This window comes from Phoxinus phoxinus, assembly GCF_949152265.1.
Source record: "Phoxinus phoxinus genome assembly, chromosome: 13".
Lineage (NCBI taxonomy): Eukaryota > Metazoa > Chordata > Actinopteri > Cypriniformes > Leuciscidae > Phoxinus > Phoxinus phoxinus.
Genome location: NC_136888.1, coordinates 30,650,860 through 30,795,038, shown reverse-complemented (window position 1 = coordinate 30,795,038; position 144,179 = coordinate 30,650,860). Strand labels below are relative to the sequence as shown.

General features: G+C 37.9%; 4 protein-coding genes across 12 annotated transcripts in view; all 4 read left to right on the top strand.

Moving 5' to 3' along the window:
- msh4 (mutS homolog 4) overlaps positions 1–7,181 on the top strand; it is a 19,849-nt gene extending 12,668 nt beyond the window's left edge. Inside the window, exons 12-24 of the mRNA XM_079633373.1 lie at positions 364–431; positions 939–1,013; positions 1,278–1,342; positions 1,607–1,776; positions 2,137–2,273; positions 3,457–3,560; positions 3,654–3,778; positions 3,919–4,119; positions 4,376–4,494; positions 4,746–4,874; positions 5,899–6,073; positions 6,690–6,778; positions 6,887–7,181. Coding sequence (XP_079489499.1) covers positions 364–431; positions 939–1,013; positions 1,278–1,342; positions 1,607–1,776; positions 2,137–2,273; positions 3,457–3,560; positions 3,654–3,778; positions 3,919–4,119; positions 4,376–4,494; positions 4,746–4,874; positions 5,899–6,073; positions 6,690–6,778; positions 6,887–7,075 — 1,646 coding nt within the window. The 3' untranslated portion in view covers positions 7,076–7,181. The remainder of the gene's footprint in view (positions 1–363; positions 432–938; positions 1,014–1,277; positions 1,343–1,606; positions 1,777–2,136; positions 2,274–3,456; positions 3,561–3,653; positions 3,779–3,918; positions 4,120–4,375; positions 4,495–4,745; positions 4,875–5,898; positions 6,074–6,689; positions 6,779–6,886) is intronic.
- Positions 7,182–9,043: 1,862 nt separating this feature from the next.
- On the top strand, positions 9,044–51,201 carry ktn1 (kinectin 1). Of its 6 annotated transcripts, none has more exons than XM_079633368.1 (36): positions 9,067–9,261; positions 21,553–22,187; positions 23,158–23,334; positions 23,805–23,957; positions 24,668–24,798; positions 24,924–25,037; positions 25,573–25,695; positions 25,858–25,970; positions 27,051–27,195; positions 28,122–28,206; positions 28,290–28,498; positions 28,593–28,661; positions 28,750–28,787; positions 31,560–31,650; positions 31,737–31,805; positions 31,894–31,922; positions 32,510–32,600; positions 32,772–32,840; positions 32,954–32,991; positions 33,088–33,178; positions 33,272–33,384; positions 34,553–34,622; positions 34,777–34,817; positions 34,920–35,010; positions 38,145–38,231; positions 41,008–41,097; positions 41,213–41,311; positions 42,427–42,516; positions 42,655–42,747; positions 43,749–43,817; positions 43,944–44,027; positions 46,376–46,459; positions 48,385–48,468; positions 48,546–48,635; positions 49,156–49,266; positions 50,173–51,201. In XM_079633368.1, exons 2-36 carry the CDS (start codon positions 21,554–21,556, stop codon positions 50,212–50,214), a joined length of 3,807 nt encoding a protein of 1,268 aa, XP_079489494.1. In that variant the 5' UTR covers positions 9,067–9,261; position 21,553; the 3' UTR covers positions 50,215–51,201. The 6 variants fall into 6 exon arrangements, with proteins under 6 accessions (XP_079489498.1, XP_079489494.1, XP_079489493.1 ...); XM_079633367.1 differs by having other exon boundaries at positions 23,155–23,334; XM_079633371.1 differs by lacking the exon at positions 38,145–38,231.
- A 7,969-nt stretch (positions 51,202–59,170) lies between these two features.
- Positions 59,171–89,337, top strand: peli2 (pellino E3 ubiquitin protein ligase family member 2). Its single transcript, XM_079633377.1, has 6 exons — positions 59,171–59,535; positions 73,495–73,624; positions 81,428–81,529; positions 83,754–83,951; positions 84,227–84,415; positions 86,645–89,337. The coding sequence occupies exons 1-6, from the start codon at positions 59,459–59,461 to the stop codon at positions 87,233–87,235; spliced, it is 1,287 nt and encodes a 428-aa protein (XP_079489503.1). The 5' UTR covers positions 59,171–59,458; the 3' UTR covers positions 87,236–89,337.
- Positions 89,338–102,212: 12,875 nt separating this feature from the next.
- On the top strand, positions 102,213–143,603 carry tmem260 (transmembrane protein 260). 4 transcript variants are annotated; one of them, XM_079633456.1, is made up of 16 exons: positions 102,213–102,773; positions 109,462–109,493; positions 111,975–112,126; positions 127,607–127,784; positions 128,952–129,065; positions 129,552–129,731; positions 129,871–129,911; positions 131,473–131,559; positions 133,219–133,327; positions 133,421–133,593; positions 136,338–136,509; positions 136,607–136,746; positions 137,911–138,087; positions 140,890–140,943; positions 141,053–141,137; positions 142,133–143,603. In XM_079633456.1, exons 1-16 carry the CDS (start codon positions 102,668–102,670, stop codon positions 142,385–142,387), a joined length of 2,055 nt encoding a protein of 684 aa, XP_079489582.1. In that variant the 5' UTR covers positions 102,213–102,667; the 3' UTR covers positions 142,388–143,603. The 4 variants fall into 4 exon arrangements, with proteins under 4 accessions (XP_079489582.1, XP_079489585.1, XP_079489583.1 ...); XM_079633457.1 differs by lacking the exon at positions 109,462–109,493 and having other exon boundaries at positions 102,607–102,773; XM_079633458.1 differs by lacking the exons at positions 102,213–102,773; positions 109,462–109,493 and adding an exon at positions 111,789–111,843.
- Positions 143,604–144,179: the final 576 nt, after the last annotated feature.

The window sequence follows — 144,179 nt, the reverse complement described above, 5'->3', positions numbered from 1 at the left end:
AACTCTACAATTTTTGTAGTCAAGTATTGAGTATTGACACACACACACAAACACACAAAAAAAAACACACAAGAAAAACAGGTTCCGTACCAAAACTTAACAGCGTATCCTGCAAACTGTTAACATGGGTGCTAAAATAAATATGCACTGCACTGCTTACTTGCTGCTTATGTGTGCAGTGTGAAACAGGCCTCACTTGTTATTGAGCAATTTGTTGGTGATCTTAATAGCTCTTAATTTCCTTGATCACACCTGCCTAGAATTTCACCCACAATCATAATGTATTAATGTTTACCTGATGCCTAAATATTTGCCTGGCACCACTCCATGGTGGGACATTATTGATGTTGTGTTTATTCACAGCCATTGCACAGTTCCTGGATATAGATGAGCTGCTGTCTGCTCTTGTTCTGGTCCCAAAGCAAGAGACGGTACGCATAGGAAACACATTTTCCAGAGTACTGAACTTAAAGGGGTTGCTTTCTTATGAGGGTGATGGGGTGGGTGATTGATTTTGCTAATTTTTAACATTCATTTTAATTTAGATTATCATTGGTGAGAGAATTTTACACTGAAAGTAACCTACAAATGGTAACATCTAAATTAACTGGTTTTAAGTAAAAAATAATATTAAACATCACTGAATCAACCTAAATACGTTCATTTATACCAATTAAACTATTTTTATGAGATGAATCAGGTAAAAATATCTCTTTAAGATTTAACAAATGCAGGTTATACATTTGTACATTATAGTTAAGTAGCAGGCACAATTCAGTAGATTATAGACTACATCCTTTAGCAAGAGAGACATTTGGCTTATAAATTCAAGCTTTTCATCTTCAAAATGACTTTTAAACCATTGTTGTTTGAATTAGTGACCCTCAATAGTTTAACTGCTGTTAATAATCTTTTTGTTTTAATGTTTTTTCATGTAGGTACCGGTGGCTGAAGCAAAAATAACGCAAATAATTAAGCTAAAGCACATTCTAGAACTGGTCCCATCACTGAAGGTAACTTGGGCATTTAAAAAAAATAATAATACTGTCAAACAGTACTTTAATACTCAAAATCATTAAAAGTACTGTACAGAATCTGCAAAGAACATATTTTAACTCAACTTTTTATGCTTTCATCTACCAATGAGAGCAGTAGCCATCTCACCTCAGTGTAAAGTCAACATTAAATCAGAATTGACATTATTTAGACATGAAATCACATTTTTTACATTTTCGTCATTGTAAGTAATGTTACCAAGTAAATTTCTCCCTGATAAGGCGATGCTGCAACATTCCAGAACACCCTTGTTGGAAGCATATTGTAGCTCACTTGAAGACAGCAGGTAATAAGTTTTACACACTTAGCTAGGTGAACTATTTGAATATGTGATGACATCTTGCACTGACCATTTTAGTTAAACAAGAAAGAGTCTGATTTGATGATGTGTTGTGCATACAGCAATAACACAGGAGGCACAAAGAGTGCTATGTATGTCTAAAGAGTTCAATCAGCACTTTCATATGTGCATTTGATGGTTTAGTTCTAGTGTGCAGCTAATCAGGTTTTACTATTTTATCTTCAACGTTTCTCATTTGTGTTGGATTAGGTTTAACAGCATTCTGGATCTGATCAAATCACTGATTAATGATGACACCAGCTATATGAAAGGCAGTTTGACCATGCGCACACAAAAGTGCTATGCTGTGCGGCCCAACATCAGCGAATTCTTAGATATTGCAAGACGAGCCTACACAGAGGTGATCGATGACATAGCAGGTGAGCTCCTTAACTTTAGTGGACTATGGCTAAAGGATATGAAGGTTATTGTGAATTACTAATTCATCTGCAATAACCACACCGCCACAACATGTTAAATTACCATTAAATAGTTGTATTATTTAATTTTAGTTCCTGAGGTCAACTCTTAATGTTCATTAAATTCATAATTTAAAAATGTTTGTATGTTTGGTGTTGTAAATGTGGTTGGCCTTGTGTGCATATGTTCAAATGAAATGCCACAATCGGTTATGCAGTCCATATAGTTTGTGATTAATCAGATCTTTCCAAATTCCATCCTGTTTATATGTTAGTCATGAACATTAGCATTATTTATGTGTATGTGTTGTTGATGATCAGAACTGGTGGCTCAGCTTGGAGAGAAGTACAGCCTACCCCTCCGAACAAGTTTCAGCAACACACGTGGCTTCTTCATTCAGATGAGGCTGGAAGGTGTGGTCTTACCTGCGGGGAAGTTACCAGAAGAGTTCATCAAAGTGAGCGAAGACATTAACTTAAAAAGATGATTGAATGTTTTCATAAGTGTTTTTAGCTGTCACCGTCCCGTATACGGGACGCCTACGTTTACTTCACTATATTACAATTAAATCCTAAATTAATCATGACAAACTATATATTGTTGGAAAGGTCTAAGACTCCTTAATAGATATTTCAGCACTGTTTTTTGTTACAAATTATACAGGAACAGTAATAGATGAATTTATGACGAGCGCACCGCAAAAAAATCTACATAATAACAGGAGTTCTGACCTTTGTCACAAAGAGTCGACGTACACACTTTTAATAATTTAAATGTTGGTTTTCATGCTAAAATTTCATAAGAAAACATATAATCTAGTATTTGTCAATAAAAAATTATAAAATAATATTTTCTAAAAAGTATAATATATATATTATTATGTAACATATCTGTATGCATGTAAGATAAACAGTATAATCATTGACAAACATGATTACCCTATAAAGCCTTTATCATATTTGATAAGGACATTTCTAATGCCTTTAAATGATCAACACTGCTGAAAAACCTTTTGTGGGCAATGTAACCAAAATATTTATTTCTTACAGTGTAATTAGTAATATAGAGTATATATATAAACTTACCTGCCACTTTATTAGGTTCACCTTGCTAGTACCGCCAGTTGGACCGCCTTTTGCCTTCAGAACTGCTTTAATTATTTGTGGCATTGATTCAACAAGGTGCTCAAACATTTTGCAGAGATTTTGGTTCATATTGTCATGATAGCATCAGACAGTTGCAGACAATTTGACTAACAAATATGTCTATGTCTCTTTAGCTTTATCGTGTTTTGGTTTAGTTTTCCCTCCTCCCATTTTGCCTGTCTTCCTTGGTCATTAGTTTCGGATCAATCCCACACTTGTTTCTAGTCTGGTTAATTAGATCCCAATGTGTATATAAGCCCTTGGTTTCCTCGGTTGTTAGTTTGGTCTTGTTTGTGTTGTGTAGCTTCTGTCCTGATTCTTCTGCAAATTTTTTATTAAAAGTCTCCTGTTTTTATTTGAATTTGTGTTTTTAACTACGGTACATTATATGTAGCTTAATTAATTATATTTTCAGACTATTATTTCATATGTCAGGCTTTACAGGATTATAGTGTTGAATAGCAAGTGTTAATGGGCTTAACCTCAATACTATAGGTGACCAGACAGAAGAGCAACTGCTCGTTCAGCACTGTAGACCTCATGAAAATGAATGACCACTGTGAGGAGGCTTTGAAAGACATTTTTCACATGTCTTATGTGTGAGTATATGGTAGCTCAATGTAAAATGACTAGTGCAAGAATATTTTTTTTTAAATAATTTTTGTCATATATGGTATTTATGTGCACTGCAGGGTTGTGTCCAAGTTACTGAATGAGGTCTATGAACACATCCACTGCCTGTACAAACTGTCTGATGCTGTGTCAATGCTGGACATGCTGCTCTCTTTGGCTCACGCCTGCACTGTCTCAGATTACGGTAATGTTAAGCGCCATATAGGCATAAATGTTATTACATTTATGTGAGGACAACATTTTTTTTAGATACACCTTCTTTAGATACTGACAGCATTGATTTCTTTTTTATTACTTAATAACTTAAGTATTTGTTTCCTTCAGTGCGTCCTGAGTTCACTGATACATTGGCAATAAAGCAGGCTCGCCACCCCATCCTGGAGCGCATTTCTGGGCAACAATCCATCTCCAACAACATCTACATCTCTGAGGGAAGCAATTTTGTGATCCTAACAGGCCCCAACATGAGTGGCAAGTCCACCTACCTTAAGCAGGCGGCCCTCTGCCAGATAATGGCTCAGATAGGTACATAGAGTTGCTATTATAAAAAATTATAATATTTGTTTGGTACTTGTTTAGTACTCTTTTGGTCACTAGATCACTCTATTATTCCCATACTTGCAAACACCACTAGTATAGAGTAAGTCTGTGTGGGTAATTAGCAGGTTTGGGGTAGGTTCTAGGTCTAGGATAATGGATTAATTTGCATGATTTAGCACCAGCTGTCTTCTAGTCCTGTGGGATCAAAACAACTTTATTCAGAATGCTTTCTTTGTCCCAGGATCCTTTCTGCCTGCGGAGTACGCCTCTGTTCGTATTGCGGATCAGATATTCACCAGAATAGGAGTAGACGATGACTTTGAGACCAACTCTTCCACATTTATGGTTGAGATGAAAGAGGTAAATTGTGGAAGAAACGGTTTTATACAGCTAATCAAGAACATTTTATTGATATTCCATCAATGAAACCTTAAAGTATAGTATCAAGTCATAAAATTCCATGTAACTTTCTACTACACGTGGTCTTGGTATGTATCAATAAATAGCTACACATTACTTGTATATAGAGGCATATACAGATAGGTCTGAAGCAAGTCTCATATGCAGTTAAAAAAGTATTTTCTCATTTAAATGCTTAACTGCACTCTTAGGTGTCTTACATCATTCACAATGCAAGCAACAAGTCACTTATCATTATTGATGAGCTGGGCCGAGGCACCAGTCCAGAGGAAGGCATTGGTATCTGCCACAGTATCTGTGAATTCCTCATCAATATTAAGGTGCAGTATTTTTTTTATCAAGAGTATATTTGAATAACAAATGTGATGCGATCTGGGAAAACCCATCACATGGTGAAATTTGACCTCTTACAGGCTTTGATACCATATTAAAGCTGGTTTCAAGCCCTTTCCAAATCTGTTTTTTATTTCTTTCGTTTGTTGGTAACAAAAGTTATGGTTATCTGAAGTTGGCTGATCGCTAAGATTTTCAGGAACGGAATTTCGAGTAAAACAGGTTTAATTAACTGTCACTTCCTGCTAGCGGGACAATTGGCACTCTTTTTATTGCCTTTTTTTCATATAACATATTTTAGTAATCATCATTGATTAGGTGTCATTCAAAAGCTTACGAACTCAAAATTCATCCTGTGAAAACCGTTTTGAAATTGGACGATTGAGTGGCGAGCAAGATCTTTATAGCGAGCAGCTACTTCAAACCTCGTTGTTCTCTTGTGCTACGCTCCTCATCTCACGATAACGTTGGATAAAATTTTTTTTAAACTTGCGTGCCGTTGTAGTTTACACAGGACTGGCGTAAAATGTGCATTGATATACCTTTATTTTAGATGTTATGTGGTTTATTTTAATAGGTAAACTGTCTTTGTAGTGTTAGGAGATAGAGAGCTATGGGTGATTTGTTTCATCTACTTTTTTTGCACCTCCGCCGTGCGTGTTCTTAAAGAGAAAGACAATCTTTTCAGCTTGCCACTATAAATCGCTATTTTTCTGCACCAAACTAGTGAGTTTTGCCAAGATATATTCAGAGATGATAGACAAGATATAGTTATAGAACAAGTTATAGAATAATTATTTAATGAAAACCCAATTTTGACAAAAAAAACTGACATTCAACCTATTTTTAGACCTTACTGAAAACGTACCAGTGCAACATCCGACGGGTTTTCCCAGATCGCATCACAAATATAAATAAATATTCATATATATCAAACATACTTGATCGGTTATTCTAACATGGCTCGACTCACAGTATTTACGTAAGTGGCTAACAAAACTTGTGCTGTAGGCCTTCACGCTCTTTGCCACGCACTTTCTTGAACTGTGCCAGTTGGAAACTCTTTACCCCAACGTGGAGAACCAGCACATGCAGGTCCAGCACGTCCGCGCAGGAGATGGTAGAGCAGAAAAGGTGGTCTACACATACCAGCTCAGCCGAGGACATTCAGAGGAGCGCAACTATGGTGGGTTAAGACTATTCCAAGCTTTTCTAAACTATATAATCTATTCTATGACAATTTATTGTATGGTGGTATAGTATTATATAAGTCACATTTGCAAATCTGTTGAACGTGTGGAATAAGTGAAGCCAACACATTTTCTGCGTTCCAATTCACATACTATCTGTTCTAAATAGTATTCGAAATTAGAATTAGTGTGTTCCAAAATCATAGTATTTTGAAATGAGTGTTCCAAAGATACCCGGATGGTCTACTCTTTCCGGTTAGACTCTGAAGTTTTTATGACAGCCACCATTTAAATGTTTATATTTCATATAACTTTATTATTATACAAATATAAAAATGTTATACAAATCAGTTGATTTTTACATTCAATATTATAGTAGGCTAATGAAGCCTAGTAGGCTACAACTGACTCCCATAGTACAGCATTAGTTAAGAGATTTGTTTTCCTTGAGAACATTTGCCATGTATTGTACCTGATATCCAAAATAATCAACATTGAATCGAAATCTAATCGAATTGCAAGCTTGTGAATTCGAAATCGAATCAAATTGTGAAATCTGTGTCCATACCCATCCCTAGCATAGTATAAGTATGCTGTCTGCTGTTTGTTTAGGTATAAGAGCAGCAGAGATGACCAATTTGCCACCAGAAGTTATTGAGGAGGCCAAAACGATCGCAGCTACAATCAGCCAAAAGCTGTGGGTATGTTATGATTCATGAATTATATATTCTAGAGGTACAGGATAAAAATTATATACAGATAGCCTGCAGAGTTAGTTACCTTATATATCTCCATTGTCTTGTCCACAGGCCAAGCATTATAGTGACCCTGCCACTCGCAAACAAAGGGCAGACCATCGTCTAGCCACCAGACTGCTGCAGGCGGCCCGTAACTCACGGTTGGACCCAGAGAGCCTACGCCAGTACCTGAAGGGCTTGAAACGACAGTATGAGGCTGAAATTCAAAATGCTACAGAGTCAATAGAGATGGAGGAGTGAGGTCTGGGGTGAGAAATGGGTTGGTGGGGTAGGGACATTTAAGAAGATATTATGTTCGTGGAAAATTTATAAATTACACTTCTTGAACAAAGTCAAGGAAGTTGTTCCTCATAGACATATATATATATATATATAAAATATATTTATTTTTTAATTCCAAGTTGTTTATAAAAGTGTTTTTTCACAGTGCAAGTTTAGATTGTTCAACTATTCAAATAAAATGTTATTTTAAACTGAGGCCAAAACCATATGAGTCCATGTGTTCCACTTTGAGGTGATATAAACCAGTGGTTCTCAACTGGTTTGGCCATTATGCACCTCTTGATCTCTCTTCTGATCACAAAAACTAGGCATTTAAAGATACAATATGTAATTATTTTTGCCGCTAGGGGTCGCTAACCTCTTACAATAACAAAGGCGTAGCTTGATGACGCAAAATTTCCTGCGGAATTATGGAACTTGTCGTCATGCTGAAGGATCTAATAATGTTTATGGATGAGTGAATACATTGATGTTTTTATCATGACTGTGGTTGAAGCAGGGCGCGATTGCTAATAATGGACAGATATCATCGCCACACACACAAGTCCTGCGGATAATAAGGAATAAGGACGTTGAAAACGCCACGCTGATATTCATCCTCGTTTTAGTTCTCCTTTTGTCCCAAAGTCTGCTTGCCATGGTCCATAATGTTTGAACGAAACAACAACAGCGTGCAGCTAGACATTACGCACTACGCAGTTGTCCACGTCCGTCGCCATGGTTACTATGGCAGTACTATGAGCGGAAATCAGGGATAACGGATATTACGTCAGTGACAGGCGACAAGTGAACAGGGATTCCGGGACGGCCAATTATTTAAAATTGGAATGTCTCTGAAATTAAAAATCTTTGGGAACTTTTGGGATATTGTAAGTACTGAAGGAAATATATCACACTGTGCAAGTGATTTTTGGACCTTTAAATATCATCTTACTAAGACATGTTATTGGGAGATATAGGCCTGGTTTCACAGAGAGAGCTTAGTTTAAGCCAGGATTAGACCTTAGTTCAATTAGGATATTTAAGTAGCTATTATAAATGTGCCTTAGAAAAAGAAAGAAAACATTACTGCTGGTGTGCATCTTATGACAAAACAAGAGAGGCTGCTTACTGCAGAGAAAATGGGTGGAGCTTATGTCTCCTCGCTAGACGTCCAGCGCGGAAAGGCAAGTGTAATTTGGGCCTAATGGGTGAAGCTAGAATATCCAACCGTACCCTAACCCAGGGGTGTCAAAACTCGGTCCTGGAGGGTCACTGTCCTGCAAGGTTTAGCTCCAGCTTGCCTCAACACACCTGTCTGAAAGGTTCTGGTATCCCTAGTAAGAGCTTGATTAGTTGGTTCAGGTGTGTAATTGGGATTGGAGCTAAACTTTACAGGACAGTGGACGTCATTTGATTCTGCAGTGAGTACCACTTGCAAAACAATGGCACTGACATATTTGTAAGATATTCCAGAGGAGGTTGCTTTTGGTTAAAACCGCTCAAACATTCATTTTAGTTTTGGACTATACGCTTAAACCTCGTCTGTGAAACCGGGGGATTGAGTGACAAATGATATTTATATACATTTTATGTAACTACACTGTTATAAAGATTTCATTGATTTACAAAATTTCATCTTACTTTTGGCCATACAAATATCCGCCAAATTGCTTGCTCAGTTTAGTTCTCAATGAAACTGAGGTGTTTTTTTTCCTTCTCAAGAATGAGCTCCAAATTATCATATTATAGCATAGGTCATAAAAGCCTGATGTATTCATCATTGTATGATAAAACATGCATTTTTTTTACTTTTCTGACTATTATTGTACGTCAAGCTTTACAGGGTTTAAAAAAAATCTATGAAATAAATAAAGTTCTGTGCTGTTTCTGACTGAGCTCCCTAAAAGAGCCCAACCCATTCACCAACAGCAAGAACTGCTCTTCTCGCGAGACTTCCGTAACCCGTCACCCCCGGTCTCTCTGGCAGAGTTCCGTCTTCTTCCCTCACTGTGCGTTTCATTCCACACTGACCTGACCCTGCCAAAGCGAAACCAGCAGACGTGCCGCCTACAACCGGGCCGGAGCCACAGTCCACAGCGCTTCCCCTTCAGGAACGCCTTTACATCCCGACAATAACAATAACCGCGAGGACACCACCGCAGGTACGTGAAGCGGCGGCTTAATGCACAGAGAGTGAAGTGAAGCGCGAGTGAATGGAGCAGATCACACGGGGCCTAGCGCACTTCTCGCTCCGCAGATCCTTCATGCCATGCCGCCGGAACACAGGCACCCTTGCACGGGACAAGGGTGTGGATTAAAACCGTGAAGACCTGAGATCCTAGCTGTCGGTCGACCGTACATAATGTGGGGGGTTTAAACCTGCTGATGATGTCCGATCAATCCACGGCACGCCTCTCTTTCTATACAGCTAAGCTAAGCTAGTGATACTAATCAGTGCGATAGAGCTGAAGATATGTTCTCATTTCCCTGCTGTCTTTCACATTACATGCTTGACTGGACAGTCTCGGCACATGTTGTGCTTCTGGTTATTTGGTCAGTCATATGAGGTGTCAGTCAGTTCCTTATTAAGCACCACGACCAACTTTAAATCTTGACTGTCATGAAGTAATTTAAGCGACAGACAGGGACTTTGCTCCTTGTCCACTACTTTATGTTGTCTTATCGTTGGCGTGAGGTGTTAATATGCACCTCACAATGAAACAAATATAATGGTTTGTTTGAACTTATCACGCTTATCGCTGCCATTAAGAGCCTGGCTTGAATTAAGTAGCCCTTCTGAGTTGCACTTGATCAAGCTAACGGAAAGGATTATCTGTCAGTAGTAGATGGGTGGCTTTAAATAGTCGCCATAAATTAGCGCATGCGCACTGACATGTCTTCAAAGAAACCGAAGGAAGCCTATTTGCATCCCAGTCGTTAAAAGACCTCATGGATTAAAAAGCAACAAAAATACAATTTTGATTTCATGTCTTTTATCTATACTATTTCTAAAAGTTCTACTATTTAGCAGGTTTAAAATATACAGTAATTTATAATGGAAAAAATAAAGCTAAATATCTCTGACTCATTTAGGGAGCAATTTTCAGGTTCAAAGAAGGAAAACCCCCGTTAATTTTCTCCATGAAAACATATAAACCTTTAAAGTCCTCAGGAATTGATTGGGTCATTGTCATTAGCTATTGGTCTATGCTATGTGAGTGACAGGTTGTCCCGCCCTTGAGACGAGATGAGCTGCAAGAGTGGAGGGGTGTTATTTTGATTAAAGATTGCTAGGGCACATGAATTAAAAAAATAATGATGTGCACCGTTAAATCATTTATAATAGATACGGCGATGTTTCATAAAAAAAAAATCATGTGGAATTCCTGGTGAAATATGCAAAAGCCTCTAAGTGCCATCTGAAATTTTCTTCTAGCATGATCATTTTTAACAAGCTCGTATATTTAAGTTCAGTAATTTCACTTAAATGGCAATGAAAATGACCTATTAATTGTCATTTAAAGGAAATTACTGAACTTAAATATACGAGCTTGTTAAAAATGATCATGCTAGAAGAAAATTTCAGATGGCACTTAGAGGCTTTTGCATCTGAACTCTTATTATTCTGCAAAAAAAATGGATCGAAACAAGTAAATCACATCAAAAGGACTTGTCAATGCCCGCCCACTCCTATGAAGCACTGCGAATATCTTAATCAACCTACACTATATCTACTTAAATATTTGTTATTGGCCGATATATTAAAGCTTGAAATATAATTGAAATCACTTAAAAAAGGAAAATACAATTAAGTGCAACTTGTGAAAGTGAATGAATGAAAGTCTGTCATATCGGCTACATAAAATTATAATGAAAAAATAATTATAAATATGTGCTTGGGACATGGATTTAATGGTGAGACTTTAGTTTTTGCAATCAGGCTCTCAAAAATTATATTAAAATTTGGATTTAGATTAATTTGCCAATATATTGGTTTATCAGCTATCAAATATAAAGAATTATCGGTTATCATATCGGCTAAAATGTTCATATCTGTGCATCCCTAAAATATATAAATTATATATATGCATGCTGCCAATGCCATAAATATTGTTTCTATATACATAACATCTTTAATAGTTTTATATATATTTATCTATTTTATTTTGATTGTCGTTTACAATTCTTCATTAAGGCCATTAATTACACAGTCGGGTTTGTCAGGTTGTCAAATGCTTTGTTGCTTCAGATCAAAGTTTATGTTGTGATTCTCCTCGGTTTGGTTTAAGGATATAACTCTGCAACAGACTTCTTTTTTTTTATCCCAATGGGAAAAGTACTTTTCGAACCAAGGCTACTGAAAAAGATGGCAACACTATTGCACTCAGGGGTGTGCACACATTTCTGTCCTATCAGAAGCTCTTAAGACTGAATGCCCCTCCCACTATTACCACCTGACTCTGACTAACAACCTCAAGTATCTCTAATCTTGGGCTGCGTTCCAATTCGCATACTATCCGTCCTAAATAGTATTCGAAAGTAGAATTAGTACGTCCCAAATCGTAGTATGTTGAAATAAGTGTTCCAAAGATACCCGGATGGTTTACTATTTCCGGTCAAAATCCGAAGTGCAGATTGATGCGCACGCTAACGGCTAATATTGCCCACAACCCATCGCGCGTTGGGCGAGGATTCGGTTAGAACTACAAACACGAGTGAAAAGTGTTTAAAAAAAAAAAAAAAAAAAAACTACAGACATGGAGGACGCGCGAGTCTGGCGTTATGTAGAGCGGTTTAGATAAAGGGGTTTGAGTGATTCATAATCAGTATCTAACCTGACGAAAATGTATTTATTCAATGTTGTCCCCATTATATTGCATCTGCAGTAGCATTGTGAACTTTTGTAAAGACACGTTTAGCCATTAACTTTTAAATGCATCATTATATTCAAATTCCAAACACATGAGGAGAGTCTCCACACGAAAGACCCGCGACTGGCAGATGAACGTGCGACTACATTTCTCTCCGAAACGGTAGGAAATTAAATTAGATTGAATGGAGGATTTTAACTGTGACAAGATGATTGACAGGGCGGTTATACTTTTTCTTCACAAAAAGAGTAGGCTACATACTTTTAGGTCGTACTAGTATAAGTAGGCGAATTGGGACCTTGGCTGTGATGTTATTAAAATGTGTGATTTGTGATTTATGTTGTTATTAAAACAAAAAGGATATGTCCAGCCCCAACTTCCTTTTTGCAAACAAAATGTTATTGCGGTTAAGAAAATAGGCTAGTGTTCTTGGAGCATTTTGTAGATACTGTTAGAGAGCTTTGTTTATATTGGTGTGGAGCTGCTCTTTTCACGCCATGTTGCCTTTGCAGCAATATCTAAGCTTAGTTTCCTCTCATTGTCCGAATCATTGTTCTGAGTAGTGTGTGTATTTAAATAAACAAAGAGAGGAGTTTGTGTAATTAAGACTACCTAGTAGATGACTTCATTTTAACTTCCTGTGCCCTTCTGACTTCCAAACAATGGGTTTTCTTTTTCTTACATGGGTCTGGGAGACTGTCTGATTGTTTTAAGATGTTCAGAACAACAAATAATAGTAAAACTGGATTAGTGGCCGACCAATATACATTTTTTGATGGCCAATGCAGATATCTTTGAGAGCTGGGTGACCGATGGCTGACATCACACAATTTAATTTAAAGATAGCCAAAACATATTACATTGCAATTATATTTGGTTTGTTACATCATTTTACTAAATTAGAAATAAAAAAATTAGAAAATGAATTACCGTATATGAAAAATTTAACTTGATAAAGTTATACTTTAGAATGCAACTACTTTATAAGATTAACGCTATAATACTTTTTCATTACCAAAGACCGTCACCTAATGAAGTGGGGAAATGCTGCCATTCTCAGTGATGTAAAATAAAAGTCCCGACACCTTGGCCAAACAGAAAAACATATCAGCCGAATCTGATAATTAAAAAAATGGCAAATATCAGCTTTGGCGATATATCAGTCAACCACTAACGTAGAAATGAAACAGTTACCAGTTTGATGATCAACCATGATAAAAATTCCTGATGGTTAATATTACCGTTTCATATTTTACTTATCATTAAAACCGTATTTGATTTTCACGATTAGAAATACTCACAGTAAATACTGTTAAGCAAAGTTAGCAACGGTCTAACGCAGGCGTTGGTTATGTTTTGTGTGGAAGGCAAAGTGCTGAAATTATATGAAATAATGTATGAATTAATTCTATGAACATGTAAGAGGGAACCGACTGTCTTTAGAAAAGTTTCAATGGCTTTTGCTTTTCATCTTTGTTCTGTAATGCCTAATAAACAAAGACATTTTATATATATATATATATAGGGAGACGATGCACTCTGATTACTTATGAATGGGAGAATGTGCAACGCCCAATATAGCGAATAAGCCCCGCCACGCTTTGTCGCTTTTCCACTGCATGGTACGGTGTGGTACAGCTCGGCTTGGTACGGCTCGCTTTAAATGGTACCACCTCTGTTGAGGTTCCAAGCGTGCCGTACCGATACTAAAATGTGACGTGAAAACACTGCAGATCACTGATTGGTCAGACAGTAGACACGAAGCGAGCCAAGCCGAACTGAGCTGTACCGAGCGTACCATGCAGTGAAAAAGCGCCAAAAGATGTGCCAGGATTTTCAAATCTCGTAGTGTGTGCAGGTTTGAGATTTTTAAAAGAAGAAAATCTGTGCAGATTCTCCTTTATGTGCGTGATGCACCCAGATTTCACAATCGGTTAATATTTAAAAACTTCTGTTATCTGAGCCCGGCTTAAGCTCTGGTTTACACATTGGAAAATGGCCATCCGGATATCCAATGCATGCGGACAGTTTGCATACTGTACTATTGCAGAAATAGTGAGAGTGGTATGATCGTATGCCATTCTGAACATATAGCTTTTACAGATCCAGATTAGAGAGATGCATAGGCCTGGTTTCACAGACAAGGCTTAGATTAAGCCAGGATTAGGCCTTAGTTCAAATAGGACGTTTAGTAGCTTTTATTAACATGCCTTAGAAAAAAGAAAAAAAACATTACTGGTGTGCATCTTGACAAAACAATGCCATGGTTTCAGAGCAAGTTGCTTTCAGTTAAAACTTTAAGGCTTGCCTGTGAAACCGGGGGATAGTGTTGTTGAGCAGATACAAGGCCACTACATAAAGCAAGTCTCTCACAGAGCTAAACGCCTCATCCTGTGTCAGCGTTCACAGACGCACCGCTCCTCAGCTTTGTTTTCACTTTCCTCTCAGCAGGACAAAGAAAAGCACACGCAGTTCAGAGCAAGTGAGCGCACCACACCCATCTCCACTGTTCTCTGTGCACAGGGCTGTGTGAACCCAACACACGTGAAGCCAAAGAAATGTGTTTCCACTTTCTTGACAAGGAATATGCAAGTGAGGGCAGCGAGCAGATTGTGCTTGCACCTCAACAGCTGCTTGTCCCGGCTTGCACGTTTCCGAAATTCCTTTCCTTCCTTTCCCTTAGTCCAGTGTGCTTTCACACAAGTATTTTCTTTTTTATTATCATGTTTGATTATAGATTGATTTATATATTTAAAAATAGAATTAATTCCTGCGATGCAAAGCTGTATTTTCAACATCATTATTAATCTTCAGTGTCACATAATTCTTTGGAAATCATTATAATGTGCTGATTTGTTAAGAGTCTTTTTTTTTATTAGTGTTGTGCTGCATAAGATTTTTGTGGAAAACCATGACACGTTTTTTTCAGGATTATTTTACATGTTTTTATCAATTTTAAGCAATTTAGTGCATTCTTGCTGAATAAAAGTATTAATAAAAAATAAACAAATAATTAAGTTACCCAAAACATGGTAAGATAACATGATAGTGCTGGTTTCAAATGTGCCTATATTGAAATGTGAACCAATGCAATATTTATACTTATGCAATGCAATATTTTATATATAATAATATTTTAAAAAATATTTATACTTATGCAATGCAATTTATACTTAAAGGATAATTCCGGTATTTAACACCTTGAGTCTATATTGTAGTTTGTTTTGGATGAACAAGAGTGGTGGACAACATTTTTTTGACAATGGTTCCTCTCTCGAGTTTTTGACTATAATAGAATTGGCCATGGACCCATTTAACATTGGAGTCAATGGGCATGTCCGAAAATGTCATTAAAACAGCCAATAATGTTCGTTTACAAAACTGTTAAACTCACCGAGTGGTTAGTGGTGTTCGTTGATGATTATAAACAATATATCGTCGCAATATATGATTCCAATCCGTTTATTTTGCTATAGTGGAACAATTTTTTCAACAATGTGATTTTACAAAATGACGAATAAAACACGACAGAAACTGTATTTCGCAACACTTTTTGTTTCTGGAACATCAACTAACACCACTAATCACTCGGTGAGTTGCACAGTTTTGAAAAATAATGTTAAAGGTTGTTTTAATGACATTTTCGGACATGCCCATTGACTCCAATGTTAAATGGGTCCATGGCCAATTCTTTTATAGTCAAAAACTCGAGAGAGGAACCATTGTCAAAAAAATGTTGTCCACCACTCTTGTTCATCCAAAACAAACTACAATATAGACTCAAGGTGTTAAATACCGGAATTATCCTTTAATGGAGTTAAGTATTTACAATTTCATCATATTTACAATGCAATATTTATACTTAATGGAGTTACTGATTAATGTAGATTAGTCTCTTACATTACTTCATTAAAGGAAAGGGAACTGCAGCCCCAGACATTTAGGCTCTTGTCCACGCATGTACGTAGATATTAGTAGTTGTGTCCCAAAGGATGCACAGCACATTATGTACTTCAGCATTATATACTCAACTCAACTGTGTAGTGTATGAATTTATTCATTCAACATCAGAGTCTGATAGCCTCTCCCCCTCAGCTAAAATTTACATGAGTAAAAAATTCTGTAAAATGAACATTTTACTATTAATAATGAATTGTTATTTATGTCATTGTTTATGCAGTTTTTTTTAAATGGTCACAACTTTAGTTTTATCTTTTGTCTTTCTTTTTTTGCAATCTGATTGTTGAACTAAACATTTCAAAACTTGTGTAATTGTCCAAGCAATATATTAAAGTTGTATATTAAGATACAGTGCCTTGCGAAAGTATTCGGCCCCCTTGAACTTTTCGACCTTTTGCCACATTTCAGGCTTCAAACATAAAGATATAAAACTGTAATTTTTGTGAAGAATCAACAACAAGTGGGACACAATCATGAAGTGGAACGAAATTTATTGGATATTTCAAACTTTTTTAACAAATAAAAAACTGAAAAATTGGGAAAATTATTCAGCCTCTTAACTTTCAGTTCAAGGGGGGCGAATACTTTCGCAAGGCACTGTACTTGGATACTCCCTACACACCACGTGGTCCCATGTATTGGTAGACTCAATAATCAATATACCAATTATGTAAAATTAATATTGGTAGAAAATATTTCTCAAGCTCGTTATCGTTTTAATTCTTATTTTATGCTTCGTTATCATTATGATGATAAATCTGAGAAATTCTGCAGAATACATTTTACAATGTTTTAGATGCTTGACAATAGTACAGGTTTTTTTTTTCTGGTTGCTAAAAACTATAATCGAATTAGACAAAATATTTAATGTGCATGAAACGGGACAGTAGATTTCTGTAAATGACAAGCATTCCAGTTCCAGCCTAATTCTCTCTGTCTGCCTTGGGACTAATTGCTTGTTAAGAGTATGACATAGCCAACAAGAGACTATTTCCAAGAAATAAAGATGCATGCGAACTCTTTATTTTTGTGCACTAAGTAACGTTGTGAGATGTGACCGGAAAATGGAGAATGTTTGACTGATGGCCTCTTTAAGGGCTCCTGGGAAATTGTAATAGAATGGTTCTCCTAAATGTATTCATAATGTAATCGGCTTATCCAGATTCCCAGCACAGTGGATCTCTCGGACACGCTGAACCGAACAGACTTTTGCTTTTGCTGTCAGACAGAGAGCAAAAGGCCGTTCCAGGACCCGGTGCTTCTTGTCGTTGGTTTTCCTCACGGTCCTGAAGGCAGAACTCAGTCATGCGTGTCATCCGGCACAACAGGACACGTTTCGGTTTGTTTCGGATTTTGTACGAAAGCACTCAACCAAACGTCCACTTTTATGGCTTCCATCAGGAGGCTGTCTTTTCCTCGTTGTCTAGTCGTAATTATACATCAGACGAAACATTGATATTTTTTTTTTTTTTTTTAGGTAATAATTTTTTGATAACACTTTACAACAATGAGCAATACATTTGTTACATAATTTATTAATCTTTGTTAATGATTTATTCTTTTGGAGGATTGCATGTTCAGATATTCATACTACAAAATATATATATAAAAAAAAAACGCTGGTGGGAAAGAGTGAACTTCAAGATTAATAAATGCTTTAATGTTAACTAAAGACACCTTACTGTAAAGTGTTACCATTTTTGTCTGTCAGACTTTGGGTTTTTATACAGATATATATAAAAATAAACGTATTTTATTTCAACTAGTTTCCAATGCAGCATTTCTCTTTTTCGTTTAGTTAACGTTTAAGTACTAAAATATCTAAATATAACGTGTATACTGTATATATAGGCCTAGACATTAAAAAAATCTATGAAATTGACAAACACTAAATTACTAAAGCTTGAACTAAAATTCAAATGAAAACTGAAAATATAAAAATAAAATCTAATGTATAATATAAAAGATTATAATATTATATCAGTGATACTAAATTAGCACTGGTCAGAAGTTTTTTTTCTGGGGGACGACAACATTGTTTTCTTCCCCTGGCTTTAATATCAACCAGGCTCAAGATTGACATTCAGCCTGAACAGATTTTTTTCTGCACTGAGGCCTTAAATGGCTAAGCTTTGGACAGATTAGCATTGAGGGGGGAGTCAGTGCTGTTTTCAGATCTGAGACCACTCAGATATTTTTGTTGCTTGCAAAGCCCCTCTGCACTTGAGTTTAGGATGTCAATCGAGTTAGCAAGGGTGTCTTGAATGACCGTTCTGGGTTGGCGTAGCTCCGCGGTGTCATCTGTTCAACAAAGAAATACCATTAATTTTTAAAATATATATAATTCTTATTTAGCTCAGTGATCATATTACTCCTATACAGTCTCGGTTCATGCTGAGAAAAAAGGACGTGCGTGAGCGAGTGTCGCTTGCTAACAGGTACTTAGCTCGGTGTCAATAAGTAAACATAGATTGCTGCCCTCAGCACACACACTAATTGGCTCACACCACTGTGAGAGGGTGGAGGACGAACAGACAAGCCGGAGATGTGGAGGAGGTGTGCTTTTTAGAGTAAAAGAAATGTCAAACACAGAAGAGGAGGCGTTTCAATGAATACTGTTGGTTGGCCATATTACAACATCTTATGCAATTTGCTGAATAAGTGTGCCATGATTTCGATTTTTTTCTTCTAAGGAAGGTGTGCTGATTTTGCTATGCCCGAGGCCTTCTGTTATGCACTGCCTTTCATTGGCAACTGGCGAAACAACAAATGCCTGTGGTAGCGGCATGATGGCAAACTAGTCTCAGCCTCAGACCACGAAATTATTTTTCATTTTTGAGTGAACTATCGATTTAAGGAACTGTCTTTTTTGCAAAGAAATTACAAAAATCTATGGGCAAAAGTGATACAGTAGATTGCCACAAAGCACAGTTCACACAGAAGTCACTTTCAAACTAGTCTCAGCCTCAGACGTCACGCCCACGGAGCGTTGGCTAAACGTCTGGTGCATATGGTACACTTAACTGGAAACACTTCAGGAATGTCGAAGTCGTCATCTGATTGGTTGAATTTTATCGGATTTCCGGGGAGCGCGAGTGTCGCGTTTATTTTCGGTCCGCCGGGAAACAAAGCGCAGACGTGTGATTGCGGAAGAAAATAGACTCACGGTTCACGGCATAGACTCTTTAAGAGATGTCCAGGAGTTTTGTTTGAGGCACTTAGTGGAGACTTGTTGCACGCCGGTCTGTTGTTGTGGGGACTTTTCCACACCCCGAAACGTGACGCTGAACGAAACTGAACTGTAATTGGTTGTTTGACATGTTGGTCTGGGGTGATCTGATGTGGTATACATGTAGTTTTGTTGTGTAGAATTAGGCCCTGCTCTATATATCCATGTATTTGGGTCCAGTGAAATGGCTTGAAAAGTGACGTATTTCTCTTGAAATAAGTGAGGGCGTGCATATCAAAGAGAATATCCTATTTATTTTTTTATTTTTTATTATTAAATAGCCAATAGGGTTTGGCTTACTTCACAGCCTAGCAAAGCCACACTTCTTTTTTAGCTTATTATGACGACATCCACAGTTGTGTTAAAAATAAGTTAATAGATTCCCCCTTTATATTTATCAGGAAACAGTTACGACAGCAAAACAGTGATGTTTTAGTAATAGTGATGATGTGTAGTTTGAAAAGCTTGCAATGTAGGCTTCTACATGTCACCAGTGTTATATCTTCTTTTTAGTGCTGTCCAAAATGCAAATCTGGACTTCATTCGCCCCAATAGGAAGCATATTATCAGCGTTTGAATCTGTGTGCTAGGGCTGTGTATCGCCAAGAATCTGGCGATACGATCATGATACTGGGGTTACAATACAATATACTGCAATTCTGTAAGAAAGGTGATGTTATGCAATATTCCTTGTATTTTAGGAAGAGTATCTAATGTTAGAAAAACTGTCATAAAGAACACCACCATATGCATAAAATGTGAGCAAAAACTTTATTTAATCAAAATAGTGGGATTTGCATTTATCACTAATCGCTATTTTGTTCAATCTAAGTTTATGGAAAATGCATGATTCTTGCAGGAACACACACACACTATTAACAACAGAAAGTGCATAGTCCACTGCTTTTTATATTTACTATATTTACTGCTAGCTTTAAAGCATCTGCATCTATTATGTAAAGTGCATTTACTGGAGTGCTGAATTGCAAATGGCGATGATCAGATGCTTTCTTTCTGCTGTTATTCTCTCAGCAACGCGGATGGCTTCGGGATATAAGCGTGCTCTTGGATTCAATGTGTTTAAATTCAGCTTCAGCGCTGTACACCGTGGCGGGAGCTGGTATAATTCTATCATCTTGGGTTTGCTAATGCTAACGTTAGCGATACACATCACAGTTTACGTTCTGAGATAAAACTGCCATATAGGGGTCAGGGATAAACCAAACACAAAGACACTGACACGAATCTTGGAAGTAAAACAAATAAATATATATCGACAGTGTTTTTGAGAATCTATACAGTATCACTAAACATATCGTGACATGTATCGATGTTTTCTTACACTCCTACGATGTGCCATTTAGCTGAAGTGCAGAATTGCCATCAAAATCTGTATCGGTGGGTGAGAGTAACTGAAAAGCATAGAAATTTACAAAAGCAAGATTTCATCTTCTAACTGCGCATTTTGTCATTGTTAGCAAGCACACTTAGCTTATAGATAACCTCAATACTAACATATTTGTACTATTAAAAGCCACGAAACTTTAATTTTGAGTGGACTATAAAGTAGGTCCAAATAGACCAGGGGTGCAAAACTGTTACTTGAACCCTAAATAAACACACCTGATGTTGGAGAAACTAAACACTGCAGTGTTAAGGCCGTGGCCCTCGAACTGAGTTTTGCATGCCTGACTGAGTTTTTTGCATGTCTGACATAGACAATGTTGATTCTTTGTAGATTGCAGTATTCAGTTGTTTGTTTGGCCCTGTTGTCATTAGGGATGAGTCGCGATCTTCGAATAGTCGAACTGCGTGCGATATTCGATCATAAAATAGCTATTCCGAAATTCGAATAATAAGTTGCGTTCGCATCTCCTCTCAGAACATGTTGTTGACATGCAATTTGTTTTAAACGAATATGTTAGGCTATGAATAGTTACATTGATTAAAACTAATTTGTTTAAAACGTAGGCTATTGCCGGTAACAAGGCAGGTTGTCATAAAATCATTATGACATGTATCCTACCCCATTTATAAAAAATGTTTTATCCAACGAGCATCTGGTTTGGCGATGCAGAAACGGACTGTCGTGCTTACATTTTTTTTTTTTTTTTTTTTATTAGCCTATCATAGGCCTACTATGTTAAAAAATTACGAGAACATGTTACTTGTTCAATTGATAAACAGTTTATTTGATGACAAATCGCTAAATATGAAATTGGCGCCTCTTTCTGTCATTGAGTGCAGGTTTTTTTTTAAACGATATTAGACTTTTGCTCCTCGATTGTCGAATAGCATTTTTGGCAGAAATTCACATCCCTAGTTGACATGCATCCTGCTGCACTGAACATTTGTGCTCACCTTGTCTTTCTGCTTTTTATTGTGTCTTTAAGAATGGCGCTGGACATGGTTGACTCACAGTACCTTCTCATCCTGGCACCGTCGCTGGTAATCGCTCTCATGTTCCTCTTCTTCTGGCTCTTCATGAAAGAGACTTCCTACGATGAGGTTCTGGCCCGCCAGAAAAAAGACCTTAAACTGCCTCCCGCCAAGCCCGAGGCTCGTAAGAAGAACGAGAAAAAGAAGAACAAGAAGAAGGAGACCGGTGGAAGTGGAGTGGGAGGAGGAGGTGGAGGCGGCGAGTCGGAGGAAGACCTGAGGGATTTCGATACGTCTGATGCCACTAGCCCTGCCTCAAATGATGAGGATTCTGAGGCGGTACCCATGAGTCCACCTGTTGCTGCACCGGTCCTGGCAGAACCTCTGTCCGGGATAAGAGAGAGGAAGAAGAAAGAGAAGAAGCCAAAAGCTTCTCCAACTCCAACTCCAAAGGTTGTACCCCTTTCCCGCACCATCCCAACTACTCCTCCTGCCTCAGAAGAACCGGAAGTCAATGGTTCAAAACCCGCAGTCCGTAAAGAGCAAGCCATCCCGCTGAGCAAGCAGTCCAGCTCGCCTCAGGCCACGCCCCCTGTCCCAGCTGAGACTACCAGCAAAAAGAAAGCCAAGAAGCAGAAGAGTGAGTCTGGTGAGTGGACTACCTACAAATGTGAATGTGTGTCAAGCAAATGCCATGTAAGTGGTCAAGAGCAGTTTGTGATTTTTCTGTTACAGTGGGAAAATGATGTGCTTGAACAACCTAAAATCGCTCGACCGTTTAAACTGGCAGACTTAAAGACACATGTGAATGATGTTTCATTTCACCAATTGGTCCAGTGACATTTCCGTCAACTGTCCCGATTGTATTTTACCAATAGCCATGGACTCTGCTTGGACTTAAAGTCCAGCGCAAGTCAGAGTAAAAATGCATCAGTCCATCACAAGTATAAGCCTTGTGTCCCAACTATACACTACACTCTGACACCTTAAAGCTACAACTGTGTTCTTTGTACTTTGTTCTTTCAAAATGATATGTGTTCTTTCAAAATGTTATGTGCTCATTAATGTATAATTACTTCTACCAACTAATCAAGTATTCTCGTAAGCATAGAATCTGTCATTTATAATACATACGGGTGAGCTGCTCGAATGGCGGAAGCCATGTTGCGCCTCCATCTTGAAAATACATTAGCCAAAGAGGGACATACCTGGAAATTCAAGCTTCACCTTTCGCGTTTTTACACTCAGTGGCACCGTGACGAATGTGAGGGAGAGATTACTTTCGACTGCCGGCAGATTTGAAATAATACGGCCACCGTAGGAGTTAAAACGCCCTCGGAATGGGAGGCGCTAGAAAGTAATATTCAGTTGGTAGTCATATACGATTCCACCGCTAGATGGGAGTAATTCCTACACAGTGTAGCTTTAAAAACATAGCATCAGAGAAGCACTAATTAAACGTCAGTGATTTTTGCCAATGATTTCCAAAATGGAAACATTTTGGCTAAATATGTTAACTTAAAAGATGTTGCATGGGAATACTCTAGAATTATGGCAATTTTTGCAAGTTCTTTTCTTATGTTCCTCTGAAGATAACTTGCTCTCTTTTCACACAGAAGAGCATCCACCTGAGGTCAAGCTCGATCTGTCTCCTCGTGTGGTGAAGGAGGAGCCTGTGATCATGGAGGTCAAGGTTCAGGACGGAGCCGCCCCTGTGGCTACAGCAGCGCCACCTAATGCCTCCAGCGGCAGTGGCCGTCGCAAGAAGAAGCAGAAGCTGGAGCCTGTTGTCACAGGTAGGAATACACCAAACAAACAAATCAAGACAAACTAGAGAGGATACAATTCGCAGTTAAGTCAACAGTGAGAAGACTTCTTTGAAAAACATAAAATCATACTGACACCAGAGTAAACTTACTAGCGTGTGTGGTGTGTGTGTGTGTGTGTGGTGTGTGTGGTGTGTGTGGTGTGTGTGGTGTGTGTGGTGTGGTGTGTGTGGTGTGTGTGTCTGTGTGTGTGTGTGTGTGTGTGTGTGTAGAGGGTTTGTCAAGCTCCAAAAAAGCACCATGAAAGTGGTTTTAAGCTTTCGTGAATGTTCTTAATACTTAAATTTTTGCTCTAAAGTGTTCGTCCCCATTCACTGATATTGTATGGAAAAGAGCCGCATGAACATTATTTTAAACTTCTCCATAGATGAATGATGACACAATTTTAGTTTTGCATAACTTAATTCCTTAAGTGACTCCTGTGGTCATATTTGTTTCAGTGGAAGAGGCACATGTCCTGTCCTCTGCCCCAGTCACTCAGACTGACACCGCTGTCCCGACAAACCACCAGAGCATCCAAAACAATGAGACGCCGCCTCCTGCTCCCGCGCCCACCAAACATGCCAAGAAACAGAAGAGTGAAACCAACAAAGGTACTGGGATTTTACTGCATGCTTTACAGTAGCACACAAAAATGTAAATGGGTATAATATGTGGGGATTATAGTCGGATCTTAATTATTTAAAACATTTTATTGATACTTAAGTACAGATGAAACTCGAAAAACTTCATTTATTTCAGTAATTCAAATGAAAAGGTGAGACTAATATGTTATATAGACTCATTACATTCAAAGTGAGATATTTCAAGCCTTTATTTGTTATAATTGTGATGATTATGGCTTACAGCTTATGAAAACCCCAAATTCAAAATTAAAATATTATGAAAAGGTTTTCATAAGCTGTAAGCCATAATCATCAAAATTATAACAAATAAATGCTAGAAATATCTCACTTTGCATGTAATGAGTCTATATAATATATTAGTTTCACCTTTTAAGTTGAATTACTGAAATAAATTAACTTTTGCACGATATTCAAATTTTTCGAGTTCACCTGTATATGCATAATCAGCATTTCGCCCACATTCTCCACCATCTTGGAACATTTGTTCCACTGAGCCTCGTACAAAGCATAATGGGAATGGCCTTCTCCACGAAATATGCTTGCAATCTTCTTGACTTAGAATTTGTCCTGAAGGCGGCATATTAGGTTGGCGGCATAAAATACTGCCCACGAAGGGTTTTAAAATGAATTTCCTGAAGGCGTGGACAGGTGGCTGATATGTGTGTGTGTTTGTGCAGAGAACTCTGAGGTGAAGCTGAAGGAGTTGTTGGCCGGTCTGAGTGGACTTGTGCTGTCAGATACTGATGTGGTCAGTCTCGTCTCGCTGCTCAGAGACAAGAGTCCCAATGCTTTGGACAACTGGTACAAGGTTAGAGGATGAGGTTCACTTTTATTTTTTGCTGAGTGTTTTGTCATGGCATCATGCGGTAATGAAATATGTTCAGGAGTGGAAGTTTGAGTAGTCAAATGATTTTCCTGGTTTTGTTTTCTTAGTCTGCAGCTAAGTTTGAGCCTTCGGCCCAGCAGCTCGCAGAGAAAGATCGTCTTCTGAGCACGCTACAGGAGGAGGCGTCCATTGCCAAGGGCAAAGTCAAACAGTTAAGCCAGGTTAGTCATTTATGTCTCTTATGTTTCCTGATGTGGATACCAGGCTTCCTTGTTTGGATATGTGGCACTTTCCATGAACAGGGTTCAAATTAATGTCCCACTATAACATAAAAAATAAGTTCTTTAGATATATCAAGGAAAGAATCTCTTTACTCTATTATCAGAACATTGATTTATATTGATTGATTGGTTATTATTTGATTTTTTTATTTTAAATGTTATTACTAGAAAATAACCACATCACACAAATCAGGGTTGTAAATTCTGTTCAGCCAAAGTTTGGTTTTGCAGAAATTGCAAACCTCATACAAAATGAACCGGCTCATATAATATTAAATGTAAATTTCTAAGAAATAAGGTTCTGAATAATTAGCTATTAACAGCGATTATAACCTATTGTTGTAATAAGACTAATTAACATTTTCTGACTTTTGCAAAGTGCCACATAATCGCGCTACAAGGACGCCATAAATACAACTGTCAGCTTTGCTTCGTTTTGATGAGCATGGTAGTAATTTATTGAATGGGACTTCAGGAACTGCAGGCTGAGAAGCAGAAGACGGGCCGTGTGGAGTCTGTGCTGCATGAACATCGTGTTGCCAGAGATAAAGACATCATGCAGGCTAAAGCTCAGAGCTACCAGGAGATGCAGATTAAGGTAATCAATCTCGTTGGCCGATAAGACTGTCATGCAGAGGGCAAATTGCAGATTAGTGCAATTTGATCTGACCACACGTGTCATGAAGGAGCAGAAGGAGGCGTGCTTGATGTAGAACGCTTAGTGAGACCATCCAATGACAAGTGGACTTTCTCTCTGCAGTTCCAACAGGTCCGAGAACAGCTGGAGAGTCAGATCGCTCGGCTGCAGCAGGAGAACGGCATCCTGAGAGATGCTGTGGAGAGATGCTCCACCACCAACCAGATGGAGACCAAGTGAGTGTGTTTTATTGCCATTTTCCGGCTTTTCTGCTGAAACGTGCAGCACAAACTGTCAAAGGGTTAATTAACCCAAAAATTTAAATTTCATTAATTACTCTCCCTCCCGTCGTTCCAAACCCGTAAGACTTTTGTTCATTGAGTGAATAAAAGCCTAAATTAAATCTGTTCATCATATAAAATGAAATGAGTCTCTTTTGAAAATTTGGACTAAACCGCTCCATTCAAATGGATTACTTTTACGATCTCTTTATGAACTTTTTGAAGCATCAAAGTGGTAGTTGCATAGCTGTCAATGGGCTTTATGCACAGCTGCACTACTTCCTGAACTTTAGCCAGCTCCTTTGTTTCCTGTCTGCCATTATTGAACAAACTGATTAATCCAGGTGTGCCTGACCAACAACAATAATCAGACACACCTGGATTAATCAGTTTGTCCAATAATGGCAGACAGGAAACAAAGGAGCTGTCTAAAGTTCAGGAAGTAGTGCAGCTGTGCATAAAGTCAATAGAGGGACAGAAAGCTTTCAGATTTCATTAAAAAGATCTTTATTTTTCTTAGTCATTTTCGACAACACAAGCCAAACTCTTTCAGGCCTCAGCTACAACTACAGTGTTTGTGGGCAGGACAAAGTAGGCGTAGTTTCAGTGAAGGCCATAGGTTTGTAACAAATTTGTATAATGCCAGTAGGTATGTAGGTATGTTACAAAAGTGAATCCGGAATAGCTGCCAACTCATTTCGACAATAACTTTTTTTGTAGTGCACTTTGCAGAGCTTTTACTTGAAAAACGGCTATGTCGCACACGGCATGTAAGGTAATATTTGGGCAATTAAAGCTCAGACTGAAAGGATCAGGGACTTTGTTAAAAAATACACTTTTTTTAAAAGTTACATTATGTTCTCATAGAACATCAAGCTATTTTCTCTCAAAAAACTAAAGAAAATGTAATTTCTCCTAATAATTTAGAGCGCTCATACGGTATGTCGACACTTACACTGAAATTGGTGGGACAAACTGGGAAATTGCCACAATCTTTGCAAACTTAGATGGTTTCCATTTAATGTGTGTTTTCAGGCAGTCATCAGAGCTGAATAAACTGCGTTCCGATTACAACGGCCTGATGAAAGAGCTAGCGGAGACCAAAAACAAGCTGCAGCAGGAAGAGTTGCAGCGGAAGGGTCTAGAAGTCAACTACAAGCAGAATGCGTCCCAGCTGGAGGTGCTGATCACATCACACCCACAAAGCTATTGCACAATACACATCTTTGAACTGAACCCCACTATTATTAGAACACCAAACAAGGCATTTACAAACTCAGTTAGCCATGTTTTATGATGTGCAATATATAGCTAATTACATTGTACTATTTAGAAGTGTGACTTAAAACATTCATGATCAGATGTGCTAATTGGTTTTGGAAATTAATATGAAACCAATGTAGTTTGCCAAGCTACTGATGATTTAAAGATTTAAAGATGTCAGAACTGCACAAGGAAATGTACCTTTTCATATTTTTGTTAAAAGAAAAACATTATTTGAATATTTATCAGATACATTTTTATTTAATTTCTGACAACAGTGTGAAATTTAAATGTATTGAAATTTATTGTGTGAAATTTAAATGTATTAAAATTTATTGTGTGAAATTTAAATGTATTAAAATGTATTGTGTGAAATTTAAATGTATTCAATTCAGTCGACTTGATTCGGTTCAGTCAAGCCGACTTGATTCGGTTCAGTCAAGCCGACTTGATTCGGTTCAGTCAAGCCGACTTGATTCGGTTCAGTCAAGCCGACTTGATTCGGTTCAGTCAAGCCGACTTGATTCGGTTCAGTCAAGCCGACTTGATTCGGTTCAGTCAAGCCGACTTGATTCGGTTCAGTCAAGCCGACTTGATTCGGTTCAGTCAAGCCGACTTGATTCGGTTCAGTCAAGTATTTACTTTTTCAAACATTCATTTTAATTTTCCATACATTGCTACATACATTGCTTGTTGTCAAAATTAGCTTGTTACAGAAAAAGCTACTCTTGAAAACAGCTGCGCTTCTGTTTAACGTCTGAAAAATTTAGCATCTGTTTAAGTGTCCCTACATTAAGTTAGCTAATCGCCAACACTAAACCGTTTAGTATCTTTTTTTTGCAGGATGCGAAACGTAGTTGGGAAGATCTGCAGAACTATTTACACAACGTGAGTGCAGAGAGAGAAAAGCTCCAGGTCGCTAAACAAGGTTAGAAATACACGTGCACCACCTTAAAGACATCAAATGATCTGCACTGGCCACTCAACACGTTTCTCCTGTGTCCATCTCAGAGCTGCAGAATAAGCTGATGACTGTGGAGAGTGAGATGACCACTAAAAGCAAGGAGATCCAGAGTCTCCACACCAGCCTGAAAGACTCAATGTTCTTCAAGGAGCAAGAGCAGCAGAAGGTCATGCAGCTGGAGCAGAAGATCAGGCAACTGCTGGAGGCAGCGAAGCACACCTTGCAACCTGACGACCAACTCCAGGAACAATTCCAGGTACCTCTTTCAAGTCACTGTACACCTCAGACTCAACCGAACATGTCTGCATGTTATATCGCTTCTGATCAACACACAATATTGTCGTTTGCAGGATCTTCTTAATGAAAACAAAACGATGAAAGTTCAGATTGATAATCTTCAGACTCAGCTCAGTGCTCAGGTATGTGTGTGGACTTGTGGGTGAGGGTGAATCTGTCTCTGCTTGTTGGTGGATATTAATGTTTGAGTCATTTCGTTTTTTCTTTTAGGCTACGACAGCATCACATTTCGATGAGCTTCAGAAACTGTAAGTGATCGCCTCAAAGCATGCTTGTTTTTAGTTTCGCATAGAGGCCTGTTTCACACTGCACATGTAAGCGGTTCATTTATATTTTGCCACCCATTTCAACAAGTTAGGTTACAGTATTCACAATGGCGGTGCATAGCGGAAACATAGCTGCAGAAAATATTTAAAAAAATATATTTTTTACGATATATGCATATATAAAGTAACTTAATCTACTCCTCCATTGTTTGGGGGGGGGGGGGGGAAGCTTGATGCAGTTGCAGTGACAAACAGATATAGACCTTCATATTCAGTAAATCTGAGGGAATTCAAATGGTTTAATCAGTTTAAAGCTACACTTTGGGGTTTAGATTCCAATCCATGTTGATTAATTACCATTTAGATGTAAATGTAAATTAGTAATCAAGTTTGGAATAATTCTCAGTGGCCAAATATGGGCAGCCATTACATAATTTATAGCCATTATTAAATTAAATATTAATATTGTAACTAGGGCTGTCACTTTTGAGAAAAATCAAATTCGAACGGATATCAAATACCAGCCTATGTATTCGAATATATTCGAATATCTATTACCCCCCCCCCCCCCCCCCCCCTCACCTCACCCACCGCGCGCGCGGAGAGAAAAAAAAACGTCAATCGAAATTTTACTAACAGTTTGACAGTCATAAACAGGACTCCCAAAATTACACTTATAGGACTCATATCTGCAAATAAACCTTGCCTTTACATGTGCATCTGCACGGTGCCGACCGGTTGTGCAGGAAAGTATGCAGTCATACGATGTTGGACGCCTGGCGATGCTCTGGCCGTCTGCTGCGTTTCTGGGGTGGTTTACACCTGGCCACTTCATGCGTTTGCTCAGATCGGATAGCTATCAAAATGATTCCATTTACACTTGGTCACATAGGCCTAAATGTGGTTTAAACCGGATATAAATCCGATCTTCAATTCCCGCGCTATATGCAGATTTAATGGATTTAATGTCACCGAAAGCAACAGATATGAGCTGCATTTTATTGATCATCAGCTAACATCAAAGACTGCAATAAGAGAGAGCGGCAGCCCTGGTAAGATCATTTCGTTTCTTTACTTTTAATGAAGATTATTGTGTGTTAAAGCGTCTGCGACTTACTTTCACTTTGATTTGCGATAGTTTGCTTGACGCTTGATGAATAGATCATCTGCGGTGATGCGTGTTGCAGCCCGCCGTCATATCTGACTATAACATACAGCCTGTAACACGCTTTCAAAATAACACGCTTTTTTAAAATAAAAAGCAAACGGTCTAATCATAGACTGTAAAAAATGCGCTAGACATGGCACTTTAAAAACCGAATAGTTTATTTGAAGTTCGATTACGGATATTTCACGTCATGTTCGAATGCATATTCGAATATCGAATAAAAAGTGACAGCCCTAATTGTAACCTAGAGATCTGACAGCAGAATGTGTGTAACTTTAATGTTTAGCTTAACGTTCTTGATCAGATGCTGTGAAATCCTGTGATAATTGGTTTTCAGTTGCAGAGTTGTGAAAGCTCTTAGCTTGACAAGCTACTCAAAGGTAAAATTGAACACTTCCATTCAAAGTTTGCCTCACAAACATGAGAAATGTATCTATAGAAATCTTGAAATGTCTACTTTTAAACAAACCAATTTGAAAGCAAATACTCTCTAATTATGCAATCCATATGAAAGGTGCATTTCTCTCTAAAGGTGTGTCCACTGCAGAGATGACGAGTCAGCAACTTCATCTTTGCAGCTGACACTGATTCAGAAAACACTAGTTTATTCAAAATAATTTAATTCCTCCTTGCTATTTTTTTTCAACACATTCATAATCATTACTTTTGCTGGTGCTTTGTGGCAAGCTTTATGTGTGCGCTTGATAGTGGGATAGGCTATAGGCCTACATTACCTCTTTATACATTAATGCCTTATTATTGTTTAGTATTTAGTGATTCAATTAGTATAAATGTGCGATTAGTCGACTAATTGCTTAAAGGAACGACTACTAGTCGGCTAGAAAAATCTTTAGTCGGGGGCAGCCCTAAAATATTGTGAAATGTTTTTACAATTGAAAAAAACTTTTTTTTTATATATATTTTAAAAATGTAATTTATTCCTGTGACCAAAGCTGAATTTTCAGCATCATTACTAACTCCAGTCTTCAGTGTCACATGATCCTTCAGAAATCATTCTAATATGATGATTTGCTGCTCAAGAAACATTTCTTCTTATCAATTTTGAAAGCAGTTGTCCTGCTTAATATTTTTGTGGAAACCTTGATACATTTTTATTTCAGGATTCTATGATGTATAGAAATTTTAAAAGCATAGCATTTATTCTAAATAGGTTTTCTGCTTTTTGATTTGATCAATTCGGTGCATCCTAGCGGAATGAAATGATATATATATATATTTTTATATAAAAAAAAGCAAAACGTGCTGTAATAAGTAGTATTTAACCAAAGAATTCACTTTGAGAAGTCACTGAGTGAAAGCATGATTACGCTTGCGGTGTGAAACGGGCCTGATGCTGCTGCCGCATTAAAACCACAGCTTATGAGACCATACAGTATTTGATGTTTATTACACCGCTATGTGGAGTGGGATTTGGACCAATTAGACTTGCTTTCTGCCAAAAGTCCTAACATGGAACGGACTTATCACTTGCCGCTTTATCGCACCTCACATGGTTGGGACACAGTTTAAGGCGGTCAGCTGTCTTAAACCTCATTATACTTGATCCTGCATGTGTCTCTCATTAGGCTGGCTGAAAAAGAGCTGCAGAGAAAGAGCCTAGAAGATTCTCTCAATGCTGAGAGGAGCAGCGGCGCCAGCAGGGAGACCAACATGCAGGCAAGTGTCGCCACCATTGTTTTAGCTCATACTGAAGTTTGATTTCCGCTGTGTAATAAACCCGTGGCTCTCTCTGCTCTCTGCAGGCCATGCACAATGAGAATCTGACATTGAAGGCTGAGCTCCAGAATCTGCAGGCACAGATTTCTGAGAAGGTTAGACTTCAGTTGCTTTTCTTTCCACTAATCCACTTATACATGTAAACTGTAACGCACACCACTGTCGTATCTTCTCTTTCCCCAGGTTGTATCTGTGGATCAACTTCAGCAGGGGTGAGTGCATTGATAAGCAGATGGTTAGAAATATTAACATTAAATAGTGCACACTAGTGCTGTACTGATAATAAAATTATCGGTAGCCCAGTTATTTTACAGTTATGGCCAACATTAAAAATCAATATCAGTAATTGATTTTTAGTAAACAATAGTTTTATTAATTACCCATGTATCAATAATAATAATCAAAAATATCAATAATATTGAAATATTTTTTCTTTAATACATTTATTTTCCATGCTATTATCTTTGATTATTTTGTGTTATTACAAGTGTATCTAAACTAAAAGACAAAGTAGAAAGCAATATGAAAATTAGCATATGAAAATCCACGTCATGGATTTTTTTTTTTAAAAGACACGTGAAATTAAATGTAGATTCATAATGAAAGTATAATTCAGAGCTGAAATAAGTTTATTTTGCATTTCTAAGTAACATTAGTAAAGTTTGTAACTGATTTTTTTTATTTATTCACAAACACACAATAAAATGTAAGTTCTGCCAGTAATCTTTAAGTATATAAGCGGTGACACATTGTTTATTAAAGATTATTAATAAATGTTTGTCATATTATATGTCCTTAGCCTTCAGGGGCGTGATGAGAAGCTTAAAACGGTGGAGACTTTACTGGAGACCAGTCTCATTCAGGTGGCCAATAAGGAAGAGAAACTAAAGGTGGACAAGAAAATTGTTTATATTTATATTAGATATAATAGTTTATTATATATAGTTTTTTTTTAAAACTAGCTAAAGCACTGTACATTCTTATTTAACTGCTGTCAAATTATCAATTTAAATTTGTTGTATTGAATGTACCTTTTAATGTTTTTTTTGTTTTTTTTACAGGCGGTCATAAATGAGTATGAAGGTTTGAAACAGCAACTGGAGGCAGTACAGAAACAGTCCACAGAACAGGTAGCGAGCCACACAAAGACATTATACGTGGAGGAGAGAGTTGTACTGTGTTAAATGCCTGCCAAAGCTGCCCACTCACATTCTTCCTGTTTCCTACCCTCACATTTTTCCAGACATTGTCAGAAAAGGCTTTAGAAGAGCTACAGCAAAAGTAAGTTACATAGTCACGACTACAGATTATTAAAAGTGATTTTCATCACTCAACTATTTTTTGAGTGGAAAAATGTCAACTTTCTGTTTCTATCAGGATTCAAGAGAAGGATGAAAAAATTTGTTCAGTTGAGGGAAGTTTGCAGTCAGCAATGGACAAAGAATCCGAGAGAAAGAAGGCAGTAGAAGTAAGTCTGTGCTGCATGTTCTGTTCATCTAGATGCTTCATTGCTGCCGTCTGTGCTCATCCATTTGTATGATGGATGCAAATTTGTCCACAGGATCTACAACAACAGGTCGAGACTCTAAACACTGAACTTGCTCAGCTGAAGAGCAGAGAAACTCAGGAGGCAAACTCAGACTTGAGCGCCAAACTTCAGGAGCTTCATGCTCAGTATGTATCTCTCCTCTCATGTGCCTTTTTAATTGTCAGGCAATTCCAGATTGAAAAATCAAATGACAAGTACTTGTTTTTCCTTGTTGATTATGGATAGTTCAGCCATGCATTCTCTATTTGCATTCTGATTGGTTGGTTTAGTGTAATGCTCACAGCCAATTGAATTTCCATATTAATTACCACTTCCCTTTATAACTGCCACGCATCAAAACAAATTCAGTAACTGGGAGGTCTATGCAAATTCTTATTCTAGCCGCCCTCCTCCCCAGCACCACCTGCTTAGATCTGCTATTAGGGATCTAGCAGCATGTTTCCATTCATTTTATGCTCTAAACATTTAGTGTACTTGTTCTGCAGCAGCATAGCAGATCTAGTCCACCAAAACCAAGCCCATGTACATTCAATTTACGTTAATAAAATGTGTTATAAACTATCCCGAGAGTTGCCATGACTGAACTATATTTTCATGTTTACAAATTATTTACTAGGTCCTGCCTTTAAGTCAAATTGAGGGAAAAACTTAGCTATTTTGATATCAAAAAAGAAAGGTCGAGATTAGGTCTGGCCAATAAAATCTCAAAATGGTATTGCGATAAATGTATTGATGCATATATATACATACATACACGCATAAATATATGTATATTTTAATATTATTATAAATTTAATCACTAAAATTAATCAAGAAAAAATCTAATTTAATGCAGTTTCTGAAAAATTTAGTAATTTCATGGGGATTAAATATTAAAAGGTAGCTTATTCTGTTGCGTTTGCTTATAAACAAGCAAGTTAACATTCATTTTCAAGGTTTAAAAAACATGTATAATGAATTATCTTCCCGATTAATGGTATGAAATTAATGCCATTTCAATATCAAATGATGTAGAACAGAAATGAAGAGTAGAGACTTCCCAAAGTTATCAAGTTCAGTTCCATTAGTCGTTTCCTAAAACGAAAAATACATTGAAAATACTTTAAATGATATTTGAGAATATACATTTTACTAAACGTTTTGCTGAAATTGTGATTCCAATAATTAGCTTTTATCTGAAACATATTTTCTTCTTTTAGACCTTAGAAAAAAAATCGGTGTTGAATTATTTAGTATATATTGTAATCACTGGAAGTAACCCTGACAGATCAACAATGCATATGTATGTCATAGGTTATCGGCCAAGGATCTGGATGTTGAGAGACTGCAGAGAGAATTGGAGAAGGAAGTGCAACAGCAACAGGTGAGAATGATGAGAAATTCATAACCGATGCCACAGAAACAACTATAACAACCTGTTAATGTAAAACATTAGACTTACTCCAAGTAACTATGCTGACATTTTGATATTCACTTAGCATTTGCATTGATATAATAATGTAATTTTCCCCCCAAAGCAAACCGTTTCAGCGGCTCCCAGCCAGGAATTATTAACAGCGTAAGTCGCATTCTTTTAGTTTCGATATATGTTCCAGTAATAATAATAAAGGCTCGTCACAATTGACATAATACACACATCCTGTTCTGTGTCTGTCCTCAGGCTGTCAGAGAAAGACAAGCGGCTATCTGAACTTCAGGAAGAACTGCTTGAGTTGAGGGAATCGGTGGAGCTTCATCGTAAGAAGAACAATGTAAGTTGAGTGAGGATTTTTTTTTTTTTTTTTTTGCTGAGCCGCTCCTGTAGAAGAGCTTTTAGCTTTTCTTGTCTAATGCACATGCTATTGAGTATGTAAAACAGGTGACTTTAATTTGAATGGCAGCTATTGACCAGATCCAGTGCATCCCTGAACCTTGTTGGAAGTGCGTTTGTGATAATTATGACCCGCAAAGAAATGTATAGTGCCAGTTTCTGCATCAGAGGTGTGCACTATGTAAATGTTGCACCATAAGAAATTAAAAATACTTTTGAAAATGTGTTAAATATTTAAATATGCATAATATTTGTTTATATTATTTAAAATGTAAACTAAATTGTGCATAATATTTGTTTATATTATTTAAAATGTAAACTAAAGTGTTCAGTATTTTCCAGAAGGTCAAAATCAGACAGAAACTTACTGTCACTTATATTCCACAGCGACTGTAATGCAATTAATGTCAAGCACACAAAGTGTACACATAAATATACACACACATAGCACGTCAGTCCTAGCATTGCTGGGACATCTGGTTTGCGGCTCACCTGATTTTCCACGATATTAGCAGTATTGCACCTGGCTACACGTGGAATCTCTTTCTTCTCTTCCTAAATCCTCAATCGTTTCACCATCTGTCTTTTTTTGGTCTTTTTTTTTTTCCAGTAAATTACAATAAATGTTGCTCAGCGTAACAAGAAAATGCGACTCGTACACCGATACAACTTTTCTTTCTCCTATCTTTGTGTTTTTTACCCTGTGTGACTTTGTCCTGGGAAATACAGTACACTTACATTCAATTTTAATGCCAGTGACCTAAAAAAAAGCTTTTTACATAGGGGTGTTCCCCCATCGTAGAGGCAGACATATTCAGATATGTCAAGCTGAATACTACTCGCTTTATCTTCATGCATTGTCAGACACTTTTTGTTGAAGAAAGAAATTGATCAGCTAATAGGGTATTCTGAAATCGGCAACTTTGGCTTTTGTGATGCTACATCCACACCAGTAGGTGTCAGTGTAACGTGTTATATCGGCCACACAAACAAAATGACCAAATACACCTTCAAGAAATATAATTGTTTGTCTTGTTAGCAAAACATTACAGACAAAATTCCACACTTAAGCTGATAACAGTATGAAACATTGAGGATTATTGTCCAATAAGTCCAACCACAGGCCTTAGCAAACTTGATGCAAGAAGACTGAAAATTATTTAAATTAAAACAAAATAAGTATTAAAATAAGCTGAAAAAAATTAAAACTAAAATTAAAACTAAAAAAATAAGAAATTTCTTATTTAATTCACCCCCTCAACAACTTTTTTTTTTTTTCTTTGAAGAACCAGGGTTCCCAATGGCCCTCATTTATGAAAAGTGCGTACACCAAATTTCCAGCGTACACCTGGCGTACACCCAAAACCACGGTGACTTTGCGATTTATCAATATGGACGTTGGCGTACTGCACGCTCAAATCCTACGCCAGCTCAGGAGGTGGTGTACATGTACGCACGTTTTGCGCCAACATATACGCCATATAAGATTGATAAATGAGGGCCAATGTCTTGATATGAGGAAAAAGTTATGTAAATTGATAAAAGTCTCCATGGGCATTTTTATAAATTTTATGAATAAATATGGTCCTAGTTCTAAATCTAAAATATTTCATCAAGTGGAAATTGAGTAAAAATCCTTATCCAGTAAATCATGAACAACTGAAAAAGTTATGGGAAAATACAGTCAAAAAAGAGTCAAAAAGTTGGTTTAGATGGTCTAGAAAGACTTGTGTACATCAGCTCAATACGTTTTTTTTTTTTTTTTTGGATTTGATATAATGTTATCAGTTGAAATAATCCTGCATTTTCCATAGCCTTTTACTTAAAGCTGCAGTCCGTCGTTTTTCCTCTTTGTCGCCATCTCTGTTAGAAATCTGCAATTGCAGTTATTCGCGGAGTTATTAACTGTGCGTGGGTAGTAAATCGGCATGAAACAGCGCGGATGAACACAATGTATTGAGGCTGCCGCTGTGGATACTGTCATCAGCAATCTCAGAGTATACTTTTTGAAAGTGTCAACATTAGAATTTTCATCGGAAAATGTCATCTGAACAAGTAAGTAACATTCACTTTTGTTCTGACCAAATTCGGGGGGTGGGGGAAAGCATTGCAGTAGCTATATCATGCTGATTAATTCTAACGATTGCTTATATCACGTCAAAACGTGAAAAATATATTTTTTCTGTAGCCACTCTGAAGTCCGAAGTCTTTGGGGTTTACAACTGGTGAATCTCCAGTTGTCACTGGTGATTGTCGCTTTAAACTTTCGGGATCCGCCATACCAAGTGCTAAGCTAAATCTCCACCTCCATCATCCACACACGCTAGCCGGGGACTCCTTCTCTATGTGTACAGAAGTGACGTAATGACGCAAAGACATGCTCGAAATTCCCTCGGAAATCCACCAGTACCACTGGAATTAAAATCATTATTACAAGCTTTCCGTTTTGAATCGAGGTAAGGCAAGCAGATCGTTTTGAACACTGGCTGGTTACGTTTTTTTTCAAAAATGTCTTTTTTGATATTTTTAAACCCAAAAAAGTGCCGGACTGCAGCTTTAAACATTCTTCATGGCACGTTTAATGTTTCCCCTTGTAGTTCTTGAATTACAGGACGATTTTGGTCACTATTAGGGAACTGGTTATTAACATTCATAAACCATTCAAAGTGGTTAGGCCGTTGCTCGCTTTTTGTGGTCTTTGAATGTCTATGTGAATCAATGGTATATGGAAGTACCGTGGTTGGGTCTTGGAACTGTATACATGAATGGGACAATCATTTGTTTGGCAAGAGTTTAGGCTGAACTGAAAGTGGTAAGGATAAGGATAAATTTTATTTGTCCCCGAAGGGAAATTTGTCTTGGGCAAAGTGCTACAATATTACACAACACAACAATGTATAAAAATAAAATACAAGATATGTAAAGTGCTTAACACGTAAAGTGCTACTGCCAGTGTGCTATAGGTGCATTTTTCTGGGTCATATTCAACAATTTTATCGAGGCCGGAACAAAATGAAAGCTTCAGTCTATTATTTTTACATATTGGCATTCTGGTGTTTCTCTGAAACTGACTAGGAGCTACGGGAGAAAAACTGGAGCGCTATGGAGGCGCTGTCAGCCACCGAGACCATACTTCAGGGAAAACTCACCAAGAGCGCCAAGGTTCGCACCACAACTCCCAAACTACTTCACTCTAGAGTCAAATCAAAGCATCTCCAATAAGCCATTTGTTGACCAGTGCAGTTCTCATTCCTAATGAACTTCCTCATGACTGGCTGCATACTCATTTCATAACTCTGAACTGCTCAGCTGCATGCTACTAATGCTGAATGTTGAATGCTGAGAGCTGTAAAAAAATCTTTAAACCTGCGAACGAAAAGCTTTGAAATTTGCCCAGAAATTTTGGCTGGATTTTGCGTTTTTTTTATTTTATTTTTATTCTCCAGTGTGTGTGTGTGTGTGTGTGTGTTTATATAATTGTTTTAAACAAGACACCTGAAATGAGTCTGCAGCTATTTTTATTTATTTATTTAATTAGATTAGGAATCATTTTATGCCAAACGTTTCATTTGATCATCCATTAATGACATCCTGTCATTTGACATCCCTTGATTTCTTCTTTCCAAGCATGCTGATCACCACCTGATTTCCACTATTCAGTCAGCACCAATATTATCACAATCTATTCAAAGAACTATTTATGTCATGACAACAGCAAAATCAGGAAGAAAATGATCAAATCTCGAAGATGTACATCTTGTTCTCCATTAGTTAGATTGCATCCATCCAGTTTTTCCCCTTTCCCAACACATTTTATGGTCTCACCATCTTTCTCCTCCTGCCAGGTGTGTTGACCAATCAGTAATCAGAAACTCCTGCCCCTTTAGCTTGACGTCTCCTACTGGGTTGGTCGGTCATCTAAATGTAGCGAGCCACTTGAGTTGACGCCTACGTCACAGCATAGAGAAACCAGTGGCTCTATAAACGGTCCTGAAGCTATAACTAGCCTTGCTTACATCATGAGTAATTCTACTGTGGCTCGGCCTGCTGTCAGTAGTCAAGCATGAACTGTCCGGTTGAACGTCTGCTCTTAGTCATCTCCAGCTGTACGAATCCCAGGCCTGCACCTGCTGTCCAAACTCAGCATCTCCCAGACGTCTGTGCAATTCTGTGGATCTCTTCAGTTCCATTTAAATACTTTCTAAAAATAATACAAAAGTAGTTTTTTTATTTGGTCTTTAAAGCCAACCTGGAATTAATTTCTTGACTTTTTCTTTTATTAATGCACGTTCAAGATCTTCTATTGAAAAACAAGCCAATTATTTATTTTGGAGTAACATGCACTGGTGAATTTTTCACATGCTTAATCAAAACGTGATGGCTTGTAATCTGGAAACATTCTGGTAGCTAAAGCTGACTAATCGCAATCCAATCAGTTCCCAATGTATATAATCTTATACTTTTGTTCTCAAAGGGATAGTTCATCCCCAAAAAATGAAAATTGTCACACTGCAAAAAAAATGCTTCTCTTACTTTAGTATTTTTGTCTGGTTTCCAGTCCATGTATCAAAACATTCTTAAATCAAGATGCATTTACTAAAGTAGTAAAATACCATACGACATTATGTCTTGTTTTCTGGGGAAATAAATCTAAATGAAGGGAGTTTTTCCTTAAAATAAGCACAATTATCTGCCAAAAATTATTTTGTTTCTGTTTGAATTAAGATTTTTTTTTTTTTACCCCATTGGCAGATAATTTTGCTTTTTTTTTTTTTTAAGCAACAACTCACTTATTTTTTTTTTATTTCTGCAGAAAGCAAGATTGAATATCTTATCATTTTACTCTAGTAAATCCATCTTGATTTAAGAATTTTTAGATATTTGGACTGGAAACGAAGCATTTTTTGCAGTGCATCATTTACTCACCCTCATGTTGTTTGTTCCTCTGTGGAGCACAATTTTATTTTGAAAATTGTTGGTAACCAAACAGTTTTGGCAGCCACTGACTTCCATTTTATGGACTAAAATTAAATAAATAAATCTCAAAATATTGTTTGTTTCACAAAAGAAAAAGTCCTAAGGTTGGGAAAGATAGGAGGGTTAGTAAGTGATGACAGAAAAGCCAGTGGTTGCCAAATTGTTTGGTTACCAAAAGCCTTCAGAATATCATCTTCTGTGTTCTGCAGAAGAACGAACATGAGGTTGAGTAAACGATGACAAATTGTATTTTTTTGGCTGAGGTATCCCTTTAAATATCCAGTTTTTCTTGTCTATAAATAAAAGTATATATAATGCAGTATATGTCAGTATGTTTTCAGAATATCCCGTCTCTTTGGAAATGCAACACATAAAATTACTTTAAAGGCTAATATTTGTTTGTTTCCTTTGTCTAGGTGAAATACTAATGTTTTGTTGTATGAATAGCGAGTTACAATTGTCTTAATATAACATTAGAAGATTAGTAGTTATTTTTATTTGTATGTATATAGAAAATAGAGGTTTAGAACGAGTTGTGGTGAAAAAGTGGACCTGTATACACCAAGCAAATATTCATTTGACGACAGCGTTGTTGTTGTTTTTCATTTGATTGTTTACATTGATTTTAAAAATTCACTGACCAATAAGATACAACCTAGTTTAGTCTGGGATTGGTTTAGGATATTATCCAGGACAAAATAGTATATTTTTTGTGCATATACGTATGTGAGTGGTTAGATTTGAGTTAATGGCTTAAAGTGGGGGTGAGTAAATTGAGAAATCAGTTTCTTTTTTCTTTTTATCTCACTCTTTGGTGGGGACTCTGGGGAGCACCACTGGTTTTCTACTGATCTGCGCACAGTTGTGGTGTGGATTATGGAGTGATTTGTAATTGAAGTGTAATTAGATCCCGTTGTAAGCAGTTTGATTGATGGCGTGTTTGGTCTGTGTTTCTGCACAGGAGCATCAGAAGCTGCTCGAGTCAGCGGAGGCGGATTGCAGAGCGTCTCTGCACAGACTCCTGCCACACGTGCCACTGCCCACCAACCAGGTGCCCTAACACACTACACAGTACACACACATGCACAGCAAAGATCTTTTTTACTGAGATTATCATATCAAATTCATTCAGAGTCCTCTAATGTATGTTGACATTGTGATTGCAGAACCACCAGCAGTGGCTGCAGACGTTTGAGACGTCCATGAGAGCGAGTTCTGCTGGAGAGGTGTCTTCTGTCCATGCCTCAGGGCCTGGAGACTCCCAGGTATAGATGCATTTAAATCATCCAGAGATATGGGTGTGAATCGTCACTGGTCTCACGATTCAATTCGATTACAATTATCATGTCAACAATTCGATTCGATATCACGATGCGTTGCATGCTCACTTTTCAATATTACTGCACATGCCTACATATTCATCAATAAGTATACAAGCAGTCAATATGAACTCTTCACTGCAAAACATGCTTTTCTTACTTAGTATTTTTGTCTTGTTTCCAGTCCATGTATCAAAACATGCTTAAATCAAGATGCATTTACTAAAGTAGTAAAATACCATACGACATTGTCTTGATTTCTGGGGAAATAAATCAAAATTATGGGAGTTTTTGCTTAAAATAAGCACAATTATCTGCCAATGGGGTAAGAAAATTATCTTGTTCTGTTTAAATTAAGATTATTTTTCTTACCCCATTGGCAGATAATTTAGCTTTTTTAAAGTAACAACTCACTTAATTTATTTATTTCTGCAAAAACCAAGATTTAATATCTTGTGTCATTTTACTCATCTAGTAAATGCATCTTGATTTAAGAATTTTTAGATATTTGGACTGGAAACAACACAAAATACTAAGTTAGAAAAGCATTTTTTGCAGTGTTTTTATTTTATTTGCTTGAAGAAAGTACACTTCCTGAATGTAGCAAACCTCAAACAAAACTTAAGTCTGAACACCGCAGACGATAGGACCATTTAGAACGAACACTAGTAAATATTAAAAGCGCATGAAACTGTCAAGTGTACTTAAGTTGCAGTAACGCTCACAAACACTCGCACGCGCACACAGGTTCGCACACACATACGCTCGCAGCCTTCCACACACTCGAGCTCACGCGCAAACTTTAAAATAGTGGGTGCATTTTTTTTATTACTCGCTTTTGTGTTTCGCCTCCCTCTGCTATTTTATGCTAACCCGAGTAGTGTATCGAGTATAGTGTGTCAGAGAAACATCAGTAAACTATAATCGATCATGGTCTATTATCGTAGCGATTAATTTCAACATCCCTATCCAGAGACAATGTCTAATGAACCATTTCCAGCAATTGAATGAATCAAATGGGTATAAATATTTGAAGACTTCAAGGTTTGTTTTCTGGCCAGGCTTTAGCAGAAAAGTTGAAGGAGGCTGAGGAGGCTCAGAAAGTTCTACAGAAAGATTGTGAGACGTACAAGAAAGTGCTAGCAGAGACGGTGAGTTGTGTTCACGGCATCTGTCTGTAATTTTAAAAGCTAAAATGGGTGACGGCTGACTGTATGTCAGCATCACAGTGGACTCAGGGTTGTACAGTGGTGTGTATGTTGAGTTTTTTTTTTGATGTTGGGTCACAGGAGGGGATCCTGCAGCGGCTACAGAGCAGCGTGGAGCTGGAGGAGACGCGCTGGAGAGGGAAGCTGGAGCAGTCACAGACGGATTTCAAAGAGGTTTGTAAACACACACACACACACACACACACACATCAGGTTTCCTCATCTACACCAGTCCTTAGACAATTTTAATAATGAAGTCTTGAAACTATTATAGTGGTGTAAAGGTTTGCGCTGGCAATGGTTCATTCCAATTATGATTCTTTACTAAATCCTGCAATGCATCATATAAAAGTATTATTTTAGTAAATCCGTTATTACATTCAGCAATAGATGCACTGTACACTTATATATGTGTTGTTACTGTAAAACACTACCGTTCAAATGTTTGGGTCAGTGCGATATTTGTTTTCTTATGCTCACCAAAGCTGCATTTAATTGATCAAAAATACAGAACAAACAGCAATATTGTTTTCATTATATGTAATATAATGTATTCCTGTGATGCAAAGCTGAATTTTCAGCATCATTACTCCAGTCTTCAGTGTCACATGATCCTTCAGAAATCGTTCTAATATGCTGATTTGGTGCTCAACAAATATTTCATATTATTATCAAATATATCATATTATCATCAATGGGGAAAACAGTTGTGCATTTAAAAAAAAAAATCTAAATCTTTTGTAACATTGTCTTTTCTGTCACTTTTGATCAATTTAATGCATACTTGCTGAATAAATTTATTAATTTCTTTCTTGATCTTACTGACCCCAAACTTTTGAATGGTAGCATATTATATTTACATTTTAAAATGTATTATGTATTATTGTTATTATATTAGTATTATAGTTTAGTCGTACAGTAAAGAAAACCTCTGTATTATTTAAGTAAATAACCACTTAGAATATGATTTACCAAACAAAACAAACAATTATCCAAACACATACCGGTAGTAGTAATGGCAATTTGGAGTGAAAATGTGCTTTATTATCATGAAAATAATAATAGTCAAAATATAAATGTATTTGTGTGTGTGCTTCTGGAGCCTGTTACCTAGTGTGTTTGTGAGATTCACGTAGTTCGACTGCAAAATAGAGATGTTATTCTGTCGTGTTCAGATGACTCAGAGGGTAGTTGCACTGGAACAGGAAGTGGACAGACTGAGCTCAGATGGAGATGTGGAGAGTGTGAGTTTGCTTCCAGTTTGATCCTGATCTTTATCAGCTCTGCAACACAATACAGAATGAGAAACAAAATAGCTCTAAACTGAAGAATATGCATTTGAATACTGCTTTGCACTGTATATATTGTAGCTAAAGAGAGCCAAACAGCAGCTCGAGGCTGAAGTGGAGACAGCGGCGCGTGAGAGCGCCACCTACGTGTCAGAGGTCAGAGAGGTAAGACGAACCCAAAGCTTTATGCATGCTTATACTTCTGTCTCGTTCTTTTTCTGTTTTAGTTTGTTGCTTGTGGTTGTCGTTTTTAAATGTCTAACATGTTGGGTTTTGGCAGCTTAACTAAAATCTGTTTATAGCTTTCAAGGTTGGCGTCTACTTATCTATCCTCTGTTCAAACTGTAGCAGCTATCAGCGATAAATGAATTTATGACATACTTCACATGATCTTGCCAATACTCTTTGTAGAAAGCTTTTATTGTTTGGACTGAGGATAGAACTGTCTTTAAGGAATGTTCCGGGTTCAATAGAAATGAAGCTCTGCATTTATGGCACGCTGTCGATTACCGATTAACCCTGGAGGGTAAAACATCCATAGAACTGCAGCACAGGCCTGTCAATTTTCTATCCGTTTCAAGCTATAAATATTTATTTGTAAATAAAGTGTTGAGCATTAGCGATCCATATACAGCACCCGATTAATTGATTTTTAATAGATCAAATTAAATAAACGCGTTACTGATGATGCATACTATATACAAGCAAGCAAAACGTACTCTGGTCTGATGGCTCTGTTAATTTAAAGGGGTCATGAACTGGCTTTTTACATTGTTTATTTTGTTGTCTGATGTCAACTTATGACGTTCGCTTGGTTTTTACATTCAAAAACAACAAAATGAATAAGTAATAGGCTATTTTCTACCCTGGTTTTGAGCCTAGCTCCTGAAACGCTCGTTTTTATGGGCGTGCCGCATTGAAGACTTGGGAGTAAACGCCCACTGCTATGATTGGATAGCAGTTTTGCATATTATAATGAGTTTCATGTAATGCGCGCATCGGTGGGCGGGGCTAAACATGTGGCGTTGAAGTAGGCGTTGATCTTCTGCGGAGGCGGGGTTTGATACCCTTTGACGTCATAGATCCTGTCGTTCGCTGTGCCTGGTGTCAATAAAAGCTTTTATTGGACTAACAAGGAAGTTTTCAGTTCTGAAACTTACAGGATATTCTTATAGTATGATGACCTCTTATATGTCAAAAGCTCAAGGAAATTTTTATTTCTCAGTTCATCACCCCTTTAAAGGGACTAGTTCACCCAAAAATGAACATTGTCATCATTTACTCTCCCTCATGTGATTTCAAAACTATGAGTTTCTTTCTTCTATTGAACTAAAAATAAGATATTTTGAAGAATGTTGGTAATCAAACAGCTGACAGCAGCCATTGACTTCCATAGTGCTTTTTTTCCTACTATGGAAGTCAATGGCTACTGTCAGCGGTTTGATTACCAACATTCTTCAAAACATCATCTTTTTAGTTCAATAGAAGAAAGAAACTCATAGTTGAGTAAGTAATGACAATTTACATTTTTGGGTGAACGATCCCTTAAAATGTGAAAATGCCATCCAATCCTTGGTGCGCACCAAACAAGCTGACCAAGACCCCTGAAACGCTGGGTCTCGGTCCGCTTCCATGTGAAGGACGTGATGTCACAAGATAAGACCGTAAAAAAGACAGAACGCTTAAGCATACCTGGTTCTTATATGTTGGCCATTACAGTTCGGTATAGGGGTCAGAACCGCGTCTCCTTGCAGCAGATCTTCGTTTGTGTGCATTTCTGCTGCTGTTATTACTCCTTTACACATTTAATACTCTTTGTGAGCCAAAGATACGTCATAAAATCTTTTTTTATTTTGTATCTTTACGTTCGGTGTTACAAATGAAAATGTGAACCAGGACTAAACTTCATTTTCTTTTTTGGTCAGGACCAAAACAACCAAGAGAACTAAACTACAAGTGTAAACACACCCTAAGACAGGGGTGTCCAGTCCTGCTCCTGGAGGGCCACTGTCCTGTAAAGTTCAGCTCTAACCCCACTTACACACACCTGAACCAGCTAGTCAAGATCTTACTAGGGATACCAGAAACTTCCAGACCGGTGTGTTGAGGCAAGCTGGAGCTAGACTCTGCAGGACAGTGGCCCTCCAGGAGCAGGTTTTGACACCCCTGCCCTAAGGAGTAATATTTTAAATATCACTGTCCTTGTACATTGGTACTAAAATAATTGGCAGGCAAAGGAGGAAAACCTGGTATGGCCCTCCAGGTGTGACGTCCCGTTAAACTCATCTCGATGTTTCTACTTGTGTCGGTCTCGTAAATCCGTATCATAGACCTCCAGCGCGATCACCAAACCCAGCTGGTCAATTGTTCAGTAGAACGTTAGAAGTTGGAAATGGCCTAATAGAAATAGAAAGTCCTACATTTCTTGTATCAAATCCAGACACCATCCTCCGAATCCCCCTCCCAGCTTTTCAGCCCCGCTCATTCCTCAAATATCTCAAACTTCATTGCAGCTCAAAGATCTCTTGACCGAGTTGCAAAGCAAATTCGACGGCTCGTACACAGAGGCCGTCAGGCAGAATGAGGAGTTGAATTTGGTAAGCCGTCCTCATGGTTAAACTGAAGTAGCTTTCCCTTTCTGCTCTTGAGCTTACATGGGTGGGGGCACTTGATTCAAGAGACTAGAGTTTTACGGCAAGGAGTTGCTATCTCTTATCTCTAATTTCTCAATTTATTCTGCTGTAAATTATAATTCTTAAAGAAACCCAACAATAACATCGTCATGCTTCAGTAATGAAAAAATGGCATCAGAGATGATTTAACAATAAATGCCATTTTTTTAAAAAGAAGAAGATTAAATCCCTATCATATGAAACATTAGAGATGACGGATACACCTTGCCAAGATTATGATGTGTTAATCTGACTTACTGCCACCTTTGCTTAAAACTTGGTCCTGCAGGCGCACACACACATTCCTAACGGCTCAGCTATTGTCTGTTACATACACTACTGTTCAAAAGTTTGGGGTCAGCAAGATTATTTTAATACTTTTATTCAGCAATGATGTGCATTAAATTGATCAAAAGTGACAGTGAAGACAATTACATGTACAGAAAAATAGATTTAGAATAAGTGCTGTTCTTTTTAACTTTCTTTTCAAAGAAATCTGATCATATGTATCCCAGTTTCCACAAAATATTAAGCAGCAGAACTGTCTTCAACATTGATAATGATAAGAAATGTTTCGTGAGCAGTAAATCAGCATGTTAAAATGATTTCTGAAAATTCATGTGACACTGAAGACTGGAGTAATGAAGACTGCTGAAAATTCTATTTAAAAATATATTAAAAATAGAGTTGTAATTTTAAATATAGCAATATTTCACAATATTATTGTTTTACTGTATTTTTGATCAAATAAATGCAGCTGTGGTGAGCAAAAGTATGTGCAATTTAAAAAAAAAAAATCATATCGACCGTAAACTTTTGAACGATAGTTTGGTGTTTTATTTTATTTTGTTTTTTTAATTCTAGTGTATAATGTTTGTCCATTGTCTGTTCTTATTTTAACCTTTTATTCTCTGAACTAGTGTCAAATCCTCAGTGTTTGTGTGTTTTTGACATCACCTGCTTCACCCATTTGTAAAGGAAACTTACATTTACACAATTTAAATGTCCATTTCTTTGTTCCGTAAGCTATTAGAGAGCTATTAAACTTTAATACAAACATTCATGTGTTAGAGAATTTTTATTAGTTTCCTCACACTTTCTACACAGTTGACAGTATTTCTTAAATGGATAGTTCTCTTCAAATTCTGTCACCATTTACCTGTCATTAAAACCTGTATGATTTTCCTCTTCTGTGAAGCACCAAAGGAAATGTTTAGCAGAATCTCTGAGCTGCTCTCTTCCATAAAGTGAAAGAAAATGAGGACTTTCAAGTGGATGTTTGGCCTTTTTGGCTGTCCAGCTCAAAAAGGCCTCGTAAAGCATCATAAAGTATTATTAAAGCTACACTGTCATTTTTTTAAGTTGATTCTTAGCAAAAAACACTTTGTTCTTTCAAAATTATATGTGCTCATTAATGTATAATTACTTCGAACAACTAATCAAGTATTCTCGTAAGCGTAGAATCTGCCATTTATAATACATACGGGTGAGCTGCTCGAATGGTGGAAGCCATGTTGCGCCTCCATCTTGAAAATACATTAGCCAAAGAGGGACATACCTGGAAATTCAAGCTTCGCCGTTCGCGTTTTTACACTCAGTGGCACCGTGACGAATGCGAGGAGAGGTTACTCGCGACTGCCGGCAGATTTGAAATAATACGGCCACCGTAGGAGTTAAAACGCCATCGGAATGGGAGTAGCTTGGACATTCTGCTCTAAAGATCTCTTTTTGTGTTCCACAGAAGAAAGTAATTTATACAGGTTTTAAAAGAGTTGGTGAGTAATTGATTTTTAGGTGAACTATCCCTTTACGAGCTCCATCTTTGATTTTTGACTTGGGTTTTTATTCAGCTTAAGACTCAGCTGACCGAGACGTTGTTTAGGCTCGAGACGGAGGAGGCTGAGCGTCAGAAAGTGGCTGGAGACCTTTATAAGGTAAAGCTTGATGCACGAGGATCTTTGTCAATTAAATGGTTAAGAGGCTTGTTTGCTATCAAGTTATTTCCTTTCAGGCCCAGCTGTCTCTGGAACGGATTCAGGCAGAGATTGTTAAAGAAGCAGACCAAGCTGACCTGATAGAGACCAGCAGCCTCACGCAAACGGTGAGAACTGTGTTGGGTTTTAAATGATAAAACGATGATTAAAAAACGATATACTGTTTACTGACACTTTCTGGCTGATGTTAGTGGATTAGGGACAGGGTTACCCTAACTATGTCAGTGTGATGAACTACACCTGTGGTTACTCTACCAGGACATCTGTGTGTTGAGGAGAACAGACTTCATTGTAATTTTATACAGCTAATTTATTATTATTGTTCAAATGAACTAAGTATTTGTGTTTTTGTTTTTTTAAGTTTATTTAAACCTGGGAAAAGACGGGTATTTAAACCTGAAATTCAATTAAATTGAGAAAAATGTATAATATAATATAGCATTTTTACTGTTGTTGCCTTTAGTATCATTGAATACAACAGTACATTGATTAGTTTATTCAAAATGGCAGAGAAAAGTGAAGTTAGATCTGAATAAAAGATTTGATATTATGTATTTTGAAAGCGTGGTCATTGTGGGATTTTAAAAATGTCTGCCTGATTTTTTTTTTTTTTTGCCATGTTCTTAGGAGGAGCTTGACCGCAAGGAGAAAATGACGGCAGGGTTGAATCAGACAGTACAGGAACTGCAGGAACTACTTCAGTCTGTCAACAGACAGCTTACCAAGGGACATGAAAGGGTAGGGTCTTTTTTCAAATTATTATTACATATATTACCAGTGGTTTTCAATGGACTTAAAGGTACACTGACTTTTGGCCCTCTAGCTGTTAAACAAAACTGCATGCATTTTTCAGAAGAACATTGTTTTGGTTGTGCTTCAGCTCTGCGTGACTTTGCAGATGAATATGGTTCTTTCTCATAACTAAAAAAAGAGAGCGAGATTATCCTACACTGCTCATAAAACATTCACTGCTAGGCTTAAGAGATATAACCAGTTTAGATGGAGAGGATCTCAAGCTGACTAGCTGAAGATATTACTGTAGCTTTACCCATTAATAAACACTCGAAAATAATTTCCAGCACAGCGCTACAACCATAATGGACCATAACTTCACAATAGATAATGATTTACAATGATACCTTCTAGAGTGCTATATATATGGCTCTTTATCTGTTCAATAAAACACCTAACTCACCTGTTGAGTAATAAAAACACCATCATCTCTGCATCGCTTTTACGACATTTCAAAACCCCAGTTCTCACCATCTCTGAAAAGTTCATGTTGATTCTTGTTTTATTACGAGCTCTGTCACATTCTCTTTTTCCACATAGTTAAATTAAACCATTAAAAATAATCATAATCATAATTTAAACTGTATTCTAGTCTTGAGCCTCTCAGATTAATTCACTTTAGTTAAATAACATAAAAATTACAACATACCAATATTACACATTTTACACGTGGCTTTTTCTGAGTTACTACATACTATATAAAAACCTTATTTTATTGTGTGGCAGACAACATTAAATAAACATGTACAGAAATGACAGAAAATGACTTATTATCTGATTACTGTAAATTCAGTGAGCGTTCTGTTTCTCTCAATTATAGTGAACAAGTGTCTTATTCTCTTTTTCTTTCAGGATGATCAGGTGGATAAATTATACTCTAATTATAAACTGTAATGAAATGGAGGAAGGCTTCAGTGCGCTCTCATAAAGCCACATGACATCAAACCAGAGTAACCCACCGTCAGATTCCAGCCCTGTTTACTACACCTGATCTCCAGTTAAAGCAACCCACGATCCTTACACACTCCAACCCGGGGTCCCGTTCTCCCAGAAGGTGCTGACGGACCCTGGCGACGTGCACTCAGTGAACCGGATCCTTCCTCATGCTGTGTCGACTCATTCCTCATATTCAGTAGACTTAAAGAGTAAAAGCATCCGATAGACGAGACCGTTAGACTCGCTGATGTTTCTTTTGAAACCCTTTTCCAGTCCGAATACTTTGAATACTACTTTTTGTTAGCTCTCTTTGACCAGAGAGTTTTTTATCCTTTCGTATAAAGAGCATTGAGGATATTTGTGTTGTTTTAAATATAAAATAATAACTGTTAGGATCTACTGACTCTCACTATGTGTTTTCAGCTCTTGTTTTGAAACCCTAAACTCAGAGGCACACGTGCAAGAGATCCGTTTAAACAAATAAATGCTTCTCCTGACTAATTGTGCTGAATTTAGTATTTGTTTTCCTGGCGGGCTGTTGTGATGAGGGGCATATAATGGTATCATTGGTAAAAGACGGGTTAAGTCAATTGCAAGCAATTCTTTATGTGCTGCTCAGACAGAGGCTTCCTCCTCATCTGTTTCCATCACACTCTATACTGTTGCTAATTTCATTAACACTGATATTTTCTTTTTTGTAAAACAGGCGACCAGTAATAAAAGGGATGCTTGTTTTAAAAATGCAGTGTGTGTTTTGTATTGTGATTTACTAAGAGTCTTATCTTGGAAAGCTACAGTTTTAGGCGGAAACAAAGAAACTAAAATGTTTCTTTTAAACCAGACTAACATCACTTACACATTTGGGTGCATTTTAATATGGATACTTTGGATGTATTTTTGCTTCTGTGGTATATAGTTTTAAAACAAATTATTATTAAACACTACTGTCCAAAAGTTTGGGATTGAAGTCTCTTCTGCTCACGAAGGCTGTTTTTATTTGATCAAAAACACAGTAAAAAAAACATAACATTGTGAATATCTTTCTATTTTAATGATTTAATAAATTTTCTGCATCATTATTCGAGTCTTAAGTGTCACATGACTCAGAAATCATTCTAATATGCTGATTTGAAACATTTATTATCAATCTTGAAGTCTTTAGATGAATAGAAAATTCACCAGAAAAGCATTTATTTAAAGTATAATTTTCTAACCATGTAAAAGTCTTTACTGTCACTTTTGATCAATTTAATACATTCTTGGTGATTTTTTTTTATTTATAAAAATATATTGCTGACAAACCTTTAAACACTATCACTAGTGTATATATCTATAATATATTATTGAATAGTATTTAGTTTTGAGAAAATGAACATGTAATGACTCGTACACTACAGCAGGAGGCGGTAATCTTTTAATAAATGCCTTACTACTAGTAATCCATCATTTGGACGGGATCTTGTACAAGAACACACTGTTTCATAATATGTCTGATTGCAAGAGTATTTATCATAATGAACATTTGCTCATGCTCTGTGAAAGACGAAAACAGAGCTATCGTGGTTAAAGCAGACTATTACAACAAAGGAATTTAGTTATTTTAATTATTTATAATTAGCAATTATTCAGTCACCCTCATAACACACACAAATAGATTTAAAAATGAGTCCTCTAGTAGAATGTACGAGCTGGACTTTTATGAAAGAAGCTGACGACTAGAATCATCTAATCGCCCGTTTTTTAGGAGTAGTTTAAGTAGTCTTTTAAGTAGTTAGCCTACTGTCCCTTTAAATGAATCACGTGTGCTTTAATGTTCACGCAAATGCTTCCAATTCAAAGTGTACATCACACATTTTCACTTTCCTTTGTTTTTCTTCGATCCCACATGGATATAATGATTTTTAGACTGTATTGTTGGGTAAAGAACAGGTTAAAGGATACGGATAACAACAAGACTTCTGTGTGGCTCTGAGGTCAGCAGACTCGCTAGCGTGTAGTCTCAGCACATTCCTCCTGTATCACACTGCTATCAGCTGATCCCAGACCTGCCTCTTTCCGTGACATTATAACCTTATCATTTATCATCATCATTTTACCATCAATTAAGGCCTATACACCGGAACATGTAGTGAATACAGAAAATGTGTGGACTCGATCACGAGGCTATGGCTACTCCAGTCTATTTTGAGAGAGCAAGTCGCATAAAAACAAAAGTTTCGATAGTCTTTTCTTCCCTGTTGTGACATATAATAACACAAATTGTAGGTTGGGACTTGATTTTGTCTTGTGGTGTGCTATTGCTGTGATATCATGTGAGTGACAGGTTGTCACACACTCCTCAGAGAAGAGAAGCGATGTTGCTGCAGGAGGGAGGTGAAGTTCTTTTGATTAAAGGTGCAGTAAGCGATTTTTGAAAAACGCTATTGGAAAAGTGGATCAGACCGAGCGCCAAAACACACTTGTAGCCAATCAGCAAGGGCCGTATAGACTCATGATGGGGGAGGAGAGAGAGCAACTATAGAAAAAACGATATGGCAGAGAAAATACATAAAAGGAAAATGCCAGGGGATTATAACTTTATTAACTTGATTAACTTTATTAATAAAACTTGAAGGGTTACGATCAGGCAAGACCTGCGTTAATATCAGAGAAGCTTTCCAGTGCAGGAGAGACATAAGGAGGAAGGCCTGAAAACGGATGCCGAGGTTGCTTTATTGCTTCTCGATACACGAGTAACGTTGGTTTTGCTGTTTTAACTAAGATATGCTGTATTTGGCTTGAATATACTTGCGTGTCATCTTCGATAGGTTTGTTCTTTTGCATTATTATTATTATTATTATCATAAGCCTGGAACGTTTAAACCACCTCCACCGCCCGTTTCAAGCATCGGCTCCCAAATGTGTGTCCGCAAAGTGAGACAACATGATGTTTTTTCTTTTGGTTCCCGTTTTAGTGATCACAATATAGCCCCTTAATCTGGTCCCATTTGTAATATATTAGTTAGCCTACTTGAACTGTCCTGTTACGTATAGGGAGATGTAAAAAAAAAAAAAAAAACGTGTTTGTTTTTGGGGTGAAAGAGATGACTGCCATCGAAGGAGTAGAGGAGCTAAATAACAATTAGACATTATCATAGTATTACAAATTGCTTTTACTTATCGATGACATACCCTCGGGCGGCACGTCGGCAGAGTCCGCTGTAGTCGTTGTCTGTGAATGTGGCGGCGGATGCATCAAAATAGGGGTCATTTTAAAATAAGGGCGTGTTTGTTTTGGTGATATCAAATGTATCAACAGCGTTTACCAGAAATCTCTTACTGCACCTTTAAAGATTAAAGGCACATGATTTTTTAAATTTATAATAAATACAGCAATATTCCATTAAAAAAGAATAGTCTATTTTGATTTAATGTCACTTTAATGCTACAGCTACACCATACAATGACAGGATATTCCAAAGCAATTTTTTTAAATGTGAGTCTCAAAGAGGATCTAAAGGGTTCATGCAAGTATAAGAATGGTGGTGCATACTGTAAGTTGTCAAATTCAAAGAACAAGTTTGTTGGTGGGCATAACTTGTATTGACATATTTCTGACATGATGCACCACAAGAAGTGTTTCCTGGCACTCCTTAGCTCTGCACATAAAAACAAATATCCTGCATATGTGACCCTGGACCACAATACCAGTCATAAGTCGCACGGGTATATTTGTGACAATAGCCAACAAAACATTGTATGGGTCAAAATTATCGAATTTTCTTTTATGCCAAAAATCATATCCTAACAAACCATACATCAATGGAAAGCTTATTTATGTTGCTTTAAGATGATGTACAAATCTCAATAAAAAAATGACCCATAGGACTGGTTTTGTGGTCCAGGGTCACATCGTGAAAAACTATCATAGTGAAAAAATCACTATGATATCAAGTTTGTCCATTAGCTGTTATTTATTTTATTTTTACTGTTAATTTTTGTTGTTTACTTTTGATCATTACTGTAATGGGTTTTATTTCTGTATGTATTTTCTTTGTGTATTTTGGATTTTATTCTTATTTTATTTATTTATTATTATTGTAAATCTTTTTTGTAAATGTTTTTCTCTCTTTTTCCCTATTGTTGATTGTTATTCTCTTATAATTTACATCGAGCTTTTGTTATTTCCATAATAGGCCAAAGGTCACTTTTAAAAAGTATGCGAAAGTGTACTTCTTTTTCACAAGGTTTTATAGCCTGCAGATATAGTAAGGATATGGAAATATATTTCATAGCCATTGATCATCAGAGGCTGCTAAACAGGGATTTCCTACTTTAGGTGTCCATTTTGGAAGTGGTGTAAAATATCACATGAACGCAGAGCGTGACATTACTCCTGTGACCTGAAGCAATAACTCACTGTACATGAGTCAGCGTCCTCAAAGATCTTTATGAAGCGCTCACAGTCTTATACGGTTGAGTAATAGCAACATAATTAACTTACTTTGCTGTTGTAGAAACAGTCATTGTGAGTCATACAAATTCTTCTGAACTAAATGTAACTGGCAACAATGTGATATAGGGATCTTAGTCTTAGGGCTCTAAAAACACAGCATAACAACACCCTGACAACCACCCACAAAATAACCTCTCATCGCAACATTTTCTTCAGATCATCCTGAGTTATATTTATGTTTCCAGTGTTCATATATGAATGAAAAGAAATTATGATTCGGGGCAGATCTTGCGCAATCATTCTCTCTCCGGTCGTGCGTCATGCCTACTAATTTCTCCTTTGTAGGCTACATGCAGTTATATTGTCATAGTACAAAAATCTAAACCAGACATGCCGTTCAGGAGCAGCTCTTTGCATCTGCTATCCATCAAGATGGAATGAGCGAGCAAGCCTTTGATCCTTCATCCAGGCACGTGTGTGGAGGGGTGTACTTGTTAACTGTAATTCATAAAAACCGGCCTATATACGCAACACACATGTGGTCATAGGACGCTGTCAGCAAGTGGGAGCAATTGAGAAATATTTAAGTCATTGACACGGCATTGTTATTCATCAACATATACCAAGCAGAAAGTTTCTTGTTTTTTTGTTTACTCAGAAGTGGCATTAATGTAAGAACTTTAGAAGCACATTTTTTGGACACGCCTGTCGTGCAACTAACAGATTAAAAGCAGATTAGAGTTGCAGTAATTAATTATAAGAACTGGAATGTTTTAAATAGATTTTTAATTTAAATTCTCTCAAAATGAATCTGATGTATTTAAAAAATAAAATAAAAATAGCCTTTGATATCTGGTTTAAAAGTTTGTTTATTAGTGGGAGGTAATGTGGAAAAGTTATTTTCGGTCAACTCATGCTGTTTCTTTCTTTTTTTCTTCTTCTTCTTTATTCTCTTTATTGCTTTTTGAGAAGAGAGACAGAACTGAATTCAAAGTGCATGTATACAACATTGCAAAAAACGTCTTCTCACTTTACCTTAAATTGTTTAAGAATATCTTAAACCCCCAATTTCCCTTTAAAACAATAGAACAGGGTGTCATAAGTGCCTTTGTTTCTGATTGACTAAATGTTGGATGGGAAACAATGCTATATCACTTTTAAAATAATCAATAAAATATCTAGAACTTATACTTCATTGCAAATGCAAACCAATTTTTTTCAAAGAAGCATAACACATACAATCACAGAAGGTTGACTCTTTAAAATCGTTATGTTATCATCCTTAACTCCGAAGAGAGCCAGGACTGGATCTGAGTCTAAAGGTCTTCCCATAATGCCTGATAATGTTTGATTTTTTTTTTAGTTTGAGGACATTTTTCTAAAACATATGTGCATGAGGCTCCTGATTGTTGTATCACAGGTCGAGTCCACATATGAGAACATCTTTGAAACTTTTCCTTTACTCATACTGTTTCTAATGGTGCTAAATAAACATTAGATCCAGGGCCTGTACCATGAAGCCAGTTTCGGTGGATAGCTAGGTATGTTAAACAGGTCTAGGTGGATACTGGATATCTAGGTATGTTTCAGTTTAGTTTGTACCAACCCTGGGTTTTAGACACCATGAAAGTGGCTCGGCTTTTAACAGTGTTCATAGTAACTTGTGCTCCGTGGCAGGTTATGTTTCAGGTAAGAGATCTCAAACTGAAATTCAGCCAATCAGCTGTGGGCAACGTGTAACATGTCTGGCGCAATAAAGTCACTCCCCCTGAATATGAATTATATAAATTAATTTATGCAGCAAAAAGATAATATCTTGCTATATCAGTTAGTTTATACAGTTTCTCTGTTTCAAGGCATATGATTGGCTTTTTGCTACTGACGTCACACTCACACATGCACACGCTTCATGACCTCAGGATCAAAGCCTGAGTTGACAGAAAGTTGTTGATCAGCGTCACCAACAAAGCCTGATCGGATTGGTTTGGTTTTTATCAACTCAAAACTAATCCAGTAACCCTGAATTTGTTCAACTACTATCATGGCACTGGCCCTAAAACAAACAAACAAATAAGTAAAAACATACATTCATATATTGCAAAATGAAGGCAATTTTTAGCCCATGTTTTGCTTTGTGACATTATTTTCATGACATTTAAGCACTTTGCCCCCATTCCCATTATGCAGATGCTACTTTTTGATTTTTTTTTTTGTAGTTCCCATTATTCATTCACATTTACATCATAATTAATGCAGTATACGACAAATACTGTCATACGTGTGTCTGTTTATATATTACAGTATAAGTATGCTTCATTCTTTTAGTTTTTGTGAAATTCACCAATATAATAATAATAAAAAAATAAAAAAAAGGATGAGGGAGGTGAAACCCTCGCTGAAAACCCAATTGGACAGACTGTGGTAACAGTGTGGGCTAATTACAATCCTTTACAAACGTGTGGAGGTCACACATTCAGCAGGAACGTGTGAAAGACTGACCAGCCGTCAAAGTACGTGGAGGAGGAGTGCTGACCGGGAGCTTTGGCCAAAAGCACACAAGTGGAGACCCGCTGTGATCAATGAGAAACTATTTCAGCCTTCAGTTATCCAGAGAAAGTGAACTGACAACATTCACTCCAATAAGAACATACACTCGATTTGTCAGTGGAAAAATAGACTTTTATGTAATAAACTTTTAATAAACTTTCTTCCAGTGGGCCAAAATGAAATTAAAGTCACCATGAAATCAAAATGCATTTATTAAAAACGATTTATCCATGCACATCATTATTATTATTCATGTGCCTTTAATCTTTAATTAAAATAACTTCCTCTCCCTCTTGCAGCAACATCTCTTCTCTTCTCTGATGATGTGTTTACTGGTGTGAGGGCGGGGCAACCTGTCACTCACATGAGATCCACCAATAGCAAACCACATCTATCCAATAGTAGTCCCGCCCTGCATTTTTTCTTATTCAAAAACCCATTTCACTCAGATATACGTCTTAATAGGGAAAGAAAATCACAACTTCCATTTCACGCCGACTTTAAAAAAAAAAGTCTTTTTTTTTTGCCACAAATTATTATTCTGTCATCTTTACTCATTATTCCTCACATCTCATTTGTTGTTCCATGCAAGAAAGTACGTCATATAAGTTTGCAAAGGACATGAGAGTGAGTAAATGATACCAGAATTTTCCTTTTTGGGTGAACAAATCCTATAAGCAGAAAAATAAATCAACAATCCTAATTATCGACTTAAACAGAATCTGAGTGCTGCTGTGGAGGCATGTATAGGAGAAGCAAACTCCTAGCAAATGGCCCATTCATGTGGACTGAGCTGTTAGAACAGCATGCTGTCTGTGGGGAACTGATGGCATTTAACACGCTCATGGTTTACAGCAGAGTAAGTCAACAGTTTATATTCTCAGGCCTAGTTTACATAGTTATCGCTGCTAATCATTTGTTCGTAAAACAAATCCCATCCAGCATACCTAAAAGAATAATAATAAAAATAAAAATAATAAAATAAAAAACTGACAGAAGCTTAAAGATCACTGCAAACTGTGTGTAAATGTAAATTAAAGTATTAGTTTTAAAGATAGACAGATTTCCCCCCCCAAACAATTAAAGTCAAAGGGGTCTAAAGTTGTTTCGATCACAATGTTCTTCAAAATGTCTTCTTTTGTGTTCATACAACTTTAATGTGACACATTTTTAATTTTTAGTTGAACTGTCCCTTTATGATTCACTTCATTCACTGTAAAAAAAAATATGATCAATAAGTTTTGACAGCATATGCTTTTACATTGATTTAACTCTTTAAAATAATTGAAGCAATTATTAATTGTTTTCATAAGTTATACAAGATTCAACTAATTTTTTCAAGTCGAATTTAAGTTGAAATAACTTAAACATCCAATTTATATTGTACTTAAAAAATTAAGGCAGCAACTTTTTTTACAGTGTTCTGGAGATTGTTTTAAATCAGAACATGGAAACACATTTATTTGATTAGTGATATGCAGGTTACTGTTATTAGGAGTGACACTTAAAAAATAAAAATGTATTTTTTTTTCAAATTGACATAATTATTATGGAAAATACATTATTATAATTGTTGTTTTTATTATTATTTACGTAGTGCATAAAACTGGATGAGGTTAAAATAAAAAACTGCTCAAAATTTAGTGTACCACTTTAAATATGTCTAACTTTCAGTCTTTGTTTACATAATTGAAGGTGCCGCCTCAGACCGCCGTTGTGTTGGATTGTGCCGTTACAGGGGGCGCATTTTTTTATATTAAAAGTTGAAATATTTCAGGATCAAACCTTCCATAACAGTTTATACACACAGAACACAGGCCTCAAAAGTATGTAAGCATACACTGATCGACGATGACTCTGTTAAAATATTCACTTTAATCGTTGGAAAGTTCCTTCCCACTCTCCCCCGCGTAAAGTCGTTATAAGTGAATGGTACGGTCCACCCCCTACGAGTACTGTTTTTCTTTCAGCGGATGGAAGCATTAAGTTATTCGCTGTTCCTATGATGAAATGTCTCCAAGACTCAAGGCTTTAATTTTAAAATTTCTGTCGGATGTACGATTTCATTGAGTATCTTTCCTCAGAAAAGTACAACGCAAGATTGGGGGCAGGTAAATGGGTAATATGGCAGTTAGAAGCGCCCTTTGAAGTCTTTTCCCGTTTCGTCGCTGGATTGATCGTGTAATTTAGTGAGGGGCGCTGTGTTGTTTGAAAAGCCTCATGTTTTCAACGGGTCAAGAGGAGCACTGTGCGCCCACCAAAGAGCCAGTGAAGTACGGCGAACTGGTGGTTTTGGGGTGAGTCCATACGCGCAGCTTTTTTTCCTCCTCATAATGAGTCCAATATTGACGAGTTCACCCGACTTTATCTGTATTATTTGCTGTTTCCAAGTTACATACTTTCACTTGCCGTAGACACTCTCACAACAGGGCTCTTCAGAAACTCTCTGGCATATTTTTCAGCCGCTATTTAGTGGATAACCGCGTTTTTAGAGAGTACGGAAATAGTTTGTTTACACACTTGATATTGGTGTGCAGTGCGCGAGACCTCCCAGCTCTTAAAATTCACGCGCTCACGTTACTGCACAAATGAAACACGTGCGGTCTAACGAGCGCTGTCTAAAGCTTACGGGAGCCAGATAAATAAACGCATTTAGGCCATTATTATTTTTATGCACGAAAGCCGCCATCTAAAGTGATCTGGTCGATGACGTAGAAACACAATTATTGACTATGATGTGCATTTTACTCCATCGTGGATGGTTTGGCTGGGAGTTGGTTTAATCCCAGACACTTATTGTAAGCCCCAGTGTTCGGGTCTTGATGGGACTTTCTCATGGTGCTCGTTCATCATCTGTACGGGAAGTCATAACGAGATGAAGGGCGGTGGAGGAATTCGGAAGCAGCCCACTAAAGTTATTGGTCCCCCCCCTCCTCCTCCTCGTCTGTGACTGAGCAAAGAGCCTGTCTCTGTTTTACAATACCCCCTCCTAGCTCTGCTGGTTGTAAATCACAAATGTTCAGTGATCTTCTAGAGCAGGGGGTTTCAAACCAGTCCTGGAGTACTGCATATGATGGATGTCTGCATTATTAGTTCAGTGGAAGATGCTCTGTGTGTTGATCTGGATGTGTCGCATCATAAAACGATGTGAAACTTCAAGGATGTCAGGTGTACTATAAAATATTGTGTGGTTAGTGTAACTGAAAAGGGATTTTATACCTAAAGCCTACTGTATCATTTAATAAGCACATTCCTAAGGCCTCTAAATTATCAACACGATCTCAACTTTGCTGAAAAACCTGTTGTACACAACGGTTGATAGTTTATACTTTTAGGAAGAAAAACATATTTTAGTATTTTTTTAAAACGATCCCCTTTAGGTTGTGGTTCAGCTTTTGCTTTGAAATCTTTAGTTTTTTTAATAAACTAAATGTAAGAATAACTTTTATTTTGTTAGTAATATTTCAAGATATGAACACTTACTGGACTGAAGCAACTTGGATAGATTTACTTGATTATCCATACCGGTACTTCACTTTTTTGGGGGGGAAACATTTATTTTAAAATTGGATTATTAAATGACATGAAATTTGTGTACATCTCTCAATAATCATTGTATTGCATTATATGTTTTACCCCTCACAATAAAAAAACGCTTCGACAGTTTTGATCATAAAACTAAGCATTTCAATTATATTATTGAGGCCGTTTCTCAATATGTATTCATAAGCAATCTTGCGTCTTTGTTTTCTTGTACTACGTTATCATCTGTTCAATTCCAATATTCAAGAACGCAAGTACCCGGATGTGTTCTTGATACCGGGAATGCATCGAATGCAGACTTTAGAGAATCAAACCGTTAGAAATCCCAGAAGACGCTGCGGTTGGAGGCTTACTTTAAAGGGTTAGTTCACCCAAAAATAAAATTGTCATCAAATTTTTTTATTAAATCTGAGCGCTTTCTGTCTCTCCATTGCCAGCTAAACTTTGACGCTTCAAAAAGTTCATCAAGAGATCGTAAAACTAATCCATATGAATCTTCTAGAGACACAATCATTTTTATATGATGAACAGATTGGCTTTTATTCACATATAAACACTCATCAACTCACATATCAGTTGTGGTGAACAGAAGCTCAAGCATGTTTGCTTTAGGTGTGAGAACCAATGAGGTTCATTCTCGTGTTACGCAGCACGATTGAGCTCCTGTTTATGTCCACTGGTAAGTGTTTATACAAGTGAAACTCAAAAAATCGTGCAAAAGTTCATTTATTTGGCTGCATTGAGTAGTGCTGGGTATCGATTCAAATTTCAAGAATCGATTCGATTCCGATTCTCAAGATCTTGAATCGATTATCATTATTCGATTCGATTCGATCCGATCTGATCCGATCTTATATTTTTAAAATTAAAAGTTTTAACTGTTCATGAACAATCAAGTATTTGTATTAAATAACATTCACAAACATACATTAATGTTGTAAAATGTATTGTTCACTCAATGTATTGATGTTAGATAAGGCATTAATGTTAATGAATGGTGTCTTAATGTAGTGTTACCAACAAAACAGGAGATAAAACGTGTTTTATTTGACTTAATTAACTGTCCTTTTATTTAATCCAAAACTGCGTTCATATTTAAAAGGCCTTTTAAACTAGATACAACGAACCGCACACGATACCACTTTAGGGGCCGTTCACATATCGCGTTTTATGCGCGTGCAAATTCAGTGAGAAGCACTTCAATGCATCTCAACAGGTCATGTGACAAAAACAAGCCTGTTACGGCCTTTCCGTAACAACATGGAAAGCTGGGCCGCCGCCGAACAGCTGATCATAGCTGTACAGGGCGGCTTTTTATTTCTCATCTCAATGAATATATCTAGTAGTAAAGCTAAGGCAAGGGCTAGAAATCAATTAATTATTTGATGATACTTCCTCGTCATCATGGAGAGCGCAGTTTGCACGAGTTTGCACCGCTTTCTCCTCTCAACAAGCGTGTGCTTTCCCTTTGCGTCTGCCGTTGCTATGCAACCATGAACAGAGGCGCGCCTGGAAAACGAATTTGCACGCGCAAAAAACGCGCTATGTGAACGATTCATTCCTCCTTTCTTGTCAACAAGTGGATTCAGAGAAACCGCATTAGCAGCGCCGCCGGTCGCCGTGTCTCAGTGTGTTTATGGGGAAAATGTAGGCCTGTTATTAAATCGATCCTCTGAGTTACGGATCGATCTTTAGAAATTAATATGAAAATCGATTTAGAATTGGTGAATCGATTTTTTCAACACAGCACTAGCATTGAGGCAGTAATTCATGCAAAAGGTGCCCAAACCAAGTACTGAGTACATGTGCATGATTATACTTTTCAGAGGGCTGACATTTCTGTATTTAAAATCCTTTTTTAAAATTTATTTCTTGTAATATTCTGATTTTGAATGTGGGGTTTTCATAAGCTGTAAGCCATAATCATCAACATTATAATATATAAAATAAAGGCTTGAAATATTTACTTTGCATGTAATGAGTCTATATAATATATTAGTTTCACCTTTAAGTTGAATTACTGAAATAAATGACCTTTTGCACGATATTAAAATTTTTTGAGTTTCACCTGTATGTGAATTAAAGGCTAAATTAAATATTTTCAGCATATAAAGCGGTTGAGTCTCTTCAGAAAATTTGGATTAAATTGCTCTATTCATACGGATTAGTTTTACGATCTCTTTATGAACGCTTTGAAGCATCAAAGTGGTAGTTGCGCAACTGTTTATGGAGGGACAAATCTCTCAGATTTTCAGATCTGTTCTGAAGATGAATGAAAGTCTTACAGGTTTGGAATGACATGAGGGTGAGTAAATGATGACAGAATTAAAAATTTTGGGTGAACTATCTCTTTAAAAGATAGCCGCTGCAAGCTAGCAAATACGTGACGTGACGGCTCGTGAAAGTAAACATTTGTCTGTTTGTTTTGCTTTTAATAAAGTGACCTGAAGAAAGCCTGCAATATTGTATTAAAAATAATCTTAACATTGACAAAAGCATAGGTAACATTAAACATACAAATTTTTACAATTGCACACGGCAAAATAAAATAATATAAAACAACATATGAAAATAATGCCTGTAATAATGTGACAGAAATGTTTTAATAGACCCCTTTTCAGTTAGTAAACATGATGTTTTTTTGTGGGGGCGGAGTTTAGTTGGTGGCAGAACGATCCCTCTGGTCGTTTCACTAGCGTTAGTTTGCCAGTTTTGTTAGCTTGTTTTTTAACAATGACTGGAGAAAATCCAATTTTATCTTAATGCGCAAGGTCACTCACTGTCCAGGGGCCTCATTTATAAAACTGTGCGTAGGATCCTTACTAAAAGTGTACGTGCGCCCAAAAGCCAAAAATGGCGAGCGCAAAAAAATATTCAGACTTATAAAAGCGTGCGTACGCCAGAACCTACGCAGGATTCACTTTATAAATCCCACTCAGCGGAAGATTGTGCGCACATGCGTCTCCTCCCCGAAATAACCATATATGGAGCTTACAACGTCTAGTTTTACTATGCATATCCTCATCTGCATATCATTTGCATATGATTATTCATCCACGTGATAACATGTTTAACGGTACAAGACATTAGGAAAATATGAAATACCGATGTGCCGTCACATTACATTAATAAAAATAATTTAGTAGCCTATGCCTTGTTTTTGAATAAATAAATCAAATAGCCTAGTGTTAAATAAATTTCAGAGAAAGTTTTTCTCAATCTTTTCCACTGGCCAAATAGTCTTTTTAATTGATTTATATTTTTTTATGGAAACAGATAGACCTTGTTGTGCATTATGTTTGCACAATCTGCTATTATCATGATAAGCAATTATCTCTGTAGTTAAAACATTAAAACAAAGCATGCCAAAGGAAAAGTGTTCAAAAGCATTGCATCCACAACAAATATTTATAGGCTATTTATTGAATATATATATATTTTTTTTACTTTTCAGTAAATGTCATGTATTTTAACTCTATTAATTAGAAAATTAGAATGGCCCAACGCGCTTGCTGGCGCGGACATTTAAGGTGTGGATATTTGCTTCAAGTGATAGGCTTGGTGAGTGAAATTATATTTGTATTATATTTATGTAAATGTATCATTTTATTTTGATTTTCTGTCTAAAAGTGACCAAAAAGACATTTAACTCCAGCTCACCATCGGTGTCGCCAAACTGCTCCGTCTCCAAAACGTTCGTACGCATGGGTCAGAGTTTGCGTGCAGGTGCGCACATTTTCCCGTCAAGTTTGTTTTTATAAATCACAAGTTATGCGTCGGAAATGGCGTACGCCTCTTTCAGGGCCTGTTTTGTGCGTACGCAACGGTTATAAATGAGGCCCCAGGACCGCGATTGTTATTTGCAAAAGTTAATTTTAACGGATGGAACCAGATTGGCCGACCCGTACACGCTCAGTCAATGGATGGACGATAACGCCAGGATTAACTTTAACGCTACCTCCGGTTGAGAAGCCTGACTTTTTGACCCGATAGAGAAACTGAGCGTAAAGAGAAACTGAGGGCATATACATCTTCAGATGCCTATAACTATGTGCTGAATGGCCACGTAGGCTATATAACTATGTATTTGATTACCCTTTCTTACCAGGTTCTTCATAAAGTCTAGCCCCAATCAATCAAAACAACAATCATAGATGATTCACAAATAATCACAATAATTTAGAAAACATTGTGTGATAAAATGTAAAATTGGAGCCTGTACTCTGTTGATTCTAGAACCCCACAACAAGATGACATTTAATAATAATAATAATAATAATAATAATAGTAATTTAAGCTCATTATGTAGTCGAATCTGTACTGGTTTGTATTGGCCGCCTCCAGTTTTCACTCTGTTTTGCAACCAGTTAGCGTCGTGACGTAACTGTGAAGTCGGCGCAAAAGGCGTCTATAGGTTAACATTTGTGATGTTATTGTGCATTGGACGCCGCTAGTTATAATATGCTGGGAAGGTCAGTTGAGTAACAAGATCGCAGCACATCTCAACCTTTCAGTCTCCAGTTTGTAGGCCAACATGTCTGCAGGCGTTATACAGGTTTGCAAACATGATTTTTTTTCCGTTTTTTTTTTAATAGTGGTTTTTGATTTGAATAAATTAGTCTGTGGTTATTAACATTACTTGAAGCGAGTTTCATGTTTTGTTTTGTAACATGGTTTCACATCCTCATGGTTGTCGGAGTCTTTATTCGGCAACTTGTGTTTTTAAAAACAGCAGCTTTAAAATTCACATTATGCAACTTTTGTAGAACAAAATAAAAAGGGTCTTTTCAAGCATTACATTTTAAGATAGAGCCTAATTCTCAGTGCTACTACAGTTTTCATTTATTTATTTGTCTTTATGAAGAATATAATTTTATAGTCAAATATGACCCTGACATGACCGCTTTCATGAGAATAATATTATTCTCATGAAAGCGGTCATGTCAGGGTCATATTTGACTGGTAATAATGATTAATATGCCCTTCAAGTGGAGTCGGAAATATCATAATTGCGAGTTCGGAGTATGTGAATGACCAGGTGAATAAACTCTGAATTCATGATGCACAAGTTTCCAACATCAGAAGTGGCATGTTGATTTAAAGGGGTCATGACATGAGAAACCAAATTTGCCTTGATCTTTTGGTATATAAGAGGTCTTTGTACCATTTAAACGTCCTGCAAGTTTCATAGCTTAAGACGTCCTCCCCATTATAAACGAATCATTTATTTAATCAAGCTCTAAATACAGCTCGTTCTGGATCCATGGTAAGAAGTGACGTCACGGTACGAAGTGACGTACCAGCGTTTGCATATGACCGCCTCCAGCCCAAGACAGCTACGCTTTAAGCGCAAGGCAACTACGCTCATTTCGTATCGTTGTCGCGCCCGCGCGCTGCGCGCCTCACAAGTGTTCAGTCGACGGACAGCGAGTGGGTCTGTGTACAGGGAAATTACGATGCCGCAGATGTGCTGTTCCTGGCTGTGGACAAACAACATCTTTGAATACGCTGCGAAGGATCCAGTCGTCAGGGAAAAATGGATGCACTTTATTTTTTGCGGACGTCTCAGTCACGACAGTGTTAGTTTAAGCGTTTGTTCTGTACATTTGAAGGATGACTGTTTTGAGCTTTGCCAGAAAACTGTTGCTCAAAGATAAGTCCGTGCCGACTATTCTGGGCTCAACATCGACGCCGCAAACTGTAAGTAATGTATTTAAAACTTTAAACTACTTTTTAAATACGCTGAAAGATCCAGTCGTCAGGGAAAAATGGATGCACTTTATTTTTTGCGGACGTCCCAGTCACGGCAGTGTTAGTTTAAGCGTTTGTTCTATACATTTAAGGATGACTGTTTTGAGGAAAAAATCCCAATATGATGCTTGGCTTTGCCAGAAAACTGTTGCTCAAAGATAAGTCCGTGCCGACTATTCTGGGCTCAACAACGACGACGCAAACTTACTTTTTACCATGGCTAATATAAACAGATTTGTATAAGAGAATCTTGAAAATATGTCGCCTTTCTAGTAGGCCTACATGTGATTAGTTAAATAATGTTAAACTGTTAGCAAATTAAGCTATATGATAATTATGCAACAATAATCCGTTTTCAAGTGTCTCGGGTTAATTTTTTTTTATTAATTCAAAATAGTTTCACTTTCCATGTGGACACGAGCTGATCCAGTCTTCGTTGTTGTGGTGATGGTTCATTTTCCTCTGATTCCGGCTCAAACATATAAGGTTTTATCATTGCAAGAGCCATCGCTTCGCATGCATCACCCGCTAATAAACAGTTGCGCCGAATCCGCAAATGTTCTGGCTGGGGGCGTTAATAATTGATGCACAGGTACTGACATTAGCCAATCATAACAGTGGGTGTTAACACTGAACTCTTAAAGGGGAAACACCCCCCAAACAGACTGTTTGAATCAGAGGATGAGAAACAGGGTGGGAAAAGGTCATAAATCACTACATTTTAAAAGTTTTTTTGTAAAAAAAACTATAGTAATACTATAATTGCACCTAAGGGAACATAATAATAAAAATAAAAAAACCATGTCATGACCCCTTTAAAGATGATATAATATCAGTAATCTATAGGCTATATAGAGATCAGTGAGTGGATGATAGCAAGACTGTAGTAAATAATGATTTTGGAAGTTAATCACTTCACTTTTGAAGTGACTTTTGTGGTTGAGTGGTTTTTGTTTTTTATGTAAAGTTATCAATCTTGTATTACACGGAGTACAAAATGAATCAGGTGGTATGATGAAATATTTGCTGTTCTTGGAGTGTTTTGTTTGATTCATAGAATTTGAAACCTTCTGTGCATGAACCAAACAGGCCTATTGTAGCATATATTCCTTAAAAAAAGAGGAAAAGATCAACCTACCAACTTTCTGCTGGCCTGATTCATCGGGGTGGCCTGGCATTGGCTGCTGGCACACACAGAGCCGAGGCTGAAAGAGGGTATTATTGATCTGGGCACAGGCAGATCTGAGCCTCCAGTCCTCCTCTCTCTCTGTTCATTGTTCTCATTAGACTGACTGAGCTTTTTGAGAAGGCGAAAATGCACCTTTTGTAATGTTGTCTTTCCTCTGTGACTGATAGCTGTGGGGAGATGGATCTCGCCAACTCACTGAGATAGCCTTACAATCACTATCATTCAAACTCTGAAAGGAAGACATGATCAACCTAAAGGATCTCAGATGTACTGTAAAGGTCTCCCTGATTAATGCAATTCATATCGAAGTAATTTAACATGGTGATAACAAATTATACACTTGGTGTGTACAGGTGAAACTCTAAAAATTTAATTAGAATATTGTGGAAAAGTTAATTCATTTCAGTAATTCAACTTAAAAGGTGAATCTAATATATTATATAGACTCATTACATGCAAAGTGAGCTATTTCAAGCCTTTATTTGTTATAATTTTGATGATTAGCCTATAGGGTTTACAGCTTATGAAAACCTTTTCACAATGTTCTAATTTTGAATTTGGGGTTTTCATAAGCTATAAGCCATAATCATCAATATTATAACAAATAAAGGCTTGAAATATCTCACTTTGCATCTAATGAGTCTATATAATATATTAGTTTCACCTTTTAAGTTGAATTACTGAAATGAGTGAAGTAATTTTTCGAGTTTCATCTGTATATAAAGATTTGTGTTTTATGGGATAGCTTGTCTAACAGCACAGAAAGCGTAGTTTGTAGACAAAGTTGAGACTAGATGTCAGAATAGATCTCTGCATTAATGGTACGTTTACACAACAATGATGATAAAAGCTGAATTTTTTCCCCCACGGATCCCCGTAAACGTTTAAAAATGTTGTTCTGCTGCCAGGCCAGTAGTTGGCGTTGGTGGTCACTTTGTAAAGAAAAACTCTACGCCTATTGACTGAACCCATAATACGCATGTGCATGACGCCACCGTTTTCACAAATTCACGTTTTTGTAGTTTACATAGAGATTATAAACAGTATCATTTTCCAAAACTTGCACTTTGAAACCCATTTTCAAAAGTTTGTTTTCAGGCCTCCAAAACGCTGTGTAAATGAACGTCTAAAACGCATTAAAAATAAAACGCCGTTCACACAGAACAGGTTTTTCCGTTCCACCGTGCTGCTTTTTCTTTGTAAACAAAAATGGGTTTAGATGAACACGTTTGACTTCTGCACTCGTGTCTTTTGCAGAGTTTTGTGCATTACAAGCATTTAAAAAAATGTGGGGCTTAAGTTAGTTTAACTTAAAAAAAGAAAGAAAATGCATCTCAATACTTCTCAATACTCAATGTCTCCTAACACTGTCTACACTGGAAGCGAAATTATTTTTTTTCTAGGGCTGTCAAATCGTGATTAATCGCATGATTGCCATGAGTTAACTCGTGATTAATCGCAACTAATCACACTTTTTTTTTTTTATTCGTTCTAAATGTACCTTAAATCATGACTTTTCAATTTTGTAATGCTCTAATCATTATGGGCATGGATAAATATGGATGCTTTATGCAAATGTATGTTTATTATTGAAACCATAGTCAACATAGAGCATGAAGACGAGACATGTTTCAAAGGTCATAGATGTTTTTCAAATAACTTGTTCATGTCTATTGGACGCATGAAGAAACAACAAAGAAATACCAGGTTCCCATTACTTTTCTTTCTTTGCACGGAGCAATTTACTAAAACAAACATGTTTAGATTTTTGCATGACAGGGCAGCTCTTCTGAAAATGCTAAATGTACATTTATTATTACATTAGTTTGTCTCTCTCTGTGCCCATGTTGATGAAGCTAAATTCTCAATAAAACGGTTTTCATTGGTATATTTTACTGTTTCTGTTGTCAAACAACGGAGTGAATATGAAATAGTGACTAAAACGCGACCAATTAAGACATAACCAGCTCTCCCTTCCAAGATGTTAATCTGCACAACAAACCTGATAATCGAGCCGTCGTCTGATGAAATCAAATACACATAAGATAAAGACAATATCTGTGCTGTGATTTCAGCTATACTTGCATGTAAAATTAGAGAAGCAACATAATATCTGTGTTTAACTGAATTAAAGCACTGCTCCTCTCTGCCGAGAGAGAGAGAGAGGTGCTCACACGTGCGGGGAGAGCAGTACCTAAGGTTTGGGTGCTTTTTTGAAGGGAAAAAAATCGCTAAAGGGGTCTGCAATATCTCTAAGTTGGCAGAACTCTGTGTATCTCCATTTCTCCAACTAGGGGTTGAGCCACGGGTCAAACAAAAAATATGCGCTGCGTTAATCGCGCGTTAAAATTAGTGCCGTTACCAATAATATGATTTTGTCCAGATCCGATCATGTGATCGGAAATCGGGCCCGATCACGTGGTTTCAGACTCGATCGGAATCGGACGTTACCTCCCGATCAGGACTCGGATATATATTTATATATTCTCATTATTTTTTAACACATCTATTATATAGTTATGCGGTGGCACAGAGTTAGACCCTTTTGACTTCACACAGAAACAGCAACGCGTGTGTGTGGCATGACATCACTTTGTTGACATCACCAAAAGTGAAGAATTTGTTATTTATTACTTGATTGTTCAAGCTACCTCACAGAAGTGCTCTGTTTGGTAAAATAAGGTGAATTAAATAAATAATAAGGAACATCCTGGATCTGTTTTTTCGCTCTTCTTTATTTTTTTATGTATTATAAAAGTATCAAAATCAAATGACTCGGACTCGAGGGCAAAAAAAACCTGATCGGGACATCCCTAGTTATTAACGCGTTAACTTTATTTCTAATGACTGGACGGATGACTCAAGCCAATATGCTCATAAGGAAGTTTTATGTGTTCTGACTCTGAAGTTCTCTTTGTTTAGAACCTACATCACACCGCTATATACTGCTCCATTGTGGACTAACTATATGAAAAGGAGTATGCAGCGTCTAAAGGTAGCATACAATGATGCAATGAGGCTTCTGCTTCGGGTCCCTAGGTGGCATAGTGCCAGTCATTTGTTTGTGTCTAATAGAGTGCCAACCTGTGAGGCACTCTTAAGGCAACTGATGTTTGGTTTTGTGTCGACTGGACAATTCAGTGAACCATATAATTGAAGCCCTAGTCAGTCCTCTGAAAAGCTGTTATAGATACACACTTCAAGGCTTAGACGACACTGGTGTAATAGCCTGTATATTCTATAGGATATTATGAATTTTTTTTTTTAAATGTAATTTTGTATCTCCATTTTTATGATGTATGTTGTGCTATATGGACCCGTTTCTGCAATAAAGCTTTATTATTATTATTTGACAGCACTTTTTTTTTTTCATTCCACTGCGCTGCTTTTCCATAGTTTGTCTATGGAACATGCGGTAGAATAGATGGACGGGTTTGATCGTTGCGCTCGTGGATCACATCTTTTGCAATGTCTCTCGTGCGTAACACAGCTTTCTAAAATGCACCGCTCAAGTTAAAAGTTCACCTTTTTGTATAAAGAATACCCCCCTTATTTTCCCTCACCTGACCTGTTATTGTGTTATCATCCATTTCAGATAAACGCGTCCTTAAATGGACATCAAACTGTGATGGGACACTTTTCATACTGCTAGACTAGACATCATGCTGTCTCCATCTGAAAGCTGAAGTAGCTGCTTTGCATTTGTGTATAATGGCACCTTCTAAGGGAACCGGTTACAGACAGACTCCCATGGCACCATCATGTCTAATGATCTAGAACAAATTCAAATGAGCTTTAGTCGCAACCAAGCAAGTATTTAATGGCTATTTCTTGCTAAAAATGAAGTCATACTTTGACTAGTTTTAACTGAGATGCCATTCTTTCCACGAACTGCTCGCACATAATCGTGGGATAAAAGCTAGAGAAGAATGCATCTTCTAAATCTGGCCAGATAAAGACATCTCAGTAGACAGGATGTTACATATTTATTGGATTCAGACATGCCTTGATACTTTCTCAAATTGTGTAACATGTCTAGTGATAAGCATCAACAGTACAGGATGTTGAGGCCTCTTGCAAGTAAGTGCTGACCTCATGCACGCTGTAGACAGCCGATTGTAGATTAGCATTTTACTCTGAATCCTTGTTCTCATAAATGCTGTATGAAAAGGTCCAGGATCTACCAGGAAAATCTTATGGAGCAGAACAAAAACCTGACTGGATGGAGCGGGACTCAATGGGACTGTAAACGATTAATCGCGATTAATCGAATCCAAAATAAAAGTTTGTGTTTAGTAAACATAATATATATGTGTGTGTTGTGTATAATTATTTTGTATATATAAATACACACACATGCATGTATATATTTAAGAAAAATTTGTTATTTATATATAATATAAATCATATTAAAATATATATGCAGTATATAAATGCAAGTATTTCTCAAATATATACATGCATGTGTGTGAATTTATATAATTATACACAATACACACACATATTATGTAAACACAAACTTTTATTTTGGATTTGATTAATCGTGATTAATCAGCCCTAGGAAGAAGTCTTTGTATTGACAGCTTTTAGTCTATGATGTTCTGAACACCACAGTGTTTATATTATCTATGAGTAGCTTATTAAATGTAGTAAGTATTAAAAGTATAAAAGAAGTGTAATTATAACTCCCATTTCTCCTCTCTATGAATAAGTGACAATTACATGTTAAGAGGTTGCAAGCAACACAAAGGAACCTACCCAAGGGAAGTAACTTCATGAGAACTGCACATGCTGTTAGACAAGAACATTTACCGGTATATAATTTAAATTAGGGCCGTCATGATTCCTCGATTAAATTCAAGGGCTCTATTTGACTACAACTTGAATAGTGGCTGAATGTAAGGCTGATGTAACAAAATGGCATGACATCTCTATGAAACAGCAGCTCTATGAATGGCGTGCGATGCCTTTTCTCTCCAAATAAAGTCCTGTTTTGATCATTATGCTGCCAGTAGAAACCACTTGTGCTTTAATAGTGTTCACACACCTCAGACCTCATTTGATCTTAAAATGTAGAAAAGAGTGAAAGCGAACTGTTCTCTTTGCATTCACATTGTACCTGTACAGTGTTCCAGTGTTCCAGTTAGAAGAACTTTTTATAATTTTTTTTTAGTGGAGAATTGAAGGAAGACATTTGAGCTTCTGTTAAAGTTTCTCATTTCAACTGTGGAGAAATCCTGCACTCTTCTAATTATTTTATGAAAGGGTGTCATTTTATTAGATTTGTATCATAAGTTGTGGGCAAAAACATTTCAAATGTTGCAAATTTGAAGATACAGTGCATTTTAATGCTCGTTTTAAGCATCTTTGAACACCTGGAGACACCTGGTGATGGGGTTTGGGTGTTCGATCCTCTGCGGCTGCAGGAATCACTGTATCACGAGCTCCTCGTGTGCTGATTGTATAGCGCCATCACTACTCTTTAAAGCACATGGTGCATGCATAGTCTAATATGCATGCATTTAATTGCGTTTGGATAATCGTTCAGGGGCACGGTTAATTATGCAGCGTGTTTTGAATGACTGGCATTCCAGTTCATATGAAATCTGTGTGGTTTTCCGGATTCTGTTGGTCTGCTCATGTGGCTGGGATCTGTAGAGCCGTCAAGCAGCATTTTCTTGGAATATGATATTCTGTGTTTGACTCCTTAAAGTGGTATTTCCATAGTCCCTCATATAGTGTCATCTAATTTTCTTTTTCTTTCCTTAAACAGGTACAATGGTACACTTCCCAATGGAGACAGAGGGCGAAGGAAAAGCCGGTTTGCCCTTTACAAGAGAGCCAAAGCCAACGGTGTCAAACCCAGCACTGTACACATCCTTAACACACCACAAGCCAGCAAGGTAATCGCATATCAGCCATAAACCTAGTGAAACCTAGTCATCTGTGAGATTAATTTGTTTTTCTTTGCATTGTAAAATAAAACCTGTAGCTGTACTGGCTGGGTTTTTTTCTTTCTTTCTTTTTTTTTTTTCAAATACTTTAACCAAATTTACTGTGTTGGTCTTCCCTCAAATTTAACATTACATTTTAAAAATATATATTTATCACCTCTCATGATTCATTTAAATGCTTTCCTCTGAAAGCAAGGGAAAGAGAAACTCCTACATATGCAATAAGGTCAGTCACAAAAATCACGTCTTTTCAGCGCTAATTTTTCACTGCATGTCTCTAGTAAATCCTAGAAAATTTTTCATAATTTTTTTATGCCAAAAGAGGGGTTTGCGCTGGTGCAAGCTGTTAGTAAATCTGGCCCTGGAATTGACACACTTAAGACTAAAATTTTACTCAGTGCGGCTTTATACATATGGACCCAGAAATGGATTCTTACTGAGAGTGAACTTGATTGAGCCTGAGATCATTGTGGTGATGGAGAACATCTGGATGCCTGAGTATTGGGGTCCTACCTTCACTCTCCACCCCGATTACCAGCAAACAAAGTACTTTAAGTACCTGAACTGTATTGTGCATCTAGAAAGGAAAACACTGAAAAATTCCCTTTCTCACAATGCATATTTTGTGCAATGAAGCCTGAGATTGTCTTGTGTTTTGCTTCAACCATGAAACCAAAAGCATTTTTATGTTTGTTTGATGGTTTTGTTTGTGTGTATTTGGCACACAAAAATGCCATTGTCCATATGCATTCTGAAGTATGTAGAATCATAGAAAATTGGGATGCATCAGAGATTTGTTTTCCCTCTCTCCCACCCCTATAATATACTATTATAAATAATCTGACTTTAATGGCACAACCAAATGCTTTGCCCTTTTGAAGGTGTTGCCTTTCAGTTTATATTTTACAGCAAGGGTGTGTCAACTCATTTTAGATTGTGGGCCATGGAGAAAGGTTAGCTTAGGGGCTGATTTGTGTTTGTTAAACCATGCTGTCCCCATGCAAGCGCATGACCAACACTTGATTCTGGACTTGACAAGCTCCAGAAGAGCGCCTTTATGAGATAGCAGTACATGGAATTTGAAATTAATTCTTTCACAAGACTTTCCAACTCCACATAACAGAGAGAAGTTGTAAGTATGTTGGATTATTGCCCAGTTGTGAAGCTGCGCAACGCAGTGTTTAGTTAAGAAGCATTGTGACTTTTAGTTTCTCCAATGTTGGCTACGATAGCATATTTAACCCCACCTTTAAATGGTTGCTACTGGGACATTCTTCAGAGATTTACAGGGAACATTTACTAAACATGGGTGGGGTTGAGTTGTTCACTGTCATTCAGAGCAGCTTCTACCAATAAACAAATCCGTGCTGATACTTGGCCATCTCCAGATGTTGTTGTGAAATGCGTGGAGCTGGATCAGAGACCATCATTCCCTCTGACACTTATTTTTTTTATGTCAGTGTATGATCTTGCTTTGAGCAGCCAGACCACAACTTTCAAGTCCAGCCCACATTGTATTAACTCCAATGGTAGTATTATAGTAGTAGTATTTTGATTGTAACTTCTGTCTCAGTGACTTGATTTGAGGTTGGTGACTCCTCTGTGATGGCTGCCTTTTTTGCCGCTGTTCCAGTCAACTGAAGGAAAACTGCCAACAGTCGGCATTGTCTGAGGAGATCTTTCTCGATGAGAGCCGCTTCATTACAACATGCAACTATTGTTCTGTTCCAAACCCTAGTGACCCTACTAGACCGCATGGCAAGGCACAGGGATTAGGGATGCTCCTGTCAGGATTTTTTGCAGCTGATACCGACTAGTGATTTCTTGTCGTCATGATCGGCCGATACTGATCACGATAATTCAAGCTTTATATAAGTGATATGTAAGGCATTTTTAACGATTTCACGTGATTTCAAGTGGCATACTTAAATAAATGGCTTATAAAAATAATAATAATAAAAAAACAAGGTATGAAGTACATGGTCTCATTAGAAAATCTTAAAAAAAAAAAAAAAAGATTCTGATCATGTTTGGAGGTTATGTTAAACACTGCTGAGAACCCAACCAAAAAAAGTGATGCATTTATTTTGTTATAATTAATGCCTGACATGATTATATGACTGGTTATAAAATCAAGTTTGGGCTTGTTCACAATCATGTCAACTGGATCTGGGCCAAATTTTGCGTTTATCTCAAAGCAATTAAAAGATGGCATTTGGAACCATAGTAGCCTTTTTATCAAGAGTCCAAAAACCTCTCCAAACAAGTGATCTGAGTGTTTTACTGAACAGCACTACTTGCGTGTGTAAACGTTACAAAGCATAAAACTATTGATAATTGTATAGAATAACTAACAAGTAATGAGATCCTGGTTGATGAGTTATGATCTTCCAGCGCTGTTACAGCCATGTGCTCCTAATCAAGACTTTCCAATCTGAGCGATCGATCCAATCCAAGTGCGCTCCAGCTGTAAAACGGTGTCCGATTGGTTTCTACACATCGTCTCTACTGCTCTCTACCCACCACACCCGAGATCCAGTTTACTGTGTCACTGCGTAATGATCACGACACGATCGGATCCCGGAAGTCGTATAGCTTTAGCCAAGCAGCATGCTAGCTTGGCAGCATGGTAACATTTTGGAAACCATTTGTGACTCCTGCTTTGTGTAGCAAAACATAAAAATAAAATATTAAATAACTAATGAAGAATTACTGCTTATGTAGAGCTTCTAAAAGCTTTTCAGTCACTTAAAGAGGACATATGTTTTTAATCTTTTACATTTTCAATTTTCTTTAGTGTGTAATGTTGCTGTTGAAAACATCAAAAAGGTTTTCAAAGCACAAAGTCGCTCCAAAGGGAGTTATTCACTACATCAGTGAGCACTAAGCAGCACTGTTTCTGAACTCCCGGAAATGCCTCGTTTGTAGTCTTGAGATTTCTTCTGGGAATGTACACGTCACAATATTACTCATTTAAATAATCCTGCCCAAAGCATGCAGAAAAAGGGACGAGGCCTGATTGAGATGCATTAATATGTATGTGTTGAAACTCGTGGTTATGACACTTCCGAAACGCACTCGAATCGGTTGACCAATCGCACACTGATCCAGCAGACCAATCACAGCACATTGCACTTTTAGGAAGGAGGGGCTTCACAGAGACCGGAACTAAACCTAGAGTTACTGACAGACTGTAAAGAGAAGGGCTGCCACAGTGTAAATTATGTGGAATAATGTGTTGTAGACGCCATTCATGAATGTTCAAACTAGAATAGGTTTTTAAAAAAACAAAATAAAGACTTTGGAAATATGCCATTTTTATTTGAATAATTCGTAATAACAATGCAATGTAAATGTAAGCTTTCCCAGTTAGTGACCTTTTCGAAAACATTTACAGAGGACAACCAACTTGAAGGAGGTCACCTACAAGTGGCCAATTGTTCATTGTGCTTGTTTGTTCCATGATCAACAGAGCAGCTACATTGTCACATGCTGAGAATAGCCATGGCATTGTGCCACCTTACATCCATTATCCTCCTTAACTCCTCAATCTTTACCTGCCTGATTCTAGCAGAGCTCGATGCTTCTCTCTCAAGTTTAGTCCTCAGTAGAATTACTACAATATCATAATTATCTCACCAGTATCAGTGTTCAAATGGATATTAGTGCTGGTCTTGCATTTATTTTTAGTTTACATTTAAATTAAGTTAAACCTATAAACTGGTATAAAAATATATACCCCCCCCCTTCATACTGAGAATAACCAGTATTACCATATAAGCACATGAAGCACAACTCTTTCATGCTTTCTCCATTATATAAAGGTGTGGAAAAACAGCCAATCGTAGTGTGAAACATTAAAAACCTCGATATACTCACGCCGAAGTTCTTTGCTTAGGGGTAAAATGAAGTTCGAAACGTGAGCAGCGATATACTGTTATCGAACATCCGACACCGCCCACACTGTTGAGAGCGAGGGTTAGATGTATGTAAATATGTGTTGCACGTTTTCCTCTCAACAAAATTAACGCAACAAAATTGAGAATTTTTTTTTTTTTAAATAAAGCATAAGAAAACCATCTGATCATAGCAACGTGGATATGTTTGAACGAGCTCTGCAATTCGCCACTGTAGTAACGTCACATCACGTTTATTTATATAGCACTTTATACTATAGATTGCTTCAAATCGAACAGCTTTACCGTATAACAAAAAAAAAAACGTGTCTATCATTTCATCAGAAGCACAACTTCATTTTCTACTATAAAGCAGCTCTATAGTGTGTTCATGTTTTTACTCACGGATGTCTGTCCTCGACAGTCTGAACCTTTAGAAAGTCACACTCACCTAAATACTTTTTCAGTCACACAGTCATTTTGCAAATGTCGCTATAGGGCCCTGTTTAGTTATTTTTGTCTTTTTTTTCAGTGTCATTTAAAAAAGAAGAATGTGATATATTTGTGATGTGTTTGTTTTACACAGACCCAGGATCCGTAATTAAAGTCCCATGAACACAAGGAATGTTTTCTTCTCGCCATGAAACTCACTGGCATGCTGTATTTTTGGGGATGTTTTGTTACTGTTGGCTGCTCATTATCCGTCCGCAGAGCCTCGTCAGAGCTGAAAATATCCCAGCGCACAGTCATCTGTGAATCACGCTGTTCTTTGGGGTCACAGCGCTCTGAGGTGGAAGGCCTTCCATGTCTTCAGGCGTCGCTCTGAAAGGGTTAACCGAAAAAAAAACAAAAAACGGCCAATTCTCCAGCAGTGACAAGTGCAGCTGCATCATTGTAATGTTAAAGTTGAACAAAGAACAGGCTCTGTGATTACTCACAGTGCACCAGCGAACTCCTTTCAGATAATGGGTCACAAAATGCCACTAAACTATTCCAGGAACAATATGTGATTGTTCACGGATGTCTTGGAGGGTTTTTTTAGAGGTTAGAGTTGTTGCCACTTGCATTGTGGGCTGTCCAGTTATGATGGAGGCGAGTACAGTCGAATTAGATCCTGTGGCTTGAGGTTGGTGGCCACAGCATCTCATCTCATCATGTGTTTACAACAAACGCGAGGCCCAAGCTGCTCCGGCGTCTCACAGATGGAGCAGCTTCAAATACCCTGTTGCCCAACGGGTGCGGCTCCACTAGCTCTATTGTTTGGGGTGTTTTTGTAGCTTTTGTGGCCCACTGTAAAACAGCAGTGGGGGATGGATGGCTGGATGGACCCCCTGTTGTGACCTGGCAGTGAGCATGGAGAGCTGGCTAATGTTTCACCCTCAAGCCTCTTTGTTCCACTTTACTATGGGCACAAATGTGCCACCAACAACAATAACGGCCCAAATTTTAAACTGGAAACCAGTCATACACGCCAAATTATGAGTCCCGTCACAACATAATTGATAGAGCTTTGGAGTAAGGCTGGGTGGGTTAGATAAAAATAAACAATATTCTGACATTTTCCCTTTTTGACAATGCTCTGTATATCTCTGTACTCGTGTGTTTGTTCTGAAATGGCTAAAAAGGCAAGTTCATATTTGTAATTCATAATTGTGATGATCAGATGACTAACTACCACAGCCAGTTAATTAAACTATTAATGCAAATAATACTAATGATATTCAATTTTGTTTATGCAACATTAGTAAGCAGCTAGAAAATGGCTTGCTAGAACTTGCCAGCCAATCAGATTTCTTCCTGGCCAATTTTATATACATTATAAGATATTATTTTTTTAAATATATATATTTTATACAGGTGCTTTTATATTTACAAGTTTCTGTTAAACTTGCTTATAATGGATTATTTAAATATTTAATAAATTGTAAAACTACATTTACGGAAAAAAATCTAATTTTTGTTGCGTACTACATGCTTACTGCTTACAAATTTCATAAAAAATGCATAATTTGTCAAGTATTTCACACCTTTCTCTGTTGGGCTCCATCTGGTTGATGCACACTCAAGGTGAACTTTATTATCCCACAAGGGGAAATTCATGTGGTCATTCATTATGCGCCCTTGTCACAACATTCTCTAAAAACATAAACACAACAGTCAAACCAATAAATATGTATATATATGTGTGTGTATATATATATATATATATATATATATATATATATATATATATAAAATAAAATAACTATGACAGAAATTAACTATGATAATATAAAAGATGACAATACTGCAAATACCGCACTCGCTTTGTGCACTCTCTGAAGTTTATTTTATCAAACTTGCCTGCTGTTAAGAATAACAGTTTGGAAAATTTAAATGTGCTGCCCTTTCAATTCATAACATTTACAGAATATAATTGTAAAATGTAAGTTTTGCACTGGCTAAAGTATCTCTACATTTATATCCTTAAACGTATTTTGGATCCTGTCTACATTGATTTAAACTATTCATTAAGTTCATTTAAAGAACTGAATTTGCGAGTTGAGACACGAGTGAAAGAGTGTGCACAAAATTGCACCCCCCCCCCCCTTTTTTTTTATTTATTTTTTTATTTTATTAAAGTTGCATAAAGCGCATTTACATGACTTTGATTTTAATGTTTAACTTGCTGAACCAAATCAATTTGAATTGAGCATTTTTTTTTAGGATTAGAAAATATATACAGACTCAGCCAGCATCCCTATTTAGTCTGGGATATTACTGGGCATATGTGGGGCGTGAAATTTTGGCTTTCTGTATGCATATGTGAACTGCTTGTGACCTCCAGTGTTATTGAGAACAGTGTTATGCGCACTCACACAATCCTGTGCTTGGCAGATGAGTGGACAGTGAGTTTTAAAAACGGTAATGCGTTAAATAGTGTTGTACAGAAACAAACCACCTTCCTCTCTTGGCTGTGTTTTTCCATTGTTGCACAGTGTAGTAACCATGACCCAGTTTCCACTCCCTCTTGAGCACACGTGATAGAGATGTGGGTAATTTGGAAATCACAGATTAGAGGAGAGAAAGGGTGAATCAGGAAGCGAGAAATAATCACGCTGGGAAATTGGCTGTTTAAAACACTGTGGTTTGTCTCAAGCCACCAGAATAATGTTTACACACACTCTGCTTTGAAGTGAACTCAATCCGTATTGCAATTCAGATCATGCATGGATATCTGTGATGGCTAATTTTCTCACTTCAAGTAAAGTAGATCTCAAACCATACTTTTTCATTTTGTTAGTCATGTGATGCTTGCCTCTTCTTACACTCTTGACTTGAATAATGTATGATTTATTTATAACAAGCCGCATATGACAGCTGTCTCAGTAATGAATGTTTGATGGGGTGTGTTTCACATACACACAATAAAACGCTCACATTCTACATGCTCGTTACAGTGGGGTTTTGGACCAACTTTAAACATTTTAAAAAGGGCAAAGTTATTCGCAGCTTGCTAACCTTTTCACATTTCCGTTTTGGAGGGTAAAGGGCATATAGAGGGACCATGTGAGGCCATAGCACATATTATTGCAGACTTCCCTTTTGCTCCACATGCATCAAAAAGATCCATAGCAAGTTTTCATAATTTTCTAAATAGAAAGACATTGGTTATGCCGTTTTTCCTCATTGTCCTTTGTCACTTTCTCAGTAACTATATTTGAAGCTGTAAAGGTTTTTAAGTTAAAGGTTTGAAGTGAACAATGCAGTGAACTACAAACTACATTTTCAGAAACTAAAAACCGTTCTCTGTGTGCCACTGTATTAGATGTGCTAGAAACCCTCCCTGACAGATGCTTTTGTTGTGTTGTGACAGGCAGTGAACTGTAAGGGCCAGCACAGCATCTCCTACACGCTGTCCAGAAACCAGACGGTGGTGGTGGAGTACTGCCATGACAAAGACACAGACATGTTCCAGGTACTGTTCTGCAAAAACAACAAACACCTTGAAATATCTCCTCCAGTGTTCAGTGTCTGCCTGTTGACTGAGTCGGCAAATCTGTTTCTCTCCAACTTTAATATGTCTGACCTCCACCACAGCTAATCAAGATCTGTGATATGGGACACGGTTATATCAGCTCCCCAAGACACGTGCTCAGATACAGGGTTGCGCATGTGTGCTTGTTTTTTTAAATGTCTGGTCTGCGCACGAGGGATCGAGTCGTATAGATTGCTGCAAATGGGAAGAAAAGCGAAAACCAGGAACCAGCAACAGGGACAAAACAGAAACTCTCTATAAAAAGGAAATAAAGTGGAGACCATTGCATCTTTATTTCAGTACAAGTATTTATAAACGGGGTTTAGTGCAATAAGCACCTCTCTATTCTTGGGAATTTCCATCCCACTTTTAAAACTAAAATAAGCTCTTCAAACAAGCCCTGGCACATGCATGACTGTTTTCCATCCTGCTCACTGTTGAGACAAACTAGTGTAGGGACAATTGTCACTCGGCTCAAAACCACACAAAACTCATTCTGAAACTGACACACCTGGAGATTTACAGGATCTTCAGCTGAAATGTGGTTATTTTTAGTTCAAAAGGGACCATTTTTGTAACAATGTATAAGTCTTGACTATTTTCAATAGATGCTGTACTTTTGAACTTACTATTCATCTCATAATCCTGAAAGTTTCCACAAAAACATTAAGCAGCATGACTATTTTTAGCTGTGTTAAGAAATGTTTCGTGCGCACCAAATCAGCATATTAGAATGATTTTTTTTTTAAACAATCATGTGATACACATTGTTCCTGTCTTCATTCACATTTGCCATCACAGGGAAAAGTTACACTTAAATAAAAAACTGCTATTTTTTTCACTGTATTTTTGATCAAATAAATGCAGCCTTGGTAGCATAAGAGATGATCAAAACATTACTGCTCAAAAGTTTGTTTATAGGATTTAGTGTTTTATTTAAATTATTAATAATATTCAATTCATTTTCAAATTTATTTGTATAGTGCTTTTCACAATACATATTGTTTCAAAGCAGCTTTACAGAAAATGCATTTCAGAAATGTACATAGAAAAAATACAGTTAGTTAATCACGTATTAATTTAGGGCATAACATATCGCCGGCGTCGAGTCGTCTCTTCACAGGCGCTGGGGCATATGAAGTCATGAGAGGCTGGATACATAACTGGAGCTGGCGAACTCTATCTTGGGACTGGCGTCAATTTTAATATAATAAAATTGGTTTTCCCTAATATTGTTCTTTTTGTCATGACCTAGAATATAATTAATCACACAATTGTTTGTAATGAGAACCTATTATTTTAAAGGGGGGGTAAAATACTTAGTTTCAGTCAATCTCATGTTAATCTTGAGTACCTATAGAGTAATAGTGTGTCCTTCATATCTCCAAAAAGTCTTTAGTTTCATCATATTTATAAAATAAAAATACAGCTTTCCGATTCTATCCGGAAAAAGCCGAGGTCCTTGATTCTGGGCGTGGGCGGAGCTATAGAGTCAAGCGGGAGCGCGTGATACCGTTGTACTTGCATGAATGGGGTGTTTTATCACTGGGACCGCGCCAGGTTTTAATTGCAACCGGTTTGCAAATCCAGCGACGGCCTGGGCCTTGTTAATAAAACATTCGTCACTGAAATGACCAGAACACAAAACCGCACTTGCCGAACTCCTTTGCTGTCCCGGAAATACAAACTGCATCCACTGTTCCAGTAACACTGGGTTCGTTGGGAAGCTGAACAAGGTAAACTTCCCTCCCTCACATCCCAAAACACACTTTTTTGGAGACATTCTTGACATCAACCATTCCTATTTAGCACTGATGATGATGATTTCCGGTAGTAGCGCGTCGATGAGCGCGGTCTTTCTCTCCTCTGGTCGACGTGTGCGTGAACGCGCTTTTCCGAGAGCAATGCTCATATAAGGAGTTCCACTCTGGTCTACGTCATTAGATCTACGATAGAAAAAAACCAGCCGAAACGTGTTGCAACCCGGAAGTATGATTTTCAGCACAGAAATTCTCTGTTATTCGTTCAAAATAACTTTTCAAACTTTGGCCATTATTAGCATGAGAATCCATCTCATTAACACTGTAAACAACTCTGAATATATGTACACCATTGTACCCCCCCTTTAAGTTGTAGAAAGTTGAATTCTTCTTTTGTATCTTAGATCGGACGATCGACGGAGGGCCCTATTGACTTCGTGGTGACTGACACTGTGTCCGGTGGAGGGGAGGGTGAGGAAACACCCATCACTCAAAGCACCATCTCCCGCTTCGCCTGCCGGGTGGTGTGTGAACGTAACCCGCCATACACGGCGCGCATCTACGCTGCCGGCTTTGATTCTTCCAAGAATATATTTCTCGGAGTAAGTGTGTTTTGTTGCCTGGTCTTGAAATGGAATTGTCTGTGGGATACATTTCTCATCGGAGCTACAAGAACCTTAATTAAGCTCTTATTTATAAATGCGTGTGTATGTGCTGTCTGGGGAAGTATCCACTTCTGCTGATCCAGTGGAACTGATCTAAACTTACCTGGTAAATATAGGTGTGTCAGGCTAACTGGAATGACTCACCCATGTGTAAACTGAGGAGCGCACACATTTTTTGTTCATGTATAGTAATTAAGTCTCTCTCTCTGTAGGAGAAAGCAGCCAAATGGAAGAATCCAGATGGTCACATGGACGGTCTGACAACCAATGGTGTGCTAGTCATGCACCCACGGGGCGGGTTCACAGAGGAGTCCAAGCCTGGTGTGTGGAGGGAGATATCAGTGTGTGGAGATGTTTACACACTGAGAGAAACACGGTCTGCTCAAACGCGAGGCAAACTGGTTAGTGCGTCAGCTGCATCTGCTCAATTTAGTGTACAATGTAGCTAGTCAGTTCACTCACCATTGTTTTTACACTTGTGATATAAATTCTAACTCAAATTTAAAGAAATGCCCCACTTAAAAATTTAAATTATCTTATTTACTCGCCCTCCTGCCTTTCCAGATGCTTATGACTTTATTCAGATGAGATTTTTTAGAAAAGTCCAAACTCAAATTTAAAGGAATACCCCCCTTAAAAATGTAAATTCTCTCATTTACTAACCCTCATGCCTTCCCAGATGTTTATGGACTCAGAGATGGTTTATAGATCATTAAATTATGAGAATATCCTCAAGCAATCATCTAGACGTGATTATCTTAACTGCCGATCTAGATCAGTCAGGAAGTTAATTGACTTAATAGCGAGTTGGGGCGCTACTAGTGTAGCAGTGAGGACTCTAGGAATGCGAGGTGTACTGGTTCAAATCATGTTACGGGTGACCCCTGAGCTGAGTATTCAAGAGGTCACGATCACCATGCCCTGACTAGGACACTCTAGCTCATTCTCATTCAGACCATGTTTGTTTGGCTGTGTTCAGCGTTTAAACATTTGCTATATTTGAATTTTGGGGGTTAAAGATTGTGTTTTTTTTTAATGGAGTGTTAAAATATTTGTTGATGTTTAGTTATTTAGAGCCATGCTATAAAAGCCCCAAAGTATGTTTTGAGTATTTGAACCTCTAGCTCCTCCTAGAGCACAAATGTGGTTCTGCACCCTTTCATTGTTACCATAGCACCAATTTCAATACCACAACAAACTGTTTAGCTAATGAACACACCACTAAAGGTACACACATCTGTGAGGTTTGATTTATTATTGACGGTTTACTTGAGAAATAAGGAAAACTGAAACCAATTACAAGCAATAGAGAAAACCTACACAAATTAAACAAACTGTACATTACTTAATATTCTTAGTAGAGGCCTGATTATTTATTAGGCATATTTAAATTAGAATATCGTGCAAAAGTTAATTTATTTCAGTAATTCAACTTAAAAGGTGAAACTAATATATTATATAGACTCATTACATTCAAAGTGAGATATTTCACGCCTTTATTTGTTATAATTTTGATGATTATGGCTTACAGCTATGAAAACCTTTTCACAATCATTTTGAATTTGGCGTTTTCATAAGCTGTAAGCCATAATCATCAAAATTATAACAAAGGCTTGAAATATCTCACTTTGCATGTAATGAGTCTATATAATATATTAGTTTCACCTTTTAAGGTGAGTTACTGAAATTAACGTTTGCACGATATTTAAATGATTTGAGTTTCACTTGTACATTAAGAGTATCTGATTCAGAAATTGAAAAACAATATATATTCATCCATCAAACCGCTTGCCTTCTGTCGGGTCGTGAGAATGCTGCATGTCTTTGAGTTGTGGGGAAAACCAGAGCACTAAGAGGAAACCCAGAGGACACTGGGAAAACATGCAAACTCCACACGGATGGCACTTTTCAACTGACATGTTGACGCCGTCTATGACGGTCTCATGGAGAAATGCAGTGTTGAACTTGCACTACATTGCTCCTTATGTCTAAACGTATAAACCGGTGCGCGAGTGACTAAACCAGAATCATGTAACCATTCGGTTCTCAAATCTGTGGAAAAAGGCTCCAGTTTGCCTGACCAAAAATTGTCTGTCGCAAAGCAGCTGCTTAAGAACAGGCTCTGGCACACATGAATTTATCATCTACACTTACTGGAGTTCTGGTCGTAAAGCCTAACGGTGTAATTCATTACTGACTAGATATTCAAACACCACTGGCTGCTAATGATTAAGACTGTTACAAACCGTAGGCTAAACTATAACCTGTATCCAAATTTGCTGACTAGCTCATTAGAAAAAACAATTCTGAAAATGTCTTTTTGCCCTTCAGGTATTCTTGTTGTAAGGCAAACTGGGTTCAAAGGTCAAGACAGACATGAGAACAAGCCTTTTTCTGTCTCTCAGACCTGCAATCGGAGGAGTTAACTAGTTAGACTTCTATAATCTGAAGTGAACATCTATAATCCTTGATTCGAGACAGGAGGACTTTGCATGTTTTCCCAATGTTGGCGTGGGTTTCCTCCGGGTGCTCTGGTTTCCTCGCCGACATAGGACAAGCGTTTTTTGGGAAATAGATGGGATGCTTGTAATGAATGCATTGCTCAGATGTTTGCTTTGTGTGCCGCTCAGGTGGAGAGTGAGAGTAACGTACTGGAGGATGGCTCTCTGGTTGACCTCTGCGGAGCCACACTGCTCTGGCGCACAGCCGACGGCCTTTTCCACACCCCGACCCAGAAGCACCTGGAGGCCTTGCGGCAGGAGCTGAACGCAGCCCGGCCTCAGTGCCCCGTGGGCCTCAACACCCTGGCCTTTCCCAGCATGCAACGCTGCAGCCGTGCCCTGTCCAGCGGCCCCACCCAGGAGGACAAACAGCCCTGGGTCTACCTTGCCTGTGGCCACGTTCATGGCTACCACGACTGGGGCCACCGCTCCGAACGAGACGCCAATGCTCAAAGAGAGTGTCCCATGTGCAGAACCGTGGGCCCCTACGTACCTCTCTGGCTTGGATGCGAACCGGCCTTTTACGTAGATACTGGCGCACCGACATATGCCTTTGTACCTTGCGGTCACGTGTGCTCTGAAAAGTCAGCCCGATATTGGGCGGAGATTCCTTTACCGCACGGCACCCATGCTTTCCACGCGGCCTGCCCCTTTTGTGCCACCCAACTCAATCTGATGCAAAAGTGGGCCAAGCTGATCTTTCAGGGGCCTGTGGACTGACCACATAGAGGAGGGTACAATGAACTGGTGGACAGTGGATTATGTAATTGAAGTGGAATCCAGTATGCTGAAGGACAGTTGGTATAAGGACGGATTCATACCGCAAGCTGTGAAGCTGCCCTTGAAATGCTTCTGCAGGAGAGCAGGCTTTTGCTCCGCTGACACGGTGAATGACAGTTCATGATTTCCTGACTGTTGTTTGATCTACCGGCCCACAAGATGTCACTTCACACTTAGCATTACCACATCACTCAGGAGATTTAATACATTTCTATATAGGACACTTTGCTTTCGACTCGAGGTGCTTCGTTCGGTTCTTGACGATCCACCTTCCTGTGGAGTTTTGTTGCTTTAATTAATGATCTTTCCAGTGATGTCCAAAGAACTTGATTTTCTGGTTCTAGTGTGTCGAGTTGGAACTAAACTGTGCAGGATGGTCGGAAACCCACGAGCAGGATCCATTATTTTTAAGTACTTCAATGTGTGGGAACTCCCAGAGGTCAGAATCCCATATCCCAAATTCCACGAGGATGTGCTTGTTGGAGTGTTTTGGGAACTGCAATACTTTAAAATGGCGGTTTCCAAAGATAAACAAAAAAAAGGGGGGTTCTGTTTCTGTTTAATTTGTTTGTTTTATTTGATCCTTTACATGAAGAGCTACCAAAATAACACTCCTAAAGGATTCTGCAGGAATCCCGATCAGCCACAGTGGAAGGAAGCTTCATTTTCAAATTGAGTTAGTGACTTGTCATGTTTAGCCAAGTCCTCGATGTTCACCTACTTCAGTGATCTCCAGTATTTGGAAACTAACACATTTTTCTTTCGTTTTGTCTCAATGGCCGAAGATTTTAAGCTTTGATGTAAAGGTATTTTTATTCATACCGGGCTTACCGGTAACAAAATTAACAAAGGATGTTGCCAAATATTTTAACTGATCGTTCGTAACTAAAAGAATAGTTTCTTGAAAAGCGTGTTCCAAATATATATATTTTGGTACCGTTCATTGCTTGCCACTTGTTCATTTTCCACATGTTGATGTCGCTGTACAATCAAAGCAGATGTGAAAACTGTGGACTAATCTGCAATCAGCTTTTCCCAAACGGGGAAAATGATTCGATTGAGATTGAAAACAATGATGGTGGAGGTTTATGACGTACAGGAGCCACATGAGACAGACAGTGATCGCTTGGTAACCATTTCTCATTGGTCAAAATTCATCCCATTTCAACTGTTTTATAAGCTTGTTATGAGATTAAAATGACTTATTCTGCTATTTTCCTAAAATTTATACAGAGATGGTTTCTTATGCCTAAAGACATTTTTACAGGGGTGTCAAGAAGCTTTTTTTAGGCACACTGAAGGGGTATTTTTTTAAACTCTTGCATTTAAAGAGCCTTTTTACTCACTGAAAAGTATTTTACTACACACAAGCCCATGTACAGTTTGTTTGTTTTAAAACAGATACTAATATATTTATTCAGGTATGTACTTTACTGTGTGGTAGGTGTCTGTATGAATGTATCCGCTTGATTAACGTGTGTGTGTGTGTGTGTGTGTGTTGCGTCCACACTCAGCCTGTGAACACTCATTAGTCAGATATTCTTCGATTGATTGCTCAAACCTTCTTGCCTTGCTTGATTGTGCAAAATAACCCATGATTCCTACCACACTCTTACTTTCAGACCCAATATGAACACTGTAAAATCACCTTCGATTTCATTTGTACATGAATTATTGAAATGTTCTGTTGTCTCTATATATTTGTTTGGATATACAGGCAGTTGTTGTGGTGATATACATGCATTTAGAGGGATGTTCCGTCGAGCGGATGTTTTGTTTTCTTGAAACATATCATTGTGAAATGAACTGGGAATGAGGAGTGGATTTACTTAAGCAAAGCTACTGTTTATTAACTATGCTGATATGAGGCTCTTCCATAGCATTAACTCAAATAATGCCAAACATGTTTTTCTGTTTAAAACGTCAAAAAGGATTTTGTGAAACTTTTTTGTTTTTTGTCTCTTTAAATTCCAAGGACAATTCATGTGTAAGCATTTGTAAAATTCAGCAAAATTAGGCACAATAAACCATTACACAACAGAGCTTTAGTGTTTTCATTTCTGCGTTTGAACACTAAGTGTGAAAGACGCTATTAGCTATGGCCAATGATTTTATTTTGTTTCAGATGCAGGAAAAAAAGTGAGTCTTGGCAACAGGGTTGTAATAATTTAAAAGTAGTTCATGTAATTATGGTTGTCTTTGCATTATCACATGGTACGCTTGAAAAAGCATGTTTAAATGAAGGACATTTCTCTAGTTTAGTGTTTTCACGACAGTATTTCCAACTAAAAACAACTTTTCATGCATTTTAGCCCTTCATACATGACAACAGTGTTTTGAAGACCTGAAAATGCAAACTTTTGAAAACGATAGCGTTGTGAAACGACTCCTAATGAAACGGTGACGTGTCTTCTAGACATGTATGTATTGGGAAAAGCTTCAGTCACTTCCACTATATCGGAGTTATGTTCATTCAAAGCAGAGAATAGTTTATGAATGAACGGTGTGGTCACTGGTCAGAGCATGTTAAGATATAGGCTTCTTTTTTCCCTTAGTTTGAACTATGCAATAACGTTGAAATATTTAAAACCAGCGTTGTGTGATGACCGTTGTCTGCACATCAAAGTTTCGAGTACTTGCACACTGATCTCAGACCTATAAAGAGCATCTGTGTGCTTCCTCCTACTCCTCTCATTCTTCAGTTGCTCTTGTGTTACATCATCAATCCCATTACAAAGTTAAAAGTTTAGAATTTAGTTCATATCAAAATGATGAACTTTTTGTAGATAACGCTTTAAGTTCGGCTGCTTAAAACAAAAAATCATCACTGGAGATCTGATATAATGAGATATAAAAAATGTTGTAAAGATTAAAGAAATGCAAACAGCATTTCTTTTTTTGAAGTTACTGTATGTAATTATTACTCTCAGCCGCAAGAGGGCGCTGTTATCTCAACTAAACTGGAAAAATCACACTAACCACCTTTTTGTGAGCTAGGCCTAGAAGAAACATGAATGCATTTAACAACAATATATAACAATTGCATTTCTTTTTAGTGCAACATTTATTTATATAAGGTAAATAGCCATTTTTAACAAGTTAAATGCAACTATTTTATTCAGGATAAAACATCTAATTTGTGAAGTGAACAGTGTCAAACCATTTTGATCATGATAATCTTTAATTGTGTAAAACGAGAGGAATAAAAAGCACCATGTTAAAACGCATAGGTCCGGTTTCACAGACAAGGCTTAGATTAGGTCTTAGTTCAATTAAGACATTTAATTTGATCTTATAAACTTAGAAAAAACATTACTGTGTGCATCTTGAGACAAAACAATGTCACTGATATATTTTAAGACAAGTTGCTTTCAGTTAAACCGGCTCAAACATGCACTTTAGGCTGAGACTAAACTAAAGTAAACTTACATTTCATGATTTTTTCTGTTTAAAAACAAAACAAAAAACCTTTAACATGTCGGTTCATCTGAGCCGCGCATGTTTCCAGTTTAAAACTCACTACGCATGTGAAAACACACACTAAAATCCCAGTGTGAAAGGGCTTCGAATAATGGCAAGCGCATTATCCATCAAACAGTGATGACATATTCGTCCCTTTCACACGCGCGCTCTCTGCAAAATAAGGGCATATAAAAGGATTTCGATTTTCAGCATGCCATTTAGCTGCTCTGAAAGGGAAGATCAGTGGGATGCCATGACTGCTAATTAACATTTCCTCCTGTAGATGCGGGAGAGATGGGATGTGTCGACACTGACAGTCGTCGTAGTAAAGGTGACAGAGAAGAGCTCGTCGGGAAATCTCTGCTTGGCTTGCCCTCATTTAAGAGGTTTATTAAAAATGACATAATGTCTGCGTTCGTGATGAAGCTTACGAGGCTCGTCTTTTGTGCTTCCTGTGGAATGTTATTTTGTAACGTGCGAAATGCTCGAGTGTGATGTAATGTATTACGCCTGAGAAGGCCGCCTCACTAAAGTCACGAACACTGTTGACGTGTGTGTGTGTGTGTGTGTGCACCTGTTCTCTGTCATTATCACAAACCAATATTAATTACAGCTGCAGCTCAATATAGTTCTCTTATGAGATCTGTGCATCCAGTAAAACTGCTGGAGATGTAGTATGGAAGGGCATGTCGCATGAGAGAGAGAGAGAGAGAGTGTGTGTGTGTGTGTGTTTTTACTGGTGCCTGCTAGCCGTCTCCTTCAGGATGCCTGCCAGCTCACACACTCAATGTTGAAGGATCAAAGCTGCAGAAAATCAAGACATGACGCCTGATCAGCAGTGTCAACACACACACACACACACACACACACACACACACACACACACACACACACACACACACACACACACACACACACACACACACACACACACACACACACACACACACACACACAGAGACAGAGCAGATCTTCAGAATATAGGTTTCTCTATCAAGCTTTCAGGACAAACACACACAATGTGAACACTGATGACTACTTTGCAGCGATCATCTTAATTATGTGTATAAGTAACATGTGCACAGTCGAATTAGATGCATGCACTTTATCTGTTTTAGTGATGCAAATGGGTTTTAATAGAGACATGATGTGTTTTGTTCTTCTATATGTTCAAAAATAAGCAAAACACACAAGGACTTGAATACTTTTTACAACTGTCCTTATATAATGATGGAAAAAGCTCATTAAAAGGAATTAAATCAATAATAATACAAATGTATAATATATTAGAACCTATTATAAACTCATATTATTATTGTTTTGAAAAAACAAAAAAATGCTGCACTGCTTATACGACCAATAAAGTCATAAAAAAACAGGAAATGATGTCATAGAGAAGACCCCTGCATGTTAAATGTGATCTTATATGGAATATGTTTAACAAAATATGTAATAGTAATAAGCATATTCAACAAATTCTTTAGAAAAAAAAAGATAACGTTCCGAAAGTGAAATTTGACTAGCCATCTCTGAGTTTATAAACTGGCTGTTATTAGTATTGCATTCCCAATGAGACTAAAGATGTTCATTTTAAGATCTTACATTAAATATATCCTGTGAATGATACGGTGCAGACTGTGTGATGTTGACAGTTTGTGGGAATAAGGATGAAACACTGACCCATTTATTTTTCCAACGTGAAAAATCTCAAAACCTTTGGAACAGTTTATCTCTTCATATATCGGTACGTAAACACTTTTTATTCAAAAGACATTTTATTTAACTCGCAGCTTACTTTTAAAAAATGTTTTATTGAAATTGACGCATTTCTCAAATCTCTTAGGTTTATTAAAAACAAGAAACGTGACAGATTCTTGAAATATTATGATTTTTTTGGGAATGGCACTGATGCATAATGTTTCCTCTGTATGCGTTTAAATGTTATCTTTCTTTTTTTCTCTTAGCCTATTTGTAAAACTTTACATGAAGATTTGAAGTTATTTCATTCCTGTAGAGCTTCTATCTGTTCTGTCTTTTATGTCTGTTTATTGTTTGATGCATAATAATAATAATAAATGGCTCTTAAAATACCAGATAAATGTAGCTTTTTATGACAAGGTTCAGATTCTAAAATGTCATGGTGCGACTCTTCAAAAACAAAATTATATTAAAATTTAAAAATATATTTAAAAACTTTTGGTAACACTTTATTTTACAGTGTCCTTGTTACATATGTTACATGCACTTACTATAGTAATAACAGTAAAATGTGCATAATTACATGCAACTAACCCTCAACCAAACCCTAACCCTATAATAGAACATGTAGTTACTTAATATTACTCAGTACTTAAATGTACAATTACACTGACACCTTAAAAATAAAGTCTAACCAAACTTTTTGTAAAATAATAATTGTTACACATGACATTTGGTCATTAATTGAACTCTTCATGAAAGCGACATAAAAGCGTTTTAAAGCCCAAACCAACATGAATAAAAAGAGTTTATGTTTTGTGAAAATCTTTTCTTTCTCTCAGACTCATTGATCGTGTCCTTTTGGATAAACTACATGGCCAGTCCTGACCGCATGAGGTCTTTCATACAGCAGCAAAATATCCCGAGGGAATGCTAATGGAATTTCTATCATAATTTGGAACCAATCCTAAATGGGATAAAACAAGAATCCTCAAATAATCAAATATGATCCTACTGGATAAATTAAAATTCCTAGTGTTCCATTTAATTTTTCAGAATGTCACTATGCAGTGGGAATGTGGCTTGATCCCATTAGCTTCCAAACGACAGACGTCAATAGCGTTCCTCCAGGGCTCTTGATAAGGTTAGTGGTGTGTGTGTGTGTGTGTGTGTGTGTGTATCTCTGGAAGGAAGGTGTTGACGGCTAAACTCTATTGCTCCTGCAGGGGGACAGGTCGATTTGTCTCACCGTGTTTTCTGTCCACCGACCGGTGAGCTGGCAAGGCGATATATGCCACAGGTGGCTGGAGGCTGGACGCCACATCACCAATAGTAGGACACCAACATTTGATATTCACCTCTCCCCCCCACCAGCGTGAGACCCCGAGAGATGATATGCAGATCAATGCCTGTAAATAAGAGATAGTAAAGCTACGCGCACGCGCACTCAACAAGACGCGCGTTCGTTTCCCCCGCGCTCTTAATTTAGTAAACTTGGCAGTCGTTTTTAATCTCCCGGCAAATTGAAGCGGTAGGGGATCGTGGCAAGTGTTGGATGCATGTTATTAATTCCTCGCTATTTCTGTCTAGCGCAATTAGTCACTGTTTGCCGCTGAAAATGTCCCATTAATTATCCACGGCCTGTAAGTGGAGCTGCTCGTGGCTACAGCGACTGTCTGCAGATTTAGGGAGAGGTCCGCATTCACACACACTCACCTCTTGAAAATGAATGACGGGTCTGACTCTGAAACGTCTCTTTAATGGCTTTTAAAACACGTAATCTTTGTCTCGGCTGGAAAGCCTTCTCAGCTCGTCTTCTGTTGTCATCGCAGATTGTTTACGGGCGCACGAGTCGCGCGCTGCTGTTTCAATACAACATAAAACCCTTTTATAGTAGGCCTACACATGACGTCAGATTAGCCGTCTGCAGAGACCAGCACTGTCACATGGGCTGTAGTAGACAAACATCTCATTAACCTATTATCTATATTGTTTACAAAAACCTAGTTGGAAACTTCATTTGGGAAATTTATCCTCAAAAAGTCCTTTTTCCCAGGCAATAATGATGGAAATTTTCAACCCGATCTCATGAGGAAATTGTTGGGGCTTTCGTTTGTTTTTTTAAAGGTAAGCTCTTAAAAAACAGAAAAGAAAAGTATAACCCCTAAACCTGAGTGGGGCATAGGCCTAAGCAGATTGTATGAAAACGAAATTGTACAAATTCATGTAAATTGGCGAAACGTAAAATAGTTATGAATTGCCATATGTTTTCTTGGAATAGTCTTTGGAAAAGACGGTAAACAAAACTTCACTTTAAACGTACACTATGTAAGTTTTGGCTATCTAGCGGTTAAAAAAACATTGTTTTGGTTCTTACAAATTCCAGCGTAGCGCTACATTATTAGTGAAATGGCCCTTCACAATAGATAATGCTTTACAACTCTTTTAGGGTACTTTCACATCTGTAGTTCGGTTCATTTGGTCCGGACCAAGGGAGAAAAATTATACTTTGTAGCATTTTTCAGGCGTTTTGGTTCCTTTTCACACCACACTGATTGCTCTGGTCCGAATCAGTTTATGAAACGAACCAAAATGCAGTCACGTGACAACATCCACATCACTCGTTGGCCAGATGGGTCTTGAACGTATTTTCATAACTGCACTTTGATTGTCAGAATTTACGTGCGGGAAAATTCCAACAGAACTGACGGAAGTAAACAAAGAGGAGGAAAATCCGGCAGACAACACACCGCTTTTTACTTTGGAGAAACGACTTTGTGGGCTGATTGTATCCCTGGTCATAGTTTATTATATTAGTTTGTCTACACCACTTTAGGCAAACAATAACATTTGAGAATGAAGCGAGAATGCGGCTTGAAAATAATGTTTTATGCAATGCACGCAGCGAGTCACTTCAGGAGGAGGCAACGCGTGCATTAATGTTGCTAAACATTGACATAATGCACAGCGCGACTGACTACGGCAGCTGGTTTAGTCCAAAAATGCGCAGTTATTTGGCAGTTGGGTCTGTTCGAGGTCGGATCACGTTCTCACCACAAACGAACCGCTCCAGAGTTCGTTTGAAAGCGTACCGTTCGTTTGAAAGCGTACCCTTGTTTGGTCCGCTTTTGGTGCGCACCCGAGTGCGATTGCTGCATTCACACCTGCCCAAACGAACCGCACCAAGGGGGACAACGAACTCTAGTGCGATTCAACCGAACTAAATGAGGCAGGTGTGAAAGCACCCTTAGAGAACTACAAATGGCATGTGTTCAATAAGATGCCTTACTGAGCTGTTGAGTTATAAAAACACCATCTCTGCGTTGCTTTACCACATTTCAAATCCCTCAGTTCTCGCATCTCTGAAAAGCCAAGTTAATGTTGATTCTTGTTTTATTGCGAGCTCTGCCACTCACACACCATACACACGTCAAAGCAGCCAGAGCAACTTTTCTCAATCTACGGATATGACGAGAGACACACGGTCGAGTGACGTATGCAGTTCCCCACGTAAACCATCCCGACAGGTCTAAAATATAAACACTAATAGGCTAATCATAGTGAATCAGTGCCTGACAAAAACACATTTCGGAAGAATGATGATGCATTGACTCATTATTTAAATTTTGAACAAAAAAGTTACACGATGTACCTTTAAAAATGAGCACATGAAGTATTACACGGAATAAAGAGTGTGACAAGCCCTATTCTTCTCAATACATATTTATTAAATATAATTAAAATGTAATACACCTAACTGCGGAATAGTGCTGTGAAAAATATAATTTTTAAATTAGAGCAATGATGTCTTTAATAATATATATTGACCAAGCCCGTTCTCCTTTTTTAACGCAACAATATCATTTCAAAGTAGGGCGAAGTGCTTCTACTAACCCACATCGTACATTTCCATACGGTTTCTTGTCTTCATGGCCAATGATAAACAAGCAGTGGTGTATTTATAGGGCTAGGGCTAATACACAAACACATCACAGGCACTGAGCCCCTCTTCTTCCCCCTCTCTAATTTGCAGCAGTGGCACTCTCAGCTCCACAAGAGGACAAATGACTTTAATTACAGAGTAATTGCCGAGCGTTGTGTTAATTAAATCTTGATCAGTTTAAGTAACTGGATTGCTCCCACATGGAGCCCATGCTGTGATGTGCTGTCTCACTCTCCCTCGTGCACGTCTTCAGTCTCACACACACACACACACACACACACACACACACACACACACACACACACACACACACACCTGGCAGTATCGCTATACGCTAAAACCTTTTTTGTGTTTTATTCTTTTTTGAAGTCTTAACCGCTTCATTTATCTCCATCCTTTTGGTTGAAATTTGGAAATTTGGTAAAAGCAATTTGGGCATTAGGTAACAAGAACTAATAATGAACTGTTTTGTGCAGCATTTATTAATCCAGGTCAATGTTTATTAAATTGCTAAATACAATAGGGATCGTAAGATTTTTTTACGCTTTTGAAAATAGTCTCTTATGTTCACCAACACTGTATTTATTTGACACAAAACAGTAATATTGTGAAATATTATTACAATTTCAATCACTCCAGTCACTCCAGAAATCATTCTAATATGCTGGTGCTCAGGTAACATTTCTCATTATTATAACGTTGCAAAAGAAAAGCATTAATTTTAAATAGAAATCTTTATTAACACCATGAATGTCTTTACTGTCACTTTTGATCATTTGCCCTTGCTGAAAAAATGGGACTAATAAAAAAAAAAAAACTGCATTGCCCTTAAATAGTATATTGTATATTTATTGTTTGTACACAATACAGTGTTCAAATGTAGTATGTATAAATTAACAGTAACCTAGATGCCGTAAAAGTATTGCTCACTGTAAATTCATATCTAAAGCATGAACTTGCAATAATTGTACCTTTTTTTTAAGTGTTGCCCACCATTATTTGACTTTTTAGTTAAAAGAACAACAACTCTAAATTAAATGTGTTCTTAAAAATGTTTCTTGCTTTACACCAAAACTTTTTAGTTACATTACATTTTCTTAACCCCCCCTCCCCCTCATTAAGGGTTTGTTGCAATGGCTGCAGGTAATTTGCCAAAATGCCATAACAAACATGATAGAAGCCGAATCAAGAGAGTGGCATCTACTGCAATTTTAGATACATGCATTATCTTTAGGTTCCTGTTGCTTTGGCCAAATTGAATCCTCTTATTTTAATTGGCCGCCATTAGGTGTTCTGCTCAAGGCAATTCAAGCAGCCCTTGCTTTTGTTGTGCCTCATACTCCTGGCCCCGCCGAAGAATATTAATCACAATTGTCCTAATCTTTGGGATTTTAATTGGAGTGCTTTGTAAACCACAAGGAGGTAAACAGAAGACAAAGGTGGCCTAAATAGTCGGTTGATGTGCACAAGAATCGCCTGTTTGTTTTGGCTTTTAAGAAACCGAGATCCAAGTAAACTGTATATCATTACATGCTTGTCTCAGAGATTGTAAAAAGCTTGTCTGATAGAGCTGTATATTAATATAATAGGGTGCACTAGTAATACATAGTGCATGAGAGACATATTGCATTTACCACTGCAATTAATCTGTTGCAGACCGAATCCTTTCATTGCTGTGCATATTTGTGTAGCTAACAGAGGATCATGGGATTTTTCTCTACAGATTTTAAAGGGCTTTATTGAAAATCCACTTGTTTGCTAGGCTCTTGGGTTTAGATTAAAACAGACTGTCAGTGTACAGTAAGTAAGCAGATAGTAAGCAACAGGCTGGAGCCGAAACATATTGCAATGAGTGGCGGATTTATCTGCGATTTAGGAACTCTAATCCAGTTTTCACTGATGCATTGAGCGATTGAATTCATGTGCAGATGTCGATATGTGTGATGTTGGCTTTGCTCTTAAAATACGTTGATTTTCTGGTGTCTTCTCTGCACTGGCTGTAGGCAGCAGACATTTCACACACAAACTAGGGGTATAGAGTACTTGCCATTTGTAAAGTGTTTTGAGGTCATCAAATAAAAAAAATAAAAAAATTCGGACTAAGTCTAAAAAATGATTCATACTTGCATTGAAATGGTAAAACAAACCCCTGAACTTTCAGAACGGCAGATTTACCAGTTACAGATTGATGAAGAATTAAGACGCACCAAGAATTACCCAGATTAACCTGTCAAAGAAAAAAAAATTAAGCCTTCTCCTTTAACATTTCAACCCAGATGAATAATTCTCACATTCTTTGCATTTAAATTGTATGAATGCTGCACTCAAACATGTACCTAGCACTGCAGATAGTAGCCCATGTGGTTACTTTATTCTCATTGGTTTTGAGCAGCAACGCTCGTCCTCGTAAATCACCTTTATTTTATTATTATCAAAAATTTTGTGTAAACTGTATAGAGTGTAACAGTCGTGCTCCATTCATTTTCTCCACAAGGAAACAGATTTTAAAAAGATAACTTGTAGGCTACACCTTTAATAAAAACAGCCCTACTGTGAGCCATGGGGATGTTAATCGATGTTGTAGCCACCAGCCCACATTATTTCAGCTTATTTTTTTAAATAATCGTTTAACAGCAGAATTGGTGGTGAAAAACTACATTACCCATCATGCTATACAGATAATTTCACCAGAGTCAAAAAAAGCTAAAACATGCCAAAGGAGCTCTTAACTCCGCCCACTCCCATGACGTATACTTATATCTGTGTGAATATATATGCGTATATATATATATATGCATATTTTGCAGTAAACTTGAAATATATTGTTTATATATATAATCAACATTATGTAAATTAGTTTTACTGGTAAGTACAGTCTTGTTTACCATTCATCAAACTGATTGGTTTTACTAATGGTTTATAACACTTTAACAGAGACTTTTTTGTGGGAAAATTTCCAGAAAACACGTTGTGTTATGTTTTATATTGGTTTTACATTTAAAGTAAAATATCTGGGTTATGTATTATTTAGTAACTATAATTATAATATAGGATTATAATACAGTATTTGCATCATTTTCATTAAATATATTCCCCTAAAAGCGATTTTAAATTTTTCTAAAGAGCAACTGATATATTTTTGCCTTGGGGAAAGAGGTTTGTGGATGTGTGTTATAAAAAGAAAGGAAGGAAGACAGACAGACAGTGTGTGTGTGTGTGTGTGTGTCTGTGTGTGTGTGTGAGTGTGTGTGTGTGTGTGAGTGTGTGAGTGTGTGTGTGTGTGTGAATGTGTGTGAGAGTGAGTGTGTGTGTTTGAGAGTGAGTGTGTGTGTGTGTGTGTGAGAGTGAGTGAGAGTGTGTGAGAGTGAGTGTGTGTGTGAGTGTGTGTGTGTGTGTGTGTGTGTGTGTGTGAATGTGTGTGAGAGTGAGTGTGTGTGTTTGAGAGTGAGTGTGAGTGTGTGTGTGTGTGTCTGTGTGAGAGTGCGTGTGTGTGTGTGTGTGTGAGAGTGTGTGTGTGAGTGTGTGTGTGTGTGTGTGTGAGAGTGTGAGTGTGTCAGGTAGCTGGTTGAAACAGTGATTAGACAGTAGGGACAGTAGTAAAGGGTGGAGGGGAGCGTGGAGGATTATGAACTCTGAGGTGCTGACACATCTCTACCTCTCAGAGCTCTCCATTTAGTCAAGGATCAGACTCAGTTTAGATAGTGGAGGATTAATGATCAGTCTAGCATGACATTTTTATGAGGGTAACCCTTCCACTCTTCAGGCACAGAAGGGTCTCGTATTACATCCACATCTCGCAACTGCCACCAGGAGGAATTTTAATTCAGTTCAGCTAATTGTACAAACTACAAGACAAATCATTTCAGCGCTGAAGCCTGATTGAGTGAGTCACACTCAGGAAAGTAAACGGAGCACACTAATTAAAGGTCATTAAAAGTGTGCACAAGGATTTTAGTAAGGGCAGATGTCATTTCATTTGACACAAATTAAAATAAGGCTATGAGGAATGAATGTTTATAGTCCTATAAAGTCCCCCTGTAGAAAATCAAGCTTTTAATGTTGTTTACGTGTCTATGTGGTGTTTTAATATGCTTTAAGACAAACCATATGCAAATTCACAAGTCAACACGATTGCTAAGTAATTTATCCAAAAACTGCTGTGAAAAAACACGGTTTGAAATCGCTGGTGTTTCTGACGTCACAAACTACCTGGTAACCAATCATGTCGTGAGGTGGGCGGGCTTTAGCATATTATTAACTGCTACAAAGCAGGGCATTCTCAAGAGAAGCTATGTTATCCTGGTATATTTTTCTGTTGATATGAAAAATCGGGTATATTTAGCAATATAACGGGTGAATTATGTATATGATGTATATTACGATGTTATGATATTGTACACTGACGTTCTGAGTTGTTCAAAGTGTTTAGGATACTGACTCTGAGATACGAACTGGAACATGGTTTGTGTAACATTAGCAACACATTATTAGCTGTTTGATAACGTAGTCAAGAAAAAGACTAATCATATTCATTACCGTTATGTGTCCGATGCCGTAGAAAGTGATAAAAGCATTACCATTCTGACGTATCGCCTTGAATACAAGCCTGTATAATTCACTCTTCCGTTTCTACTTCTGAATCAGTTTCTGGTTCAAACATTTATTGCTGAATTAAACCAGTATTTTCCACTTGCCATTGTGCAGCGTTTACTACAGTAAAGTTGACCGAGTGGATCAGATAATCTGAGCTCCTGTGACTGAGTGGAGGCGGGGGCTAATTTGCATATTCATGTGTCTGCGTATCCTAAATTAAGCAAGAGTGTAGAGTTACATTCATATGGAAGATTGTTTCTGCCACAGAATAAAAAATACAAGGGTAATTGGGACTTTTTTCTCACAATTGCAAGTTTACATCTCACAATTCTGACTTTTTTCTCAGAATTACATGATATAAACTCACAATTGAGAGTTATTAAGTCATAATGTTATGAAGAAAAAAAGGTCAGAATTCTGAGGTGTAAACTTTCAATTGTGAGATAAAAAGTTTAATATATAATTTTGGCGATCAAAGATGAGTTTTAAGGTTTAAAATTATTGACTACAGGTGGACATTAAAGTTGTTTTGTCCAATGTAGGCTAATTATTCCTTAGTTAACAATTATATATAAGCTGTCTACCTTGACCCTAAAAAATGATCATAGTAACCATATAGTTACATGCTGTAGTTAACTGTTATTATTATTAAACTATGATAAAATAATATGTGATTTCCTTTAAACAGCATACATTTTCAGGAATATGTGTCACTTTCATTTATTATTTTGATAATATTAATGGAATACCATGTTTTATTGTAGTAACAGTTAAAGTAACACTTTTAAGGTAAGTAGCAGCTATGTTTATAGTAAAGAAATCATTATAGTAGGCATGAGTTTACACATCACCGGATTATAATGGGATTAAAGCCTGAAACGATGGTCTCGCATCTAGAATGGCACAAAATATAGTTACGTTACGTTAATGTTAGGGTGAATAAAAAAGAAAAGAAAAGAAATAAACAAAACATGTTAACCATATATGGACACTAGAGTTAGTTAACAGCAAAAATGTGCTATTGTCATCAAAGAGAGATGAAAAGTTTCTGAAAGCTTATTAACGTGTTTATTGGAGATCCCGTATGTATTTGTTTATATTTTGCAGTAGTCACAACAAGAACTGCAGCAACTTCGGTAATTTTGCCGGAAACTACGGTTACTATGGTAATTTTTACAAGCGCTAATACAAACCCCTCCCAACCAGGAAGTGAAATCCAGCACTATCATCGAGTCCAAGCGGGAAAAAAAGTCAAAAGATCAACAGTGCAGATGTAAATGCAGATGCAGTCCAGATTGAACGTCTGAGAAGACTAAAAACGCACAATGACGCGATGTTTATAAGCTTCAGTTCGGTTTGTTAAGAGCAACATTTGCAATGCTCTCTAACGTTACATAAAGGCTGCAACCACCGGGATAGATAAGAGGGCAACTTAAACGATAACTTTGTTATTTTAACACCTTACCTCGATAATAACGCTTCCGTTTATTGGCGCACAGCATTTATGTTTGTATATATTTATAAACATGTATTTATCGGTGTATTTTGCGTACGCTCCGGATTGCAAACTAGATGCGCGAGACGAATGGTTCTCGAGACACGTTGAATAAACGTGTAACATACAGGAAGTTTCTTGTAATAAACACTAACTTCAGACCTCGGAAGACGACGTCTGAATGTCGTCGGACAGGTGGACATGGACCCTGACAGGAGCGACAGTGGTGTGTGTTTTGTCGGTGTATGTGGCCTCGGCTCCGCGCGCTGTGCCCGGTGGAGACTCAGGTAGGACTGCAGTCAGTCACATGTGTTTGTGTTTATATCACATGCAGCCTATCACAGAACAGCATATTGTAATATCACATAGTAAGCCGTATGACATGACGCTTTTTGAAGTGTGAATCGCATGAGACCTTTTGAGATTATTGTTCATCTTTCTAAAACCCTGTCTCAATCCATCGCCTAGAGTGGGACCCAAACATTATTTGGACACTCAAGTCCTATATGTATGACACACTATCACATTATTTCCTCCATGGACCCAGGAAAATACTTTTGTCCTCTGTAATGGACTATATTTTAGTGAATTTCTCTGACACCATACATGTCACAGTCTGGATGTCCCGTAAAGAGCACATTCAGAGCTTTTCAGAGATACCAAATGTTTCGAGGTTTAAACATGACAACAACAACAACTTCTTGGTCTGTAAAAATGACTGACATTAATTTAGTGATCGAATTTAGCACTGGAAATATGATAATATTCGGTAATTTTAATTTAAATCTGACTAATTTTCAAATTTTCGTGAATTTTATGTGGTTTCTAATCAAAATAGGCCTATGCCTTTCTGTTACAAAACAGTGCATTGATTTGGTTCATACAGACCTCTGCAGCGACACCAGGACTTACAGCATGTTTGTCAGGCATTTTGGGAGACACAACAAGTGAATAGGGAAATAAATTATATATTCTTATGAAATATTAGATTTTATTATGAAAATGTTGCCAATTATTACTCGCATTATTACACTTCTGTTTTCAGTACATGTTGCCCCAAGAACACCAGATGCATTGTATTGAATGGGACTACCCATTTATGGCCATTTTACCCATATTTTATAAAGCAAAATGGTATATCAAATCAATTCATTTCGTTATATCTTTCATAGCATAGTTGAGAGAATCATCTTTATACAGCAGCGTTTGTTATTTTGTTAGGTTTTAAATGACCAAACGATACAAAAAGTATTGGACTCTTTATGGTTGCGATTGAAAATGGCTCAGAAAAGTTGTTTTTGAGATTGTGTTTACACTTTTGTTTTAGCCTCTTATATTTTGGCATTATTCACTGCAGACATTATCATCTGTGTGAACAAATGGGAAGGTTATTTAGTGCTGGGTCAGACTATAGAGGAGTGTGTCTGTGTCCCTCTCAAAGCTTTCAAGAGAACAGAAATACTAATCCCTCTGGACTGACGTCAGACGATTAATCACGAGAGAGAGAGAGAGAGAAATACTGTACATGATGATATTAACGCACTGCAGAATTGGTGAAAACATGCAGCGCTCTGATTTCATGTAATGCGTGTTATATATATAATGACATTTTTTTACGGGTTTGTAAAAATTAGTCGGCAGTGTACCATTTAGATGTTTTTGTTTAATTTTCTTTATGTTAGCCCTCTTATCATCCCATGTAAATCTCAGAACAGTTATTTAATGTTTTTTATTTGTTATTATTATTAATGTAAAGTTACTCTGGGATGTGTAGCACTACTTTTTGTGCAAAATGAAGTACAAATGTCACTGGGATACAACTATCCCGATATCATAATGACGAAAAGTGCATTAGGGTTGTTCTTAAAAAGGGTTTCTAATATTAGGTTTAATATTTTATTATTATTTCTTCTGCTTCTTAACGTGAAAAATCTTTTGTCTCAAAATCCTGTAATATTACAAACAAAGTCATGTGGTGTAACCATGCATAAAAAACAAGATATGACATCATAACAAAGACCTCTGCTGACCCTCATAACTGTGTGGTCAAAAGTCCTTTAAAATATCACCATTTGACCTTTTTATGACAAGGCAAGATTAGCTAAGTTTGTAAAGTGTCATATGGTCTGACTTCACCAAAACATTTATTATATTTATTTGTAATATTTAAATTATTCATGAATTAAAACTTATATCATCATTTGAAAAAAATTTATTAGGATGTAATCAAGATTAACAGGTTTAAGTAAAATTATTTACAAGTTTTTAATTGATAGTTTGACCACATGACATTAGTCATTCGATTATAAAAAAAAAAAATGTATACAACCTTTTCAAAACCATATGAAGCCAGCAAGAATAAAAATTATTAAATAAAAATAAAACTAGATTTCTTTGTGTTTTATATGGACCCCATGAGTCTTGTACAATGCTTTTTCAAAAGTTGTCCTATAGACCAGCCAGATTCACTAATTGGAATACACAAATAAATGTTTTTCTTCTGGGGGGAGCAAACAACAAGCTGCTGTTCTGTGAGCTTTACAGCATGTGCACGGGCAGGGTGGCTTTTGGAGGCTTTCGGGGAGGGGGTGCAAGAAGCTGTTTGGGGCTTACGGAGAGAGAAAAAACAGCCAACCCCTTAAGCGTGGCGTTTAGGGACATTGCAGGATGCTGGTGTGATAGCGCCAGCTGAATGCTCGGCAGAAATTCTCCAGGTCTCCGTCTCGCAGTCCTAATCCCTTTAGGTGTGCTGCGCCCCGGAGAGGCTGAGCGGGCGCCCCGCGGGACCGCTGTTGTCTAGGAATGCGAGTGTGGAAATGATGGGGATTATGGGGGGAAAAAGGCTGCTGTGGGTGCCTATCACAGAGACACTTCGCTCCTTCCGCCGCTGTCCTGCGCTCAACCGCATCTGTACCCCTTTCTCTGTTTAGCCCTCCCTCCATGGGACTGGGCTCTCTTTTGGGGTCTAGACACAGCACCGCACTGCCATGAATGAAATTGTGATGCATAACATGAGAAATTTTGATTACAGGGAGATCCACATGCTTTGAAATGCGGTAGACCTGGCCTCACCGCGCGTGTATTTATTTCTATTCTGAACGAGACTGTGAAAGCAGAGGAAATTCAGCCGCTGAAGTGTGAGGGGTCTGCACCTACAGATAGAGGACTTCCAACATGACAACGAAAACAGACGACCGCTAGTGATACGCAGGAAGTGCCAGCTAACAATTTCAAAATTTTGTGATGCACTGAACATTTCATATTGCATCAGAGAGCACAGATTATAGGATTTTACAGTGTTTAGACAAGTATTGCGTCAGGCAGCATCGCTTAGATTTATACAACAGGGCAAAAACATTTGGGATTAGTAGGCGAAAGGACTTTTTGGCCATTAATCTCTGAACTGCAGTTTTAAAACAGTTTTTTTTTGGTTTGTAGATTTCTAGATTTTGGCTGTAAAGTCTTGAAATGGCTACCCTTTCCACACCTAAACCTCTCTGTATCGAGACTGTAATGAGCTGGGTTTCCACAGCCATGGAAAACCTATAAACATCTAGGCCTATGAATTTTAAAATGTGAATTTCTAAGCCTTGAAAAGGAATGGAATTTAATGAAATTTGAAGTCATGGATACTCAGTACTTACAGAGTCTGTAATATTTTTTAATATTTTTGAAAGAAGTCGCTTTTGCTCACCAAGACTGCGTTTATTTAGAATTCTTTGATAAATAGAAAGTTCAAAAGTACAGCATTTATTAGAAATAGAAATGTCTTTATTTGACATTGACATCCGTATTGCATACTGAAATTAGTTAATAATTCCCAATGTTCCCTGTAAACAAGCGTGTTTTTCGTTTTTTTTTTTTTTTTTTTAATTTTTTTTACTCTTACAGTAAAGTGATGCAGATCTGGCCCCAAATTTCTTTCAATTGATTCATTTCCCTAACTTTTCGATTTTCCTTTCCATAATTCGTGATGAACGAGCAACTCAGACGCAAAGACTCGCGAGGTGAACTAATAATTTCTGCACAGACTACATAGCTTCAGCCTATGGGGTTGTGACATTTCATTTATATTCTGCTGAGATTTGTTCACTTTGCTGAATGAGACTCAAAGATCCGAGTCAGTAAAATGATCCGAACTTCCCATCACTAATGGGTTCTATTTGCTTTTGAGCGAGTGGGCGGGGCCTATGGCAATGACCTTCCAAACACTTGTGTTGATGTTGAATTTCAAATATATGCTGATGACGCAGTCATCTACACAAGTGCAAAAAGTGTTCAAGAGGCTTCTGCCATGCTGACCTCCGCTCTGGTCCCTGTAAATGAATGGCTTTTTAAATCCTGTCTGTTACTTAATACTAAAAAAACTGTTTGTATGATGTTCACTAAACAGTCCCGCAACATAAAACAATCTGGTGTATTTTTAAGAGGAGAAGAAATCGTCTCGGAATTTAAGTACCTTGGTGTGACCCTTGATTCCACATTAAGTTTTAAAAAACATGTAAGAAGAATATCTAGTACAGTCAAATTTAATTTACGAAATTTTAAACAAATTCATACCACTTGGGGCTGCAAAAGTGTTTTTACATTCTATGATTTTATCACATATTGAATTTTGTTGTACAAGTTGGACATTGACTGGTATGAACACACTCAAATCAATAGAATCTCTCTATAAAAATGCCTTAAAAGTTTTTGATAAAAAGCCAATGTCCTTCCATATTTGTAATATTTTACAAAAATATAATCTATTAAGCCTAGAGAATTTTAAACATTTTAAATATGCCTGTTTTGTTTACAAAGTGTTAAATGGATCAGCTCCACTTCCCATGTCGGAATTTTTTAAACCAAAGATTCACAGTGGTGCCAGGACACGGGCCTCCGCTAGAGGTGATTGTGAGGTGCCTTTCAGAATTTGGACAAAATGCTCTGTCTGTGAAGGCCTGTAAATTATGGAACAGTATCCCCATCACTGTCAGGGAATGTCTCACATTTCCTATATTTAAAACCAAACTCAAAGTGTGGCTTAAAGCAAACCAGTCTTGTGACCATTAAGTGATTCTTTATTTTGTTTTTGTTTCTTTGCTTGTATTTGTAAATTTTTGTTATAATCTCTGTATTTCTGTATTTGTCTAGGGACTACAGATGTAAATTAGCCCTGTGGCTATAATCCGGTATGTTTACGTCTGTTTTTTTTTGTTTCAATGCAGATGTTCATTAATGTGCATTGTCCCTATCAAATAAATAAATAAATAAATAAATATGGTGCAATGAAAAATAGTTTGTTGATGTCTCTGTCATAACTGCTCCAAGACACGAAGGTGGAGAATCCAAATGCAGCTTTATTATGGGCAATCCAAAGGCGTAATCCAAAGTACAGGCAATGGGTCAAAGCACAGGTAGGCAGTCCAAACAAACAGGCAGGGGTCAGAGGCAAGAGAGTAATCCACGGAACAGGCAAGAAATCCAAAAACCAAGAGACAGAAAACCAGGGAAAATGCTCAGAGATGCTAGCCTGGCTAACGCCAGACCCAATTCTCGTTGAGACTTGGGTCTGGGAACCACATGTGCATTTTCTCGTATTTGAGGCGTGGTTTACGAATGCGCCGGCGCCGTTTATTGGGTGCTAAGAATGTCTATCAAATGCGCCTGTACGTAGCTCATAGCCAATCGTTTCCATTATACCAGATGACGTATGTAGAGAAATGGTTTAACGCCAAACGCTGCTCTTTTTTCTAAATAAAATTGCGATCTAAACTACTTAGAACAATATCTAAGGCTGCATCAAAAGGTAGCTCCGCGTCTGCTGCCATGTTGACTCCATAGATATAAACAAACTGCTTAGTTGTGTCGCAAAGATGTCGTCATCGTCTTGCTGCTCCCTCCCCGTTCTGTGATTGGTTCCCTAAACGAGGCGAAAATCAGGTCCATGGTTTCCAGACTGCCTTTCAGCGAGAATAAAATCGCGCTGCGCAAAGGCAGTCTGGGGAAACCCAGGCTACAGAGATGCAGTGTGACACAAACAAGACTTCCCAGGGAATGATTGTGAAAACCAGGCTATTATAGGGTGAGTTAAACAAGGCAATGAGAAACAGGTGAATGCAATCAGTGATGATGAGTCCGGGCAGTGAGTTCTGGGAAATGTAGTTTGTGAGAATGACAATAGTCCAGGGTGGCGTGCCCTCTGGTGGCTTTCAAGGTCACTCCAGCTGTTGGCCGTTACAATCTTGCTCTATACAGGCAGGCATTTGAAAATGCATTTGCCCGTGTGACGTCACAGATCCCACAAAAGATCAAGGCAAATTTTATTTCTCATGTCATGACCCCTTTAAGGGTCTTAATAGAGACATTTGTACTCTAATAAATATAATCTGTAAAATCTATTAATTCAGGTGACACACATCCAGAAATACGTTGAACAATCTGTCTGGTAATCATGAACGCCTGGAAAGGTCCTGGAAACTGGTCAGAAAGTGTGGGAACCCTGAATGAGTCATTGGTTTATAATATGTTGATGGTTTACAGGACTACTGTAGATATGTGTGAATAATGTTTGTGAGTGGAAACACAATGCTCTTAAAAAGACCACAGTCACTCGTAGTTTTAAAGGGAGCTTTTTGTATGCGTGTGGCTCTGCACAGAGGGACTCACAGGCGTTTACGTTCATGTATGCCATACAGCGACGGACGGGGCACATGCATCTCGAGTCACAGAATATGGGAAGAGTGAATAGATTTGCCTGTGTATGTGTGCGTCTGTCTGCTCGGGGATCAGGGGAGCCGTGTGCGATGGAAGAGAATGAGCGTGTCGCTTAGGAAATGTCACACTGGGAAGATTTTGCAGGTTTTGATCCGGGCAAATTAATGCAAAACCCAGTGCAAGTATTTGATTTGGGAAAACTTTCAGGAGCGGACTTGTCCCTTAATAATAATTATTGGGTTTACATTAATTTCCCTCTCTGTTTTTCTACCACAGGAGAGCTGATCACGGCTGCTTGTGAACTGGGGGTAAGCATTAGCTGCATTGTTTAATCAATCCACTCATTAACTCTTATAAGCATTAAGGAAGTTTAATTAAGTATGGGGGGAGAAGAAAGATGATTAATTTACTTTTCAGGCCACAGGTTTTTTATCCTCTCTTCTTTTCTATGCACTTCTTTTTTTGACTAAGTTAGGACTAGAGAATGCTATAATTTGCAACCCTGTTCTTCAAATCCAATTAGACTGAATGGTTAGGCGATGGCTTTTGTAAGCTTCGCCTTATGTACGGTATAAGGCTTATTATACTCAACCCCTCTCCTTTTTGTGCATGCGTGTGTGCGTGTGTGTAAGCCGCAAAGAATGAACTAAATCGGGTTAACAGTTATAATAAGTTTTATTATTTAATAAAGTTTATTACGCCGTCGCGATCCTTTTAGGGAGTCTGTGGCGGTGTCACTATGCCAGTAATCCCTCCCTCTGTCCGTGTGGCCTGCCTGTCTGCGGCTCTCCCCAGGGTCGGAGGGCTCTCTCCGGGCCACAGGCCGCCGGCCCTCCCTTCCTGCTCCCTGGAGCCGTGGATCTTTTCTCCTTTAAACTCCTCGTAGCAGGACTGCCCCCTACCGTGCATTTCGCCTTTTTCCACCATGCCACCCGCGCTTCCAGACCCGGCGACGGCTCTGCGTTGCTTTCCACGCCGTCGGCCTCGCGTGACACCAGCGCAGGCATTTCTGCCACACACCTCACACGTCACTTGCGCAGTCACGCACACCTTGCTGGCACTTCCAAGCGTGCCCTTCGCGCCCCTGCCATCTGTTTGCCATACTGTCTCTCTCTTTCTTTTGTCCTGTCTTTGTGCCCCCTTCCAAGCCTCTCTGTTCTTCTCTGCCTTGACCTCTCTTTCTTGTCTTCAAGCTGTCCGTTCTTCCCTCATATTGAATTAGCATCTTTACTTTATATTCAGACATTTTGGCAGTGTTGGGGAAGCTACTTTACAATCGATTCTACTCATAATTTAAAGTCACTCAACTAAAGTCAGGCTACCCTGTTGACAAGCTAAGTAGCTAACAATATTATATTATATGCAAGGATTTTGCTTTTTTTTTTTTTTACGGTTCAGTTCAATTAATTGTACAAACGAATCAATTCACAAAAATGTATTTGATTACCACATGCTTTAATACGAGAGAGTAGGGTCTGCACAACTACCCATTTTTAGTAGGCGACCAATAGTTGATGTCATCCAGGGGTTGCATCTGTAACTTTACGGACCCCCAGATATAACAATCCCCTTGTAAGGGACACGGTTTCTTAAAATGATGAGATATAAACATGGAATTGTAAGAAATAAAGTATATTTGAGTTAACAACTCGTAATTCTCAACTTTTTTTTGAGTTGTGTGATTTTATTGTGTTTATAAAACAACAATTTATTGCAATTTTAAAATTGGTTTGCATTGAACATCTCGCAAATCTTTTTTTTTATTTATTTTTTATCTTACAGTTTTGACTCTTCCTCACAATTCTGAGATTACATCTTACACTTCTGACTTTTTTCTCTTTTTGTATCTGCCTGTTTTATGGACGAGTGTCTGTCTGGAATGGATCACAAAATGTTTTTGTACATTCCATTTTGGATTCATATTAAGTTCTCGAAATTAATATTTTGTTCGGGAAATATGTTTTGTGCTCCAGACAGACCCTTTCACTCTCAAATTATTAGGCAGGTCACAAGTCCCAGATTGGACATCGGAAGTTTTTTAAAACTCTTTCCTAAAATGCTTTTTTATATATCTTAAAGTTTTGTAGACTCCCTAGAACCCACCTGCAGCCCCCTAGGGGTCCACCACCCCTGGACTAGTCAATAAATCCATGTTTGTGAACGCAAAGTACACTGGGTTTGGATTGTTTTTTCATTTGTCAATAATATATACGTAGTTGAGTTACTTTTAAGTTTAAGTTACTTTTAGTTAGTTACTCCCCAACACTGACTTATCACAGTTCCACAAATCTGACTGACAACGACTTCAGCCTTACGAAATTGTTTAGAGGGATCATCAGTTGACTGGGGCCCTCTTCCCTGCTTTGATCTTGAACTCACACTAGCTTTCAGACACCCACTTGTCCACTGAATTTTCAATCCATCCCTCAAACAACCTCTTCTCAGAGACGTTTCCTTGCTTTTCGCTCTAGTGTGCAGTGTTTCTCAGCCTGCTGTGCCTGTGTGTGTTATCAGGCCAGTAGGAGTGAGACAGCCTTTAATAGCTCTAGTCCTTATCGCTCCTTAGGGGACTTAGTGCCTAATTGCTGGGAAGGCAAGGAGACAGGAGATCAGGCTTTAAGGGAGGGGGAGGACAGTGTGATGCTGTAACCCGCAAAAGTAAGGTCTGCCTTTGAAAGCTGAACTGTATGGTTATGGTGTTGGGGGTGGGGGGGGGGGGGGATTCTTTCAATTCTGTTGCTGTTATCAGAATGTTCTGTGAGTGAGTTTACAGTTGTGTTTTCCCCCAGGTGGCCCATCCTCCAGGATACCCTCTCTTCACCATGTTGTCTTCTCTGCTGCTCTCACTGCTGCCTCTCAGTTCTCCGGCTCACAGTATCAATGTCCTGTGCGCTGTCTTCGGGGCCGGGGCTAGTGGAGCCCTCTGCTTCACTGTCTGCAGGTAGGCCACTCTCATGGCCCTGTTCACACCTGGTGTTAAGATGAGTTTTGGTCGATTGGATCAGAAGTTGACAAGGGAGACATTTCCGTTTACAACTGGTGTTTTAATCCGTCTCTTTTGTCCACTTTCAACTACTTCTGTCCTGTAAATGTATGTGTTTTTTTCAGATCTTTAAATCTAATGGACAAAATAATCTGGCACAATTTACATATGGAGACGACGGAAAAACATACAGAGAACAGCAGCTTTCGTTTCTGTTCTGACAGGTGCTAGACCACACCGAACGGTGTGAGTGCGCGTTAGAAATCAGGAATGGTGAGAGAACATTGAGCTTGGTTCGTTTTTCGTCTTCAAACCGAACTTGGGTCTTCAGCCGACAAAGTTTAAATCCCGTCTGGCTAGCGTGCTTCCCATAATGTTTACGCATTAGGTCAGTAGGTGGAGAGTAGATGGTCTTTTGTGGCTGTTCGGACACATTCGACCACATGAGCATTAACACTATAAAAACACTATGAAATCCAGTCGAATGCGTTTTCAACTACGTCTGGAAGTGGTCGAAAGTGGACAAGCTCAAAACGTTTTAGACTCTCGTTTACACCGGTATTTAGCGTCGTCCACTTGTGATCCGATCGACCAAAACGCATACCAGGTGTAAACAGGGCCTCCGATATTAGACCAAAGAAATACATCAATAGCTACCATGAATAGGACTCTCTTCTGTTAATATTCTTCTACACATACTCTAACAACACGTGATGCTCAGGGTTTTTAGCAGTTTCAGAGGGGATGCATTTCGCCTATAATATGCATTGTAAATTGTAAAGCATTCCAGGTTGACTTTATTTTGCATATTCATATGATATATAATTAGAATATTATATTTCAGGGCTCCAGACTGCACCTAAAACACATTTGCTACCAAAAATATTAATTTGCGAGTGATATTTTTACTGAGATTGCCACTAGCGACAATATAAATGTACATTTATTTTTTATATAAAAATGAGCATGCAATATGCCTTTTTACCATTATTTTGTGAGCAAGTTAAAATGCCCAGACATTAACTGCCATCCTTGACTTGGAGTTCAGTCAGCAGAAAAATGGGTCTAAACAGGCGGTAGCTGCTGCATGTATTTTAATATCTACACTTGACTTTTGCAAACGAATGCCCTCACTCAGCTGGGTTTGCGAGCCAAGCTGCCCAGAGATTTGGCTGCGGTTACATGTCCAATGCAACCTCTGCTTTTAAGCCTCAAAGGATTTAGATCCAATTTTGGATTACAACAACCAAAAAAGTCATTTCCTTTGGCCCCGACAACCCCGCAACCCATCTTCCTCCTGTGGCTGATGGCAGTGGGGATTTGGTTGCATATGCACACACAAACACTCTTAGCTTTTAAGTTTCAGTATATAATCTATGTTTTCAATTGAAAACATAAGCGTAATAGGTTTTGATGGTTATCTGTCCGGGCTTAGGCTGAAGTTTGGACTCATGCATGAATGTTGGGCTCAGAGCAATAGCTGCCAGGCTTGAGATGCCAGGACTAGGAGGAGGGAGTGTTTTAGGGGTTTCAGAGCTTCCGGCACAGTCTGGGACTCCCTTCTGGGTTGGCATTGGGGTCCTTAGGTGCTTCGCCCGTGCCCAGTGGTAATGCTGAGGTGGCGTGCCACTCCCAGTATGAACACTACCGGACAGGCCTGTCCCCAGGCTGCTACCCTGGCACCCAACACCACTCTGAGACTGACCATTATGTGCCCTATACTTTATCTGACATATTTAGATTTGAGGAATTTCAGAGCATAAAGGCTTGAATGCCTGTTTTGTTGTTGCTTGTTACATTCTTGCGTAATATTCTTTCCTGACTTTATTCTGCAGTATGTGGGTCAATTACATTATGCATTTTTTTTGTCTGGATTTATTAATTTATTAAAATAATAATACATAAATTCATATGTACAATAGGAATGCATACAGAATGGGGGGGGGGGGGGGGGGTGTCAAATTAAAGAAAAATGTTTTTAAGAAAACTTTAAGTAGTTGACAATCTTTTAACTATTTTATTTTGTGTATTTTATTTTTATTTTATTGATTTGTGGTGCACCCAACATGATAGATAGATAGACAGACAGACAGACAGATAGTTAGACAGACAGACAGATAGATAGATAGATAGATTCATTTCATTCATTCAGTATGTCTAAAATACTGCCTACTAAGTGGTGGACTAATTTATCACGAATGCCGATATATCGGCCGATATTTTATTTTTTGGTTATCGGCATTGGCCTATAAGTTTCTTTGTTGGCCAATGTGTTAGCGATCAAAATAGAGCAGATCCCCTTTTGAAAGTAACATGGCGCTTGATTTTTTCAATTACCAGGTGGCGACAAGACTTTTAAACAAATAAATTTGTCATTGAATCATTCATTCAAGAGATTCGTTCAAAAAACGCTGATTCATCTAGTGATGAAACAAATGAAGTATGAGTGAGTCATTGAATCATTCATTCAACCCGATTACAATTTTTTTTTTATTCATTCAGATTATTTTAAATAGACTGCAGCAATTAGCATTTTGTTAGCACCTCTAGTAAATTACGTTATTTTGTTTAGTTTTCTGTTCAGAATCATCATGGGAGAATCGTGATCTCTGTTTGAAACAAAAAAATCCTGATTCTCAATTTCTCCAGAATCATGCAGCTCTACTACTAAGAAAACATTTTGATTGCTTAGCCTTTTACTGTACGTTCATGATGTTGATTACGTAATAGAAGTGGCCGTGTGTCCGCAGAAGGTGCCTTCACCTATCCTCCTCAGTCCCGGGTCCACCACACCTGTGAGGGTACACACCAGCCAAGAGCAGACGGGTCCAGCTCAGCTGACTGGGCTCCTGTGCCCACCTGTCTTGGTGCTTTTGTGTCCATATAAGGCACTTTACCATATGGTCATGACAGTGCTTTCCTCACTGGACCCTCGACTCGCTCGTAGTCACCCCATGGCTCTCTATGGTGAGCTGTTTATTAGCAAGATGGTGGCTTTGTGAGAGCAGTACCAGTGTTAGAATATGATAGCATATGCAAATATAACAATTTAAAGGGTTAGTCTACCAACATTTTAATTCTGTTATTATTTACATACCCTCATGGTGTTCCAAACCTGTTTGACTTTCTTTTTTTGTGGAACGATATTTTGAAGAATGTTGCTTAGTCACATTTTTCTAAATATTCGTTTTATGTTCCACTTAAGAAAAAAAGTCATAGATGTTCGGAACGACATGAAGATGAGTAAATGATGACAGAATTTTCATGTTCGGATGTTCAATATTTTTTTTCTCTGCCATATTGATACTTATGCAATGTGGATTTCATAACTTAAGCTCAATATGTTTGTCTGTGTATTTGTTTCTGTTTAAGACTAAGAAAAAAACGCTGTAATTTCCCACGTCCCTTGGCTGCCCCCTCCAGCATACCTCTGTTGTCAGGTAAATCACCGACCCAGAAACAAGAGCTCCTGGCAGCTTAAGCATATGCTTTATTAGCCAGTCTAATCTCTAAAACGCTCTGGTTTGCAGCCATTCGTTTTTGGTGAATATATTTCCTCTTTAGCTGTGACACCCACCCTTTGTTTTTCTTGCCAAGAACCTTGATATCTTGAAATATGAAGGAAACCCTTACAACTTAAACCCATTGACAGCTGCTGTTGATTACCACAGACAATAATATGAACTTGTCAGTTAGTTTGAAATAACAAACAAGCATTCAGTAATGCACTTATAGTAGAAGTCTATGGCCCTGTTTACACCTGGTATTAAGATGCGTTTTGGTCGATCGGATCTCAAGTTAACAAGGGAGACACATTCCTGTTTACACCTGGTGTTTTAATCCGTCTCTTGTCCACTTTCAACCACTTCTGTTCTGATTTCGTAGAGGGAGGGTTTAACGTATGTGTTTTTTCAGATCTTTCGATCTAATGGAAAAAATAAGCTTGCGCAGTTTACATATGATCGAATACACACAGATACAAACGCAAAAACATACAGAGAGCAACAGCTTTCGTTTCTGCTCTGATAGCCGCAAGACCACACCAAACATTGTGAGTGTTTGTTAGAAATCAGGAATGGAGAGAGAATATTGATGCGTTTTCGACTATGTCTGGAAATCGTCGAAAGTGGACAAGCTCAAAGCGTTTTAGACCCCGTTTACACCTGTATTTATTTAGCGTCGTCCACTTGTGATCCGATTGACCAAAACGCATCTTAATACCTGGTGTAAACAGGGCAGTAGTGGCAGTTGTACAACAACAGAATAAGCATTTAAAATAACAAAATGTTAAAAATGTTTTGACATTTTTGCCACAACATTTGCCACAACTTTATAGGTCAATTATTTTTTTAATTAAAGAAAAAATGACTGAATAATTCACAAATGTATTATCAAATTCAATATTTATATTTCGGCTTTTAAACTGTTATGATCACCCCAAAGACCCATTAAAACTGCATTGCCATAAACTTGTTTTTATATAAACTCAGATGCTTTTGATTGAGCTTAAGCTGTATTTAACCTGGAATGCTTCTTTAAACATCTCCATGCACTACAGGCCTCATATTCTACAACTCGGCATGACCAATGGCACCATTTAAAGACGTGCAGTAATATTTCCTTAACAGATGTTTAATGAAGACGCCTAAACCCTCATTACCCCATTCAGAATGGGGGAAATAGGGCCATTTCACTGTGCTACGCCATCACTTTAATTTTCCCTTGCCTGGAGGCCTAAGATTGTGTCTGTTGCATCGGAAGTCAATATTGCTGTAATATTACATTTCCTAAACTGTCTCCACAGGCGGTTTTTAATGGGAGTCATGCAAGGAGAGGATCAGCCTTTCCCGAAATGCATGTGTTCCATAGGGCCACATAATACTACAGTTGATTAATGAATTGATTAAAATAATTATACAGTAATAGTATAACAATGCATATTTGCTGAATGATATACACAATTTCTTTTCGTCTATTATGTCCACATAAAATGCAGTGGAGGATTAAGATGGAATTGGGTGGAATTGTTGTGCCATTGGCTGTATTTTTGGTGGTGGATTGGAGTTATTAGTTTTTAACATGCACTGTCCTGTGGAGATGCCAAGTAGCCTGAGCCCAGCAGAACACCGCATACGTAAAATACATGCACAGTAATTCTATTGGAGATTGTATGGCAGTCATATTTTGCACAGCTTCCATCTAGGATTCAATTCATTGTCTCTCCATAATTGCACCATCAAGAACTGCTAATAAATATAACACCTTATGCTCTAAACACGTCTAGAAAGAATTACACACTATGCACAGTATCCTCACCGCATTTCTCAATAATAATAAGACCTCGCATTATCATAAACATAAGGCTGTTTAGATAAGCATAGCTCAGCTGGGACCTGCTTTTTTCACATAAGATAACTGACATAATTAGTATATTTGTAGTGTATGTTTGTTTTGTAAGGTTGTTGTGTTTTGTGTTGTATTATTAGTTGTATTAAGGGGCTATCCTTTCAATAAATTCAAACATAAGTTATCATATAAGTTTGGCTCGATTAAAACTAACTCTGGTGCGATTGCTCTGTTAGTGCGGTTCATTTGAACAAATGTGAACGCTGCCATCCGAACCCTGAACCTTCCAGAGCAAGTCGGAGCAAAAGAACCAAGAAAACCGAACTACAAGTGTGAACACCATAAGGGCCTTTTCACACCTACCTTATTTGGTCTGGATTTTCTGACTTTACGGTTTGATCAGAATCAAAATGACAGGTGTGAAACCCTCCGGACCACGGTCTGGACCAAACAGACGAAATTTGGTCTGATGAAAAGAGGTAGTCTCGGTCCGGATCAAACTGAACAAAGGTTTAGTTCGTTTATAGTGTGAAAGCATTTCATGTGAAAGCATCACACGAACCACTATGGTTCATGTGATCTCCAGTATGGTTCATGTGATCTCCACTATGGTTCATGTGATCTCCAGTATGGTTCATGTGATCTGCAGTATGGTTCATGTGATCTCCGGTATGGTTCATGTTATCTCCACTATGGTTCATGTGATCTCCAGTATGGTTCATGTGATCTGCAGTATGGTTCATGTGATCTCCAGTATGGTTCATGTGATCTGCAGTATGGTTCATGTGATCTGCAGTATGGTTCATGTGATCTGCAGTATGGTTCATGTGATCTCCAGTATGGTTCATGTGATCTGCAGTATGGTTCATGTGATCTGCAGTATGGTTCATGTGATCTCCAGTATGGTTCATGTGATCTCCAGTATGGTTCATGTGATCTCCAGTATGGTTCATGTGATCTCCAGTATGGTTCATGTGATCTGCAGTATGGTTCATGTGATCTCCGGTATGGTTCATGTGATCTCCAGTATGGTTCATGTGATCTGCAGTATGGTTCATGTGATCTGCAGTATGGTTCATGTGATCTGCAGTATGGTTCATGTGATCTCCGGTATGGTTCATGTGATCTCCAGTATGGTTCATGTGATCTGCAGTATGGTTCATGTGATCTGCAGTATGGTTCATGTGATCTCCAGTATGGTTCATGTGATCTGCAGTATGGTTCATGTGATCTCCAGTATGGTTCATGTGATCTCCAGTATGGTTCATGTGATCTCCAGTATGGTTCATGTGATCTCCGGTATGGTTCATGTGATCTCCAGTATGGTTCATGTGATCTCCAGTATGGTTCATGTGATCTGCAGTATGGTTCATGTGATCTGCAGTATGGTTCATGTGATCTCCAGTATGGTTCATGTGATCTCCAGTATGGTTCATGTGATCTCCAGTATGGTTCATGTGATCTGCAGTATGGTTCATGTGATCTCCAGTATGGTTCATGTGATCTCCAGTATGGTTCATGTGATCTCCAGTATGGTTCATGTGATCTCCAGTATGCCGGTTCATGTGATCTCCAGTATGCCGGTTCATGTGATCTCCAGTATGCCGGTTCATATGATCTCCTGTATGCCGCCGGTTCATATGATCTCCAGTATGGTTCATGTGATCTCCAGTATGGTTCATGTGATCTCCAGTATGGTTCATGTGATCTCCAGTATGGTTCATGTGATCTGCAGTATGGTTCATGTGATCTCCGGTATGGTTCATGTTATCTCCACTATGGTTCATGTGATCTCCAGTATGGTTCATGTGATCTGCAGTATGGTTCATGTGATCTCCAGTATGGTTCATGTGATCTGCAGTATGGTTCATGTGATCTGCAGTATGGTTCATGTGATCTGCAGTATGGTTCATGTGATCTCCAGTATGGTTCATGTGATCTCCAGTATGGTTCATGTGATCTGCAGTATGGTTCATGTGATCTGCAGTATGGTTCATGTGATCTGCAGTATGGTTCATGTGATCTCCAGTATGGTTCATGTGATCTGCAGTATGGTTCATGTGATCTGCAGTATGGTTCATGTGATCTCCAGTATGGTTCATGTGATCTCCAGTATGGTTCATGTGATCTCCAGTATGGTTCATGTGATCTGCAGTATGGTTCATGTGATCTCCGGTATGGTTCATGTGATCTCCAGTATGGTTCATGTGATCTGCAGTATGGTTCATGTGATCTGCAGTATGGTTCATGTGATCTGCAGTATGGTTCATGTGATCTCCGGTATGGTTCATGTGATCTCCAGTATGGTTCATGTGATCTGCAGTATGGTTCATGTGATCTGCAGTATGGTTCATGTGATCTCCAGTATGGTTCATGTGATCTGCAGTATGGTTCATGTGATCTCCAGTATGGTTCATGTGATCTCCAGTATGGTTCATGTGATCTCCAGTATGGTTCATGTGATCTCCGGTATGGTTCATGTGATCTCCAGTATGGTTCATGTGATCTCCAGTATGGTTCATGTGATCTGCAGTATGGTTCATGTGATCTGCAGTATGGTTCATGTGATCTCCAGTATGGTTCATGTGATCTCCAGTATGGTTCATGTGATCTGCAGTATGGTTCATGTGATCTCCAGTATGGTTCATGTGATCTCCAGTATGGTTCATGTGATCTCCAGTATGGTTCATGTGATCTCCAGTATGCCGGTTCATGTGATCTCCAGTATGCCGGTTCATATGATCTCCTGTATGCCGCCGGTTCATATGATCTCCAGTATGGTTCATGTGATCTCCAGTATGGTTCATGTGATCTCCAGTATGGTTCATGTGATCTCCAGTATGGTTCATGTGATCTGCAGTATGGTTCATGTGATCTCCGGTATGGTTCATGTTATCTCCACTATGGTTCATGTGATCTCCAGTATGGTTCATGTGATCTGCAGTATGGTTCATGTGATCTCCAGTATGGTTCATGTGATCTGCAGTATGGTTCATGTGATCTGCAGTATGGTTCATGTGATCTGCAGTATGGTTCATGTGATCTCCAGTATGGTTCATGTGATCTGCAGTATGGTTCATGTGATCTGCAGTATGGTTCATGTGATCTCCAGTATGGTTCATGTGATCTCCAGTATGGTTCATGTGATCTCCAGTATGGTTCATGTGATCTCCAGTATGGTTCATGTGATCTGCAGTATGGTTCATGTGATCTCCGGTATGGTTCATGTGATCTCCAGTATGGTTCATGTGATCTGCAGTATGGTTCATGTGATCTGCAGTATGGTCCATGTGATCTGCAGTATGGTTCATGTGATCTCCGGTATGGTTCATGTGATCTCCAGTATGGTTCATGTGATCTGCAGTATGGTTCATGTGATCTGCAGTATGGTTCATGTGATCTCCAGTATGGTTCATGTGATCTGCAGTATGGTTCATGTGATCTCCAGTATGGTTCATGTGATCTCCAGTATGGTTCATGTGATCTCCAGTATGGTTCATGTGATCTCCGGTATGGTTCATGTGATCTCCAGTATGGTTCATGTGATCTCCAGTATGGTTCATGTGATCTGCAGTATGGTTCATGTGATCTGCAGTATGGTTCATGTGATCTCCAGTATGGTTCATGTGATCTCCAGTATGGTTCATGTGATCTCCAGTATGGTTCATGTGATCTGCAGTATGGTTCATGTGATCTCCAGTATGGTTCATGTGATCTCCAGTATGGTTCATGTGATCTCCAGTATGCCGGTTCATGTGATCTCCAGTATGCCGGTTCATGTGATCTCCAGTATGCCGGTTCATGTGATCTCCAGTATGCCGGTTCATGTGATCTCCAGTATGCCGCCGGTTCATATGATCTCCAGTATGGTTCATGTGATCTCCAGTATGGTTCATGTGATCTCCAGTATGGTTCATGTGATCTCCAGTATGGTTCATGTGATCTGCAGTATGGTTCATGTGATCTCCACTATGGTTCATGTGATCTCCACTATGGTTCATATGATCTCCAGTATGGTTCATGTGATCTGCAGTATGGTTCATGTGATCTCCAGTATGGTTCATGTGATCTGCAGTATGGTTCATGTGATCTCCAGTATGCCGGTTCATGTGATCTCCAGTATGCCGCCGGTTCATGTGATCTCCAGTATGGTTCATGTGATCTGCAGTATGGTTCATGTGATCTCCAGTATGCCGGTTCATGTGATCTCCAGTATGCCGGTTCATGTGATCTCCAGTATGCCGCCGGTTCATATGATCTCCAGTATGGTTCATGTGATCTCCAGTATGGTTCATGTGATCTGCAGTATGGTTCATGTGATCTGCAGTATGGTTCATGTGATCTCCACTATGGTTCATGTGATCTCCACTATGGTTCATATGATCTCCAGTATGGTTCATGTGATCTGCAGTATGGTTCATGTGATCTCCAGTATGGTTCATGTGATCTGCAGTATGGTTCATGTGATCTCCAGTATGCCGGTTCATGTGATCTCCAGTATGCCGCCGGTTCATATGATCTCCAGTATGGTTCATGTGATCTGCAGTATGGTTCATGTGATCTCCAGTATGCCGGTTCATGTGATCTCCAGTATGCCGCCGGTTCATATGATCTCCAGTATGGTTCATGTGATCTCCAGTATGGTTCATGTGATCTGCAGTATGGTTCATGTGATCTGCAGTATGGTTCATGTGATCTCCAGTATGGTTCATGTGATCTCCAGTATGGTTCATGTGATCTGCAGTATGGTTCATGTGATCTGCAGTATGGTTCATGTGATCTCCAGTATGGTTCATGCGATCTGCAGTATGGTTCATGCGATCTCCAGTATGGTTCATGTGATCTCCAGTATGGTTCATGTGATCTCCAGTATGGTTCATGCGATCTCCAGTATGGTTCATGTGATCTCCAGTATGGTTCATGTGATCTCCAGTATGGTTCATGTGATCTCCGGTATGGTTCATGTGATCTCCAGTATGGTTCATGTGATCTCCGGTATGGTTCATGTGATCTCCAGTATGGTTCATGTGATCTCCGGTATGGTTCATGTGATCTCCAGTATGGTTCATGTGATCTCCGGTATGGTTCATGTGATCTCCAGTATGGTTCATGTGATCTCCGGTATGGTTCATGTGATCTCCGGTATGGTTCATGTGATCTCCAGTATGGTTCATTGCTGATATGAATCGCAATCGCACTAAATCACGGAAGGAATCCGAACCTCTATTGTATGCTATTGTTGTCAGATTCTATAAAACAGTTTGTGTGTGTGTGTGCGTGACTGGCGCACTGCAAGCAGAGAAAATTTATATCTAATTTCTGATCGCCTTGGACTCCCACGTTCTTTAGAAAGTTTGCAGTACATTCACATCTGAGAGACGCAAGTGCCGTTATGTGCTGATGCTTTGAAAACAAAACCCAAAGGTTCCACAAACTAAATTAATAAAGTGAGATGAGCAATGCTGGGATTTTGTCACCTTCTCCTGCGCTGTCGTTACCAAGAAGCAGGGTAAACAGCTGCGCTTTGAGGATGCAAACCCACTGTGGTTCAGACCCAAACAATATAATGTGAACATAATCCAGAAGGCACAGGGGGAGCAATCGAACTCGGGTTCGGATCAGGCAATCGAACCAAGTGTGAAAGCACACTAATAGTATTCATAATAATTGCCAATTTCTAATAGTGCTCATACTATCATTATAATGATTATAGTTCTAATAATGTTAATACTATTTTAATACTTTGTGAAATTTTAAGGAAATTATTTGTATGATGTACTGATTAATTAATAAAATTGATCACAGTTAATTGCATATATTAATATTTGCTAAATAGTAAGTAACATTAATTAACATAATTTATTTGCTATAGGGTTAGGGTTATTTAAAAAAAAAGTAACTTTTCTATGCAATAATGCAGCCGATGTTTGCATAGGCCCCGTTTACACCTGCAGTATCATGCTGCTGTGTTAGTGTCCCTGTAGTACTGGTTACACCTGGCATTAAGATGCGTTTTGGTCAATCGGATCACAAGTAGACGAGGGAGACACTTACCCGTTTACACCCGGTGTTTTAATCCCTTTCTTTTGTCCACTTTTAACCACTTCTGTCCTGATTTCTTCAAGGGGAGGGTCTATGGGCAGGTAAATGTGTGTGTGTTTTTTAAAGATTTTTCGATCGAACTGACAAAATAAGCAATGTACATATAAACACGAAAGGAGACGATGGAAAAACATACTGAGAGCAGCAGATTTCTTTTTTTGCTGTCTTTTGTGGACAAGCTTAAAACGTTTTAGACCCCGTTTACACCTTAGCGTCGTGTACTTGTGATCCGATCGACCAAAACGCATCGTAATACCAGGTGTAAACAGTAGTACAGGGACACTAACACAGCAGTATCCTACACAGCAGACATGATAGCAGCAAACAAGCCTGTGATGCTGCACGTAAGTGTCACTCCCTCACCTAATCACTGACGAGAGAGAGAGAGAGAGAGAGAGAGAGAGAGAGAGAGAGAGAGAGAGAGAGAGAGAGAGAGACCCAGGTGGTCCTACATGTTTTGGAATGAAGGACGTGTCACATGCCTTCCTTCAAACAGACAGACACTCCTAAAGAGGTCCGTGTCAAGCCCCCTCAGAGGAATAAAGACAGGAGGAGGAGGACATCAAGCGACTGTCAAAGACGGGAGGATGTGATATTTGGTGCCGAGGACCCCTACCTCCAGACAGCACCCCTGCTATAACCCTTCCTCTGACGTGTGCTGAAGGTTAATTGTCTCTCAGCGGGAGCAGAATCAAGGGTGCGGGGGGTCCGCACCTTCACTGAGCCTCGTCTTCCTCGCCCCCCTCCTTAGTGTGCGCGAGCAGTAAAGAGGGCTAGAGAGAAGCCGATATCACCAAGAATCCCCCCGCCTGCTTCTGACAAGCTATTAGTCCAACCGCGCGCACACACGCACGGCCTCGTCTCGTACGAGACAGGAAAAGAAAAGCGAGGAAAGGCAAGTAGTGTGCAAAAAAAGCGGGAGAAGAGAAAAGAGAAGTAGTCAGCAAGCGCGAGTTCCACACACACCATCCTTCCTCCTTTCTTCCATCCGTATCCTTCTCTCCGCTCCCCTTTTTCCTGACTTACTTTGCTTTCCCTGCGAAAGCTCCATTGTTCCCCTTCCCCTAAGTCTCATCAGCCTCTTTTGTGGCCGACTATCACAGCGGCAGGCAGAGGCGCGCTGGAAACGTCTAAATGGTATCATGGCTCGTGATTAAGCGCGCGAGCTTCGGCGGTGCCGGCGCTGCTTATGAGTCAGGTCTGATAAGGCGAGGGCCCTGCTCTCTACTCAATTTCAGATACCGTTAATGGAATCTGTCTTGTGCGATTGTAATGTGAGAGCGCCTAATTTGCCATGGAGCTTGAAGCTGTCAGCGGCGAGGGATTGCGGGGTCAGGAGGGAGCTGGCAGCCGCTTGGCCCGCGGCGTGTATCTGTGCCGCTGAATAGAGCAGCTCTCCGCCTGTCACTTAGCTGATAGGCTGATGAGGACTCTAAGCCACTCGGCACAATGAGGAGAGGGCCATACTGCCTCGCTTCCCCCCCCTCACCACCCCCCTTTAATTGTCAAGCCCGCTAAAATTTTTCCAAGCCAGTGTGTTGGAGACCGGGCTGAGTTTTTTTTTTTTTCCTCTGCCGCTCTCTCTCTTTTACATCTTCCCAACTTTTTTATTATTATTTTCCTTCATTTCTGTGTTCTCTGGTCTCAAACAGTCGAGGCTGACCCCACTCGCTCATCCTTTCATCCATCGTTTCTTTTTACCTCGCCTGGCCTTTTGTCCTATCTCATTCTTCTCAGCTGGAGTCCAAGTCTAAGTCAAGTCTCAAGGCTTTTTTCACAAGTTGAAGTCAAGTCCTAATTTTATATGCATTGCAGGTGAATCTGCAATATTACGGTAACCAGGAATTGTTTAACATCCAGCTAACCCATGCCACTGATATACATCAGATTTCTGCACCTATACAATTTGAAGCATACAGTCTAGCATGCTTTATGTTGTGAATCTCTACATAAAAGCAATTTTGTGACACTTTTTGTTGATTTTTTTCTGATACACAATTTCTGATAAACAATAACAAGCAACATTTTATTTTAGTGTCATTGTTAGACGTTACACGTGCATACTAAAGTAATAACAGTAAATTATGCATAATTACAAGCAACTAACCCTAAACCTACAATAAGTACATGCTTTAATTAATATTACACAGTACTTATAAGTCAAGTCAATTAAAATGTATGTGCTTTTCACAATGCATATAATTTCAAAGCATGCAGCTTTACGATGATGTTAATGTTTGTAATATTTTAATAGCATAGTTTACATTTTGTATAGTTTACAGCTCAAAATATTATTGAGAGTGAAAAAACCCCTCCTTCCCTTAATGTCTTTAAAGTCACCAACTGTACACAAATAAATGTTGATAAACATATAATAACGATTTGTGAACCTGGATTACAAAACCAGTCATAAGTCGCACAGGTATATTTGTGGCAATAGCCAACAATACATTCTATGGGTCAAAATTTTCGATTTTTCTTTTATGCCAAAAATCATTAGGATATTAAGTAAATATCATGTTTCTTGAAGATATTTTGTACATTTCCTACCGTAAATATATACAACATTTATCTTTGTGAGTGAATGCAACACAATCGCGAACATAAATGGACAACTTTAAAGGTCGATTTTCTCAATGTTTAGATTTTTTTTGCACCCTCAGATTTAGTATCTCGGCCAAATATTGTCCTATCCTAACAAACCACACATCAATGGAAAGCTTATTTATTCAGCTTGATGTATAAATCTCAATTTCAAAAAATTAATCTACGTGACTGGTTTTGTGGTCCAGGGTCACATTTATAGGCTATTGTAAAGTTTTCGGGACAGATTTTTGGTAATTACATACATTGCGTCATTCGCCCATGTGTGTCGCTTCATATCCGTACACAGAGGAAAAATACAGTAGCTCTGGCCGTGGGTAGCATTAAGATGAAAGTTAGTCACACAAATGAGAAAAAAATTACCATGTATCATTCATAGTGACAAGCGTGCAGAAGAAACCAATATTTTTTGGTCCATCCACTCTTGATACCTGATATACTCTGAGTCTGATAGATGTATCCTATATACACCGGTGCCTCAGACCACAAACATTCAGAGGAGCACAACCAAAAGAATGTTCTTCCTCAAGATACTATTTAATTTAACGGCTAAAGTTGCATAGCTTTAAAGGTGCACTCAGTGTGTTTTTGTTTATGCTTAGCTGGTCCCTAATTGTCCCAGTAGTACCAGTGGATTTGGACTCTGTACTGACACCTATTGGTCTGGATGTAATCACATTTTGCAGGTGATAAAATTAAGCAGAAGGAACAGAATACCGCAATGATTCTACTTTACTTTCATTTAGACATTAATAATTGAATACCGCAATGATTCTGCTGTACTTTCATTTGGTCATTAGGTTTCCTAAAGATCACCGACTGATTTCACAATTCTTTCTTATTTTTCTACTTATAATAGCCCATTGTTTTGCTCTATTGTCAGCGCAGACTTGCGTCTGTCTGCGTATGTCAGATAAGTCCTTTAGACTTATCTGACATAGTTCTTTGCTGTGGCTTGACTTTGATTAATCTTTAAAATGTTGTATCTTGTAAGGGATACGTTACATCCATCCATTGATCTGCCATTTTTCTGGTGAAATTATTTGTGAAACATAAGTAACTGAACTCAATCGATGCAACATCCCACAGCATAACGCCATGTTTATTTAAAATGTAAATTTTTTTTTTTTTTTTGGGATGGTTACACAATTTTTATTTATTTAGCATTCTAATCGAATTGATTTTCATTTAAATAATACATTCAAATTGATTATAGATTTAAGAATTTAGAATCTGTTTCCTTTACTTACCAGTTTATTTTGCAGCATAAAAGTGTGTGCACACGCACACTATGCTTTACGTTATGTCAGAGAACATTGTAAAACCATTCCTGTTTTCGGATAAGCTCGGGTAAGAGTCCTTCACTGTTGCCTCCTCTGTGCTCAGGGTGGCGGGACCTGGTCCAGGGGCCGTCCTGGCTGGTGGAGTGTTTGCAGTGTCCAGGCTGGTATGGCAGTGGTCGGTCGTGGCTGAAGTCTTTTCTCTTAACAACTTGTTTGTGGGCGTCCTCTTCTCCCTCTCAGCCTGTTTCCACTGTGCAAAGAGTGTTCAGCAGAAGAAGAAGGTACTACAGTCTAGGGATGCACTGAAATTCAAATTCTGGTCCGAAACCGAAAATTCAGGATGCACTTGGCTGAAAAACGAAAACCAAACCGAAAATAAATAATAAATTAATAATCAATGAATTAATCAAACTTATTTAATAATCAACACTCAAATAGCTAACTGAGTTGTACAAACATTTAAATTGCTGTTTTTATATCAACTTTTTACATAACAGAATAGTTTCTACTCCAGTTTGTTGGTGAAATATAAACATTTAAACATTTTCATGACAGCTTTATTCAAACATACATTAAATAATGAAGACATCACTATCAGGTTAAGTAAAAATATAATGAATCCGTAATACAATGCATATATTTAGCAAAATGCTCTTTTCTAGCTAACTAATGAGTTTTTGGACATTGAAAGCTTTATTGAGGTAAATGTAGCGTAAAGTGACATTGTAGAGCCTACAAGCCGTTTAATTGACATCTTTCCCCGGTTTAAACACTGAATGAGCGATTATGTGAGACAGGATTCATTTAGGAAACATTCCTTCTGGTGTTCACCCGTGTTTATTTTGTGCTGTAACTAGTAGTAAAGAGCGAGGAGATGAGATCGGTGTATGTGCGCTTGATCCATGCTGCCGCTTGAACTGAGGCGCTACAGCTGTATTAGAGAGCACCAAAACGACATTTACTGTTTGAATTTCGTAATGAATTTGACAGGATTAAAGTTGAGACTTTGCTTCATATTAAAAGTAACAAAGAACAATGCCATTATTGTATGGCAGGTGTGCTACAAAAAACAGCACCAACTAAAAGATTTTAGAAGAAACCATATTTTAAACCATTAAAATCGAGAAATTAATATTGTCGATCCACAGCTAGGGTCTACACAGCTAACTGTTGTAGCTTATCCATGCTTTGTGCACGAAATAGATGCTAAACACAGTCAAAACGTGCCATTAGATTAAATGTCTGTTTCGGTCACTGATTTTAGCCCTCCAAAACCATTTGGATCAAAACCAAAAATAGCTGTGTTGGCCGGGAATATTCGGTAGCCGAAATTACAGTGAATTCTTCCTACAGTCCAAACCATTTGATACTCCATAATGCTGAGCCTGCTTGAGTAATGCTCAAGGTGTAAGGTGCCTTCATGTATTTTTTGTTGTTGCTTTTCTCAGTTTGCTCAATGGGGGGCGCTGTTCTGTGGGCTGAGCCTGTGCAATCAGCACACACTGGTCTTGTATGTTGTCATCATAATTCCCTGGGCCCTCCTGCACCTCTACACTCATAATGTAAGTATTGATAATCACTCAGCGGTACAGGGTTCAACGCCTAATTTGTCAGCTTTTAAATTTAAAAAGCTTTTATATTTGGTGATATCATTCCTTCATGCCACGTCATGTAATAAATATAATAGGTCTAGAGAGATGTACATTAAGGTATGGTTTTATGCTAGATTTTGAAAGCCATAAAAAAGGGAAAAAATTACAGTTCATAAACAAATTACTATGTATTTTAAATCAATTTATATAACACATTTTTTTTTTTTTTTGGCGTTAGTCTATTTGAATAGTTAAAAACTATGAGATTACTATTCATAACAAGATCTTGAGGCATTGGCACTTATAGTTGAAAGCAGTGCAAAGCCGTAGAGGAAACTGTTCCCCAGATGAGTGTGGTATTGTCCGAGTGTTATGTCCATGCTGTTTTGTATGCAAATTTGAACATTTGGCATTTAAAAGAATCTATCCATTACAAGTGACGTGTATTTCCCACAGGGTTTGTCCTTTACTGGTGTGGTGTCTTTGGGGACGTGTTTCCTGGCTGGCTTTGTGCCCTACATCTACCTGCCCATTTCCTCCTACCTCAACAGAGCTCGCTGGAGCTGGGGAGACCAGACGTCTCTCCACGGCCTCCTCACACACCTGCTCCGAGCCGAATACGGCACCTTCAGCCTGGTACACACAGATTCATTAGTCTTTTATCATTTAAAAAAGATTAAATACAGTATATGTACATGGATATGAGGTTTTCATGCTGTGTTTATTTTCTGAAACTAATGCCAATGTGGTATGTGGATTTCTCCTTTGGCTTCAGGCAAAAACAGATGAAAATTTGAGCCTCCAAAATATGTTACGGTGAGTGTAACGAAATTGATTTGATGAATGATTTTATTTTAATTTCCAGAAGGAAATATGAGTATCAAAATTATGTAGTGACCAAAAAACGTGTAGTGCTTCTTGCAACATAACATCGCCAACTACTGGCCTGGAATGAGTAATACAGTGTTTTTAATCGTTTGTTCAGATCCGTGTGAACGGGGATCATTTCGACAACATTTTCGTCTGTACGTGAAAAACGCAAAGGTTTCGTTTTTAGTACATTTTTATTATCATGATTACTTTGAGTTGCAGGATTGTGACAGTGAAATCATAACTGTTGATTATATCCCTTGACATTGTAAATGCAATTATTAATTGTAATTTAGTACTAAAGTATTACTATAATTTTATATTAAAATACTCATTTTGTGCAAGGCAACAGCTCACCATATTCAGTAGCACTTTATTTTACAGACTTGTTCCCCAAGATACTATGTATTTATTATAGTAATTACAATAACTGGGTATTAACTAGGTTCTAACCCTGAACCTACCCCTAAGCCTAACTTCAACCCATGTGGTTACCATATTTAACTTTTTTTTTTAGCAAGTACACAATGAAATGAAGTACCGGTATGTGCATGTACTGTAAAATAAATGTCAACCCCCTATTCTTTATTTAACTACACAATTTATGGACCTAAACAATCTGAACTTATTTTATACATATAATGTTGGAATGTAATGTTCCAATCAATACATTTCACAATTAGTTAATCTTGACTGTTGATTAATTGTGCAATCAAAATTAGATTTTCAAATGTAATATCTTAAATCTCAATTTATAAAATTTATAGGCATATTTACCTTACCTATTTCATGATCAACCAAGAAAAATATGTTCTGTGTTATATTAAGTGTTAGCTTTAATAAAGACTAATGACTCTGTTAATAGTTAGTCCTTGTAGATCCGCCTTCCCTCTAAAACAGCAAAGCTGAACCTGCTATGAAAAACAAATCTGTTGTGTTGCACTGGCTTTGAAATGATCAGTGATGTCCACAGCGCTTCTGATGACGCTAGTGTAAGACATCATGCGAGGCTCGGGTCGTCTCCTCAGCGCACCCTCATCAAACGTTCGGGTGTCCCCAGAGAGACAGCTTAGCTTATGTCCCGCTAGTACCAATCAGCCGTTTCCCATCACCCCCCACAGCCGCCACATAGCATGATGGACAGGTGAGAACGAGAGAGGGGAACACAACAAGCATGTCACAGCATAAACCTGCCATAAGGAGCTCAAACACTCTCTCTCTCTCTCACACACACACACACGCACGCTTTCACACGACGCCTAAATAAGCTGTCAGAGAGAGATGGGTATTAAGGCACAGGCAGGGCACTATCTCTTTCGGCAGGGAAATTGGCCATTGACTGGGTATGGGATACAGATAGAAGGGAAGGCTGTCACAAAACTGCACTTAATGTTGAAAAACACTTTCAGACACTCTCTCTCACTCACTCACAGCACTTTGAGTTTGAGTCTCTGTCCATCACAAAGACATAGTGGGTGTATTGATAAGTGTGTCTCTTGTGTCTCAGGGCTCAGTGGAATCACTGTGTGAACGATCTGTCTTCCCCAGTGCTAGCGCTGACAGCTCTAGGCATTTTGCTGTCTTCCCGGAGCAGGTAAGACATGACTGAATGAGATCTGACCATCAGTTTAATGCTTAACGCCATTGAAGTGAAGAAAAACCACACAATCTGATTCTGAAGTTTAGTTCATGTGAAGAGACTGCTGGAAATGTAAACACTATGGCAGCGTGCAGCTTTCAAAACGTCGCTTTGGTTTTTTGAGCGGTCCAACATTTCCGCTTCTGGCTCAACCAATGGCAGAATTTATTTTTGCCATTTTTGCCTTTATTTAGATTTTAGATAATGACAGGAATAGAAAGTTCAAAAGAACAGTATTTATTTGAAGTACATAACATTTCTAAATGTCTGCACTGTCTTTTTTTATCAATGTAATGCATCCTTGCTGAATAAAAGTATTAATTCCTTAAAAAAAAACAAAAAAAACTTGCTGACCCCAACATTTTTAAAGTGTGTATTGTACAATGGCTAATTCTGGTCCAGTAATCGGATCGGAGAAGTGGTGTTGAAAGTTTTAGTGTTTGTAAAGGTAATTGTGGCTGTAAAATACAAATTATAATTTTGTACTATTATATTGTTACATACAAATAAATGATTAAAGTATTATTCTGACATTCATTTAGTTTTACTATTTTGACTAGATTTAGTTTTTTCATTAAAGGGATAGTTCGCCCAAAATTTAAAATTCTGTCATATATTACTCACCCTCATGTCGTTTCAAACCCGTAAGACTTTCGTTCATCTTCGGAACAGAAATGAAGATCTTTTTGATGAAATCTGAGCGATTTCTATCCCTCCATTGGCAGCTACATAAAAAGATTGTAAAACTAATCCATATGTATTGAGCGGTTTAGTCCAAATTTTCTGAAGACACTCGATAACTTTTGAACAGATTGAATTTAGGCTTTTATTCACATATTATTCATCAACTCATACATCAGATATGGTAGTGACAAAGTGGTAGTTGCGTAGCTGTCAATGGAGGGACAGAAATATTTCAGATTTCATTTAAAACATCTTCATTTGTGTTTCGTTTGTGTTTTGAAACGACATGAGGGTGAGTAATGACACATTTTTTTTTCATTTTTGGGTGAACTGTCCCTTTAAACATGTCGGCATGGCTAAAAGCAACAAATTAGCTAACCATAAATGTTCATTTCTAGATATTATCTTTTTGTTTATAGAACTGAATGAAAACAATATCAATATCACATTTATTCTGATATTCAGTAAATAATTAATTATGTTCATCTAATATTAATTAAAGAGATATTTCACCCAAAAATCTGTCATTTATTACTCACCCTCATGTTGTTCCAAACCTGTATGAATTTCTTTATTCTGTTGAACACAAAAGCAGATATTTTGAAGAATGTCAGCAACCAAACATTTGATGGACCCCATTGACTTCCAATGTATTATTTTTTTCCTACTATGGAAGTCAAATTCATCAATTGTTTGGTTACCCATATTCTTCAAAATATCTTCTTTTGTGTTCAGCAGACGAAACAAGGCAAGTAAATAAAGACATAATTTTAATTTTTGGGTGAACTATACCTTTAAAACTCACAGGCAACTGACCAATATACATGTACCAATAGTTTTTCTGTCATATTGTATATCAAATGTAGTTTCAATGTATTTATATAAGTCAATATCATCATAAAATGAGTTTTTACTGTATGTGGCCCCCAGACTGCGCTGTGTTTTTGTCTGGTTGATTGTCACCATGGTGAGCATCTACTCTGTGTTCTTTGCCTGGAGAGCAAACCTGAACATTGAGAAGCCTCTTCTACTGGGAGTGGTGAGTTAAAGTTTAAAAGACAGTTCTAACAATTACGTCTTCTATATTGTAAGATATTTCACTTCAGTGTATATACTGCATGTGTGTGTGTAGGTGGAGCGCTTCTGGCTGCAGGCTGATGCTGGGGTGTGTGTTCTGGCTGGTCTGGGTCTGAGCTGGGCTGTGTGTTGGCTGGACGGGCGTCTGAGTCGGGGGACGGTGTGGAACACAGGAGCCTGGATACTCACGGCAGGCCTCATCTCACACATGATCAGCTTAAACCACAGGTGAACCGTTCACACACACTCACTTACACAGGGTGCCAGTGGACGCTATAAATCTATTCAGACGTCTTTTATTTACCTTTCAAAATTTAAGGTTGCAAAAGTCTTCAAAATTTAAGGTTGCAAAAGTCTTAAAATACCATAAATACTTTTGAATACTTTTTATTTTGAAATGGAGATTTTATTTATTGGAAAGACAAGAGACATTTCTATTAAGGCAGCTTCACACATGCTGGCTTGAGACATTATTTTCATACTGATTTGTTGAACGGCACAACAGTGAGAGATTTCATGTGTGAAAGTGTTAAGACGAGAAGGTTTCTGATACTTGGCTTTTGTCCTCATTTAAATGTGTTCTCAGAAAGTGCCATGTGGCCTTTTACATTAAGTTTAGTGTATGTCTAGGTAAATATGGCTAGGCATCTATAATGTTATGATACATTTCTTTCAACTTTCAATCCATCAACAAATCCTGAATTTTTTTTATCAGGGTTTCCACAAAAATATTAAGCAGCACAACTGTTTTGAACATATTTGAACACAATAATAATATGTTTCTTGCGCAGCAAAATTAGCATATTAGAGTGATTTCTGAAGGATCATGTGACACTGAAGACTGGAGTAATGATGCTGAAAATTCAGCTTTGATCACTGGAATAAATTAAATTTAAAAATATATTAAAATACAAAACAGTCTTTTAATAATATTGTACAATATTACACTTTTTACTGTATTTTTGGTCAAATAAATGCTTCCTTCGTGAGCTTGAGAGACAGTTATGATATTGAATATTATCAAAAGGCTAAAATATCAGGTCAAATATAATATAATTGTGTCATTGACAAACATAGGTTTCCTACATAGAGCTATTGAATGTATAATTTCTCGTATTGTCTCTTTTTTTTAAAGTTTTTGTGATAATGACCACCTACCATTAGCCCTTACTTCTAATATTTATGTCCATTCCATCTATTGAATTCAACCATGATTTCTCCCCATAATCAGTGCAGAAAATAAAAAAGCATAAATATCCATTTTTGTAATCGTAGATCTAGAAAATCCAAACAAATGTAGATATCATGTATTATTTGCTGTCTAAATACTGATTATTTTGCAGTGGGCCAATCAATGTGCAGTACTGCATTATTGTGCAACATCACAGACTCGTTGAACCTTTGAACGTTTTGAGTTTTTTGTATATTTGTGGTCGATCATCCAGACCATGGCAGTCACTCTCTGAATTCCTCATTTCCTCCATGCTTCAACACACATCAAAGCAAAAGCTCTCTTGCACTCTTCTGCAGCTTTGACTCTATGCTTGATTAGCCGTCCTGGCCACGCTAGTCATGCAGATTAAAGCAGCCGAGTTCTGTGCTTGATTAGACATCCTAGCCACGGCAGTCATGTAGATTAGAGCGGTGAGGTTTGGTACATCGCTGACACAAACTGGCGCTTTGATCAATGTTGAGACTGACGCTCTTGTCAGCGCTCATCACACCTGTCCAAGACTGATTACAGCCGAGAGATGTTCCGCTCACAGAGAACAGCTGGAAGAAAGAGAATCTCATGCATCCTTACACTTTTGTGCAAACTCTTCAGAGTAAACATCACTGCTGATGTGCTTGAAGTATTTGTGAATAAATGTGCATGTAAGCTCACAAACATTTATATCACTTTCAGCTCGCAAATTTCCTAAAGGTTCTACAACAAACCTTTTTTTTTCACTAAAGTCTTTAACAAACAGGCATTATTAGCAAAAATTGTGATTTCGGCATTACTAAAATCTGCTGTTGACTCTCGTGCACTGTGATAACTCCACCATCACACATAAAAGAGCAACAATTACTTACGTAAACCCTTTTGTTTACCATATACACAATGAGGAATAAACAAATAAAAAGTCCAGCTATGTTTCCCCCCTAAATTAGTTCTTAAAAGAACAGTATTTCATCCTATTTATTCATGTGCAACAATGTATAAGTAAATAAATAAACAAAAGGGGGTTGCTAGGTGCTATTTTTAGGTAGAAATGTTCACGTAAGATATTAATAAAATATATTTAAGATAATATTTTAACAATTTGCTTTAGTTTGCAATAACAATATACAAGGCAATTGTTTAATTTATAAAGCAATATGTAATTTTGTTGTCTTTGGAATATTTCATTAAAATGTGTTATGTAAAGCAATTCATATTTATATAATATTAATACATATATTTTTTCCTCACACAGTATAAATATGTTTTTATACCTGAAAATATTTAGATTTATATTGTAGGAAGAGCCTCTCTTAAGAGGATCATATTTGGGGCAATGTAATTAATATTATATTATAGTTTTTATTAATACTTGAATCTGCTTTTAAAAAATATTATTTTATATATATATTTGCTTTTTTGTTTTGTTTAATTTTTAGTAATTTTATTATGTTTTTTTTGTCATTTTTATTTTTTAAATATCACTACTTAGCAATAATTTATTTTTATTTATTTTAGTTATACATTTTTGCAGCGTTTTTCTTGCAAATATTTGTTTTATTTCATCTTTTTCAATTAGCAAAAATTATTTTTAATAGTAATTTTATTTTTTAAACGTTATTTTTTCCAGATAATCATACATTATACAAAATGCTGTTTTCACGCAATTTATCCCCTGACTGCCACTCAAGCAACATTGAACATAGCGTTTCCATGCTATATTTTATAGCGTTTTTTTCTGTCTGTCTGTGTGTGTGTGTGTGTACAGAGAGTGTGATCAGAGCGGTAATGACGTTGTGGACAGGTTTGCTCGTGAGGTTGTGATGTCATTTCCGGAGGGCTCGCTGGTTCTGACTCGTGGTGATCTCCCGGGAAACACGCTTCGCTACCTCCACTACTGCCAGGGTCTCCGGCCCGACCTCAGCCTTGTTGACCAGGAGGTCCGTGATCCAGCATGTCGAATTTATTTCAGCCATATATATACACTACTATATCACTGTTGTGCAAACTTATAAAATCTGTCATTATATTATGCAGATGATGACGTATAGCTGGTATGTGGCTAAACTCCAGAAGCACTTGCCTGGAGTCACGTTTCCTGGCCGCTGGTGGGATCCGGTCAACGCCACAGAAAAGAAGACTTTCAGCATTGAGCAGTTTCTCAAGCACAATATGCAGTAAGATTAACACACATTGGTCTATGTTCACATTCAAAGGCCCTCAATGTATATCCACTGTTTTTCTCAATTCATTTGTAATCTGTGTATATTTTTACTATTTGCTGAATGCACTAGAGTTTAGCAAACCAATTCACAACTTCTATTGGCCCTTATACCACACTGGAAGAGCAAAGCAAATGCACAATCTGTTCTGCCTCCCTCCACCAGACGGCAGTATTTCCTTGGTAAAGCTCCCGGCCTCTGAGAGGGGGCAATAAACACTACAATCATTTCCCTGGGAAGCAGAACAGAGAGAATAAGGAATAAATACTTGAGAAAAACAAGCAGCAACCTGAGAGACAGTTTTATGTTCCTGCCAGGTGTATCCCATGATTTAATATCTGTAATGGCGTTTACAAAACGGACAGGTTTCACAGTCTACTTCTCAATTCTTCCATTTTTATAATATTATATGTAATAGTACCTGTTTCTATAGTATCTTTTTCATCTATTTTAATGTTTTTTATTTTGTTCCATCTTGGCTGGATTATGCAGAGAATGAAAAGTGTAGATTTATACTTTTTATTAGACCAATTTATTTTAGTTTTCTTAGAGTGCTATTAAACATGTTGCAGGCAAACACTCGGTTACACTTTATTTTAAGGTGTCCGTGTTAAAGTGTAATTATACATTTAAGTACTGAGTAATATTAATTGACTATGTCTACTTACAATAGAATTAGGTTTTGGTTTAGGGTTAGTTGCATGTAATTATGCATAATTTATAGTTATTTCTATAGTAACTACATATAATGTGTAAAAGTAAAAGACCATATTACCAAACACTATATAGCACCAATTTTTTATAATATGTTAATTGTTAACATTATAACAACAACAAGCAATGCTACTGTTCATTATATACCACTTAAAGAGATCTTTGGTTTATGTACCTTTAACAATGAATATATATCGCAACTTAATTTGCGATACTTGAATGTACATTAACTGTAGGTCATTATTTGAATGTACATAGATCAGTAAAGCATTATATAATGTAATAGCATGTGTTGTAATAGTTTTACAAATGAACATTATAACAAAGTTTTACCCACTCATTAAAAACTCTATTCTCAGAGCGATGCCATGTTGTTCTGACTGATGGTCAGTTTTTGCTCTACAGCAGGCCTGTGTTTGTATGTATTGGTCTAACTGAGGGTGACCCCAGCTGGGAGAGGAGTTTCTCTCGTTGGCCCTGGGGCGTCTGTGAGCAGTTGGTACCTGTCAAGACCCCTTTTGACCCTGAAAAATGGGCCCAAAAAACACTTGACCTTTACAACTGGAGCCAGCCACATGACAGGTACCACGTCATTTTTGTTTGTGGTTAACTAGGGAATGACTTTATGACCTTGTAGGCCATAATATGTTCTGTTAATATGTAGATTGAAATGTTTCCAGCTGAAATGAACACTAGATGCAGTAAAATGCCAACAAATTTGAGTAATTTTAAATTAAATTAAAGGAGCAGATTATTGATAAATTAAGAGTTAAATTTGTACAGTTCCTTGCACAATACTATGTCACGACATCAAAACACTTTTACCATAGTGCATGATTTGTAAACTAATACATTTGGACATTTGCATCACATAACCAGCTCTATATATGGCTTTTCTGATGAGTAAACTTGCTCAGTAGCTCACATGATACAGCATTATCCGTTTAGCACCACTCACCAGGCATTTCATTTCCGAACTGCCATGATACGTATAACAACCAACGTAATAAAACAGTCAGAGAAAATTAAACAAGCTGTTTAGTGCCAGTCACTGGACATTTAACATGGAAAGCGTCGTAAAACATACTGCAAGCGTCGCAATGTCATTTAGCCAAAATGTACCCATAGACACTTTTTTTTTCATAACACTAGGGTGTTTAAAAAAAAAACTTCATCTGTAATGGAGGAAAATAAATAAAAATGGCTTATAGCGCCCCTTGCGAACGAGTCACCGTAAAAGTGCAGCGAAATTTACATGGAGCGTCGTATTCTAGTCACGTATTCTAGTCACGTGTTTCCAGGCTGGCTTGATAATATATACCATGATACTAAATAATTAATTTTTTCATGTACCATAGCATTCACATGATACATAAGGTTGGTACTTCCATGGTGCATGTCCAAACAACAAGGCTATTAGTACGTGTTGGTACTTTTAAAGTCCATGCTCCAGTTGTTTTTAACCATATAATATGAGATAAAAACGTTATGATAATAGAGAGAATAACTACTATGTAGTTCCCTACATAGGCAAGATGGTCAATTAAATATTTTGTCAAACAGCCAGGTTTGGCTTACCGTAGCAATGCTCCGATTTTGTAGAAAAAAAAAAAAAATCTGAGGTTGATCAAAATTCAGCTCCAAAACTTTGAATACATTTTTCTTAACTCGAATGTCAGCTCAGCTTGTTGCCTTTTTAGGGCAGTTTACTGTAGAGAACTGGTATAGCCTGTGGCTAGAATTGCTCAGGTTATGGGTTCGATTCCAAGGGTACACGCATACCGATAAAATGAAGCATGTGCCCAATGAATAAATGCATATGCAAATAAATGTTTGAAATAATACTAGTCAATTCACCGTCAGGTTCATCACTAGTCTGAGCATCATTACCAGGTGCGCCCCAGCATTATTCTTACCCCTCATGCATCTCCATTGAAGTGTTTTGGGTCCTTAAGTGTACTTAAACACTGCTCCGACTCCATGCTGTGCAGACAGCCTCCGTTTCCAGCTTCAAAGTCGTTATTAGTCCGCTGACCCCACCCTAATGACTTTCTAAACTGCGGCGTGTCAATATCTGTGTATAAAGTGAAATTAGTTCTAGTCTCCAGCACTGAGGCTCTCTGCAGCCGGCTGGTATTCAGCAAGTTAATCGGGGTTGAATGGTGTGACATTACTCTCCTCTCACCCACTACAAGCGTGTCCATCCCTGCCTGCCAGCCAAATATTAGCGGGGAAGTCACACGCTAAAATATTCCTTTGAAGGAGAGGCCGCACGTTTATTAGCCATGTAGTGGAAAGGAAGAAATGCAGAAATATATGGGTCGTTCACCAGAGAGACAGAGAGAGAGAGAGCTTTCAAAGACAGGCGAGGTTGAAGATCAGCTGTTGTATGGTTTGAAGATATGCAGAATATGATTCGCTGGATTATTGGCTGGTTTTAAACTTGTATTTCAAGTCTATACTCGAAAAGACTGCTTTGATGCCATCTTGAATATACATAAAATGCTTACAAAATTATTTCTTTCTTTACACCTCATCAACTTGTTATTTTATGAAAGTTTCACACAGAGGAAGCTTTGACGTAATATCCAGAAGATTAACTAAGGGTGTGTTCACACTTGTAGTTCGGTTCGCTTGGTTCAGACCAAAAAAAAATCCCAACAACATTTAGTTCCGGTCCGCTTAGCGTTCACATTGCCATTTTAAACTCCAAACCTAAATGCATATGGATATGTTCACAACCTGACTGGTCGGTTTTTATTATGATTATTTCTTACCGAACATCCAAAACAATGCTGTGTGCTGGGCAAAATGCGCTCGCTGTATGTGCGTAGCCGCCATATGATGGTATTTTGACCAGCTGAGAACTCGTGAAGAGCTTATAAAATGTGTAAAGGACTCAAAACAGCGACAGGAATCCCTCCGACACACACACACACACACACACACACACACACACACACACACACACACACACACACACACACACACACACACACACACAGATCTGCTGTCAGGAGACGTGGTTCTGACGCCTGTACTGAGCATTCTGTCCTTTTTAGGGTCACATCTTATAACATCATGTTTCATTTTTGGTTCATTTACATGTATTTGGTCCATGTTGCGTTCATATTTAATTTGAACCGCACCAGACTTGGTTTGGAAGTGGACGAGACCCATCTTTTCAGCGATCTCGTCTCAGTCCACTTGTTTGGTGGCACCAGGGTTCAGATTGCAGCGTTCACACTTATTCAAATGAACCGCACTAACAGAGCAATCGCACCAGCGTTCGTTTTAATCGAACTAAACATGCCAAGTGTGAACACTCCCTAAATAGCAAATTAAATTACATAACATAGATTTTGTTTTATTCCACCCCATCAGCTTCCACCCTGGCTCCTGGGAGAGAGTTGCCAATGAGGAGATGTGGCAGGCCAGGTAATACTGCCCTCATCACTGTCAGCTTCATCGCTCAGTCTTGTGTTTTAGTGACTCAAGACCTTCATAAATAGCTATATGTTTATGCTTATGTGTTTTTACTTTTTAGGATGAAGACAGCCTTCTTCCTATTTGACCTGGCTGAGAACATGGAAAGAGAACAGCAGGCCCGTCTCTATGAGCTATCTTACTATGTGAGTAGGAAATGACATCATACATTTTTGGAATTAAAGTGCTTGCAAAACAGCACTATATAAATGTGTCAGTATATTCAACTTCGGCATTAAATTAAATTCTTATTACCCTTATCCTTTTCTAAATGCATGTTATCGGTCTTATTGTGAACAATTTGTTATTTTCTTTTTCTGAAAACTCTTTTTGAGAAAATCTGTATGGTGAGAGGAAAAGTTATAATTGTGATATAAAATATTTGTAATTACCTTTTTAAATGTTTTTCTAATTATGTGGATTAAACAAGTTTACAAAGTTTTATTTCGGGGTACATCACAAAAAGAAAATCTGTCGCTACTTGCATTTTTTATGACTTTAACAGGTCTTTGTAATTAAATTTAGTTTGGTTTAAACTCTTTTTTTGTTGTTGTTGCTAATTTCCGTGTTAGGTGTGCATTTAATTTTAAATAAACATTTTTATAAGAACTTTAAGTTTGAAGATTGAAAGTCTCCTTTTGGCATACTTTGATAGAATGTTCACCATCTATAAACGTGCATGTTGAATTTTTCATGTTTTAATGTCAGAAAACGATGCACACTGAGCATCATTACAGCAGCAAAGCAGCACTAATGCAGCATTATACACAGAATCAAAACCTAAAACCTAAGCTTACCTAAAACCTTTAACACTTTTCTTTTGCATCTACCTTGCAAGCTCTGCTATTACCTTCAGGAAATGAACACGTAGTTTGTCAGCATGATGTGTCACGTGAGATTATTTGTACTAAATGCAGTTTTTTAAATCATGTTTTCTATAATTAAAGTTAACTGTTGAATCAATGTTGTGTTTTAAAAGTCTTATGCAAAAAAAAGTTTAAATCTTATACCAATATATTATATATTTGTATAAAACTTAAAAGGTTTTTAAAATACAACGTTGAGTCAGCAGTTAACATATAGATGACATTATCTTTAAGTTAAATTAATTGAAATCTTTGTGGTATTTTTTTATTAACAGCTGTATTGTCAAATAGTGGATGCCCAGGTAGACTACCCAGCGAATTGGGATAAGAACCTGGCTCTTGCCGCAGAACATCTTCTCCAATCAGGGGGCAGAGGTTACGGTCTGGATTCCCTCCTAAGTCGCAGCATCCGCCACTTCAGCCGCTACCTTCAGAGAGAGCCCACCGATCCCCAGAGCAAAGCCATCCGCTCCATCATCACACACCTCAGGAAAGAACGGGACAAACTCAGAGACAGGCGGAAGGGTTGACACAGACAGGAAGTGACAGAAATGGTCTGAAACAACTCAGAGAGCCTTCAAAACACTGAAAACACCTAGATAGGTGTAGATAGCACAAGAAGGTAAGAGGGAGGGTTATAAATAAAGACTTCAGATGCAAAAGCCTCTAAGTGCCATCTGAAATTTTCTTCTAGAATGGTAATTTTTATCAAGCTTGTATATTTATGTTCAGTTATTTCACTTTAATGGCAATAAAAATTACCTATTAATTGTCATTAAAGTGAAATTATTAAACTTAAATATACAAGCTTGATAAAAATGCTTATTTTAGAAGAAATTTCAGATGGCACTTAGAGGCTTTTGCATCTGACGTCTTCAAATATAAAGAGAAAATACATAGGCCATGTTTAATGTGTATTTTACAAACACTGAGATTCATCTCACAGTAAAATGAACTCAAAATGCTAAAATGGGCCAATATGTCAGAGTTTTATACTAAGATCTTTTATATTGTAGGGTATGAGCAACTTATCCATAACCGCATCATTGTAACATTCATTTAGTTTAATTTCATTAACAATATGATTTATTGGTCAGTTTTACAAAAATCAGGGATTAAATATATTTCCTCAACATGCTGAAGTCAAACACCCAAGACCAATTGTTTTTGATAGAATATGGCTGCTGTTATTTCATTGTTATTGTTAACTTTAGCCAATTCCTGTCCTACATGAGGAGAATTTCCACAGTGAATGTAAGGGACTCAAACCTCTGAGGTGGAATTCTCTAATAGAATTTGCTATATTTGTGTGTCTCTTTTGTAATAAAATTTCACACTTTCAATATGTTAATATCCATTGAGTTGATGATCAAAGGTGTGCTGAACCTCTCATCCCACCTCTATCAATCTTTCCCTCTCTTCTCTTTTTGAATAATTATTCTTTGCCCCCCCCCCGCTGTCAGGCACGTCTCTCTCTCTCACTTTAGGATCACAAAGGTCTGAGATTGAGATTGAGATTGAGGGGGGGGAGGGGGGTAATTTTGGGCACAACCATAAGAGATTAAGAATGACCCATTAATCTGGGACAGATTTGAAAATGCAGCATCCTTTTCCCTGTCTCTTTTTTTTCTACCCCATCATTTTCCAAAACAGCTCTGATTCTCTTTAATGCAGAGGTCTTCAACAGTCCCCTAGGGAGTCCGCCAACTATTATTTGACTGATTATTAAACTCTATTCTGATTGTGTTTTTGTTTACTTTGTAAGAAAAACAAATTTCTGTGTTGTCGGCACTTAATGACCAGTGTAAAAGACGAAACCTTTACAGAAACAATGCGTTATTAAGGGGAGGGCAGCGACAACCATCTGGTTTTGTATCCTTGAAGAATGGTTTCATCCTGAGTTCAGGATGTCAGCTACACCTTATCACAATATATATAAAATTTCCCTTTCTCATGTACATTCATCTCTTCTTCCACTGAGCTGCTTTCTCTCAGTCCCTCCCGTCCCTGTTTTTTGCCTCTCTCTCATCTGAGGGATTGTGTGAACCCATGGAATCGCCGTGACCGTGGATGCAGGCAGGGAGCCACGGCAACACTGGAATGTGGGGTGCCTGAGCAGATAAGAGCTGAGAACCCAGCCAGGGAGAGGGAGCAAAGACAAGCAAGCGAGAAGTAATAAGTACATAGGATGGTGTATGTGGCACGATAGGACAGAGTTAGACAGGAAGAGCTAGAAAGAGGCGAATGGACACTGACAAGACAGAAATGAAATCGCAGCACAGGGACTTGGAGACAAAAGAGGGGAAGGTAAGAGAGAGGCCC

Bases quoted from the DNA above. Each gene is read 5' to 3' on its own strand.
- peli2 (XM_079633377.1), top strand. From the start codon at position 59,459: ATGTTTTCAACGGGTCAAGAGGAGCACTGTGCGCCCACCAAAGAGCCA. The intron at 59,536-73,494 runs GTGAGTCCATAC...TTCCTTAAACAG, and splicing joins GGCGAACTGGTGGTTTTGGG to GTACAATGGTACACTTCCCA. The intron at 83,952-84,226 runs GTAAGTGTGTTT...CTCTCTCTGTAG, and splicing joins CCAAGAATATATTTCTCGGA to GAGAAAGCAGCCAAATGGAA.
- tmem260 (XM_079633456.1), top strand. From the start codon at position 102,668: ATGTCGTCGGACAGGTGGACATGGACCCTGACAGGAGCGACAGTGGTG. The intron at 112,127-127,606 runs GTAGGCCACTCT...CTCTGTGCTCAG, and splicing joins CTCTGCTTCACTGTCTGCAG to GGTGGCGGGACCTGGTCCAG. The intron at 138,088-140,889 runs GTACCACGTCAT...CCACCCCATCAG, and splicing joins TGGAGCCAGCCACATGACAG to CTTCCACCCTGGCTCCTGGG.
- ktn1 (XM_079633367.1), top strand. From the start codon at position 21,554: ATGGCGCTGGACATGGTTGACTCACAGTACCTTCTCATCCTGGCACCG. The intron at 42,748-43,748 runs GTTTGTAAACAC...TGTCGTGTTCAG, and splicing joins CACAGACGGATTTCAAAGAG to ATGACTCAGAGGGTAGTTGC. The intron at 43,818-43,943 runs GTGAGTTTGCTT...TATATATTGTAG, and splicing joins CAGATGGAGATGTGGAGAGT to CTAAAGAGAGCCAAACAGCA.